The sequence below is a fragment of the Gopherus evgoodei genome, chromosome 22 (assembly GCF_007399415.2).
Source record: "Gopherus evgoodei ecotype Sinaloan lineage chromosome 22, rGopEvg1_v1.p, whole genome shotgun sequence".
NCBI lineage: Eukaryota > Metazoa > Chordata > Testudines > Testudinidae > Gopherus > Gopherus evgoodei.
Genome location: NC_044343.1, coordinates 2,780,131 through 2,910,713, shown reverse-complemented (window position 1 = coordinate 2,910,713; position 130,583 = coordinate 2,780,131). Strand labels below are relative to the sequence as shown.

The 130,583-nt window shown below is 42.8% G+C and overlaps 1 protein-coding gene across 11 annotated transcripts; it reads right to left on the bottom strand.

Moving 5' to 3' along the window:
* Positions 1–19,319: 19,319 nt before the first annotated feature.
* GATAD2A (GATA zinc finger domain containing 2A) lies at positions 19,320–108,561 on the bottom strand. 11 transcript variants are annotated; one of them, XM_030540211.1, is made up of 13 exons: positions 108,410–108,561; positions 81,141–81,218; positions 63,463–63,606; positions 57,522–57,793; positions 37,268–37,397; positions 36,583–36,723; positions 34,968–35,057; positions 33,337–33,465; positions 31,954–32,142; positions 30,590–30,872; positions 26,726–27,015; positions 24,508–24,694; positions 19,320–23,645 (listed from the first exon to the last, which is right to left on the bottom strand). In XM_030540211.1, exons 3-13 carry the CDS (start codon positions 63,493–63,495, stop codon positions 23,515–23,517), a joined length of 1,875 nt encoding a protein of 624 aa, XP_030396071.1. In that variant the 5' UTR covers positions 63,496–63,606; positions 81,141–81,218; positions 108,410–108,561; the 3' UTR covers positions 19,320–23,514. The 11 variants fall into 11 exon arrangements, with proteins under 11 accessions (XP_030396071.1, XP_030396072.1, XP_030396074.1 ...); XM_030540212.1 differs by lacking the exon at positions 108,410–108,561 and adding an exon at positions 107,771–107,895; XM_030540214.1 differs by lacking the exon at positions 63,463–63,606.
* Positions 108,562–130,583: the final 22,022 nt, after the last annotated feature.

Sequence of the window (130,583 nt, the reverse complement as noted above, 5' to 3'; positions counted from 1 at the left end):
CAACTGAGCCAGTGGCGCTGCCGATTGTTCTTTTCCTGCACCAGAGGGCGCCCCTGCCTCGCTGTTATTGCAGGGGACCCTTGGCACTGAAATGCCCCTGGATTTCGAAAAGAGCATTTGAGCGGGCTCCTTGCCTGGCCAGGGGTGACGAGGTTCCTTACAGAGGGTGTCTTCTGGGTGTATGTGCTTTTCCGACCCTCGGTTACACACCAGTCCGTAGCTGGCTAAATAAACCAGCAGAGCCACAGCAGCCATCCGCTGTCTTGTGGCCCGTTCTCAGCACGGGGGGTACATGTGCAGGGCAGAAGCTAGGGGGTGGCAGGAGGGCAGTGTCTCTGCACTCATTGCCTTGGCCTGCTGTATACAAGCTCAAAGGCACTGCAGTACCTTGTGCTTCTAATGGCTGTTAAAAACCCTTGGCTTCCCAAGGGAGGTATAGGAGCCCTAGCAACTCACCAGGGAAGGGGAGAGAATGAAGGAGTCACAGAGGGGTCATGACTTCTTTAAGGGGAATGGCAAAAAAGGGTTAAAAGAGGGGCTGAACAGCCTGTCTTTTGGGGTGCGGGAAGGGACGATGCATGACCCTCACTATGCACAGATCCTAGAGACCACCCTCTCTGTGCAGGAAGGTGCAGCAGATGTGGCTGACTCTTGATCCTTCTCCCCTGCACATGATGGGGCCCCTCTGCACAGGGATCGACTGGGCTCCATTGCGCCCTAAGTTTAAAGAACTGCTGTGTTCAACACCAGAGGTGGCTGCATTCCAGCAGCAGGCAAATGGTGTAGGTTGTATAACGCGGCGGGAGCTGGTTGATGTTGATATTGCTGTTAAGAGAAAACTGATTTGGAAGCCTGGGATTTTAATGTTATAAAGAGGTTGACCCTGTAGGTTCCAGGTGAGCCTTGCTGTCACCTCGCTGGGATAAAGGGAACTATTGTGTCCCCAAGGAATGTAGCGATGGCCCAGAGCTGTCAGCTGATACTGGGTTTTGTTTGGTACAGCTTGCAAGCCCCACAGCGAGGGAGGACCGTCCTTAATTGGAGGTTTTGTAAGGGCAGATACTCGGAGCCAGCCCTCGTGCTCTGGCTCCTCCTGGCATAGAGGAGTCTGCGTGTGCAAAGGTGCTATGTAGGCAGATTGGACAGGGCCTGGTAAAGCTTCTGCCAGGCAGAAAAACCTGGGTGTGAATTTAAGTTCCTGATACAGCAGAGAAATGGCCAGAGCAGGGTCACATCTACCAGCTGCCCCCCCGCCCTTGAAATGCCAGCGGTACCAGGAGCGATGACAGTGTCAGAACAGGACTTTTTTCTGCTTTGGAGTTAAATTTATCACACAATGTAGACTTACCTGTTCTTGACATTTTGCCATCTTGTTATTCCTGGCAGCACTTTAAACGTAAAGCGGCAGCTCACGAGGGGGCAGGAAGTGCTGGCAGGTGCTTAGAGCGATGAGACGAGGGATCAAGACTGCTGGATTCTGCTGTCAGCCTGGGGCGGGAATTGAGGGCTACAGCAGGAAGATGGCGAGACAGGACTTCTGGGTTCTGTTCCCAGCTTTGGGAGGGAGTAGGACCGAGTAAGTTGGTACGGAAGGACTGGGAGACAGGACTCCTGGATCTGCTCCTGCCTCAGTGTGTGATCTCAGGTGAATCCTGTTAACCACTCTGTGGCCTCAGTTTCCCCATTTGTAGAATGGGTCTAATGACACACATCAAGTTCCTGAGTTCCCCAGCTGACAAGCTCTAGCAAGGGCAAAGCAGTATTAATGAACCATTCTAATAATAGCAAAAACAACGAGGAGTCCTTGTGGCACCTTAGAGACTAACGAATTTATTTGGGCATAAGCTTCCGTGGGCTAGAACCCACTTCATCAGATGCCTGGAGTGGATCTTTTCATGTATTTATACCTGCTCGGTATTTTCCACTCCATGCATCTGATGAAGCGGGTTTTAGCCCATGGAAGCTGATGCCCAAATAATTTGTTAGTCTCTTAAGGTGCCACAAAGACTCCTCTGTCTTTGCTGATACAGACTAACATGGCTGCCACTCTGAAACCTGCCACCATTCTAATAATGCAATAGTGAACCTATCAGACAGCTTAGGGGAGGAGTAAGAGGGTAAAACTGCCACAGCACCTTGTGTAAAGCACAAGGGTGGTCAAAACTGGTGCCCGACCCCCTGCCTAGGGATTGAAGCCAGCAGCTCCCAGCAATGCGCCTGCAAGGAACTTTGACTTGGCCAAACCAGTGGGAGCTGGTGGCAGGCGGGAGTATCCTTGCCGGAGGGGGAGCCAGGCTGAGCTGGCCAAGGCAGATGTTACTCTTTGCACAGCTTGCCTCTCTCTGTGCAGGAGCAGAATTAAAAGGAGCATTCTGCTTGGAGTCGGCCTGCAGGCAGAAGGCAACAACTCCCACAAGCAGCAGTGGTGCCTGGGCAGGTGCGATCTGCTCCTCCCCAGAGCTGTTCCCATGCCCTGCGTCCCGCTCACGGCCGGGCCGGGCTGTTCACTCCCAAAAACTCATTTTTGCACCTCCTACCTGTCGCTCTTTGGGGTTTATTTAAGGCTTTTATTAGAAGTGTCTGCGGAGCGGTGCAGCGTAAACAAGCCCATGAGGTGCCTGGAGCAGCGCTGCCCCTCCAGCGCAAGAGGAGAGCCCCGCCACTGGCCAGGAGTTCAGGCCTCCAGCATGGTGCAGCAGCGTTCTCCCGTGCATAAGGGAAAGCAGCCACAGCCATGCCCAGAGCCAGCCCGACACCTTAGGGAGCTGCTGATGCCAGTTCTGAGCCCGGCCCTGCAGGCCCAGCCGACATACCATTACCTGGAACAGGATTATTGCAGGGGAGGGAGTGGGACTTAGAATCCTTGATTTCATCTGCTGGGCAGGTGACCGACAGGCAAGCTCCTTCCCCGCATCTCTGCTTTCACCCCTCCCCCATCTCCACCTCCCCCAGCCAGCAGGCCCAGGCGAGGGGAAGAGGGATAGAACAGGCTCTGTGGTCCATTGGGGCTCTCTGCCAGTCAGCCAGTGACAGGGGCCAGCTGTGACATGGACACTCCTGCACTAGGAATAGGGCTGCTCCTGCTGCTAGACCCCTCGAGGTCTTTGCCATCAGTGACCTTGCCTTGGCTGGAGTAAGTAGAGCAGCACTGCAATGGACCTGCATCATCCTCTACCAGCTCCCAGAAAGCCCCTCCCAGGCTCACACTGACAGGGCCCTTCAGGCACCAGCGGAGGACACACGTGCCTGGGTGGCACATGCTAAGGGTGGCATTTTCTTGCTTCACAATTCGGGCGGCAGTCCGAGCGGCTGTTTTTTGCTTGGGGTGGCAAAAATGGTAGAGCCGGCCCTGCACGCTGTTCCTCCCCAGCAGTGTCCCGCAGGTTGCAATATGTTGGCTCATCTTCTTCAGCATCCACAGTGGTCGTGAGAACACAAGACTCGACTGGCCCTGGCAGCCGGGCACCAGCCTCCATGACCACCAAGACATTCGAAGGCCAGCGAGCCAGGGCTGAGGGGCAGCTGGCTGCAGCTTGATCCAAATGGCTGTGGGGATGGGAGAGAGACATGCCGAGATGCTGCCAGCCCTGAGGTGGTGGGGAAGCGGGGTACGCTGCAAGGTCAAGGTAACCTGCCTCCAGTATCTCATTCATCACTTCTGGCCCCACTGGGGCAAGAGCTGGGCAAGCTGTCTCCTTGCACCCGTTCTGCTCCAGCATGGGCCCGCCTGCTGGAAGAATAACAGGGGCTTATGCAACCAGCCCTCCCTCCACAGGTTTCCCCTTCCCTTCCAGGCTGAATTCAAAGCCCTGGCTCTCTGAGCCAGCGACCTCAGCTGCAGTCTGGCTGCAGCAGATGGTGCAGCTTGGGAAGCCCAAGTCTTCTCACCAGCAGTTGCCTAGCTGCGGAACTCCTTGCCACAGGAGACAAGACTGAGCCCCCTCCAACCCCTGGCCACTTTTGGGTCAAACTGCAGGCCTTCCCTCACCAGACTTTACCAGGGATCTGGGCAGAGAGACGAGGGGAAGGAAGGGGAGAGGGTTTTGAGAAGGAAAGCAGAAGAGGGGGAAACCTCTGGCATCTGGGAAAGAGGAGCTCAAGAGAGGAGCCACTAGGTGCCAATTAAATCAGCATGTAGGGCACTTAGGTGCCGCTGTAATTGGCATTTAACACGGCACTGAACCTGTCAGACAGGTCACTGCTAACCTGGGCTGGCTTTGAACAGCAACCTCCAGGTGAAACTCCCTGAGCCCCGGGTCCCTGAGCTGTCACGCCTCAGTCAGGGGCAGTGACAGTCAGAGCTGGGAAGCATTGCCCTGCGACCCAAGGGAAGAGGAGTCAACAGCCCTTATGTTGCCCCGTGCCCCCTACTCATGGCTAGAGCAGCTGAGGCCACTTGAGCACCTGCAGCCTGACAGGAACCCCTCAATTGGAGGGTTACACTCCTCCTTCGGTGGGGGCCAGAGCACTGAGCCAGAGCCCAGGGCTGGAAGGACAGGTGTGAGGAGGGAATCATTAACGCAATTACTGGCTCCGATTTGATTATTTTTATTTTATAAAAGGTCCTTCCTTGGCCACCGAGCTCCCTGCTGCTTCCTAAGCTGGTGATCATTTCAGAGCAAGGTCACTGTTGGCTTAGCTCAGCTCTAATCAGGGCTCATAATCGCTCAGCTGCCGCGGACTTAACAGCGTTGCAGATGGTCGGACCAAGATCTCGCGTAGCAGACAGGAGCAGTATCTCAGATGGGCAGCACAGCTCCTTCCCTGCAGGCTGCAGCCCTGGCTTCGCCTAGGGAGACGTGGATTCTCTCCTACTCCCCACATTCCCCAGCCAGTAAGAGGGCCCCTTACTACCAGCCCCTCGGCGGTACTGGAGACAAAGCACGCACTTAAAACCCACACGCAACAGCCAGGGCTCTGCAGGGCAGGCAATGCTGGGAGATGCCTTGCAGCCAACGGCTCTGCCCCCCACCCCGGCTTCTTGGAGCAGGGCCAAGGCTGTGCCCATGCTGCAATGGGAGCCAGCCTCCACTAGGGGGCAGGCCGAGCTCACCCAGCTCAGCAGGGTTTCAAACCCCCCTACCCCCCCCCAGAGGCCACAGGGCTCCAGTTACACCCTTCTCCCCCACCCTTGCAGCATCCCCCCTGCACTGTGCTAGGCCCGTGTGCCTGGCTGAGATTTTATAGATGCCGCTTCTCCCACCCCCCCTGCCCTCATTTCACAGGTGGCAGCTAATCTGTGTCACTGCAGTGCCCAGCGTTAACGCTTGCACTGCCGGTGTGTTCCAGCCTGGCAGCCGAAGGAGGGTTTTCAAAAGGGGCGGGTGAGCATAGGCCCCCATACTCGCAGCAGCCAAAGGGTTAAGCTCTAGCTGTCACCCTCTCCTACTGGGCCGCACTGGCCCTTGCCCGAGCCTGCCTCCCCTGGTTCCGCTGGGCCCAATGTGGGGTGCTGCGACCTGCCTCGCCCTCCCCTGCGTTTATCCACTGGCTGGAAGAGCGGTGCAGAGACCGGACTGGAGCCCAAAATGATTTATTGGCTTAATCTGCAGGAGGTTCCCTGGAGGGTCATTCCTCAGCTGGCGCTAGTGGCTCTGGATTTCTCCCTGTGGCAGGCTCTGTGTTTCAATCCTGGCTGTGACTTTCGCCGGGGGAGCATGGGGAGAACTGGCAGCATGATTCCAAAGGACTTTTGTGCGCTGGATTCCTACAGCACTCCTGGGCTGCAGCTCCAGGGTGGGGCAGGGCGAGGGGTTGTGGGTGCCTGTGGTTTTCTTCCCCTTCGGTGACGTAGCACAAGCAAGCAGCCGCCTCGGCTATTTCCCGGGTGCGGGAGGGAGTGTTGGGAAAAGTGGGGGAGGGTAAAGGCTTAGCCCTCTCTGAAACTAGCTGGGAGAGGGAGAGGCAGGCAGCAGAGCCTGGGAGCCCCACGGAGTCACATGCTGTGCAGAGCCGGGGTGGCTCCGCTGGGCCTGCCCTCTTGGCTGAAGTACAGGAAAATGGAAGGACGAGAGAGCAGCAGTTCGACAAAATGGCTGCAGCTCAGCCCCACCCTTCCGCTGCTGCCCTGGGGTAACCTCTGGCAGGGAGGGGCGAGGGCAGGAGCAAGGCCTCCAACCCCGCACGGCGACTCGGCTGGCACTGCCTGGCTAATGTCCATTGTTCAGGCAGCCACGGACAGAAGCAAGGGGGACCCTTGCCGCCACACACACACCCCCGCCCTGCCGATGGCGAGAGCAAGAAGCCTGGTTCTACGGCTCCCCCGTTACACCCCAGGGTGACAGTCACTTGCACTGTGGGCTTGCTGTGCCCAGAGGACGTCAGCCCCACTCACTGTCCTGAGCCTGCTTGGTCACGAGTGGCATGAGCGTAGCGCACATCAGCCCCCATCGCATAGGGGCTAGCCTAGGACCTGCCTCAGGCTGGAAGAGAAGGGGCAAGGGGACGGCCTAGCAGGAGCTAGTCTCCCGGTTAGGAGCAAGATTGGTTGGCAGCATTGGGGGTGGAGGCCCAGAGCTGGAATTACCATGGGGCTGCCACTCCAGATTGAGGTGCATTGGCAGAGCAGGATGCTGACCTGGGCTGGGCCAAGCTCTGAACAATACCGGCAGCAAGGACTGAAATCCAGCCGAGAACTCAGGCCTCACTTCTGCTAAAGTCAGCGGTAGCACCAAGAGGCTTTCCAGGCTGAATTAACTTGGTCTTCCTCCGGCTTAGAGCTGCTACTAGCCCAGCTCATTTTCTCCTTGCTGCAGCAAAGAGGAAAGCGCTGAGAATCTGTCCATATAAAAACCCTACAGCTGACTCCCCGTCCCAGCCCTCGGGGAGGACACAGTGCTCAGGGCTGCTGGCTAAGGCGTTTTTCTTTTACTAGACGGCCTCAGTGTGGAAGAGCCCCATGCAGGAATTCAGGTAAAGGAGTAGTTTACAGCCAGCAGGTGGTTATACATTGATATTGGCTCATGAAAAACCTGTCTTTGTCCCTATTCCCTACCCTACCCCACCCCAGGGAACACGAGCCTCTCCCATCAATGAGTGTAGCCTCACTGCCTCGGCTGGGTAGTGGCGGCAAATAGAAACCCAGAGAGGTTAAGTGATTTGCCCAAGCCTGCCCAGGGAGTCAGTGGCAGAGCCAGGGAATTGAACCTGGTCCAGGTTGGCTGGGAGGACGCTCTAGGTCAGGCAAGTAGCCTTCAGCTCCCTGGCAGAACAGGCCGAGCGCAGTGTGTTCCCTGAACTGGATGTACAATTCTCTCACCATGCAATAGGATGAGACCGAGCAGCCCTCAAGCACCCAATGCATGGGCCACTTGCGAATGGTTCACTCCAGGGGAGGCAGCTCCAGTTAATGATTCACCGGTGAGCTGACAGGGGCTTGAGTTGTGAAGTTAGGGCGTTCAGTCAGGAACTGCTACCAGCCCTGTTGTACCAGCGACGGCTAGCAGCTGAGAACCAGGAAGTCATTTTTCCTTGTCTAATGCTCAGGTATGGTTTCCCTGCTCCCTACCTTTGGAATAACCCCCCTCCCCCGAGTCAATGCCAACCCCTGTCCAGGACTCACAGTAAAACAGAAAAGCAACATCAGGATCTTTGGGGTGGAGAGAGAGGCAAACAGAAGAAGTTCACAGACCAGAATCACGTCAGAGGAACGGGTCTGGGCTCCCAGCATTGAGGGCTCCATTCATAGTTAGCAAGAAAACGTGCAGTAGCCCTATAGTGGAGGAACCGCTTTGATTCAGTCCAATATAGGAAATAACAGGCCCAGTTGGCACTAGCACGAAGGCTCTTTGATCGCATTCTAGCACTGTAAAAGGGCCTTAAAAGGGGAGACAAAGCCCTCAGCAGCCCCCTGCCTGAGGCTCCCTTCAGCTCATCCAGAGCAAGCATAAGAGCTCTGTGCCAGCCCTGCTCCTGGCCCCTTGCCGCAGCTGGGAGATCAGGGCACTACTAGGGGCAGTGCCCAGTGGCTACCTGCTGCTTCCTAGGCTCACAGGAGGTACAGACAGGCGAGGGCTCTGTCTCAGACAGAGGCAGTTGAGAAGGAGCTGAGGGTGGTTCTCCCCTATATACCGAGAGCTCAGGCCGTAGGTGGGTTGGATGCATGCACAGGCCGACCGGATACTGCTAATGGAAAATCTTCGATCAAGGGCAGCAGAGGTGCGTGCGGACCTGAAACAGGGTGCAACAGGCACGGCCCTGCCCAGCCCCAGAATGCAGGGAACACACAGGTGATTTAACACCTCTTCCCCCCACCACTGACCCCAGCGCAGAACAGCCTCACTGAGAATCAGGCCAAATTATTTTGATTCTGCTTGTACTACCACCGGCCTCAAACTGGAGTGAGGCCACTGAAGTCACACAACTATCTCACAGTGTAAACCAGGTACAAGGGCCTTATTGGAAATCCTGGGAGGCGGCCAGCTGCAAGCTCGCTCGTGTCTAAAGGCCTCTCCCCCAGCCTTGCGGGATGGACCACTGGACCTGGAACCAACTGAATTCAGGGAATGGCTTGCCCAAGATGACCCAGGAAGGGTGTTATGGACCAAGGAATTGAACATGGATTTTTCCAAGCCTTAGGCTAGTAACTCAAGCCACTGGACCAGGTACAAGGAGAGGAGTCTGACCTATTGACTGCAGCGAAAGAGATACCAAGAGCAACCCTGTTCACCTGGACCCCCTTCACTCTTCCCTACAGTATGTTGCAACCTAAGAACTGTGTCCTCAGTGAAGGGCAATGAAATGACTAAAAATAAGTTATGAAATGCCACGTGTCGGCTTATTGTGAATGCACGACTTTGTGCCTAAGACTGAAAAAATTAAAACACATCAAGCCATGACAAAGACATTCAGGAGCCCCTGATTTTCGTGGGGACCTGTATAAACACCTCAGTTGCCCTCTGCTGGCCCGGTTTCAACTGTTGCTGCAAATACTAGGTCTAGTATTCTTCTGAGAAGTTGGAGGACAGTGATAGAAGTTCCTTCACAGGGCTGGGGAGAATCCAAGACAAACAGCAGTCCTGCTTGGAAGTGTAATTCAAAGGAGGTTCCATGGGAATTGTAAACTGAGCAAATCAGATCTGCAATCACCAGGCTGCAAGTAGAATTTTTTTTGTAATGGCCAGCACCTCAGTCTGCCCATGGGAGCTGAGAGTCAAGCTGGTTCTTAAGGCATGTTCTCAGTAAGGAAGATGCTGTAGGTAAGGCCAAATTCTTCAGTCTCATCTGTGCAGACCCAGTGGCATTGCCCCGTAGGTCTAGGTTAATGAAGCCCCTGGGCTCAGCCTCCTTGCACTGCTGCAAGTTCTGTGCCCCCCGTCGCTTCATTCCTGCAACAGAGGTTCCTCTCTGGAACCTTGACTCAGGCACTCCAGGCAAGGGGCAGCAAGACGCAGCGGCACCAGCTTGATTCCTACCTTGGCACTCGTGTTTCCTGTGGGGCCTCTTGGTAGTTTTCAAGGGCCCGTTGGTTTCTGGGTTGGAGGCTGAACACAGGCTGGCTCTGGGACTTTGGCGTTTTCCCTTGGAGGGAAGCTTCAGTAAACAACCTGCAGCTACCCTGAGGGGATTAAGTCATTAAATGCTACTTTGCCATCGCCTAGTCCCTTTGTTTTCCTCCTCAGCCTGAGTGAGGAGGTGATATAAAAGGCAACCCGAGCTCCTGATAAAGCTCAGAGAGGCTAAAGAGTGGGGGTGGGGAGAGGAAAGGAACTAGTCACCACAGCAGGACCTTTGCCTGCCTTGCACAGAGCATAACCTTGCAGCCATACCACACAGTCATGAGCTGGGTCCTTAATTTTGTCTCCCAGACCAGCCAAACCCACAGCAAGCCAGAAGCAGATTGCGTGGCCCGCTGGGAAGCTCTCCAGAGCTAGGGTGTGAAGAGGAGGGCACTGCAAGCCTGTTAGAGGCATTAGCCAGCTCCAGTGCAGAGAAAGTGGTTTATGGTCCAGGCAGTGAACTAAGAGTCAGTGGGGGAAGAAACACTGTGTGACCACAGCAGACCCAGTAGCAGGAGGAAATTTCTTATGGAGGGTGTTTTCTGCACCCCCATGAAGACTTCACTTTTGCGATGGGATCCTGGTGAAAGCCAGGCTGCCACCGCCACAACCCTGCTCTCCTACACCCCCACCTGGTGTTTGGTGGCGACTTGGGTTTTCTGAAAACAATGACAGTGCTGCCAGTTCCCAGGATTTTGTCATGAGTCACGTGCTTGTTTTCCTTAAAGCCCCAGCTCCTGGAGTCAAGGGGATGTGTGATGATTTCAGTCTTCATTCTTAAAGAAAAAGTAAGTTTCCAGCCCTCCTGGCTGTGGAGAAAGCTTCAAAATGTAACCCTGGTGCACCCTAAAGGCTCAAAAAGGTGGCGGCAAATAGCCTATTATTTTTACATAATCTCATGATTTCTGGTGAGCCTGGCTCACGATTTCTGAACATTTGGGGCTGGCAATACTGCAATTAGACCCTAGGTCTCTTGAGCGTATTGTTTGCACAGAACAACGGCCAAGAGAAAGAGACGGACGAAGCAGAGAGATTGGTTAATCTGCTCATTCAAAGGAAGTCATCTTTGATGCTGTTGCATTTGCCCTTCTCCATTGACAGCGTTAATTCACTCAAAGTGCAGTTCTGCTCCGAGCAGGGGCTTTGGGAGACACGGCATTCCGTGGTTTTCCAGCCTTAATGATTTCCCAAGTTTGCTCCAGGAAGAACACAAAAACCAAACCCATCTTTTGAGCTGCAGCCTTCCAGCCCAGCCACTCAGCCTCAGAGCCAAACATGGAGCTAGGATCTTTCATTAGCATTGGTGACAATATGGGTCAGAGTGCTGCCCCCTTGTTCCAGCTGTGTGAACCCATTGCACTGCAGCACCTTTCCACCTGCTGAACGGGCAAAGGGGCTATCAACTGCCCAGAGATTTTGGCAGGCCCCACAGATGTTTTGCAGGTCTATGCTGCCCATGCCAGAGATCCCAGTGCACAGTCGTGTACATTGGTGATTTTGCATCAGTGCAATGGGTGACAACCAGGCTAATATTCAGAGCACATTAGGACTTCTGCCCTCCCTCAGGGATGTTCCAGACCGGTCTGGGAAGCATAGCTGTTGAGCTGTTAGGACCACCGCCTCCGTGAGATACCACCTTTCAAGCTGTTTTTAAATTAGGTTTCAATGCCCATCTTGAAATAGTGTTTCTGTTACAAGATGGAGCCGATGAACTGGTGCTGACTCCCAGGGTAGGAATTGAAAACTAAATTCAGTCTGGTAACCTTCAGATCCGAAATACACAGGGGAGTGACGCTGGGAGTTGTTTCACTTCAGTGCAACAGGGTTTTTGTTTGTTTGTTTGTTATTTTTAAAGTTGGCTCCAGTTCTGGAGGGTTTAGTCCTAGACTGTTCGTTCTTTGGAATAGTGTTCCACGTGGCCTGTGTAAAGTCCAGAGCTAGCCCTTAGCAGGGGCGCAGGGGAGCATCCTGCTTGCTAGAAGCCGTGAGTTCAGACAGTGGTCACATGGCTGAACATCACGAGCGAGTTTTCATAAGCACGTGTTCCATTTCTGCATTGTAGGAGATGAATGCATCCATTCGAACAGGCTCCCCAGCACTGCCCAAGGCCATTAGTCCTCAGTCAGTTCTCCAGCCAGCTCATGGCTACTCCCGCATTTACAGACTCCTCTGTGCTTTACAAACAAAGCTATTATCAGAGACAGGGCAGGGTGTTTGGGTGTAAACAGTCCGGATGTTTATCAAATGTACTTGTAACTAGCCACAAACTGGAGGCCAGACTCCGCTCCATCCTCTAAATAACTGTTGAATTAAGGATAACTTGGGTTATACATGGTTAATTATGTACACCGTAGGTTAAATTTATCCCTGTGCAGAGGCCAGTACAAGGGGTTTAAACAGGGCTGTAGCTGTGTTCTGGGCCATCTAAAGTAGGGTTAATTTCCCTCCTTATAGGCAAAGGAGAAGGAAACTCGTCTTCTTTTCTGACTATTGCTGCAAGCAGTAGGAATCTCTGCAACCCCACCTACAGGGGAGGGCTTGTCCAGTTCTAACAGATTTTAAACTGGGCTACTGTGTTGAAAAGGGGAAAATGTTATTTTGCTTTTCAGAAGTAATTCCTTAAAAATGACTTTGTAAAACTCTTGATCCTCTGACATTTCCTCCTCATTAAAAAAGCAGCACCATTTATTGCAATTATTGTACACAGTGAGACGCTGGCTGTAAGTTTAAGGAAGATGCCTCCTTACTAAGCAACAGCTCAGCATTCGATCCCATTCCACTCACAAGGATAGTCATCCTAGCTGGGTCTTGACCAGCAGTTTGACCTTACAGTCCCTGTGAGAATGTACACAGCACATGTGTCTGGAGAGCAGTAATTCCTAGAGGCCCCAGTGAGAAGACCCAGTTTGCAAGACACCACACATACAAGCCTCTGCCTGGAAAAGCTGACAAATGTAAGTAGGGTTGTTAGCCTCATTTCTGGAGATGAGTAACCAAGTGACTTGCCCAAGGTCTCACACAGGCAGTGGGAGAGCGTGGAATAGAAGCTAGACCTCCCAAACGCCCTAACCACAATTCCTGTGCATCCAGTCTGAAACCTGCCAAGCAGGTTAGGGAAATGCTCAGGAGAGGCCAGGCCTGGGAGCTTGTCTCCCTGCTTGCACTTCCAAGGTGTCTTGGTACCGACTTGGACACCATTGTGGTGAATACAGGACAGGCCACTTAGGGAGCGAAGAGTTAGTGCGTTCCTGGCTCTAGCTCACAACTTCATTTTTACACAATCCATGTAAAGTGTCATGGGGCAACTTCATCCTCCCTGATTGAACTGACCTCGTTATCTCTAGCTTGCTTGCTAGCACACATATATATACCTGCCCCTGGAAATTTCCACTACATGCATCTGACGAAGTGGATATTCACCCACGAAAGCTCATGCTCCAAAACGTCTGTTAGTCTATAAGGTGCCACAGGATTCTTTGCTGCTTTTACAGATCCAGACTAACACGGCCACCCTCTGATACCTTCTGCTTCAGGGGCTCTCAAACAGGGTCATGAGATTATTATTGGGGGGGGGGGGGTGGCAGCAAGCTGTCAGCCTCTCCCCCAAACCCTGCTTTGCAGCCAGCATTTATAAGGGTGTTAAATATATGAAAAAGTGTTTTTAATGTATAAGGGGGGGGTCGCACTCAGAGGCTTGCTGTCAGAAAGGGGTCACCAGTCCAAAAGTTTGAGACCCACTGTTCTACTTGCTCAGTACTGGCCAAGGGGCAGGACTAGGAATCCCCTTAGCTTTAAAGTTAAATAGCTTAGGCTGTGCCATGCCCTAAGGGAAGAGTCTCCACCACCTTTCTATAGGGGCAGCTGTGTGTAATGGGCTGATGCAATCCTGACCTGTTCTTGCATGGCAGCAGCATCAGGCTGAGATCTTTGGCACCAAGCCAACTGTTTACAAGATTGAAAAATGCTGGAAACACTGTGTCCAAAGAGATGCCAGCAGCAGCTCAGTACCTGGTGGGGAATTGTGGAAATCTAAGGCAACAATTGCGCTATCCTCTGGCGTGAAGGACCTCTTCCTCCTGCAAACTGTCCCGCAGATGGAGAAGGGAGTCTAGCTGTGTGTTTAGCATCCATTCTGGCTGTTGGAGTGTTTTTACAATAGGCAGAAACCTTTTGTTTGCGCTAGGAGGAGAGCAGGGCCCTTGGGGAAGGGTAAACGAGTCTGTGATATGAGGCATTTTAAGCAGTTTCCTAACAGAACTTAGCTTGGCACGTACAGGTTACCCCCTGCAGAATCCCAACTAAACAGTTGGATGCTAAACTTTTTGTTTTTAAGGAGGTTTTAAAACCTCATATACAAAAAAGTTGCATTTGGTATGTCAAAGTTTCCCTGGGGGGCAGGTGACAACACTCCACTCACCCTGTGTGCCCTGCCTCAGCTTCCTGTAACTTGGGATGGTCTGGCTAGAGGACTGGAAGTGAGAGGAGAGGGCTGCTGAGCTGAAATCCTGTTAATGCTTTGGTGGAAACACACTGTGGATTGCTTCAACCAAGCCAGCCTGCAAGTGTCCTGCTGTCAGAGGCAGGCTTCAGAGGGCTGCCCGCCAATCCCAACCGATTCCTACCACATCACCTTTTAACAGTTAGCCTCCCTGGACCGCCTGCATCCACAGCAACAAACAGAATAAAAGAGGCAAGTGACATGTGGAACTAAGATTCCACCCAGGGGCTCTGGTGGGGTCACAAACCTGAGCTGGAATTTTATCCGGGCTGGGCCTGGTTTGCTGTTGCATGGGCTACACAGAGCAATTCAGCCTCCTTCCCCCACCCCCTCTTTAAATTGCCTCTGGAGCAGCTCAGCCTTTTAAGTGCTGCCCAGACTGCTGCACATGGGGTGGCGGCATCAAAAGGCCTGTAATTTCCATTGGCTGAATTTTGTAACTCAGAGCCACGCCACGCCCCACCCCACCTTATAAAACTTTGGAAGGATGATTGCACTGGGTTTAACCCTTTGGAGGGTGGCAGTTTCAGCTGCAAACTAAGTCAAGGTTTAGAAGGGAAATCATGTGTATGCCCACAGCTTCCAAAGGATGGACACATCTCAGGGTTTTTCCCACCTCTGCTCATCTGATCTTCCTGATGCTTGTAAACTGGCTCAGGCTGCTATTCCTGCCGGCCAGCTTCATATGTTCCCACCTTCCATGACTTCACTCCATGGGTCAGATTCCTAATGAGGTGGAAGAAACCTCTTTGCCTGGAAGAGAGATTTTAGGGGAGATTTGTGACCTGCTTCCCTGGAGCCTAGCAAAGGACTCTGTTATTACTGTAGCATGGCTCTGACTACGTTCTGTGACTTTATGGCACTCGATGCCAGGCAGCTCCACCAGCCTGAAGGGGGAGGAGGAGGAAGCTCTGTCTGCACAGCCCTCGAGATTATCTACAGCCTCTAGAGTAAAGACAGGCCAAGGTAGAAAGTACAAGTTGAGGAAATTGCATAGGGGAGGGGGAGGCAAGGCGCCCACAGGCTTTCACTGTGGATTGAACAAATTCTTCCATTTTTCTCCTTGTCACGGAGTCCCTGGCTGCTGCTCTGGAACTGCTCCCTATGAAGCCAGGCAGGACTCTGGTGAAGTCTCCTCTTCCCTCAGAGCAGACTGTCTTCAGGGCAAGCAGCTCACACGGCTTCCACCTTCCTGGGTGTCTCCTTGGAGCATTCAGCATCCTCTGCCCCTCCGTGCGCTTCCCACAGCGAGCCCGCCCCAGCGGGGTCCTGGGGAAGCCACAGGGTCCTGCACCCCCACTTCGCAGTAGACGTGACTCTCAGCCAGCCAGTAAAACAGGTTTAGCAGATGACAGGAACATTGTACCTACAAGTTCTGTTTTAGACTAAGAGCCAGACTCCCCCATCCACCCTCACTCCTCGTCCCCAACCAGCTCCAGACTGACACCCCTTCCAGCCCTTCCTCCTCTGCTCAGTTCCTTTCCTGGGCCAGGTGGTCACCTGACCTCTTTGTTCTCCCCCACCTTTAGCATCCCCTTACAGGGAGGGAAGGGCCCAGGCAGAGTGTCGGCCAGAGATTGAGGCACCCGCACAGTATTGAGGAAACATTAAGAACAGTCTCACTTCATCATACTCCTTAACTGCTGTCCAGTTTTGAGAGAGACACTCAGATAAATTATTACTGTGGCAGTAAGTAAATAACTTTCCTTAGTGGGCTGAGGCATCTCTGGAGAGAACAAGACTGGGCTCTGGCTAGCTGGAAAACAAGCATTGTAGGCCTCCCTGAGATGAAGTCTTGGTAATAAGGTGAGGTGCCAGTAGGTGGAACGTACTGTCTGAACAAAACTTTCCATGGGGATAATCTTGTCCAGGCACAGAAATCTCAGTTATTGGGAAGACCTGATCCAGAGTGGTGTGGAAAGCAACATCCAAAAGTGAATGTCAGTCTCCTCAACCTCTTCCTGTTCCAAGAACTGAAAGTTTTCCAAGACTTTGGCACTGTTCGCTAGTCTACATCAGCCTTCATGAAGAGCTTTGATATTACTCTGGATGTATCCAGATTAATTTTCCCTTTGTAAGTCACTGCATGTCCGAGGCAAGACTCATGAGAAAGGCTTGACACACGGTAAATCTGAGACTTGTCGGGTGAGACACAATTACAGGTGTTTAGTAGCAGAGATCCAGGTAGGAAAAGCCACTGAGTAGATCTGCTGGATGGTTTTCAGAGGATCCATTTAGGTCCTCTATTCCCCATCAAATGGGCAGGAGCGCTGCCAGCTTTTTTGTCACCCTAGGCAGCGGAAGGTCCCACCCGTGACAGAGGCAGCGGAAGGTCCTGTCCCCAAAATGCCACCGACAACTGGGGCAGCTGAAGATCCAGCTGCTGCGATCGCTGCCCCCCAAATGTTAGTGTGCTAGGCGACTGCCTAGGTTGCCTAATGGATTGCGCTGTCCCTGTAAATAAGATTGCTGCATAGCATAACCCAGCTCTTTCAGAGGATTATATGTGCAGTGAAGTGATTCACATTCCAGCTTGTATCTTTTCCAGATCAAGAGGCAGCTGATGTCAGTCTCAAGGAAATGGCTTCCACTAGCTGCTCTGGGCTGCAAGAAGGGACAGGGAAAGACCCATGGAATAAAGAAGTGAATTCACCTATGAGCAAGGAGACAAGGCCACTTCAGGAGCGTATCCGAATTGTGTTTAGAGACTTGACCTCTAGCTCAGTCAAAAACCTGAATGGACCTGAAATAGTTTCACAGAAGTTGGGGTTTTTTTGGTTTAAATTACAGCTTTGATTCTAAAGCAGGAACTGAATGGCTTATTCCCGTCTTTCAAAGCAGGACTTTCTCCAAATAAAATGCAACAGAACATCCGCCACGCCTCCCCCCCCCCATCACCATTCTGTGCTTTGCTGCAGTGGATGAGAACTGAGCAGCAGTGGGACTGACCTCTTGGGAATACCAATGGCATAAAAGAGGATACCCGACATAGGGCTGACCGATCTGCCCTGTGCCATGCCCCTCACAGCCCCCTGAGTGTAGGAGCAGACCGGGGGAAGCAGTGGATGTGGCTGGAGCACCCTGTATTCTGGTTCTTCTGAGCAGACCTCTGGTTCTTCTGATGTCTCACGCTCCCTGCTGTCTCCAGAATTTGGGCAGTATGAAAATGACAGTCATTTCCCTACTGTTCACAACTCCACTTTCTGGCTGAACTGAGCTCAGCCAGAATGAAGAGTCAGGTCAAAAATCCATAGTTAAAGTTCTCATTCAAGCTTGTAAAAAAGTTCCCCCCACCCCCAGGAAATTGGGATTTTCCCACTTTACTTTTTCCTATTTTTTGGATCTATGGTTTGGGATTTTTTTTGAAGTGTTTAAACAAACAGCACATAATTGGAAAAGTTTTGATGCTAAGAAATAGTAGGCTGTAATTTCTAACGTGAATACAACATTTAAACTATTCCAAGTAGTGAAAGAGGGAAGTAATGAACTCATACAAGGTTATTGTCTCACTTGAGGAACAAGTCAGAGCTATCTAGAAGCCTAAAGGGCAAGGGAATGGATGGAGCCATTAGCAAGGGGAATTAGTGGAAGACAGGACAGTTGAAGTAGGAATTTTAGGAGTCCTGCTGTAATGCTATCCAGCCCACCTGTCTATGGCATTAGCACAGTTTGGTCTCATCAAAATTTAACAGATGAGGCACTGAGAGGAAGGTGGGGGAAAACATGTATAGGCATCCAAAAGTAAGTGATACGTAGCATTGACTAGAGATGCGTTTTACTTATAGAACTGCAGGGTGGATTTGATTTAAATCACTAGTCAGGAAGGATGCAGTTTTATGTAGAAAACCATGATTAAAATCGATTCTTGTTAGTTGTTATCACCTTAATACACATTCTTCACAACTCAAAGATAGATGTAGGTTTCATTTTTAGAAGGTACACTACACATTTTTAAACAGATTTTGAAAACTTTTCTGATTAGTTTTACAGCTCTATCAGAAAATGAAGGATTGTTTGATTATTTCATTTACCAAAGGTAATTGAAGCAGATATTTAGGAAGTCATTGGGAGGTGAACTATCTCCAATTCAACAGCTTAATCATTAATATTTGGAGGATTTTCTTGCCCTGCTGTACTAGGAGGAGATCACCACCAGACACACATTTAAATTGTTTTATCTAACTAAAAACAACAAATGTTAAGTATTCGGGATTTTTTTCTTCAACAGAAAACATAATAATTTTAACAAAAGGATATATCCCCTCCCCTTCTCACATTTATCTCCAGACATCTCCTTGTCCAGATCTATTTCGTCCCCAGCAATCTTCTATTCATTGAACTTTTTGAAACTTCGCACTTTTAGAGAGGTAAGGGATTGACTGTGTACACAAATCTGCAGAGGGACAATAGAGTTGAGGTCTATTATGTCTCACCTCTAGATATTATTTACTTAAAAACATTTTTGCTGTTAATAAGTGTGTTACCTCTGCAGACAGAAATCCACAGTTTGAGAACTGCAAAATTAAGCATTTCTGATGGTATCTACCCATTGGGTAGATAGAAAGATTAACCTAAATCTATATAGAAGCCTGTGGAACCCCATAAAATTGGGTCTCTAATCCATTAACTATTGGAACTCATTTACAAAATTTTTCTTAAACATTATATGAAAATATTGTCTGATACTATAGAAGTAGAATTTATAAGCCCTATTCCATGATGAGATCGCTTTTGAGCTATAATGTAGCTATCTTTAGGTAAAATGTTTTTTGAGGGGGGGGGGGGAAAAAACTATCAAAAAATCTGATTTAAATTAAAAAAATCAGATAAAAAAAGTCTGATTTTTATCAACCGTGGTTGTTAGTGTGCTGTGTGTTTCATGTCATGAAGTCTGTGTGGATTTTACTCCCCCCACCCCCGTTCAGAAAAAGTACTTTTGAGGTTAGGGAAAAAACCCAACCTCCCTGTTCTAATGTAGAGGTCCTTCCTAGGTGCATCCATAACAATTGTGCACCTAAAGATTTTGAAAGCCTGCCTTGTTCTGCATGTAGTTAAAAAAAAAAGCCAGTAATATGAACTTCCTTTAGAACTCTCAGAGGAGTGCAGGACACTGGCAGAACTGCCACGCCAGACCTGCAGTGAAACATCTTGAACTAGACAGCTCCAAAGCATTTAAGCCCCAAGTCTGCTCTCAAAATGTATACATGCAGCTCCCATGGACTTTGATCAGGGTGGTGTGCAACAAGCACATCTCTGGGGAAACAGGTCTCTAAAGAATTTAAAACATGCCTTGAATATACCAAGCTTAAAAAAAGCAAAGCAAAGCAGTTTGTCCATTTGTTTATTGTCATTCAAATACTAAAAATCCCTCACAATACAATATACAGTTATTGATTTCAGGTTCTTCTTCCATTGAAATTGACTATCAGGCTTTAGTGGGAACATTTTTTTTAAATTTTTGTTTTATTATCAAAGATTTAGAGTCACAATAAATACAAGTGACAAAAAAAACCATACCCTGCGCTTGCGTAACGTTACTCTGTTACAGTTTTTTGTTAAATGATTATAAATTTTTTTTAAAAAAAGCACAATGCCAGTTATTTCGCTAAATGCAATATACAGCGTAACTCTGCCTTGAGCAGACAAACACTACTGCAGTTCCTTGAGGTCTTTTTGCATTATATATAGATATATATATTTATATATTTTCTAAAAAAAATGACAACTGTGTCCCCCCCTTACAAAAGGAGAAAGTGACATATGAGCCAAATAGGGTTTCTGATTCGACCACTGTATAAGCCTTCCCCCTTCTACTGTGCTCTGAAACAAGTCCCCCATTTTCATTTTCTTAGCTGTACTTTGGTAAATCCTTGTTTCTTTTAGTAAGCAAAATTTGGTAACTAAACTTGATAATTAAGAGGTAACTGACTGGTTCCTAAAACAATGATCAAAATATCTATAGAACACAAAACAATGCTATCCAGAATTTAAGATTAACCAAAAAGAATCCTCCTCAGTATTACAGCTGGAATGCCATTTACCCAAATCCCTAAAATACAAAAAAATTAGCAAGTCAAACTTTACATGAACTGGAAAGCTGTCAAAATCTTCTAACCTATAAAAATAAAAGGTTCAGCCAGGCCACTTTTCACGTTTCTGGGCAAAAACGGTAATCTGTTCAACGCCCAAACAAACAGATAATAAATTAGGTTATAAAAAAATAAAATTAAAAAACCACACAGCTCCCAAATTTCAACACTGGTTCAAATGAAAGTCAGGGGTTTATTTCACAAGTTGCTAAAATCTAAAGTACAATAGTTAGTCATTTTCATTATTATTTATTATAAAAACTCGTAGTTGCAACGTCTCAAAGAAAAAGGTTATATGGCTTGCAAGAACCAAGGCTGCTCTAACCCTCTCCCCAGGAGAGGGGGGGAAGCAAGCAGCATTTGAGCAATGTCAAACCAGCTCATGCGGCAATGTGCAGCAAAGCAGTGCAGAGTGGGGGGGAACGGAACATGGGGCATGTTGCAATATGTACCAGCTACAGGAGATCAATGTGCATGTTGTACTGTCAAATTGTACATCATCTCTTGCTCGGAGAGGGAGCTTTCGGTCCAATGATGCCTCACTTAGAGGACTGGGGTGTGGGATACCTCTTTCCAGGCCCGGATGAATGAGTCACCAGACTGCATTAGATGGGGCAGATCTGTAGGAGAAAGGAATAGCCCTTCTGGTGGCAGGAATTCCAAACATGACAGTAGTAAAAATAAACTAAAGATTTTGTTCTTACAACATGCCTAAAACTCCCCTCCTCCACAAATCAAACCACTTAAGTCACAATACTATAGGTTTACAATAGATGTGTTTTTTGTTATGTATGTTGGGGGGGCTGGAAGGGGCAGGTAAGGAGGAGAAATGGAAGTAATTTGAAAAGATTTGTTGCAAATCTTTTAATAGTTCTTCTCAAGATTGTGTATGGAGTTTTAACTGGCCAGGTATAGCACACAGTCAACTGAACATACACCTCTGAACATATGGACTGAATATGCCGATCTGGCATCTATGTACACCACTTGAATCTTTTCTTGCTGCATTTTTAGCCAAACTTTTCAGAAACAGCATATGCAATAATTATTTTTAAATTACCTGCAACATCCCAAGAACAGATACAAATGTCAAAACTGTTTTTAGATCCACGCTCCATAATATCTGCAAAATGAGGTTTTGATCCATCTTTTACACTGTGCCCCTAAAATAATTTGGCCTTGGTATATTACTTTTATTGTTTTAAGTGGAAAGAGAAAGTCCAAAATTACACTGATACAATATGGCCGGGGGGGGGGGAGGGGGTTGCGGGGGAGGGAGGGAAGTCTACAAGATGCAACATGTGCAGGCTTTGATTTTTACTTAATCTTCTGGGCTTTAAAATAGTTCTCATGATCCTTTCAACTGAAACTCAAGTTTTAAATGCGGCTATACCAATACTGACACTTCCCAAAACAGTTCTGACGTTATTGCTTCTTCCCCTTCTTCCATCCCCCTTCTGCAGCACCGGATGAAGCTCGAGCTGCCTGGCATCAGCAAGGGCACACTTTGACCTTAGAAGCTGTTCAGACCCTAGGTTTCCAAAAAGCCATTTGTGGGCACAAGATTGTAATTTGAGAAGTGAGATTTAAACTCAGAAATGCACTTTGGCCCAGGTCATTAAATAGAAATGGACAGCTGTACTCAAGAGAGTGTAAAACAGGTATTTGTCAGGAACAAAAAAAAATTCAAGGAACTGAAATACTTTCATACTGTGCAAAATAATATGCACTCTCTCTTTCTTTCTTCCTGCCCCATCAAAACAAAAACCCCAACCGTGGAATGAAAATTAAACCAAAAAAACCCCACCACCCACAACCCATCTCATCCCCACCTAGTTCTTAATACATTCAGAACAAAAAGAGTCAAACAAATTCTAGGGCTTTATACAGCAAAAAATACCATTTTGCAAAACTAGCTCAGCTACACTACTGGGTGTTTAAAAAATGTCACTAACTATTGATATTCACACAACAGAAGAAGGGTTAAAGAGAGCTTATCATAATGTGATAGGTGGATCTGAAGAGGGATGCCCTACACAGTAACTGTTTTAAATTACGGATCTAACTGAAGCTGCTAAGAAAACAAATACCAGATTCAAAGTAGAAACTGGATAGTAACTCCCCCTTCCTCTATTTATTTATTTATATATATATATTTATAATTTTGAAAAGAATTCATATCAGCACCAGTTCTAGTACCAATATGCAATACAAGTAGCAAGATATGTATTTCTGCCACTTGTAACCAATATCAAGTGAAAAAACCAAACCCAATGATTCTAAATGTGTCCGTGTAATCCCAAAATATATTAAAATCACACAGAATCCGGTCTTTAAATCAGGGTTACCTAAAGCTCTACCAAAACTGAAATACTGGAGTGATGCGATCGAGGGGCGAACGGAAGAATGGAATTCTAGGGATCAGGGTTCGGCAGTACTGCCTGAAGCATGCCCAACATGTACAGTCATCACACAACTAAAGCATGGACGAGGAAGGATTGCTTCTCATTGATAAGACAGGAAGGAACCTGTTGCCTGACTCCTACCTTTCATCCTTCTGCTCCCTCCCCTCCCCGATTACACAGCTTCTGGAGCTCCTAGTTTTTGAATAAAACTTCACAAAAGAAGAAAAGTTTCACTTTTTTTTTTAAAGTCTCTGGGAACTTTTGCAAGGGCCGATTGCTCTGTGCTAGATTAGAGAGACTGAACAGGTTACTGTTTATTGTCCAGAACTTCAGGGTTTAGACCATCAAGTGTCCATAAAGTCTATGCAACAGAATCCAATGAAAGTGAAAGGCCTACACTGCCTCCCACCTGCTGGGACTGTTGGGGCAGCAACCAGTCCATTAGAAATCATGCCCAACTAGAATTTGAGTTTGCGCTTATTTATCATTAGCTCATTATAATAAATTGTAGATTGCCTTCCTGGGGTGGGGGAAAGAGGAGAAGCAAACATGAATTCAACCTGCTAAATGTATCTGCAATCACTGGGTTCATATTCTGCTTTTCTTACAAAGAAGTGCATCCTTGATTGCCAGTGAACACTGTATGCTTGGTGACTAGCTAGCTCAAAGTAAAGAACCCAAAGGCAGATAGTCCTTTCAGTCCTCCTTTTGTGCTGGTGACCACAAAACACCCCAAACACCTAAATACACAAAGCCACAAAATAAGAATTTCTCCCCCTTCCTGACAGCCTTCACCATCAGCCAATCACAAGAATTTGGTAGCCAAGTGAGCTCGAGTCTGTTTTCACTCTTGGTGTCATTTTCTCATAGCAAGGACAGCAGCACCCAATGGGATGAGGAGCAGTCGTCTTGCTTCCTATGAAGCTTGGGCAAATCCAGCTGGGTTTAAAGCAGATTCCACTGTATTGTGGTATAAAAAAGAATGGCAGAAACAGGTGAGTCTTCCTCTTGGGCATTCCACCGCATTATTTCCATGTTGCAGATTGAGGGATGGATCGTGGGGGAATCATATCCAGGAGATATTCACGTTGACGGTCTACTGCTGAAGAAGTCTTGTGCACAGCTAAACTAGGGTTGACAAAAGCTAGAGCCCCAGCTGACAGAACACAAAAAGAGATAGAAGCGAGTGTCACAGTATGCTTAGCTTGAGACAAGAACAGTGGAAAATATACAGCTCAGTAAATGGCACCCAGATACTATGGAGATGGATGCTCTCAAAATATTAACACACATGACCCGGGGGGGGGGGGGGGGAGAGAAAGTCTCTACAACCACCTGCACAAGTGGCAACAAAACTTCCCAGATTCTTTAAAAAAGTCTTGTCATTAAGCTATCTGAGTTGACCACATAAATCAAATATTATCTCAACTCTAAATTAAATGGCATAAAAATCTTTCAATATTGGGCAGAAAAAACAAAGCCAGCAGAGCGCTAGCTGCTGCAGCAGCATCTCCTTCCTGGGGATTCCAAATATCGCTTAAAGGAAGAGACCACAAGACTTAACAGAAGTGAGAGCCTCCAACCCTTTAACCTGAAAGGTTAAAATGCTAGTTTAATAGTTAAAGATGCTGTGAGGCACATTGATAAGTTTGTGTTATAGCTTTTCCGACCGCAAAAGATCTGTTATTTCCCAGTTTCAGTAGAAGCAGATGATGTTTATGTCAAGATTATTGTTGATGTTAACAGATAGTATTAACTGCACACCCAGGACCTGCCGTTCATTGCCCTGCACCTTGTAAAATCATTTACACCTTAGGGTAAAACACAACCATTCCCCTAGAGTAGGACTTTACAGCCACTTTGGACAGGTGTAAACAACTGTACCAGGCGTGAGGTAATGGAGCAACAGGCCACTGTCCTTTATGCAGGGAGGTGTCAAAGCATAAGAGAATTAAGGTTGTTGGCCAACAAAGTGCAACTAAACTACAAAGAAAAGAACACAGAGAAAAAAAGTCTACCTGTAGTGATGGGGGTCTTCTTCCAGGTAGTAGCATTGCTCTTGCTGACAGGTCTCTCAGCATGCTTACCTGGCCTACTACCAAGTGCTGCTGCAGCTGATGCATTCTGCAACTTGGGTGACTGACTAAATGTATGCAAGACTCCTCGGGTGCTTCCTGGGGGACCTCGAGACAGCTGGCTAGAAGTCTAGTGCAAGAGAATTAATTAGAAGGGCACAGGAATGCAAAATTTATGTCTTGCAAAATGTTCAGTACAATAGCCATGACAATTCTTTACTGGATTTCTCTTCTTCCTTCTACCACACCTGGTACTGGCCACAAACTTTGTATCTGCCCTAAATCAAAATAAAATCTACCTTTTCTACATGTCAACAACAGAGCTTATTTTTACCTTTTTAAAAGTGAAGTGCACATCATACTGAGGTAGTCGTACTGAGTGGAAACAGCAAAGGCGGCAAGTACTGTGCACATTTCCTCTCTCAGACACACCACCAGACGGCAAGTCTGACCTACACCATCAATCCCTTGCTACTCCAGTTCTGGACTTCTTTGGCAGCGTTCCCAATTCCATAGTGGTTTTGTGACGTGGACAAGTGGGGACTGGGAGTAGAAGACAACCAAGTGGCTCATTTTCGTTTATGATCTGAGTTGCTATTTGAACCCAAGCCTCTGGCATGGACACAGGTTACACAATAACAAAGATCTTACAGCTCAAAGCATCAGGAGTTCCTTGCTCACACTTCTCTATGCTATGCTTCTAAGTGTTTCCTATCAAATATGTAATTATCTAAATTAGGGAAATTTTTAGAAATGTAACTACACTGATGTACTAGCACTGAAGCAGAATTTTCTCGATCTGTACAAACCCAAAATTAAAGACATTTATATGCTACATACTGTGCAAGGACACAAGAATGGCCATACTAGGTAAGATCAATAGTCCATCTATGCTCTGTATCCTATCTTCCAGTGGATCAGTGCCAGGTACTTCAGTGGGAATGAACAATTATCAAGTGATTCATCCCATCATCCAGTCCCAGATTCTGGCACTCAGAAGTTTAGGGTCACCCAGAGCCATTGATGGACCTGTCCTCCATGAATTTATCTAATTCTGTTTGGAGCTCTACAGTGTCACATAGAGCAGAGTTATTCTGCTCCTCTTGCCACCTCCCCTTCCAAAATAGCACCCTGAGAGTAACAAATGGATTCATTTTACCGGTGATATTTATGTAATTACTACTTAAAACCATCAGCCATAACTGAGCTAGTCAACAGTTTATTATTTTATACAAGTTTTTGCCTGTAATAGTTTTGCTGCTCTTTTATTCTTCCATTAATTGCTACTGTTACAAATCTGCACAGGGTCACTGGAATGTATCTGATCTGTATCAAGCTATGCGATGTCAGAGAACTCGACTGTGGTTTTAGAAGAATTCTGTCCCAAGTGTGCCCCTTAGCGTGGGATTCTGGAGTTTACGTGGGAGTAGTTCAGTTGAAACCAGGTGAGAAGAGCAGTCTTTGAAATATTTAAACTAAAATTTGCATTTTTAAATGTCCTGTTGATACCCAACCTCCTACCTAAACAATCAAGAGTTCTTTAACATTTCAGTCAATATTTACAACTGGAACTCTTCCAAGCATTACAGAAATGGCTCTATGACCTCTGTCCCTGGGCCCTCCCACTGGTGTTACAGTCAAGGACACATGCTATTTGGGGGCTACCAGAATGTGGTTTTAACAAACTAGAGCTAAATAAAAACCTTCTCTCCATCCCTAGAGTCCTGTGGGCACCCTTCCCCTTTAAATATGCAGGATCATGTCCTTATTTCTTTATGACAGCTGGATGTGACTCTTCAGATTCATCAGTGTTCCTCCTCAATCTGCCAGAGAAGGTTTTTGAAACAGTGCAAGTCTCTCCCCATGATACCTCTGCAGAATTAAGTGTTTGTTCTCTGCTACTTCAGGAGCAGAGCTCACATCTCAACTGTAGGATCCTCTTACCATAGCACGCTGGATTAACAACAGGACAGCCAAAAACTTAATTCAAAAATACACTTCAGAGCTTACACAACAAACTCTTCTTGTATCAACTTTCATGCGCCTATTTTGCATCACACACACACAAGTGTGATCTTTTAAAACATATGGCAGGAGCACAAGCTGCAGACACCTTGTTTGATTATCTGCGATGGCTAATTTAGTACTGAAGGATTCCTACCTGCTTGAGTGAGTGATGCTGGACTATAGGTTCTGACTTGGTCTGTACAGGAGAAGCAGTCTGTTGCAGTATCCGCTGCTCAATCTCCTGCTCTTGCTGCAATGCTTTCACAAAAGCAGCCTTCAGTCGATTAGTGTGCTCAGCCTTGAGGGCCTTTTTCTGATTCGATGTCATACAGGTTTCACACATAATGGTTCCGTTCTTCTCTTCCCTCCAGCGGCAAGTGAAGTCAGTCTTACATTGAGCACACATATAGGGCTCCTGAGATGAGGCTGCGACTGAAACTTTACCTGTGAAATACAACCAGGTTAGCTCACCACTACAGGGTCTAAAAATGGTTTCTGCCTTTGTTCTCAAGCTCCCATTGCTCTAAGCATGTGTCAGTTTATGTTCCTATTTTATCCTTACACACACAGTTTCATTTACTGCTCTTAATGAGGATGTTAACCAATTTTTAGCTGTGCATCAAGCAAGTCTGAATCTTGGCAACAAGCGCTTACTTACTCAAGCAGACTACCTAAAGGATACACAGCGGACCACACACCATCCCAGAGCCCTGGGAGGTAAATAAAGTCCTCTCCTCACAAAAACTAGATCAGAGGATTTTGCAAGAAAATATTGGCATGTAATTCATCCCTTACCCTTGTATTCAGACCTCTAAAAGTATCACGACTGATCAGCGACAATGGCATTATGCTTCTGGTTTCCATTATCTGTGAAATAAATGTTCCTCACTTTGTCCCTTCCCTCCTTTCCTACCGCTCAAGTGAAAGCAAAAAAATGGCTATTTTAAAAAACTGCCCCGAAGTATACTAGACACTTGAAAGGCAACAGAGTCCTTGTTGCAAGGAAACTAACGTCTAACTTTTGACATGACAAAATAAGTAACGATAATTAAAAATGAAAAGGTGAGAGAAAAGGTTAAAGATAGATAAGAACTACATTTATAATTCACATGGTTATTTTGCACATCTTGACAGTTTTGTTAGGTTGGTGAGACATTTTTCTTATTATTTAAACTGAGGGACACTCCAGTCTTCATTCTAGACCTTGCCCACCAATATATTAGTAGAGCATTTTTTCTTAAAGTCTAATTACCAAAATGTGTATATAAATCATGATCTTGGTCCTACCCTCCCCATTATTGTCATCTTTTGTTGCAATAGGTCTAACCTATTCTAGATGAGGACCTGTCACGTCTATGGCATGAAAACCATCTACTTACAGTTATTGAGAAAAATTTTAAATATCCAAACAACTGACTAAACCACATAAACATCTGACAATAACTTCACATGAGCATCATGAAAGATTATACATGGGCTGGAAAAAAATCATGACCATTTTTAACATATATACACACTTGTAGGAGGATTCTTAAAGCCCAAATAGTACAACTTCAATTTTCTGAAGGGTTTCAGACATCTGAAGTCTTCATAAAAACACAGGGTTTAGATGGGAAGCACTGCTATCAAATGACCAATATTTAGTTAACCTAAAGTTAACTAAATAGGGTTTACTGTATGCATAAGTTAGCTATGATGACCTGTATAAACTCTCATAATACAAAGTAAATGCCTTATAAAAGGTATTCTCCCTGCCTCACTCTTTAAAACGCTAGCATTAGCAAAGCCTCTTTAAACATTTGTTTTCTGCATGTCTTCTCCCATCTCTCTTGGTTACCAGTGTGTGTATCTACATAAGAACTTCCTTACGTCTCATCACCCTGCCCAAGTCACCACAAGCTAGCATTAACAGCAAAATAATGATTCCCAGGAGGAAGATAGGTTGTGACATCAGTGAATGGATCAGATAAGAGACACAAGATTATTAGTAAGGGTGAAAGCTATTTTATAACCAAATACGGATTTAAAAAAAAAAAAAAGGGGGGGGGGGTATTTTAAAACTTTTCTGAACCATGGCAATGGATCTTTAGGGAAAAGAACCTTGCAGAAGCTGAGCCCTCCTACTCACATACTGATAACCCACTTGTGACTAGCATGACTAACGTGCTCGGAGGAGAGAACAGTAAGAGGGTCACAGTTCCCAAGGAAAGCCAGCTGTATTTTGGGGGTGGATTTGATTGATGGCTCTGGATTAGACTAGAGATACGGGTTTTTTCACCTCGAGGAAACTGACCTCGCTCTGGCACAAAGCAGCCAATTGAAATCAGATCAATGTGAAGGGAGTCATTTTTAAGCACAGTTCTAGAAGTCACTAGTGTTCAAGTCACCTCTCTGCCCCCCTATGAAATTAATCGCCATAAATTGCAGCGTTACTGGCAGACTCTGAGGCCAACGACTTAACAGCCAATGGAAAGTGCACCACCTTCTTATTGTGTTTTAAGAGATGGTTGCCTGCAGGTCAAATTTATAACAAACTGGTGAGGCAGCATGGGGGGTGGGGGAGTGTCCACCGCTAACTGGAGCTGTGAGTTTGTTCTTGGGGTGGTTTTCACTTTACTATGCGGGCACTGCCAGAGTCAATGACCCAATGTGAAACTGAATAAGTGGTTGAATAAAAAAAGCCTTCCAAAGAAACAGGCAGATCTATGGGTTTTCAAGATTATAACTTCAGAGGTTACCTGGGTAGCAACCTTTGTTGTCTAGCCAAGTCTGAAGTACAGTCCTCATACTTAGAGCTCCATTGCAAAACAAAATGATCAGATCTAGGTCACTTTGAACATGGAGGACAACTTCCCTCATATCCAGCAAGCAAATTAAAGCTTTTTCAATTACACAAATTCGTTTAATTTGGAAATGCAAATCCTCTTTGCTTTTAGGAACAAGTTGGGATAGAAACCCGCTGAGATTTCCAGGTAATGTCCATACCAGAGATTATTATTCTGAAACTGATCCTCCTCAGAGAATTTTATTGGGGTAGAAAGCCAAAGAGAATTGAAGATAAGGGCAAGGAAGCTTTCTAGAGCAGGGGTTCTTTGCACCACAACTCCCTTCTGACAACAAAAATTACTACATGACCCTGGGGGTGGGGTGGGGGTACCAAAGCCCCACTGTTGCCTAAGGGCTTCAGCCCCAGGTAGGGGGCCTGTAACCTAAGCCCCCACTGTCCAGGGCTGAACCCCTTGGGCTTCAGCTTTGGCCCCAGGCGGTGGGGCTCAGGCTTCAGCTTCCACCCTAGGACCCAGCAAGTCTAAGCCAGCCCTGGTGACCCCATTAAAATGGTGTCATGACCCATTTTGGGGTCCTGAACCACAGTTTGAGAACTGCTGTTCTAGAGAAAAGTTCTTACAATCAGTATCCAGCACCCAAGAATCCAGGATGGTGGTAGGCTTCTAGAAATCCCCGAGTTAGAGAACGTAAATTTGAAAGCCACAGAGATATTACTGAAACCAGTATTAAATTTTTGTTCTCAGTTTACCTAACTACTGTGAGAAAACCCAAAATAGTTCTTCTGATACAGCCGTGATTAAAAGGCATTGCTACTCCAACTCTTCTTACGTGATAAGGAAGGGCCAGCGCCTCACCTTTTGCCAGAGGCTAAGGAGGCATCCTCCACTGCATAAACCAAGAGTAAAGAAATAAATTGAGTACGTCTGCTGCACTTTGCATTTAAAACTGCTGTGCAAAAACACCACCTATTTGAGAAAGGTATGTATTATTTCCATTTTTAAGATGAAGAAATTAAGGAAGAGCTTAAGCAATTTGGAGAAATCCACATCGTATCAGTGACCAAACTAAGACTAAGTTGCATGCTCTCAACTCTTAACCTCATGCTGCTTCTAAAACAGGTGAGGGTGGTGAGAGAAGTCACAGTACATGAAATGAATTTACTTGTATTAATGAGTCTAGCATATTTTAAAGCTCTCAATAAATAAGCCTCCAGTATCTAGTACTAGCTTACCTTGAGTTTCTAGCAAGTTCTGCACTACTTCCTCCAAACCAACCAGATAAATAAATTCGTTGTTGGCTGCACTTGGCAGGAAATTCATCTCTGGTGCAGGTGGTTTAGGAGGTGGGATCTCCAGTAGCGTCTTCTCCAGCTGCTTGCGCAGTGCAAGTTTGGCAGCAGCTTGCCGGCTGGCTGGGGACTCGTTGGAATTCACTATAGAAGCAACACTGGTAGTAGTAGCAGCATTAGCCTGAGCCGATGTCACGGTTGTACCTTTTATTGAAGTAGGTGAGGCCTTAAAGAAAGTTCAAGCATGGTTACTAATCAGAATACAACTGCCTTGATAGTTTAATCCCTATAGCCCATTCTAATCTTGTCCTCTCCGAGATAACCAACAAGGAGGCCAACTAGTATCAATTGTGATAGTAGACAAGTGTCCACATTACAAAACCTATTTGGAACTGGACTAAGCCATCTCTCAAAATACCAATTTCATATAGCCCACAGAATAGACAGCAGGGTATGACTTGTGCCCTTGATATAAATGGGTCACCTAGAGGCGCAATGCTAGGCATTCCATTACCAGGCATCTAGTCTCTCTATCTAATATTTTTTCCAGAATTCTTAACTTTGCTCATTCACCATTTTTTGTAATGCATTCTTAGAAACTTGAAAAGGCCATTTACAGTACTTCTCCTTAACATTTTGTCCTTTTTGATTTGACAAACACTGACTTTTCCCTGCATAAATTATGAATAAGTCAGTTTGCTTTTGTCTCCTTCACTGGTTCACTAACAGAAATGCACTGTGCATTCTGGGTTCTGCTTAAATAGTGGTTATTTTATTTATGTGAGAAAATGCTTCCTTAGAAGAGAGAAGGGGGTAGGAGGAAACGGATTCTGGGGAACATTTCCAACTAAAACATGCCCAGTATAGTAGCTGAGGCCCAAAATTTGTCCACAATGTTTACATTCCTTCCAAGTCTTGTTTTGTCATACCCCGGACGTTACATATTTCCTCTGTCTTCTCACAGACAATACAAAAAAGTCAATTAAAACATACAGTGTCAAAAGTTAAATGCATTTTAAATTAAACTTAAGAGATTTGTATTGGGTATGAACAAATTAATATGGACTGTTCTTTTCCCTCGTATGTGCATATATTATCTAGAGCTTTTGCAAACGCTGAATAAAGATAAAGAACTGCCTGCAAGCAAAGAACAAAGAGCGGAGTAGTAACAGAAATAACCAGTTACATCAGTTGAGAGAGAAGACTGCAAACAAGAGTAATGAGATGTAGCAACTGGACAAATCAGTAACTGTAATCAGTCTCAAAAGGACAGAAGTGAATAGTGTTCTGTATCTTTTGGATCTCACCTGTGGTATATTGACAAGCAGGCTGGTATTGGGAACATTGGCAATGCGGATTAAACCCTGTTGTATAATTCTCTGTCCCTGAATCTGTACACTGGGGACGGATGCCCGTGGTGCCAGAAGCAGCGGAGGTGGCCCCGTGCTGGAGTGCTGTCGGATGTTGTGGATTTGCTGGGGAGAAACAGAGATGGGCTGATGCAATGGTTCCATGAAGGATGGGATGGAGAGTGTTAGAGAAGGTGGAGAACAGTGGGTGGGAGGTGGAGTAGGATGAAATGATGTGATGGAAATGATGCAAATCCAGGAACAAAAAACAAACAAAACAAAAAACATGCAACAACATTAACATCATTGTCAAAATCTGCAGCTTCATTTTGACTGTAAATGCATTCCAAGAGAAGCAACATAGAATGCAACATTAGAAAAGATGCTTGACTTCAAAACTTAAGCCAAAAATCTAACCATTTTTGCCTTGATAAACACAATGGTCTGAAGTTAACAGTTCCTTTCCAACATGTATAGCTCCTAATAGTCTGTTTAACTTTAAGATTATTAGTGCAGCAATTCTACTTTAGACTGAACAAGTTTTTTGCATATTAATCAGGACTGAAAGGAAACTAAATCCCATGTGCATACCTTCTTTAACATTAGCCATCCAGCAGGCACACATGGTTTGTTAAAAAAAGTCGTCCCACCACTGCAAAATAAAATCTCCACTGAGCTAGATAAATATTTCCCTGCATCACACAGTGATCACAGTATATTCAGTAAGATCCACTGGAGGTAGTTCTCCCCCTGCCTCACCTTGCTTCTTTGGTGCAACCACTACTTTCCCCTCATAGAAGACAAATGGACTTAAGAACAAGGCACCTTCACAGCATTTTCAGTTCTCCAGTTTGCTACCTCATCCTAGCAGCCCAGTAGTCAATTTGACAATGAAGGCATTGAGAGGAGGAGATTAAAACATACATCAGAGGTGAAATTGATAAAACAGGAAAAGTAAGGAGAAAAATGTTTTTAAGAACCAAAACCACAGTAGGATTAAGTCTTCTGCATTGTTCTGGTGGGTAAAGCTGGCCCAATGGTAGTGCTCTGCATTACCATATGAGACCTGGGTTAGTCCTCATCATAAGTCTTAGGAGTGAGACAGTGCATTTAGTCAGCACAGATCGCTCAACAGTAATGCATCCAGTCTATTAAGGAGAGGGTCCTACGAGAACCTCATCCAACCCTCTTGGGTAAGGGGAATGGTGATCATGACTCAGAGCCTTGAAGTTGAAATGTAAAAGTGGAAAGAATTAGTGAGACAATCCCCTAAGCCCTGTGGGGAGCGGAAAGAACACACTTGATGCGGTGAGGGAGATCTACAACCAAACCAACTCTTACCTGGGCTCCTCTGACAAGAGGTGGCATTACTATCTGCGTATTCTGCTGAGATCCCAGTTTTGAAGATGCTTGTTGCCCTCCACGGACCAATGGAGGGGGGATAACAGTGCCTGATATACGTGAAGAGGTCTACAAAACAGGGGAGCATTTACTTTTACATTTATTTTTAGAAAACAGAACATGTTTATCTATATAGATGTTTATATTTAGTTTCTCACAGTTGTATTTGACTGTTTGTATGCTTATGTCATTTTCAAAGACTGCACTGCCACGCCTTCCTTGTGAATTCCCAAAGAGATTTTTCTTTTCTTTCTACTTCCTCCCTCTCCTCTTTACTTGCCTTACTCTATCTGCTGAGCTATTCTTGGTATTGGTATTGAGGGAATCTAAAGGTGAGTCTCAGATCTTACACTGAATGTAAGGGCACAGAGCTCATTGTTCAAAACTGCTTCAGTGAGAAAAACAAAGATTTCAATTCTAATCGGGTATCCATTCTAGGGTGGATAACTTCTTTTACTATATGAAATGCAGCTTTATACATCTGGGTATCGTCACTTAGAGAAGCCAAAAACTGGCCACTGTTCATGAGTTAAGGTTCTCACAAGAGCACTGGAGCTAGCTTTCCCTTTTACTATTTATAGTGAGTGTAACAACTTCATACTGTGAAGGGCATAGGGGAAGCCAATGTTCACTTATATTGTGCTTTTCATTCAAGAATTTCAGAAATGCTTTACAAATATTAAACAAACTTCACAAGATTCAGGAATTACTGCAATTGTACAGTTACAGATACAGAGAGGTAAAGTAACTTGCCCAAAAAACTTGTATAGCAAGTAAGAGACAGAACAGCAACAGAACCCAGGAGTCCTGACTCCCATTTCCCCTGCTCTGACCACTAGACTATATGCCTTCTACTACTGAAAAAAATTCCACTCTGTGTTACTTGAAAATTTCATTTGTGGTGCAAGTTCCTCTTAAAGTGCTGTCTTTAGTGAGGGCAGCAGTCTCTCTGCGCAGTAGAGATAAAGAATCTGTCAACCTTTGAGTTTATCATTTTATTCTAGTGCCCTGAAACTTGCTTATGATGGTAGGATAGTTTCACAGCAAAATTAAGCAGGGTGCTCTTTGGCCAAAGGCCTTTTCAGTACCTCTTATGTATCAGTCAGGAAAGTGCAATTGGAATTTGACTAAAAATCACCACTGGAAGAAAGATTATATGGGGTTTTCTCCCCCACTCCCAGTCTTAAGAGCTTATTGTAACTGAATTCATGGGGGTGAGCACTGGTTTAATCAATATAAAAAATTTCACTTGGAACCAAACTGTTTTTGTGACAACTAAGCAGACTGTAGACATCCAGTCCTATTAAATAAAACTTGCAGGATGCTTTTTGTGCTAAAACTGTTCATTATGTGAAAAGTTGAAAATTCATTATCTGCCACTGTACAACTTTGCTGGAATGCTTATTGAAATTAGAAGTGGGAGAGATGTCATCAACATATTACTACTTCTCCACCCAGCAATATATGGAGCAACTTTGCTAGATCTATATTAAAGATTATCCCTCCTATTATGCACCTTCATCCCTTCTGCATGCCCCAAACCTGGCAACATATGAGGCCCCCATGCTAACCTGAAGGGATGGCTTCCCAGCAGGAACATTCTGTGTTCCCCGCACCAATGGGGGAGGGGTGGCCACAGCACTCCCAGAGGAACCAGGAGGCTACAAGAGAAAAACCAGAAAGACAGACCCATGAGAGGTTTGAGCAGAATTGCAGCAATTAAGGAAAATAAAAATATTTTCCTCCTTATAACTCAATGAGAGATTATTGCAATATAGTGATTCTCTCTCTCTCACACTGTCTAACGGGCATGTTTAAATCCACAAATTAGTATTCAAGTATAGATAAGAGATTCATTCATTCTCAGTTTTATATAAATTATATACCTTCATGAAGGCTTTAAAAGCAATTATATAAAGCAACAGTTTAGTAATTTACAATACATTTTAAAATGAGCTATTTAAAAATTAAATAGGTCTCAATATACAACCTAGTTCAGTCCCCAAAGCACGGGCAAACTTCATTAATTAAGGACTGTTACCCGAAAACGAATCGGGATATTAAGAACGCATTCTAAAATGTGTTGTTCCATTCTTAGTCAATTCAATATCCAAAAGTTCACTTCAGTGTTCAGTAGCAGATTATGTAATGCATGTACCCAACACATCTAATTGATTTCAGTAAACAAAAACCTGAGTTTAAAAACAAAGTACTCCAAAAGAAAATTTCACAGAAAGTGAGGGAAATAAAATATTTCTCCTTACCCACCTCTAATGTGAACTGAAATGCTTTTAATATAAATATGTACAAAAACTGTTAAGATCCACAAAGTCTCACACATTTTAAAGTAAAGTTAAACAGGAAATGACTTTCAACTATTCATCAGCCAAGACTAGAATTCAGAATTTTGAGTTTCCCTTGCCTGGGTTTATCAGTAACATCTAAAGCAGCGTACGGGATACAGCACTTGGCTACTGGTTCTGCGTGTTCGTGACTCTTAGATGTTAATGCCTTTCAAAAGTATGTTAGCGGTATTAATGCTGGAAAATATTCTATTAAGAATTCAGATTCTTTGTTTTTTAATGATTTTAACTGCGCAATATTCACACAATCGTAAACTGTCAGTGTCTTCAAACTAAAAAGCATAAAACTGATTAATGATGGACAGTTTTACAGCGTTTTAACAGGAAAACTAAAAACAGCAAAAACATGAAGATGAAGAGGACATGACATACTTTGGAAGAGCCAATATATTCAACAGCAAAGTTCTGGAAAACTATTGTATATAATTTTAAGAAGGGATATAATGCAAAGCTCTTACACTACAAATGCATATTCAAAGTCAGTGGAAAGGGTACCACCTTTGAAAAGGTTAATACAAAGATTCCAAAGAGATAACTTTTGTATTTAAAATGGGGAATACCACTGGAACCAGAACGAACTTTTAAAGTGCATTCTCAAAAGGCATTTATATTTTTACTGTTGGACTGGGTTGTTTTGAGAAACAAGGAAATTCACGTAATGTTTAGAGTAAATGGCTTTTTCAATTAGAGATATTCTTTAGTGTTACAGTACATTTTGATTTGAGAGTTATACAGGGTACCACAAAATTATGGCAACCACCATGCTGGCAGTGTTTAGAAACCAAAACCACCAGTTGTTAAACGTCTGTGGGGAAATCAATACCTTCTGAGTAGTGGTCTCTTTCTGTATTTGACTCTGCCGAAGCTTTTTCAATAAAACAAGTTTTGCTTCTTCTAATCGTAACTCTTCTTTTAGCTGTTTAATCATTCTCTCGCGCTCCTCTGGGCTGCTCTTCTGTAAGGCCAGTTAAGATATTTGGGAGTGAGGTAGAAAGGACAAAAAGAAGATAAAGTACAAGTAACAACAACCTGCAGCAGAATAACTCAGTTGGGACTAACAGCATTCACCTGGAATGTATAGACATAAACTAAGTGCTGAGAAAGAGCTCAAACCAAAAGCAGGCTTTAAAATTCATCCTTTACTAAACTGGTAAAATTAACAGCTCATTTTGCTTTAAACAAAATGTTTCTACTTCTGAAGTGGGAATACTGTGCTATTTTAAATACTGAATGGGTGGCTAACAAGTTTTCATATATTTCTCTGAAAAAGTATGGGGGCAGGGCAAGAGAGGATATTAGGAGTAGAAACCAAACACAGAGACTGACTTCAGCCCTTAATACAGCCTCAGCCCCAGGAGCTCAAACTGCATGAAGCTGTATATGAAAAAGGTGAACACAGCTGCTGAATCTTACATCCTGTAGTCTCAACTTCAACTCAGAATAACTAGTGACTGTTTCAATATTTCTAAGTAACATAGCCTAGAGTTTATCAAAAAATGTGGACTCACCATGAGTGCCTCTGTGTTGGTCTCTCTTAATGCTATTTTTGTTAAACCATTCATTCTAGGGCTCGAAGGTTCATTGTCTGATAACACTATAATATCAGGCGAGGGGACTCTCTTTTCTCTCTTTAGATCACTGTAAATCAAAAGAAAGCAAGGCCATTGAACTTCTCCCCAGAGCAAAGAATGTTAACCTGTCAGTAACACTTTAAAAAAGTAACCCTGAATGCCTCAGGTGTGAAGAAAGTGTTACGTATCCAATGCAAGACCAGAGTTCACACTCAGATTCCAATTTCCATCTGAAGATTGTAAGCATAAGACAACAATCACGATTACTTGTGAAATATCCATAACGAGTACACAAACAGGCCTTAAATCAGTGGTTATCAAACTGGGTCGCAATCACAAATGCAGATCATACCACCATCAGCAGATGGGGGTCACGTGATCTCTAGCATTGTGGCATATGCCATTTTGCTTGACATGGCATGACCTTGCATGCACCATTATGTAAGAGGTCACAATGTGTGGAGGACGCCATTTTGTAGAGTTAATTGGTATCTTTCCTGCAGCACAACCTCACATGTATGGTGTGTGCAAGGTCATGTTGGGCAGAGGATGCTATTTTGTTCTTCAAAATTGTATCCTCAATGCAGTCTGGGGTCCCAGCAGGAAATACTTCATTAAAATGGGGTTGTACGAGCAAAAAGAGTTTGGGAACCCCCTGCCTTAAATCATTGGTGCCTCTGTTGAGGCTGCCAAAAGATGTGCCGAACATGGTGGTAGTTTGTACAATGGAGATAACATGGTTCCTAATGAGAGGGCGAGTCAGCAAATTTATTCACAAGGCAGATGGCAATGACTTTCAGTCACTGGTGACCAACACTGCAAGTAAACCAATGACCTAGAGGTGAAAGGGCCTATATCCCAGGTTAAATCCAAACCCATCCCATTTGCTCACTGCCAAAAGGCCTTTGAATGCCAAAAGGCCTGAAACTCTTCAGCCTGTACAAGTATTCAATGACCAGCATTTCATCAGGTTGCTTTCCTTATCCCTCCCCTACTACAAATGTTTCTGGTTATTATCCCCCACCCAAGTTACAATTTTATTGATCAGAATCCTACTGAAGCAGGACAAAGGTGCACTACACATACAATTCACTGCAACACAGCATGTACAAGAAAAGCATTTGCATTTAAAGATTTTACAGCACAATATTCTATTACCACCACAAGTAGGTGCCCTATTACTTAGCAACTTAAATGTCTTCGCAACCTAAATGCCCAATTTATATCCAAACCCACAGAAACACTTTCTCCAGATGCAGATACGATGTTATGCTTTGTTTCATTTCAGCTTAGAGACATTGTTTGGAATTTTAAGCGACAGCAGGGTCATCAGTTGTTTTGATGTGCTATATCTTAGCATGTGCTGGATTCAGAGAGCTAATCTACCTTTTAACTCTAACAGACATACAAGAACACTGTTATTTAATCACACCAGCCAAAAAAGGACCAAGACAGATTACCGTGCAGCATAATGTAACAGCAGACTTTCCACCACACTGTACAGTACCATTCTTTCCACCACACTGTACAGCTTTCTGATTGGACAAACATTAACAGCCTATAAAATCTCCCTGGCTTGGGATTGTCCAGCAGAGGCCATTTGCCAAGCGAATTAAGAACTTGAGCTGAAACGAGTCTTTAGTAAAATATAGCTGATCAGCTATATTAACCCACTGGTGTTAGGATTAGGGATTTCAGATATCAAGTGTATAGTATCTCAAGGGTGGCAGCAGATTTAATAGGTGGTCTTTTACTGAAATACAATAGCATAGCCTCCACCCACGCTGCCAGTTACTTTTCTGTAACTGGTGTTCTCTGAGATGTGTTGCTCATGTCCATTCCACATTAGGTGTGTTGTGCTTGCCACATGCACCAGTGCCTGAAGTTTTTCCCTCGGCAATATCCGTAGGGGAGTGGCTCTGGCACCCACATAGTATGGTATAAGGAGTGCTGCTGGCTCCCTCGACCCTCAGTTCCTTCTTGCCGGAAACTCTGACAATGGGGAAGGAGGGCGGGTCACGGAATGGACATGAGCAACATCTTGGGGAACACCAATTACGGACAGGAAACTGTCTTTTCTTCAAGTACTTGCTCATGTCCATTCCACATTAGGCGACTCCAAGCAGTTCCTGTGGTGGTGGATAGGAGTTCACAGCTGTTTAGATTGTAATACTGCTCTGCTGAACCCAGTGTTGTCTCTGGCTTGCTGAGTGATGGCATAATAAGACGTAAACGTGTGGAGCTGGGTTGATGTACGGAAAGGCTTGGTATGCTCCAAGTAAAAAGCCAAGACCCTCCAGATGTCCAGTGTGTGCAGATGCCTCTCCTCAGCAGTCTTGTGCAGCTTGGGACAGAACACAGGCAGGAACATGTCCTCGCTCATGTGGAAGGAAGGCTGGGTGGGGCCACAGCTGGACCTTGTCCTTATAAAACACTGTGTAAGGCCTTAAATCGCTGAGACTACTCTCGTCAATGTCACCACCACCAGGAAAGTGACTTTCCAGGACAAATACAAAAGGGAGCAAGAGCCCAGCGGCTCAAAAGGCGGGCAAGTGAGCCTGGAGAGGACCAGATTGAGGTTCCCACTGAGGGACAGGGGCCCAGCCCTGCAGGTAAAGCATCTCGAGGCCCCTCAGGAACCTGACAGTCATGTCGTGAGAAAAGACTCTGTCCTTGGATTGGCTGGTGGAATGCGGAGATGGCTGCAAGGTGCATTCTAATAGAAGAATGCACCAGACTCTAGGTCATGAGTTGCAGTAAGTAGTCCAAGATGGACTGCACTGAAGAATGTGAGGGAGTGAACGGTGGCAGGATGTCCCCCATGATGGGGAGCAGTACCACTGAGGTGAGGGCGGCTGGAAAGGTCCCAAGGCGGGCTTACCCTGAGGTCCGGGCACTGCCAGGGCCAGTGTGGGCGGCACCAGGATCATCAGGATCTCCTGCCCAGCCTGGAGCACTTCAGGCATCGACAGCATCTGAAGCTGATGAAGGCCCACCTCTGTGTCTGGTCTTCCAGGCAAGGAATGGGGTTGGCTGTATTGCTCGACGTGAGCTGAAGGCCAACTTCCTGATGGGGCAGATGAGCTGCCCAACGCGGCTCTTGGCTCGCTCCCAGCCCTGTCCTTCCCCTTGTGGGAAGTAGGGCACTGTCCCCTATCGCCCTTCTTCAACCTCGTGGCCGGGGCCATCGATTGGTGCCGGCTCGTGGATGGTGCTGGCGAGGCACTACGCACCGATGACGTGGTGCTGGGTGTTGAGTTGGACCTTTGTTCTGAGATTGGAGTGTGCCAGACTCCATCAGAAGCACTTTGAGTCTGATCCCACACTTTCCTGGTCCTAGGTTTAAAGGATTTGCAGATTCAACATTTTCCACTTATGTGCCCTTCACCAAGGCACCTACTATTCAGAATGCTCAAGGGCATGGGCTGTCTGCAGTGATTGCAGAGCTTAAAGCCTGGGGACCAGGGCATACCCCCATCCCCTGGCTAAGTTCCTGACAAGACTAAGAAAACTATTACTAACTATGTACACTAATTTTACAAGAATTCTAGTTTGTGCGAACAAAGCCTAAGCAACGCTAGTAAGAGAAGCGAACGTTCTGTGCACTGTCACCGGTGGCAAAAAGGAACTGAGGGTGGGGGGAGCCGGCAGCATCCCTTATACTGCGCCATGCAGGCACCACTCCAGAGGGCGCCAGAACCACCCCCCTACGGATACCACTGAAGGAAGAATTTCTGGCACCGGTACACGTGGCGAGCACACACCCTTAATGTGGAATAGACATGAGCAAACACTTGAACTTATATTTTTTATGGGATAAGTACTCTTCTAAAGTGATTATATATCTTAAGAAACTTATGTTACAAACCCTAACAAAAACAACAAGAATACAATGAAAGCCTTTTCAATAAGTATCCTGTAAATGAAGTAATTTCTCAATGCATTATTGCTGACCAGATTAAACCTGCCAAGTGAATTTGAGAGACAAACCAAAACAATAAATTAAAACAGTGAAGCCAAATGAAGCAAATATACAGGCATCCATTTAAAAAAAAAATAAAATCTTTTGTGCAGCAAGGTTATGCACTTAACTACCTTTAATCTGTACTCCAGGGTGAAAATTACCTTAATTCACAACCTGGAAACATGAAAAGTTAGCCCTATGTTCTCTTAAAAATGAGGCAGTTTCTCCCCTCCTTAAATTACAGCTTCTGGAGTTAACTGTAGAACCTTTTTTAATATACAGAAGTTACCTGAAGAATCCAGGTACTTAAAATGTTTCTTCTTTGTTTCTATTGTTATGTACCAGATGAAGACACTAATACCCTCAGAACAGGGATAGATTAACCTCACAGCTGCACAGTCCCTTTACTGTAGCGATATTCCTGTACCACTATTGATAAGCTAAGTACTAATGTAAACACCTTCAGCAAAAGCCATGCCAGTTCAAACTAACAGTTCTCTGAAAACTATGAAAAGCAGTCTTTGGTATCTCAGCTATAGCCATACATTCAATACTGCATTTAATGCAGTTGTCCACCTGGTAGAAAAGGAGCAGAAAATGAGTTTCAGTTTCCTCTAGGGGGCACAGTGAGCCAGTGAACCAATCTTTCAACTCTGAAGGGGTTTAAAAATAACCATCAGGGGTACAGGTGAAAGCTTTAAAGCCTGAGCTTTTCTCTGACTAAGGTAGACTAAATTGGTTGCCCTGACTAAAAAGACAGGCAGGGAGAGAAAAATTAAGAGCCCTTGCCATCAAGAGGCTCCAGTTAAAAAGGTCTCAGTATAGACAGAGTCTAAAGTACATCATCTCAAGTATCATCTGACTTTAACCCATCCTGTTAAGAAGTGTGAAAAAAAAAAATCACCTGAAAATGATTTTTAAAGAACACTTAACCAAGGCAATAATCTCATTACTTAGGTAATCTAACCTTGAAGAGGTGGAGTTTTTCCATGTAGCTAAACCTAATAAACATATTTTAAAAAGATACAATAGATCTTCTCAAACTCTACCCGCTTATTATTTTATAGATTATGCTTCTGCACGGGGTAAAAGCTATGCAAGCACTTTTTTATAAGTATCTCATGTGTAACTGCCTTCAACAAGTGTACTGCCACAAGGTGCCATACAGACTGTAGTTATTATGGCTATGAACATAGTGTTGCAGAACAGAAGTTCTCTATCGCCCACCAGAAAAGTCAAACTATTTGAAGTCATACAACCTTGAAAATTAAACACAATTTTGTAAAATGAAAGTAAATCAGACTACTCACTATCAGTTTCTGTAGCTGTGAAAGAAACAACTTAGGTAAGCTTCTAAGTAGTAAGCTGGGCCACTGAAAGTTTACGGTGATTGACACACTATCTGTTTTTGCAAAATCTCTATGTGAGGACCAACAGATGTGATTTAGGAAAACTGAACCCATCTGAACCAAGTTCGGACTTCTACAACACCCAACACTGATATGAAAGGATTATCTTTTTATCCTCTTGGAGAAGGTCTTATCCCCACTAACGCCATCCACAAGGGGACAAAATATGGCACAAATTTGGGTATGAAACAATTTTAGTTTGGAAGAATTCTGTTGGCAGACTTAAGTCTGCTGAATGACTCTGAGGCGATTAGCCACATTTAAAACAGAAGATACTTAAACCTGATTTGTCAAAAGGAAGTTGAATTCAAGACAACATTGCTAATCAGAGAATAGTGCATTGACAGAGCTCATAAGGTCCTGTTTTAACCATTCAATTCTCAAAGCAAGCAGGCATAAGAATAATCAATATGTACATGTAACAAGGGTGATGTCACCCCATCAATTATCACAGCATCATAACAGCTAGCAGGGAGCTAACTTCCTGTATTCTAATCAGGCCACCAAAGTCATGTGAGAAAGGCATTTCCCTCACTGGACATGTGACCCTTTAACTGTTCCTTCCACTGTGAAAACCATAGCAACAGCCAGTTCAAACTGGCTTGTGACACATAGCCTTCATTTTACGAAGTGAGGTAGGGTTCAGGTGCTGTAAGAAAATGGAGCAGACTAAACTTAAGGGGCTGCCCTTACACTATAGAAACTTCCTGGATCAGCTGCCCACTTAAGACTATTAATAAAAAGCATCATATATTGCACAACAGGAAAAAAAACAAACATTCACCTAACAGTACAAGAATGAGTTATGCTCAACTACTCTACTACTTTTTAAAGTTTAAGAACTTTCATAATTGATTTGCTGCTTTGCTTCAAACTCTGAAAATACACATCAGTAGTCCATTATGGCTTTTTAAAAGTCTATCTATTTAGTCATGGAAGCAAGTTTCAAGTAGTCACTTATAATAAAAAATTAAAAAATCCCAAAGGGTGGTTTTTTTGACACAAGTCCTTTTCTACTTTTTAGGCCAGGTGAGAATGAGAAAGCAAAGTAGAAATTATTGAAAGACCACGAGTAACAGAATTTTTACAGTAGAACAATTCTTTAATCAGATCCACTAACAGCATATGCTGGTTAGAAAAGGATGAAATTTCTAGTGACTACATTTTGCTCTAGATGTGTGTTCATCATGGTTATTTGGATATCAAAATATCTTTGAAAAATCAAGTGACTTATTGACAAGATTAAGACAGTAAGATAAACAGGCATTACAGGTTCCAAGCTGGGAGAAGATAATTTAAAGTTCATAGTTAAGAACAGTTAACAAAATCCACACAAAAGAGGGCCCCATATTAAAACTGATCACATGGATATCAAAAGAAAAAGTAATCATTCACAGTCTCCATCCCTTCTACCTATCCAAAGAATGGCTTCACACACAGCTTTGCAAGAGTAACCAAGAAACAGGATTGGAAATCAGATTGTCTTGTTATCGTAAATAGCAGTTTTGGACATTGGAGAAGTGAAGTGTAATGAAAACACTCCCCTTTCAGAGACTCTACCAACATACACCTCCATTTAAGTTAATGGTCTTCTAGAGCGTTCATTACACAAGCTACATTTGTCAGGGGGATGGACACACGTAACATTCACACCTTTGGTTTTGGGTATTTTTTGAATAATGGTTTAAAGTAGATCATAGCCATATAAATCCCAAAGCATTAAAAATGAAGATTCCATGTTCAGAGGCTTTTATTAAATACTCACTAAATAAAAGTTGCAGGCATTTGTCGGTTTTGTGGGTTAGCTGCTCTAATTTTTGAATTGGGGTTCGGTGTGGGGAAAAATGGTAATTCACAGCTTCTGGCTTTGTAATCAGGACCATCCTCCTTTAGACAGACAATGGAGACAGTGAATTTTTTTTTGTTTTTGTTTTTTTTTTAAATTTTAAGTTGTATCAAGCCCCACTGGCTAACCATTACCTCCCTGCCCTTTAAAATGTTCCCCTAAAATCTATGCAATTTCCTCACCACCAGCCCCCAGGTTATGTTACAAAATGGCTGATATTTATACAAAACTGGCACTGTTGTGAGTCACCACACTACATATTCCACTTCCTCCTATTTGTTCAGCTAATATTACTGGTCTCAAACTTTCCTCATTTCTCTTACAGGAGCAAGAGAGCAGCTGAGAAAGGATCATTTGCCTGTTAAATTCCTCCCCCCCCCCCAAGTTTATACATTTAGTACTAATTATTCTGTCAACTGATGGAAACTGAAGTACAAGTAATGACAACCTACAGCAGAATAACCTGGTTATCTTTTTAATTTGAAGGACTGAGGACATTTTAAAATCGGGCTTTTTCCTCTCTAGTGTCCTGAATTTAAGACACCTCATTTGAAAGAAACAAACCCACCAATCTACACAGTAAATCTAACTGACTAGAAACCTGCTTTTTCCAATTCTGCTAAACAAGTCCAACTTGGTAGGTAGACTTTATTGTTCTACAGAAAGTTAAACACTTAGGAATCCTTCTATAGTACCAATAAAATAAAATACAAATCTACATAGTGTTTATTTATGGGTGAGCGATTTAATTCTGATGATATAAGACCTTGCAGATCTCGTGGAATACCACTTCTCAGCAGTATTTTGCAATAAGTTTTGCTCACAGACCCAAAATAAGCTTATCTTTCGTATCATGGTTGGCACATCTATTCAGACCTCAACGTGACCAATTACATTGTGGACCACAGTGCAAAAGATTGTGAAGTGTATGAATCCAGACTAGATCTTCATAGTATAGTCTTCCTCTTAAAAAAAGGCTTGCTATACTCTAACGCGTGAGTGTGCGAGAAACACACACACACACAGTGTAAGTATCAACACCTTGCCAGCTACGACACTGAACACAGAGACAGTGAATCTTTAGTCTCTGGAGCCACACCCTTTAGCTGAAAGTTCTATAATGCTCCCAGGAGGTTTTATAAAGCCTCTTTAGACCAGCTTCTGTGTTCCCATCCATTGGTCTCCATGTTAGAAGCCAGGCTCAGAAGGATGGATCTATTTTCATCTGCCTAGAAATGAATATACAGCTATCTACGGGGTTACAGCAACTAAAACATGCTCTTAGACATCATACAAAGAGTTTGTTAAGCCTTCTTTTTGAACCTCTGTCTTGTGTGGACCTCTCTACATCCAACTGCTTCCAAAATGCTTCTGGGAAAGACATCCTGTAAAATTTTTGAGCTGCTGAAAGGAATGGAGCTTCCAGCTAAGATTTTAAAAAGCAATTTGGGTGTTTTAGACACACAGCTTCCATTCACAGAAGATGCATCTAAATCCTTTTGGACTGCTTTGAAAAAAATCTTATCCATTTTTGTTCACTGATAGAAATGCCTATGACAGTCATCATAATACACAAAAACAGACTAACACAGCTACCCCCCAATACTTGGCATCATAATACACAGTGCCTGCAAAAAAATTATGATCAGAACACCCCTTTGAGGTTGGGAATTATTATTTCTATTTTACAGATAGTGTGCTTCAATTTCCCCAGATCTGCCAAAGTTCATACAAAGTCTGTGAGGGGGCTGGAAAGAGAATACAGACTACCCAAGTCACAGCTCACTATCTAAGGCTGGAGGCCGCCCCCCCTCTAACTTACATCCATCCATCCGAACATTTTAGAGTTAGACATATTTGTTTTACAAGAAGAAAGATCAATCCAAAGCATCCTAGAGTCTCCTCGCTCCTCCAGCAGAAATTTGGTAGACAACTGCTCTTTAGACAAAAAGCACAACTCCCAACAAGGCCAACCTGCATTTGTTGACTTCAGTAAAGAATAGAGAGAGGGTCATCCAATTCAATAGACTTATGGTGGCAAAGTCTATTCTTGGAGGCTCTCTTACATTTAGTTGGGATAGAGGCAGATTAATTATGCTTTTGTCTTGAAGATCTGAGGCCCAAAGTACCTTGTGACAGACAACTGTTGTAGTGGCTCCCTCTTTCCTCCTAAGAGGTCAAGAATAGACCCTTTTCAACTCTATGGCAGGGGTCAGGAAACCCTGCGTCTATGGAATGTTAAGCAAATGGAACAAGTTGTGCTTGCACCTATTAGAGTGTGTATATGAAACATCATTAATGGTGATGCTCTTCTGAGATTTAGCTTTTTGATCATGGTCCCCAACACAAGATTATATTGATCAACTATATTTGTAGAGCATTAGATAATAGGCTAAACTGAGAAACACAAGGAAGCAGCAGGCTACAAGCTTATGCTGAGAGCCGAGATGGAGAAAAGAAAAGACAACGGCGGAGTCATCGGATCTGGGGGAGAATAAGTACATTAAGTTTAGTTCCTGTCAAACACAGATAGTTAAGGGTTAATAGAACAGGAGTACTTCAATGTCTCTTTTGCCTGTAAAGGGTTAACATGTTCAGTAAGCCTGGCTGTCACCTGACCAGAGGACCAATCAGGGGACAGGATACTTTCAAATCTTGAGGGAGGGAAGTTTGTGTGTGTGCTGTTGGATTTTGGTTGTTCTCTCTGGGTTCTGAGAGTGACCAGACATGCAACCAGGTTTCTCTCCAATCTCCCTGATACAGGTTCTTATAGATTCAAGATAGTAAGTACTAGGTGATAAGGCGAGTTAGGCTTATGTTTGTTTTCTTTATTTGCAAATGTGTATCTGGCTGGAAGGAGTTCAAATTTGTATTTTGCTGAAAGGATTTTAATTTGTACTTGTATACTTAGGCTGGGAGGGTATTCCCAGTGTCTATAGCTGAAAGACCCTGTACCTATTCCATTTTAAATTTACAAAGATAATTTTTACTGTTTTCTCTTTCTTTAATTAAAAGCTTTTCTTGTTTAAGAACCTGATTGGTTTTTTTCTGGTGTGAGACCCCAGGGGACAGGGTCTGGATTCACCAGGGAATTGGTGGGGAGAAAGGAGGGAAGGGGGAGAGAAAGGTTAATTTCTCTCTGTGTTAGGATTACTTTCTCTCTCAGGGAGAGTCTGGGAGGGGGATTGAGAAGGAGGGGGGAAGGTGAATTTTCCTCTCTGTTTAAGATTAAAGAAGTTTGAATCACAGTGATCTTCCAGGGTAGATCAGGGAGGGGAAGCCTGGGAGAGGCACTGGTGGGGGAAAGGGTTTACTTTCCTTGTGTTAAGATCCAGAGGGACTGGGTCTTGGGTGTCCCTGGGCAAGGTTTTGGGGGGACCAGAGTGTACCAGGCACTGGAATTCCTGGTTGGTGGCAGCGCTTCAAGTACTAAGCTGGTAATTGAGCTTAGAGGAATTCATGCTGGTACCCCATCTTTTGGACGCTAAGGTTCAGAGTGGGGAATTATACCATGACAGTTCCAAAGGAGGGCTACCTCTGGAAAGGCTATTTTGAGAGTCAGTGGTAACTATACCGTACCTAGTGGCACATTATTGGAAGAGATCCAAGACCTTTTAACAATTTAGCAAGTTAGTCTGCTGGTCTCCACAGACAAGTACAGAAGCATAATCCAAAATGGACTGTGCCAGGATGATCCAGATCCTGACAGTGCCACAAAATGCAATTTCAGTTACTCTTCCAACTAACATCCCTTCTCACTTTAAAACCTACCCCTTATTTGTTTCTAAATTACACTTAACTGTTGACCTGCAGTGGAAGTAAAAGAAAAGGCTGAGAACATGAAAGTCACAAGTTGCAGCATGGGAGAGATGAGCTCTGTAGCAAGATGCATGTTACAAGAAGTAACCCAAAATTCAAGAGTCCAAATGTCTTCGACCAGCTGGCCATATTACCTGCTTAAAAATTCTGATCCTAACCCCATCCTCTCCCCCACAAAGAAACAACCATCCATCAAACAAATGATGCCTTGTGGTATGTTGTTACCTGGCATAAAGTTCCTTCAGTAAAACCTATACTATCCAAAAGAGGCATTTTTAACCCTCAAAATGACTAGTTTCACAGTATGAGAAAAATAATTTTGGTAGTTTTAGTTTAAGTTAAAAAACCCAAAAAACATGGGATAATCACTTCAGCTAGGAAGCGATTTGTAAAAAACAGTGATCTTGGGTATCCTGGATCCCTCTGCTTCTCCATTCAAGAAGGCTTCATTCAAAATGTCACCATTGCAATGCAATTAGTAATTTTTGAAGCACTCAATGACATGGACCATGAAATGCCACTTAATACAGAACTCATGATTTTTTACTACTGTTCATCTGAACATCTTCCATATAACAGATTGGCAGCTCTCTTTTCAGGTAATGCAAAACTCTACTTGAGATTGGGTTGTTTTGGGATTATTTTTGCTTTGCTATGTTATAGTGGCAATAAAGTATCTTCTTTGAAGGTCACTAGGTCAAATTCAGCCTTGTGTAAGTATACACAGCTCTCTTAAGAAAGCGGCACATTATTGGAGAAAGTGAAAAAGGAAAAGTGATTTACCTGTTTCCACAATATAAGAACCAGGGGCCACCAAATGAAATTAATGGGCAGCAGGTTTAAAACAAATAAAAGGAAGTTCTTCACATAGCACGCTGTCAACCTGTGGAACTCCTTGCCTGAGGAGGTTGTGAAGGCTAGGACTATAACAGAGTTTAAAAGAGAACTAGATAAAATCATGGAGGTTAAATCCATTAATGGCTACTAGCCATGATGGGTAAGGAATGGTGTCCCTAGCCTCTGTTTGTCAGAGGGTGGGGATGGATGGGAGGAGAGAGATCACTTGATCACTACCTGTTAGGTTCACTCCCTCTGAAGCACCTGGCATTGGCCACTGTCAGCAGACATGATACTGGGCTGGGTGGACCTGTGCTCTGACCCAATGTGGCTGTTATCTGAGAACCATTCCCCTGTATTAAGAACATAAGAGCTGAATCTAACCCTTTAAATTAAGCCTAGAAGAGTTAAAGGGTCTAGTTCCTCACTGTCCATCTTGTACAGGGTAATAATGAAATGGACACCAAGAGTGACAAACCAATTACAGTGGATTTAACATAACAAAAATGCCAAAAGCATCTCTTTTTTCAATTCAGAGCCCAGATTTTTAAAATAGGAGCTAAGTAGCAACCCAGAATTAACTGATAACTTAACCAGATTGGGCTTTGTGTTACATTATTAACTGGTTCATATAACTCATGCCATGATGGCATGTGGCATGAAACAAAAAGTTGAAAAAACCTCAGACTGTAAGCATAAAACAATTTGCAGAATGTGTAATTTCTCTCATCCTATGATCTACAATTCCATGACATCTGAGCAATACATCTTCTCCTACTAGGAAGTAAATGAGATCTCAGAGTAACTTTCACTCAGGAGTAATGCCTACCCCCCAGCAACATTATATATTGAAATATGGAACATGTTCTCCCCCACCTCTTATTCCACCCAACAACCTCTCCTACCTCCAGTGTCTTTGGGGGCCGTGGAGATGTATGAGGAAGGTGGCAGAAGATAACAAGGAACTACATTAAGTGAGTTTTTGGAGATATAATGCCTAAAACTTAATCCAAAATGTCAAAGCAAGTCTTGGGATGCAGTGGTACAATAAATACTGAAACAAAAACAAACATCGGTAAAGTTTACTCCTTTCCCATCCCTACACACCCAAAAAATTAGATTTAATGGAGCTGGCCTTGCATTTTAAAATAAGGCAGACAAACTCACAAAAGCAAGAAACCTGTAAATCAGGTTTTCCACAGCATCCTTTAACTTAGCTGTTTTGTACCTGAACCTCACAACATACAATCTATTTGAGAGTCTTGGTAGAGAAATAGGCCACGTTGTACATGAGGTAAACTGGAAATATGGAGACCCAATTTATACTGGGCCAGCAGCCATATATTAAAAACTTCAATTCCACACAGTTCCAGCTAAACCAGTTACCAACGTGGTTTGGTTAGCCACAGTGCACTGTGTTAAAAGTGTGCTTGAGAACACATTCTAGAGACACTGTTCTAGCATAGGCTGGCCCCATGCACAGTGGCTGACCAGAGCAGGAAGCCAGTTTAACAAGAACTATGTTTAAAGTAGTGTTTCTTAATATTGTATCAAGCCTGAAATAGCCTAGTTGAAGTGGTTTCTGTTTTTTTTGTTCAATAGGGTAAAGCACCATCACTGGACTTGCCCCATTTTAAAGGTTTCTTTTTTGAAACAAAACAAAGTATCCTATTTTGAAAAAGTACAGCATGTAATGCAGTATGCTAAGGTGGCCAACAGACAGCCTTGGGCAAAAGTACAGCATGCTTAAGGCATTAAAAAAAAAAAAGGACCCAGACTATGGTACTGAGAAGATTTTATTTTAAATTCTACACAGTATGCCCAGCACAAGGTGCAGTTGTAAACATGGCCATTAAATGGTTCTTCAAAAAAGTTTTTACATATTAGTTATATATCCTCTTTCATTTCTCTCCTTCTTTACTACCGGCCCTTCTCTTCCTACTGACACTCTGGATCTTCACTTCCCACATGCACCATACTATTATTGCTCTCCACCATGCTCTGCTATTAGCTATGTCACTAGGGAAGCAGAGTTTTACTAAACTCCTGTTCTTTGGAAGTGCTGTGTGCAGACACTTCAAGGATCACAATTTTTGTACATTTAATTTTGTTGCCAGTCTGCTGTACATAATGAAGCAGAACAATACAATAGAGCACGTACCATACAGCCCTGTCAGATAAAAATTAAGACAACTCCCAGGGAAACAAACTCCAGGTTTTTTTGTACTCCGAACTACTTATATACAAAAGGTGCTGCATACATAAGGTTAAGCATATTGTTTTCATTCAGAATTTCATACATTTGTGGGTTTGACTTGACCTTAATTCGGTTCTCCCCTCCTTCTCTATGTATGCTCCACGTTTCAATCTTAGTTTTTAGAACCCTTCTATTTCCCTCACAATTAAGAGCCCATATTGCAGCAACCATCAATCCAAGACAAGAGTTGTATACCACTCCTATGGAGGGGGTATTTGAGAACGATAAAATTATTTCCTTTTTCCAAATGGCATGGGCAGCGGTGTAGGGGAAGGGCTGGGAATTTATTGCCATGTCTCACATAATGCAGTTCAGACCACAACCATTACGCTACCTTTAATGTAATCCTGACATCTGTGTGTTTAATATGTAGTTATTTTACATTTCACTATATAACAAAAGAATGACTTGATACTCTGCTGACTAATGTGATTTTCCCAGAACTACTCACTGCAGTTCTCAGACAACAGCAACTTACATCAACACCTGCTCCCCTGGAAGATATCTAAGTAAATCCTGAAATAAAAGGCGCTATATACAGATTAGGATGGGCTGGTTGGAAGAAAGCCATAACTGCTGGGAAGCCGTCAAATTCCCCACCCTCATTTTTCCTGGCAATTTTCATTTAGACCAGGGGAAGGCAACCTATAGCTTGCATGCTGAAGGTGGCATGCGAGCTGATTTTCAGTGGCACTCACACTGCCCAGGTCCTGGCCACCGGTCTGGGGGGCTCTGCATTTTAATTTAAATTTTAAACAAAGCTTCTTAAACACTTAAAAAAAAACCTTATTTACTTTACATACGACAATATAGTTTAGTTATATATTACAGACTTATAGAAAGAAACCTTCTAAAAACGTTAAAATGTATTACTGGCACGTGAAACCTTAAATTAGAGTGAATAAATGAAGATTCTGCACACCACTTCGGAAAGGTTGCCGACCCCTGATTTAGACAAACAAACACGCAGTGGCTAAAGCCAGCCAGTCTGCACATAATTTTAAGAAAGCAGGATCTTAAAAAACAGAGGGCGTGTCAGGAGGCAATTTAAAAATAAGTTTGCTGCTAAGGGTATCAATGACTTTAGCCTCCACTACATGAAATGCAAACTGTACACCTCATCCACACTTTCATTTTGATTGAAGGAAAAATTGTGTTTTGAACAACCAAACCACCTCAGGATATTATAGAGCCGAGTGGAACATAAGGGCTCACAGGATTAAGGAGAAGTGATTCAATAATTATTTTTAGTTTTAGCTACACTTCTCAGTTAGAGATTTACTTCAGTGAATGTACCATTTGTCTTGTATTTGTTGCTAAATGATGTGTGTGGAGATACAAGAGAATATAGATCATGTATGGAGTTTTGTAACTCATTGCTACCATAATACGTCACAGAACAAGTCAATGCCATTAAACTTTTTTTTTTTTTAAATATACACAAACTGAAACTCAGGTGAAACATTAAGATGGTGGAGTAATGTCTGAAGGAATACATTCAGGCACACTGTAAGGAGAAAGGAAAATGCGAAAAGGGAAGAAGGAGATGGTAAGAGTTTTTTAAATGCTATTTGTTAAAACTTTTTTTTAAAAGGCAGCGTTAAAAAGGTACTAAGTGTTCTATTGAGCCTTTGAGATATAGTTATGTTCCAGCTTTGCCTTAGTTTGCAGCCATACTAATTCCTTTCTGGCACTACAGCTTCTTACCTCCTTGCAAAGTTTTGTGACATGCTAAGCTATCTACAAATGTATCAGTCACATAAACTTACTATATTGAGCCCACTGACAACTTGAGGGTTTGTTGTTTTTTTAAAAAAAAAACAAACAACTTTAAGAAAGTAAGTGTTTTGTTGTTCCCCTGCTGATGTCTGTATATGTGTTTCTTGCAAAGGAGAGTAGGTGGGGCCCAACACAATACAAAACTGCTACAAGATGAGCAAGGAAGTTTAACTTAAACTACTTTTTGGTCAAACTGATTACTTTACACACACACTGCTGTTGAAGTCACCAAACAAACCGGAGACAGCAGAAAACTTTTTCTTTCTAACTTCTTTAAGCTATAGCACTCTTAGTTATTTGTAACTACAGTAGGTAAAACACACATTTCACTGAAATGCAGGTTACAAAGTTGACAGCATCTTTTAACATTAGAGCAGTGTCATGTACTTGAATTTACACACAGTTGATGCTCTGTAGTCCAGAAGATGCCACACCTTAGAGGGACACTTCCAGTTCTCTTGCCCTAGGTGCTACAATTCTGTTCAGGAAAAGTGCACTTACTGTTTTTGGTTGAATGCTAGCTCAAATGATGTTGAAAGAAATCTGGTAAGTTATGGCTGAACTTGAGCAAAAAAAACCACCACAAAACTTGATCGCAACCATACAACACACCACAAATGTATGAGGTGTTATTAAACGTGACTAATTACTATTAAACGTGACTAATTACTATTAACTACTTTGTTCATCTCTAAAGAGTTGACTTCAGCCAAATACTGTCAAATGTTGTCCTCCCACTCATTAATGCTTATTTGTCTAAATCAACATATCTGTAAAATGACTACATTGCAATTTTGCAACATCCACAGTAGAATGCCACATGTGACTTTAATCAGAAGAGTGCAAACACTCAAGTCACTTTCCTCAGTTTATTCTCTGTAATAAGTCAGACCCACCTATGCAAGATAAGCAGAGCTAGATACACTGCTGCAACACCCCCTTACCCCCCCAACACTTTGGGTTGGCCTTGTGTGGCCTCATCACAAGGTTTCACCACCACAGACTTCTGTTGAGCACATTTTGTGATGCCAAAATGGTATTTTTTAATTTCCTTTAATCTTAAAAATAAACATTAAGATTAAAGTCAGAAAACTTACACTGAATTTAAAAAAAGTTCGAGTCTTCGAGTTCAGATTTCAAATCTTAAAAAGCCAATCAATTGATTCACAAAGAAAGAATGGATAATCTGCTGCAGAACAGGTAAACCTAATGATCAACGAACACTCTTGAAAAAAAAATGTATTTTCAATGAAGTAACTTTCAAAGTTGTTTAGTAATGTACAGTATTTTGGCTTTTGATTATGAATTTACCAAAGCAGAAAGTTTAGCAGTACAGTAAAACAATCACTTTAAGAAATAGTTCTCTTTAACCTCTCAAAACTCAAATGTTTTAAGGGCTGCAAGTCTTGTATAAACAGCATTATGGGTTCATACACATCAGAAGACTGGGAAAATATGGAAAGCTGAGTCCCAAATTAAGTGTCTCGATTTGAAACTTCAAGAGACTTTCACCAAAATGCCATGTAGTTATCTACAAAAATGATACCTTTTTAAAAAAAGATAAGCAAGAGATCAAATTTATTCAGTGAAATCATGCATATTAAATCAGCTATTGCACTTGCCAAGATGTAAAGATCCTCTATGTGCCCAGATATCTGTCTTGATTGCCATCTACATGCCCTACATCACATCTTGAAAGATTAAGAAATTGTCATCATCTATGTTGGACAGAGAGGTGGGGAGCATGGAGGCAGAGATACTACTTGTAAAGTCTGCAGAATTGTTCAGATTCATCTTCCATATGTAAGAAATGTCAATATTTTACTCCTGCACTTAAAAAGCATGGTCAAAACAATACAATCATAACCTATCCTATCTGTACTTGGTAATCTAGGACCTTATCCAAATCCCATTGAAGTCAACTAAAAGATTCCCATCAAAACTTCAGTGGGTTTTGGATTAGGACTCCAACACAGGGACATTCTTATACAGGTAAGCCTTCCCTCCCATTTAGAAAACAGAAAAATCCTACCATCATTTGCTGCAGCAGAGATACTATACAATGAAGGGGTGTCTCAGGTTTTCTAAATAGGAACAGATGGTCTCTAGGAAGCTGAGCATGGATTCTTCCTCTCTAAGTCTAGTTTGTATAGGTTTTTCCCCACACCACAAAGGGGGAGCAGAAAGACATTTATCAAAAAGACTGGAAAGTGTATTTATACAGCCACAAAAATCGTCAAGGGGACTCAGGGGCAGGTGTCGCATGAGAAATCAAATGTTAAAAAAAGATTCACTAGACTTTTAGCAGACACTGTCCCTTTAAAGTGATGTGCTTAGGTTTACACAGGAAGTTTGTTACAGAGCAAGGAACAGAACCCTGGCTGTCCAGTTTACAGCCTTGTGTTTTAACCACTAGACTATGCTTTCCCCTTTAAGAGAACTGGACACAACTATGCTAGGGACAACGAAGTATGCTAGTTGACATGAAGTGATAATGCCACAAAAGGTGTTACTATCTTCTGAAAAAGGTTTACCCTTATTTAGCACCTGGTCCTGCCACCTCCTCTCATTCTTTGAGAAACAGAAAAGTAATTCCCTTACATAGGAGCCATCTATCTACAGTAGTACCCCTCCCTAAAGGATATTGTATGAAAATCATCAACACAATTTTCATCAGACATACAAATACATCCTAAATATCACTTTGCACAACAAAATCTGAAGATGCCATCACACTGAAACTTTTACCAGTGAGTTTATGGAAGAAGCAGAACACGTCAAAGAATTTTCAGTCAATCCAAGTTACTAGATGAAACCTAGTATATTGGATATATTGCTGAAAGTGACATTGGGACAAATTCACTGTTATAAGCAGCAGCTTTCCTCTGCTCCTGAATAATTCATAGACTACTTACAATTATGGAGTTTAAGGGCATATCAGTTTTTCCTGTACTTTTTTAAAGCTAGAGTGGGGGACAAAATACATTTAAAATGAGAATTTGCATACTTGACAGGAACTTCAAGTTTCTGTTCCAACATGTGAAAAGTTAATAAATTTACACTTCTATAGCACTTATCAGGGAAGGAAATAATTGTATACACTTTTCAGACTTGCAACAATATTGGGAATATTTAACCCATTTTGCAGATAGGGAAACTAACACAAAAAGTTAACTGACTTTCCCCAAGATTAAACTTTGCGACAAAAACTAAAAAAAAAAGTCAGGAAAACATGATCTGTAGTCTTGGCACATAATGAACCCTAGGACAGACAGAGTGAATGTCTATAAACCATTTTTTTGTTGGTGATTATGAATAAAATGTTTCCATGTACTAAAGATTCCTAATTTAATTCTTATTTCATGTGATGTGTGTGTGTTTGAAAAGCCTTAGACTGGTGCAGGAAGGATGAGGTTTTCCAAAACAACCAACGATTTTGGATACTTCCATTTTTAGGTGTCTAATTTAAGAAATCTTAAATTAAAAAGGGGATTGATTTTCAAAAAGTGTTAGGCACTTACCTTTTGCAAAACCAGAGCCCTTTAAAAGGGATCAGATGAGTCACTTAAAAAAAATGGAGGCACCCTAAATCATTAGTAACTTTTAAACCAACTTTTTCTCTCAATAGCTCTGAAGACACAACAGTAAGATACACCAAAACCACTTCCCTTTTTAACAGTCAGAGACAAGCTATCCCTCCTTACCTTTATCACCCACACGATTATGGACACAAGAAGCCCTTACCACATGGAAGTAATCTCTAGAGTCAGCTGCTCAGAGAGAGAGTGCGCCCCCTTTATGGTTTGCATCCACTCCTTCACTCAAGGTCATATTTGCTCATTTCAGTAATTCATCTTTTACAGCTTCTGCTACAATGGCAATACTGATGGGTGGAACAAGCAACAGCTACTTTTTTTTCTTTAAAAGCAGCAAAGAATCCTGTGGCACCTTATAGACTAACAGACGTTTTGGAGCATGAGCTTTCGTGGGTGAATACCCACTTCCTCAGATGCACCTCAAAAGCACATTGTTCTTTTTTTCTTTGAGGCTACAGCACCATGGCTGATCTTAAGAGGGATGCTAAACTGAAACACAAACCAACCCGTTTCAGAGGTAGAGTACTTACTTCACTCTTTTAGTCATCCAATAGATTAAAATGTCCAAAAGTCTATTCCAAGTGTTAATCTATAGAGCTATTCAACAGGCTATTTCCCCACATTTTGTTGCACAGGTAGGTCAACTATGGACACATAAACAGCAGTTTCTAGGTAGCCACTCACCTTTTTGAGGTACTCATGTCAACAGGTTCCTCACCTGTCTGCACCTCCACTTTAATAGTTGCTTTTACCTCCCCTCCTTTTAATAATCCTTGGACTTTCCCAGCTCCAGGATCAGTCTTTATTTTAATGTCACCTTCAGTCTTTAGGTCTGTTCCCAACAGTCCTTTGTCCATTTTAATTTTTTTACTGTCCACGTCATTTTGGGTTATTTCTCGTTCTAGTGCTCGCTTCTGACTTCGTGTCCTGCATGCTTCCTCTGTCATTGTGAAGCTCTGGGGGGAAAGAAAAAAAAAAGGGCGGGAAGAAATCAGTAAAATGCATTTTGAGAAAAATCAATCAACTGTTAAATTCAAAAAAGGCCAAGATAGGATAGGGCTGCAAAAGAAGAAATCCTGAAAGAGCAATTAAAGTATTGCAGTGCGCTTACTTACCCTATCCTTAGAGTAGATTTTAGTCTGAAGTTACTATGGAGTTACTCAACTCTTTTTTATTTAAAGCAACTATAGTTGTAAAATGTAAACTCTAAAAATATCTCCTAACAGAATGCAGGAGATTGTACAGGAATGCAACTGAAACAAAAAAGTTTGGATGTTTATCAAAAAAGGGGGAAGAATTTCTTTTTATTTGCCACACATGCAAATGAGGCAATTTTTTTCTTTTTTAATCTAGGATTAGAGGTTTTTGGGGGGGGATTTCTACCATGAATTTCTTAGCACTTGTATCTGATTGCAAATTTCAGGAATTTGACATTGTGAGGAAAGAACTACCATGCCCTGAGTGAAGAGAATCTCTTCCATGTTTCCTTATACTTTGCCACTAGAGATTAAGGCACTGCCATTGTAATATTTAAGTTGATAGTTTCTTCTGTCTTAATGAATGAGCCAGGCTTTTCCACTCGCTGCACAGGAAGTGCTTAACTCCTGTGGGATCACAGTTAACTCGTTGTATGCCAAAGTCACAGAAACTTTAGCTTTTGGTGAGCTTTGGCATTTCAGTCTGCCATTTCACTGTACCTGCAGACCCACATCTGAAAAAAAGCTGAGTCAGGTTTTGATCCCATGACATCACTGGGCTTCACATGACCCTTCCCAGGATTCAGTCTGAGAGACAAAGCACTTTCTAGAAAACCAGCCTGAACCGGTTCCAGACAACAAGCTAAAGTGTTGTTAACCCTCACAGAGACACGACAGCAGAAGCAGCAGCAGCAGCAGCAGTGTGTCTGGAAGACTGCTGCTGGCATTCCAAAACACAAGTCTGGGAGAGCATCACTGCTCTTAAAGGGAGAGTGCTTTTAATTTCACATTACAACACAGCAGTGCATCTGTTATTCTGCTCGTCCCATCACTTCAGGGAAAGCACAGCATTCACTTTTTAAAAGATCATAGCTCTTAAAAGTAGCTTTGTTTCTTAGATTAAATTAAGCACAAGGCCAATAACTAAAAGTCACTAACAGAACTTAAGCTTTTTTTAAAAAAAAAAAAAAAAGTCTAGTGTGTTTGGAAGTCAGGGACAGTGGAGTAGTTATACCATATCATTTATTTCCTGTTCTAGTTTACACCTCCTGTTCCCATCAAGTCACGGTCCTGTATCTACAGCATACCAGATTGTCATTTCAGACAACTCTATAGGAAATTTTATGCAAGCAAAAAGTAGACTCAAGTTTCTTTACATAAAACTTTTGTTTTGAGACAGCCAAAAATATTCATTTATATTAACTGACATCAACTAGTCCACAATAAGGCCACATTTAAACTAAAATCTTTAAAAGCACATTGTTCTTCAAACAGGAGACAGGTTGGGTTAACGTTAGTGTTCATGAAAGTGAGGGACTAACAGCACTGTCCAGGAAGAAAGTCAGGTGTTTTCAAGATTTTCTACATAGCTTAGTCAATATACCTTCATTCTAACCTGCAGCAATCCCTGCTATTCCAGTTCTGGACCTCTCCATACGATTCTTCCAAAGCATCCTAGTTCTTGCCTGCAGCATCCTTATTGCTCCACTCTGAGTAGCCCATGAACACTCTCACAATGATGCCACACACACACACACACACACACACACACACACACACACACACACACAAAAATGGTCCCACTAAAGCTTGGTCTATGCTTAAAATGTTAGGTCAGCGCTATGGTCAGTCACTGATGTGAAGAAAAAAAAAACAACCCTCCCCCTCCCGACATAGCTATGCTGACCTGATCCCCCAGTGCAGAAGACAGCTTCTGTTGATGGGGTTAATTTTGTTTGGAGAGGTGGTGGTTGGTCCTACACAGACCAAAGGGGTGCGTCTATGTCACAGGGTTATGCCGGCATAGCTATGCTGGTAGTTTCCATTGTCCAAACAGCCTAAGATGGCACCACTAAAAATCTTATCACCAATGACCCAAAGCAAGACAAATCTGAACCCAGACCTCAAGACAGAAGGCCACTCTACTAATCCAATGTATTGTCTAGTCTGCTTATACTAGAGTTTTTGTTTTTAATGTAAACATGCTGACTTTCTTGGTCAGTACTTTAGAACAAGTGTACTCATTTTATTGGCAATCTGCATTATAATAAGGAAGGCTTATGAGTATTTTCAATTTTTTTCTTATTCTGTAGTCTAGTAAAGCTGGAAGTGTTGCAGAGCTATGGTGTCACATAATTAAACCCTTGTGCCAGTGAAGCAGCAAGACTAACTCCAAAAGTAATCTGGACCTGATTTTTGGAGAGAGATTGCTTTACATTCCTCCCAGAACTTAAAAACACAAAGATGGTGAAATAAGGGAGTGGGAGACAGGATTCATGGCTCTGAATGACAAATCAAGACTCCCACCTCACAGAGACCAAGAAAGTTAAAAATCTCTAGCAGATCCAGTCATACCACATGCTCCAAGGAAGGGCTAAGGCAAAGTGTCTAGTAGTTAGAGCATGGGACAAGGAAGCAGGACTCTTAGGTTCTATACCCAACTCTTACATGGACACATTGCATTCCTGTGGGAAAGGCACAACCCTCTCACATGGTCTTCTGTCTCTCTAATACTCATAATACATATGGATCTGGAAGCAAAGACAGACAAGGTGGGTGAAGTAATATCTTTTATTGGCCCAACATCTATTGGTGAGAGAGAGACAAGCTTTCAAGTTTACACAGAACTCAAGAAGAGCTTGAAGGCTTGTCTCTTTCATCAGCAGACATTGGTAAAAAAAAAAAAAAAAGGATGATGATATTTCACTCATCTTGTCTAAGATCATGAACCCTACATGGCTACAGCACTGGGGAAAAAACACAAAAACCACCACACATGCCAAACTTATGAGTATGATATTTATCCAGCTCAGAGGGCATCTTGATACTGAATGTCAAATACTAAAAAAAGTGTAAAATTGTTATTATGGCTGAAGAGACAAATGAGACCATTCAGTGGAAACAGCCTCCTCTTGCATATAAACCCCTCTTTTGAAAATGAGGAAGCTCTCTTACCCACAGCCCTCTCAGCCACAGGTGTCCAGTGTTGGAAATTGGACACCAAAAGTCTGCTTTTGATAGACATTGAGTGCCTGCAGCTTCCTTTGACTTCAACTGAGTTTTCATTGCTCAGCACCAGTGGAAAAAAAATTCAGGCCCCTATATTATGCTAAAATATACTCCAAAATGTTCACTATTTCAGTTTTCATCTTCTCCAGTTACATGATGCGGGTAGGTAAACCCAAGTGTGTTGAACAGCCTTTGTGATTCCACAATATTTTAAACGTCACACATGAATCCTCGTTCTGCAAATGCCACAGTATATTTTTAAGTTCTGCTTCAAGTTCCATGCATTATTCTCTATGGCATGTAATACCATAAGCAACAAAAAGAAACTCAACTCTGTCATATCTGCACTTTGTGAACTCCCTTGATGCACCTGCCCCCATATATTTTAGAACAGAATTCAGAGTCTTGGTTCTCAATTTGTTAACAGCTTTTAGATTAGATTAGATCTAGTTCAGAGACCACCTCATTTCTTCTAACCCTCCAGAATAGATACACTCCAACTATCAGGTGCTGGGGGCAGAGTGTTTTACATGGTGGACCTCCCCATGCAACATCTCACTAACACCTCAAATTGAACCCAAACCTGACAGTGTCCCCATCAAAATGGGAGATTCACCTTTTCAAGGAAGCTTTTCCCAGTATTTTGTTCTGCACGATAGATACCTTAGACCAGCGGTTTTCAAATTTTTCTGCTGGTGACCCCTTTCACATAGCAAGCCTCTGAGTGTGACCCCCCACTTTATAAATGAAAAATACTTGTCAGCCTCCACCCCAAACCCAGCAACTCATGACCCCCCTACCTCCCCTGTAATAACCTCGCAACCCCTTGAAGGGACCTGACCCCAGTTTGAGAATCCTGCCGCAGACATTCAACCAGGCCCAAATTCCCTTTTCGTTTACTGAACCCACTGCTTCCATTTTTTTTCTTTAAAAAGAAAAGATCACATATATAGATTCTCTCTCACTTCCAGAACTACCCTCATACAGGGCTTAAAATCACAGATCCATTTTCTAGCATGGATGGGACTTTAACTGTGGCCACTAACACAGAACTAAGTTTTAACTATTTCAGGGAACAAAAACTGTTATAAATGGTTATAAATGTAGGCCGGACTTGTATTTAGCTTGGTATGGGAAGGAGGGAAAGGAAATAAATCAGGAAAGGTTTCTTTAAGAAACTGAAGAATATAGTTTCCCGAGGAAAGAGGTAGAAACCCATAACTTGAGTAGCGAGTCTGTAAGGAACAATCCTGCAGGAGTTTGAAGGAATGATGGAAAAGACAATCAAACCACAATACAAAAGTATATCACCTGTATGTTTTTGATAAAATAATACACAGTGAAATTGTTTATTTTGACATTAGGCTTCAGGTTAACATGCAGTTGAAATAAATTGGCAATTCACACTTTTCTGAGCTATTGTTTCAGTCCGTTTGTAGTCTTTTTGGATAACAACAATGCATCTTTTTACATTGGGATAGTTATTTCCCCAGCACTAAGGGCTAGAATTAATTTTTTTTCTGAAGGGTTAGATACATAAACACTAATGGAATCACCAGAAGTGCCAGACTGTTGGTCCAAGTCACTCTGGACTGTAATAAATTTACACCATTCAAATGTATTTTGAAAGATAGAAAGGGAAACTAGGATTACACAGAAGTTCTTCTCACTCTCTTGCACATATGCACAGTGCAAATTTGCACACAGAAATCCAACAGCCCTTTCACTGAACTGTCCAAAAAACCTGACACACAAGATGGGTGAAGTAATCTCTAAGGCCTTGGCTACACTGGTGCTTTACAGTGCTGCAACTTTCTCGCTCAGGGGTGTGAAAAACACCCCCCTGAGTGCAGCAAGTTCCAGTGCTATAAAGTGTAAACAGAGCCCGAGTGCAGCTCCCAGCGTTATAAGCTAATCCCCACAGGGAGGTGGAGTACCTGCAGCGCTGGGAGAGCTCTCCCGCAGTGCTGGTGCCGCGACCACACTCGAACTTCAAAGCGCTGCCATGGTAGCGCTCCTGCTGCAGCGCTGTACAGCTGCAAGTATAGCCATACCCTTTAGTGGTGAGACAAAACCTTTAGAGCTTACAAAGAGCTCTTCTTCAGACCTGAAGAAGAGCTCCAAAGCTTCTGTTTCTCACAAACAAATGCTGGTCCAACAACAGATCTTACTTCGCTCACCTTGTCTCTCTAATATCCTGGGGCCAACACAGCTACAGAAACAAAATATAAAATAAAAAAAGGTCTTTTGGATCAGAAATCTATTTATACTTGTAGGTCAAATACCATGCCCATCTATGGCACCAATAGCATTCCCACTGGCAAAGACAGCAACAGAAATGTTTCCTGGAACCTGCCAAAAAGTTCTTCCCCAATCCCCTTCCTTCCAAAAAACAAAAACAGGAAAAATACAAGACAAACCTGGTTTGAATCAGCCTGTGTCTTTTCCAACATGGATGTGTATGACAGACTCCTATCACATACTGCCCAGAATGCCTCCCACTTGCAAAGATGACAAAGGATTGCGAGATCCTGGAACAATTATCCGCTCGCTTTCTTTTGCCACTGTAGGGGAAAGTGACAGAACAGGAAAAAGTAGATAAGTTCCAGTTTAAGACTTGGGAAAATTGTGCTTTCCCCCCCTAGATGTGCAGTCCAGCCAAGAATAACCAGATTCCCAGTGACAATAGTTTAGTATACAAAGGTCTCCAAATAAAATCCTGAAAGACTTGAGCTAAACAAGCATACATCCGATTCAGACAGGTGGGGAAAGAAATCAGAACTTTGCTTTGTTATATTCCAAGACACACTGCAAATGAAAATAAAAATTGTCCAGTTAAAAGTGGTCTGATCTGCTTCCATAGTTTGGGAACCTGGCCAGAGCTTACTTCCAAAAGTTCTCTCTCCAGGTGGCAGGCAAAACAAAGCAACCCACACCACCACCTCACACCCTACATAACCCACTGGACCCTGCTAAAACGCCAGCCCATTTTATGGAGGATTTCCAGATTCACACTAGTTGTAAACAAGACCAAACCACACTCTGGCCAAAATCTTTCAAGCTTCTAACAAGTATCAGTACAGTCACATCTATGCTACTAACTGTGCAAACTGCATCAGAATATGGCTGCCAAAATTTGTATATCCCTTGGCTGCATGCATAGGTGCTGTGTGTACTCACCAGGAGTGCCTGTGTTGGTGTAAAGTACTCTGCACCAAAGGTAGGTATCCTAATGTGTCGTGCGCAACCATCTGGGCACAATGCCTTTCCGGATATTTTTGCAATGTATTGTGGGACAGAAGTGACTTGTCCAGAGATCTCTGGGAGCTAGGGATCAGATTCCCAGCATGCAACTTTCTGCATCCATAACACCATCAATAATCCCCCCCTCCCCTTTTTTGGGGAGGAAATCCCACAAACCCAGGCAGCACTTTTTGGTGTCTGCCATCTCTGACAGAAGCACAGAGCTCTGCACTATTCTCGTGAACACTGCAAATACAGGACACACTAGTCTCTAGTATTTGCAGACCTGCAGGAAAAGCCACAATAATGTGGGACATGAAGATTTTGCAAAGGATGTTTTTCTGAGACACAAAGAAAGACAATTCAGGATTGTTGTTGAGGTTGATGGAGCAGCTGCAGATGCTAAAGGGCCACTTCTGGACCCAAAAAAATGAGCACTGACTGGTGGATCACATCGTAATGCAGGTTTGGGATGATGAGCAGTGGCTGAAGAACTTTCAGATGCTAGGAAGCATCCATGTGCCAAGCCCACCCCAGCCCTACAGCGCATGGACACCCAAGGAGAGCTGCACTGACCGCGGACAAGCAAGCGGTGATCACACTCTGGAACCTTGCAACATCGGACTACTACTGATCAGTGGGAAATCTTGAAGTTGGAGGATCCACAGTGAGGGCCATTATCCAAGCACGTAGGGTCATTAGTCATCTATTGCCATGCAGGATTCTTCAACTCTGCAACGTGCAGAAAATCTGGATAGATACACAGCAATGGGGTTCCCAAACAGCAGTGGAGCAAAAGATGGCACACGTATCCCTATTTTGGCACCAGCCCACTTTGCCAGACTACCTCAACACAAAGGGCTACTTTTCTATGGGTAAGCAAGTATTGGCTGCTCACAAGGGATGTTTCACCAATCTCAGCGTGGGCTGGTCAGGGAAGGTACATGACACTCACCTCTAAGAGCACAGGACTCTTCAGAAAGCTGCAAGCGGGAACCCAACCAAGGGGATCACCACTAGCTATACTGAAATAGCTATAGTGATTCTGGGGGATCCAGCTTACCCTTTATTCCCCAGCTCACAAAGCTGTACACTGGCCACATCAACAGCCCCAAGGAAAGATTCAGATAGCGGCTCAGTATATGCAGAATAACTGCTGAATGTGCTTTTGGTAGACTGAAGGGATGCTAGCAGTGTTTACCTGCTAGAACTCAGCAAGAAAGATCTCTCAATGGTTACAGTTGCCTGTTGTGTCCTGCATAACACCTGTGAGGCAGAGGGGAAAGCTGCCATCTGACTTCCAACAGCCAGAACAAGGGTTATTATAGAAGTCTGATGTGGAGCTATGTGGCTGAGGGAGGCTTTGAAAGAGCACTTCAGTGGCCAGCTGCATAGTGTTGTGCGCTGGAGTGTTCTGAGCCTGGAGTTCTGGGTGCTGCTAAGAACTGTGTAGTGTTTGCTGTATGTGCATAAGTGACTGGGTATTTTCCTGAAGCTATGAATTCTGTGGTGCTTGGTGTGCATTTACAAGTACTGTTGTCTTTGATAATCACTATGAATTCTGCAATATTTGTGGTGAATTAGTAAAGATAGATATAAAGTTCTATTTTGGGGTAATTAAATTGAGTGGGGAAAAAAATTCCGAAATTCAATACACAAGAGCCCCCACAGGTAATGTTATACATTTTTTAACATAATTAAAAGGGGTGATCCTTTTAAATTTAGACATTTATATCCATTTGAGTACACAAAAGTAGCTGTATGTGTAGCCACAACGGACACCTGTGTTCTCACAGGTCAGTATGTGAAGCTGTGACTTTCTTTGCTGTCCTTCAGTGTAGAGTAGTAGGGGGCACGGATGGGTCCCTTGATACCATATGGTATGTTGGTAAGGGAAGGGAAGAGGTCTAAGGACAATGCTCATGGAGTTCTTCAAGGGCTGCATTGGATGGAGAGTTTGGGAGCATTTGGGTTTGCTGACTGAGAAGACCCTTTATGCCCTGGTGCATTTCCCTCCCCTTGCCCTGCTGGGACCTTTCCTGTCCTCTTGATCTTTCTTCATTCTATCAGTCATGCCAAGCCCTTAGTTCAGAGTCTGATGCAACACTGTTTTGCAAGATCCTGCGAGCCAGGTCCTCCCTAATCCTATTCTATTCTTTCTCCTCCTCATGGTCATGTGTTCTGTGAGTGGAGGGGGCATCCACCAAGCCATAAGCTGCTGATAAAGACAGACAGATGTATCACTGGATTTACAATCAGTGGAAAGAGAAAGTAAGTTTCTAAACTCCCTTTTCTTGTAAAACATAAGAAACGCTTATTGACACTTCAGCTCTGGAGCACCGCAGCACAGCACCACTCTGCAGCTCCAGCCCCAGCTATGGTACCAGGATCAAGGGATGATGTGGATTTTCTGTTGCAAGACGCAATATGATTTCAGTCCCTATTCCATGGATAGGGCTATAGGGCAACGGCACTGAATATTTGCACTATTTTCCACGAGCAGTGATAATTTTAGCTGATCTCTCATTCCTCAGGGTCACAAAGGCACAAAGAACACAGCTGTTATTGTCATCCTGAAGCTGCCCGGGCCTATATGCCACTAGCTTGTTTGCAGCAATGGTGCCAGCTGAACTCATCATAGAGTGGCATGGCAAAGTATCCTACCATAGAGGAAGAAATAAGGCAGTCATCTCTAGAAACCTTCAGGAGAGGATTACAGAGTATCCCCATGAAAGTTTCAGAGATTTCTCAGGAGGATAAGAGGAACGTACCTAGGCACATAAACAAAATGTTCTGCATTGCCCACTCCACTTAACCCAACAGGGGGAAATGAAAAGCAGATACCAATTCTACCTCTTTCTTGTACCTCCATGTCTTCTCCTATGACTAAAACAATTAAGAATTGATACCTTTGGTTTGTTAGCTTGGGGGATGGGCTGGTGCCATCTTTAAATTTGATCACTACAAGAAAAAAAACAAACCAAAAAAACAAACACATACTGGAGTTCCTCCATGTTTGCCTGATGGGACTGGCTACACAGTGGGAGAGCCTCAAACAGGTCCTGGTTTGCAGCATGGCTGGAGTCCTCCACCATGTCTCCCCCCAACTCCCTTTCTCATTGTTTGCAGTAAGGGTCTCTGGGTCAGGCTCCTCCAAAGTATCCACAGTGGTCTGTGGGGAGCTGGTGAGGGTTTCTGCCAAATACGGCATACGGTTCCTTGTAGAAGTGGCAGGTCTGCAGTGTAGGGCCAGATCTGTTGTGCTCCCTTGCCTTGCGGAATGCCTGGCAGAGATCCTTTACTTTTACATAGCACTGCTGCTGATCCCTCTCACACCCCCTTTGCCTTAATTCCCTGTGCAATCTGATCCTAGATGGACATGTTTCTACAGCTGGTCCATTGCTGTGCTTGCAGTGCCTCCTCTCTCTGTAGGCTCAGGAGATCCAATACTTCCGGTCTACCCTGGGTAGGAGCACATCTTGTATGTGGAGCTGGCCTGGTCGGTTCGGCAGTTGTCCACAAGGGTGAGCTACTGGATGTGAATGCCAAAGTGGGCAATCAGGAAAGGTATTACAAAAAACATGTGAAGAGGGAGGAGTTAAAGGGTGGATGGAGTGGCTTTTGGTGTCTCTGACCCTTGGGCAGTGGAATTTAAAGTTGTGACAAGTGTGGTCAGTGTCAGGGAACAGGGCATTGCGAGACAGCTCATGGAGAACTGTTAGGATTGACACAGGTCATGCAGTGTCTATATAGTACTTCCACTGTGTCAATCTCAGTAGGTCATCCATGGCTCTACGCCAGAGGTAGGCAAACTACAGCCCGTGGGACTGTCCTGCCTGGCTCTTGAGCTCCCAGCCCCTCCCCTGCTGTCCCCCCCAAGAAGCATGGAAGGGGAGGTTGGATGAGTCGGAGGTTCTAAGGGGTGCAGTCGGGGGCAGGAAGTGGGAGGGGGCAGGGGCCAGGCTGTTTAGGGAGGCACAGACTTCCCTACCCGGCCCTCCATGCAGTTTTGGAACCCAGATGTGGCCCGCAGGCCCAAAAAAAGTTTGCTCACCCTTGCTCTACACCATTTGGGGAGGTGGTTTTACTGTGTCACTAATCGAGTGCTTGTGTCAGTCAGTGACAAATTTGAGTCTAGGCATACACATACATAGGTTGATTGTAACTCACCTTGTGTCGACATAACTTGGTGCTGTGACTGTCAGTTTTCTCAACAACGCAAACTTTATGTAAAAGGGCCTGTATGAGAAAGTTCAAACTGCACCTTTTCTATGGCAACTTTGTTCTCCTTTGCCAAAAAATGACTTGTAAATAAATCAGCCTAGAACTAAGAGAGGGATTTTTTTGGGGCTAGAAATACTTCGTGGTTTATTTCAAACAATTCTTTGGAACCGATGATATTTCTTACTCCTCCTTACCTCCACTAACACAACTGGCAACTCAGAATTAAAATTGCCAAAATTGAAGGAGTTAAGTAACCAACCCATGTAATTAAAGTAGATAAGCAGACCAGCTGAAGTATCAGGTGATGTGCAATTTGAAGAACATTCTTCAACAGTGATCAAATATGACAGAGAAAAAGCATTAGCAATTTACTACTATTGAAAGTAAAGAAGTCACTCCCAATTTTTCCCCATAGCATGGACTATATTTTCATAGGCTGCCTGCTTCTTCCCCCACCCACTCATGATCTCAGAAATCATCCTCTTCTCCCATTCACAACCTGTAACACCTATAGCAAGTACAGTAATTACTTGTACAGAAAGATAGTAAGCCTTTTTAATCTGTCTTTTAGTCCAATTTAGCAGCTAGAAAGGAGCAGAAACTGGCACCACACAAGCAGCCAGTTCTCCATAAGCCACCAGAAAATGTGCTGCAGATCTTCTGTTGCCCATAGACCACAACTTAGGAAGCTCTGAAGTAAATAAATCTGCCTGCGTCTGTGTAACTTTGTTACTGAACAGGTGCATAATTCAACTTTTCTTAAAATGATTTTTCAAAAGGCAATAAGTCAAAGTGATTTCTCCTCCACAGACTGCCTTCCCTTGAAGGGTACTGCTCTTTAAAATTTGTGATTTCAAGGTTAGTCCAGTCATCAGAATACTCCGTTTGCATAACCTCAGCAGAACAGCAAGAGTACACCACTCTCAGGCTACATAGGTCAAGTTCTAGAAGTATACCACCATCAAGCACCAACTGAAAGACCACAAGAGCAATATGCAGTGCCATTTTTGTCAAACCTGACCTTGTCATCAACACAAGACTGATGACCAATAATAATGACACTGAAGTCCTGACAGCAGACACTGACAGCATTTCCAGCATGTCTGTCACAAATTGCAATGGAAGCAATTCAAGTTCGCTAGCCCACATAACCTCTAACATAACAAAAACAGGTGATCAATGGTGACCCTAACCGTCAGTGTCCAATGGGACTATAGCATAATTAATGAAAATGGTGAACTAGTTGAGTTGTAGGCAGATGCACACCACACATCTCGAAGAACTCCAGTTACGGAACAAGTAACTATCCTTTCTTCTTTGAGTGATTGCTCGTGTATTCCACAGTAGGTGACTCCAAGCTGTATCTGATGGAAGTGGGTAGGCGTTTAAGGGTTTCCAGGAAGTAGTACTGCCCTACCAAACCTGGTGTCATCCCTCGCTTCAGAGACGATCACATAACGCGAAGAAAATGTGTGGACAGAAGACCACGTGGCAGCCTGACAGATGTCCTGCATCAGGACGAGGGCTATATAGGCAGCCAACGAGGCCTGAGCTCTTGCTGAGTGCGCCCTGACGACTGGCGGCAGGTGAACCCTCACCAGGTCATAGCAGGTGCGTATGCACGAGGTGATCTAGTGGGAAAGGCGTTAGGTGGAAATTGGTTGCCCCATCATATGCTCGGCCTATGCAACCAACAGCTACGAGGATTTCCAGAACAGCTTGATCCGGTCCAGGTAAAGGCTGGTGCACTACGCACATCGAGCATGTGAAGGCGACGTTCCTCATTGGAGAAATGGGGCTTAGGACAGAGCACTGGAAGGAAAATGTCCTGTTCTATATGGAAGGCATGAGGAGTGTGGACGAAGCCAGACCTTATCCTTGTGGAATACTGTATATGGGGGTTCCAAAGTCAAGGCCCTGAGCTCCGAGACACATAGGGCTGACATGATAGCTACAAGGAATACTACCTTCCATGACAAGTGGGACCAGGAACACGTGGCCAAGGGTTCAAAGGGAGGTCCCGTGAGACAGGATAACACTGGGTTTAGGTCCCACTGTAGAACAGGGAACCTAGCACACAGGAATGAATGGTCCAGGCTTCTTAGAAAGTGGGAAGTTACAGTATGAGAAAAGACCGATTGGTCCTGCACTGGTGGGTAGAAGGCCGATATGGCCGCCAAATATACCCTGAGAGAGGCGGGAGCTAGTTCTTGGGTTTTAAGGATAATCTGGAGCAGTGCAGACGATGGGGAGGTTCCCCGCTCTGCCGCCTACCTAGAGAAACTGGACCACTTTGCTAGGTACGTCTGCCATGTGAACGGCTTTCTACTTTCCAACAGGACTCATTTGACATCCTCTCAACACCTCCCCTTCTCCTCATCTAACCACTGAGCAACCACGCTGTCAAGTGGAGCGTGGCTAGGTTGGGATGGAGGAGGCAGCCTCCTTCCTGGGAGAGGAGGTCCGGGAGAAGTGGTAGCCTCAGTGGTGGGGTGGGTGGGCCACTAAGAGGTGAAGGAGGATCCTGTACCAGCGTTGTCAGGCCCAGTCCAGGGCTATAAGGATAACCCACGACCTGTCTGATTTTAACTTTTTGCAGGACCTTGCCGATCAGGGGAAAGGGTGGGAAGAGATAGAAAAGCTGGCCTGACCACTGCAGGAGGAAGGTGTCCGAGATTGCCCCCTTCCCCACCTCTTCCCTTGAAGCAGAACTGAAGACAGCGCCGGTTCTGGTCAGTTGCAAAGAGGTTGACCTGGGGAACTCCCCACTCTTGGAAGAGCTGGTGTTTGACCGCTGAGTGGTCATACTGGTAGGACAAAACCCCGCGGAAGCGATTGGCTTGCACACTGTGGATGCCGGGTAAGTGGAAAGCTCGCAGGGAGATATTGTGGGCTATACAGAGTTCCCATAGGCTCAGGGCTTCCAGGCATAGGGCCAAGGAATGAGTCCTGCCTTGCCTGTTGATGCAGTACATCGCAGCAGTGTTGTCCATAAGGACTCTGACCACCTTCCCGCAAAGGTGCATGCTGAAAGCTACGCAAGCCAACCGTATTGTCCCTCCACATAAATGTCAGAGAGCTCAGGGCAAGGCCAGGGCCAACCATCTTTCTTGGGTTTGAATGTTCCCTATATGAGCTCCCCCCATCCCAGATCCGAGGCATCTGACACCAGGTCTAATGATGGGGAGGCTTCCTGGAAAGAGATCCCCTGTAGCATGTTGCTTGGGAGGGACCACCATTGTAGGCAGGCAACTACTTGGGGCGGTACCAGGATAACCCTGTCCAGTCCATCCCGGGCCTGGGAGTACTAGGAGGCTAGCCAGAGCTGAAGGGGCCTCATTCCGAGCCTGGCATGGTGGACCACGTACGTGCATGCTGCCATGTGCCCGAGAATCTGAAGGCACGCTCTTGCCGTTGTCACAGCCTTCCCCATGACCGAGGCAATGAGATGTTTGAGGGTCTCGAACCTGCCCAGAGGGAGAGAGGCTGAGGCCCGTAAGGAGTCCAGCAGTGCCCCTATGAATTCTATGCGCTGAACTGGGACTAACGTAGATTTGTTCTCGTTCACCACTAGGCCGAGATCTGCGCATGTGGACAGGAGCAGTTCCACATGGGCCTGCATCTGGGATGGAGAGCTGCCTCCGAGAAGCCAATCTTCCAGGTATGGAGAGATCTGCACCCCTTTCCACCAGAGATAGGCCTCTACCATTGCCAAGCACTTGGTGAAAACCCTGGGTGCCATGGATAGAGCAAAAGAGAGGATCGTGAACTGGTGGTGAGCCAACCCAACCAGGAACCTGAGGAAGCGCCTGTGCCCCTCAAATATATGGATATGGAAATATGCATCCTGTAGGTCCAGGGCCACGTACCAATCCTCCGGGTCCAGGGAGGGAATAATAGAGGCCAGAGATACCATGCAGAACTTGGAGCAGACCATAAACTGGTTGAGATCCTGTAGGTCCAGGATGGGCCTGAGCCCCCCTTTTGCCTTTGAGATCAGAAAGTACCAGGAGTAGAAGCCTCTGCCCTGGAAGTCTACTGGTACTCTTTCCACTGCCCCCAGGTGGAGCAGACACGCCACCTCCTGCCCTAGGAAGCAGGCATACTCCGGGTCCCTGGGGCTCAGTAGGGACGGGGGGTGGTAAGGTGGGGGCAAAGTGAACTGCAGCACGTAGCCCTTGGGAATAGTGTTGAGGACCCATTGATCCGACGTTATACGGGATCACTCCATTCAGAAGGCAGACAGACAATCGGTTGTAGAACACAAACTTTTTTAAATCGGGGGGGGCGGGAGGGGAAGAAGGGAGTCTCCCTGGCAACAGGCCTGGTGCCCCCTGCAAATAGTCAAAACTGCCTCTTTTCCTGCCTCTTGCCCTTAGAGGGCCCAGGCTGCAGGGCAGAGCGGGACTGATGTTGAGACCAACGCCTTGGTCTCTCGGACGGGGGCTCGTATCTGCTCCATGCAGGTGGAGCCGAAGTTTGCAGTCTGGGCTTGTCCTTAGCCAGTGGGACGTAGAGGCCCAAGGTTTGCAGGATGGTATGGGAATCCTTCATCCTGTGCAGAAGACATCCGTTTGGTCCGCAAACAATGCTTTCCTGTCAAAGGGTAGGTCCTGCATGAGGGACTGGTGCTCTGCCGACAGCCCGGACAGGAGGAGCCAGGACGCCCTGTGCATGGAAATGGCGGAAGCCTTTGAGCGGGCTGCCGTATCGGCCGTGTCTGATGTCACCTGGAGGGTTGCTTTTGCCGCTGCTGTCCCTTCCTTTACCAGAGCCTTGAAGTCCTTTTTGTCCCACTCCTGGAGGAGAGGTTCAAACTTTGGTAGGGGCTCCCATAAGTTAAAGTAAGGCCTGATGATTGGCCACTCTGAGCGTGCGGATCGCTTCTGGGCATAGAACAGTGACAGGAGTCGCACGACTTGAAGCCCGGGGCACGGGACATGCCCCAAGCCCACTCTAACTACTAAAAGTAACTGTATCACTAAGGTCATCTAGAGAAGCTGCAGCAAGGCTGGAGCAAGATGTTCCAACTACCTTCACAGGAGGCAAGAAGGAACTGAGGGTGGGGGCAGCGCGTGGCTCCCCTTATAGCACAATATAGAGGCACCATTCCAGGGGCTGCAGCAGTGCTCCCCCAGTACATGTACTGCTAAGGGAAAAAACTTCCAAAACTGATGCACGTGGCGAGCACACAAACCTACTGTGGAATACACATGAGTAATCACTCGAAGAACAATTTCTTGTATATTATTTTTCCCTTAACGCAAGTGCCATCACTTCAGGCACACTTAAAGCCACAATGCAATACTGTTAGGGATCAAGGAAAAATAAGCCTGCAACTAAAATTCACGTGGCTTCCCATAACTAACCTGAGGACACAGATCAGAAGCGGTTTGGTCTATGAAATCAGTGTTTTAACTTTAGATTTTCGTGTACGAGAGGGGAGCAATAGCGATGCTATAGTTAACACGAGGAGACACTTCATTACAGCCCCTATTTTTCTTAGTTTTACAAATTACTAAAAAGTGACTTACTTCAGCCCAGAAATCCCATGCTCTCTCAGCCCAAAGCTGAAGCTTTCTTTTTCTTTGAAAGTTGGTGGGAGTTTGTGTTTGGCTGATCCTGAATTATCAGCATGGAGGATGTGGATGGGGAGAGAAGAGAGGATAGGTAATTCTCATGCTTAAAAAAAGTTCAGACACATACTTGTGCCACAATTTCTCTGTTTTTTTTTTAAGCTTGCCCTAGATTCAATCCCAATAAAAGGCAAATGTTTTAATGTGACAGGAGAAATAGCTTCCCTCAGGAGTCATAACTGAATCTGACTTCCACATGTAACAATCACCCGTACCAATGTGTGTCAGTGGATCTCTGAACTTCGTTTTAAGTAGGATGCAATGTGGTCATTTAAAGTAACAAAACATAAAAAGCAGTATCTAGGTTCACTAAGAACTGGAGTAGCTGACTAGTTCTTGCTGGACAACATGAACTTCATTCTTTAATGAACATTCTCCAAGATGAATTTGGCATTTCAGGGATTCTCCTTCTAGCTAAAATGCTTTCTTAGACTGTATATGATCTGTAGGAGTGATATGTCCCCCAGATTTATACAACATACCTCCTCTTCACCTTTCCTGGGGGGTGGGGGGGAAGAGAAAGGATGTGAGCATGTGTCTAAGATTCCTCCTCTCTCTAGTTTCCAACATAAGTATATGGTGGACTATCCATATAAAGTCAAACCATGAGTGGGGCAAAGTACCACACAGGCTGCAGAAGAGTATTCAATATACAGCAGAACCCCTATTTTACAAGCTAATTAGGGATCAAGTTCTTAAAACTCATCTCAAAATTACAGTAGATATAGTGCACAAGTTGTTGTATAGTGCACTGTATCGCTCCATTCTTCAGACAACAACAAAGCAATTTCCAATGCCTTAAAGGCAGCAGAATGAGCAAGGATGTTGACTTGTTCTTCATCAACATCACTTTTGTTAGGTGATTCTTTCCCCTCCCACCCCCCAATTAGGAAAAATAGTTGATATAAAACTGGTCATTTGTAAGACTGATGTTCATAAAACAGAGGTTCTGCAATTCATACATAGATTTCTCATCCCTCCTGTAGCTTGGACACAAATATGAAATTGCTGGAAGAGCATTTTGGGTATTTGCAATGCATATGAATATATCAAGCATTTTTAAAAGCTTCCCCCTACTTTTTAGGGCTCCTCTCCGCACACCCCCTCCAGTGTAAGGAGTGGATTAAAACAGAGAAGTAAATAACTAAATTGCTGAATTAAGTGGCAGCAGTGTTCCCTGATTCATTTGTTTAGCCTTTGGTGGTGGTCCTTTTAGATAGAGAATGACTTGAAATCTACTGATCATTTTGGATTAATACATGTTCCTTTACCAAGTCTATACCATTAAATAAGAAATTTCTAGTCAATATTACTCCTTTCTCCCCACCTTTATATCATGTTGAGATTTACAAAGTCTTCTAAATTAAAGCCAGGAATTTGGGATAGCAGTACCCAAGTGAAAAACCAAATACAGAACCATATTTTATGCTGCAATTGAAGAGAAAAAAGGATTCGGGGGGGGGGGGGGGGAGGAGGAGAAAATAAGGTTAAAAACGCAGAAAAAATACTGTAAATGGAGATATAACCATCATTTCAGAGCCTATGTGCAGCACAGAACAGAACGAACCAAGCCCAGGAAAACAGGAAGCCCTTCTTTGCATGCAAGTGCACAGCAAGTATTTTATATATTACTGTTTGTTAAACAAAGAAGTATAAAACTTGAGATGTACTGCCTGAGCCACCCACTGGGGCTTAGAGCTCTATTTCACTAAAGTTAATCAGCTGGCTATCAGTACTGAGGAATGAGAAGCCAAAAGCAGAACTGGTGCACCACAGGAGAGGGGAAAAAGTGAATGAGCTTAGATCCTCAACAGCTGTCTCATGAGAACAGCTGGTGAAATATCAGCTATATACTGTTTTCACAGTACCAAAAATGCTACTGAATGAATTTGCTTAACTTCACTCATGCTTGCCAATAAAAATAATAAACAAGTTAGCTGTTAAAATAAGTTCTCTCAAGACTTGAAGTTGTATATATTTCTATCTCCTTGTGTACTACGATATCAGCTACTGGCAATTTTAAGAATACATGACATGTTCATAATATACCCACATGACTTATCTGCAATCATCACTGCATAGATTTTAGGGATCTCAGTACTGCATCAGATGTAGCATATTTTACATTTTTTTCAAGACCTCATAAGCGAGGGGCCACCCATGCAGTTCTGTGAATTCCTGCAGCTGTAAACACATCTGATTCCTAGTCATTATTAGTCAAGAAAAAAATCCAAGCCATACCACAGAATATTCTATAAAAAGCCTCTGATAGCCATTACATAAACATCACCTTTTGTGTAGAGTCTAAACTTCAGCTTATCAGACTGTGAACAGAAAGAGATTCTCCAGTGCAAAGTTAAGACAGTCAGAGTCTGGCCAAGCAGATGCTACAATGTTTCAAATGAGAACAAGGTGCAAGTATTGTTCTGCTATTAATGTACAGGCCATCTATAGAAGAGTTTTAGGGATGCCTTTAAAAACAAAAAAAAACTAAACTGTATGCTAAGGGTAAGACAAGTTGTGTAGAGTTTGCTGACAGGCAAAAAAAAAAAAGGGACAGAATGATTTCCCCCTGGATTCATGTGCCCTCTTCCTAATTGCGGGGGGCGGGGAGAGGAAGATTCACAGAAAAAGGAAGCAGGCAGGTCAAGCAAGGTTTGAGTGCATCTCCGTAAGTGAAGATGTTCAAAGAATACTGCAGTCTGTTTACTAAAAGTACCATGTCAGACTCAAAGCCTGGAAGCAATCTAGGCTTCCGATGGAGTGCAACTTGTGTAACCAAGAGCTTTGATGCTTTATCAGAAAGAGTGCCCAGGGTCCCCCAATTCACACCCCCGCCTACCAGGGGAAACAACAATGCACTGTTCCAATTTAATTCAAGACTCATTAAATTACTACTATTGTTTTTCTAATTGCCAGTGAAAAAAGAAACTTCCCAGAAATCTGCCACATTAAGTTTAAAATAAATAAATAAATAAATAAATAAATAAATAAATAAATAAATAAATAAATAAATAAAGTGTGCCACAATAAAAAAAAAATCCAAAGGCCAAGATGCTGCCCCTTCAATGCCCCTGTCCAATTTTTATTTATTGTTAAGAAACCTTTGAAAAAGTGTGAGTTAAGATTTTTTTTTTAAAGAAATCAATTCTTAACTCACACCTGTTTGATTTCTTTAATAAAAAAATCTAGGCAATCTAGGACTAGAACACACTGGTCACCTTACCCCTTAGACAGTAGATGGCTGCAGTCTGGTAACTCAAGATCTTTTCCTTACTGTATCAACTCAGTAATAAGAAAAGTAGCAACCAAAGGGAAGCTGATTAGTCCTGTGGCATGAAAATGACCATCAACAAAAATTTTTAAATGTTTTAAGTTTTTCTGGTATTGTTACTGAAGCAAAAGAACTAATCAGCAGGCCACATGCTGGTTAAAACAAATCTTGAAAACTGAGACTTGGGTTTTTTGTTTTGTTTTGGTTTTTTGGATAAAAAACAAGCCTAGCTTCTGAGATGCAGGTTTCTGACTGAGGCACTACAGCTCACAAAGGGTTAAGCCCTGCCATTTTGGTGCCATTCACTGATATGTCCATTAAGGGTGTTACATAACAAAATGGCAGACTTTAACCCTTTGTGTCCCATACTTTCACCATGCCTGAGTCAAATGAACACAGCAGTCTGTTCAGGGAATCAACCTATAAAAAATCATAATCCAAAAGGGTTTTCAGGGGAAAATAAGTGAGCTTGTTTAGGCTCATTAAAGACCTATGATTAAAAGCAATAGAAAACTTGCTTAGGAAGTTGCCAAGCACACTTTATACAAAAAAATGCCAAGATACTGCAAGAAAAAAAAAGTTAGGTCACCATCACTTTGCTAGCAAAGAAGAAATAAATGTGCAAGCAGAGCATTTATGATCTGCCATTAGAGTTCAATCATCGCAGATAATGTCATGGTGACACCAGTCCAACAAATTAGCTAAAGACAGACACACTGCTCTGGGTTTAAGGTTTTTTAGGGAAGAATTCGGTCTTAGGCTTTGCTACAGTAAACTCACTACTAATAATATTCTTGTATTTTTTTGGAGGACACATCTATGGTAATCATTTCATTCTATACCTTGTTTTTCCTCTATTGTCAAAGCTAGCTTTATTTCCGTTGTAATGACTAAGCAACATGATGTGGACTTAATATAAACATTGTGTTCACAATGCAACAGCTCACAATTCTCTTTTTAAAAATTGGTTATGAAGTAATTCAGTTGTCAAATTTAAACTTGACAAAAAATTACTCTAGAACATTTTTATTAAGATACCTTATGTATTTCTTCTCAAATCAAGCTCAGAGTTTCAAACTTCTATACATGAATGGTAAAGGGACTTCTGTAGCTGAAAGCCCATGGAGCGACAATACCACTTACTGAGGTGCAAATTGTTATTATACTGGCATGAGTCCATTTAAGCCAAATCTGTTTAAACTTGCTATAAAAAAATGAATTAAAGAAAAACTGCAGTATTAGGTAAGATCATGACAAACTTCTAGGAAAACATCCAAATATGTTAAGTTCACACTTCCTCTGTTCATTGATTGGTGTCTCTAATAAGGAGCATTAGAACCTTCCATTTTCTTTAGCGAGAGATTAATATGCTCAGCGTCCCAACAGAGACTCAGTGCTTTGAAGATCTGGGTTCATCGCACAAGAAAATCATTTAAAATGTTATGAGTAAAGTTAGTATTTATTTGTTGCTGTGACTAACATGAAGTCAGCTCATTTAGCTATCTCTGCAATTCACACTGAAATGAAGAATACAAGGGAGACATTCCCATTTTTTTATGCACACAAGCTGCCTGAATTTGAGCAGAGTATTATCGCAGAAGGACCTTTGTTGGAGGTACCATTTTTTAGGATTCATAATTAAGCCATTATTATATGATCATTTATGTACCTAGTGTGTTCAGCACTGTCCAGCACATAAAATGCAAAAAAAGAGAGAAAGGCAGGGCACAAAGACCCAGAGAAAGTTGCTGACCCTAGAAGCAATTCTCCACTTCCTCCATCCTCTTTTTTTATTAATAAAATGAAAAAAAAAAAAGTGTTGCCTCCATAGTTTTGTCCTGAGACTCATGGCTTTGAGTAAAATAATTATATGTATTTCTAGAAGGCATGTAGTAGCACTACTTATCCTGGGATCAATTTGACTCTTTTCCCCCCAAATAATCTAGAGATCAGGCTAAAAGACTTGTGGGTGTGAAATCTGCTGAAACCTCAAAAGTCTGGGTTGCTGCATTATAAGAGATTTCAAACACAGAAGGGCAGGTATGAAGCACAGCCCAAGTTGTTTCTTGATCATAGTCTACAAGTACCTGGGGAACTGAAACTTGACAAGAGGACTCTTCAGGCTAGCAGACACAGGTGTCAGAAGAATCAATGGCTGGAAGTTGAAACTAGACAAATTCACACTAGAAAGAACGTGTACATTTTTAACACTGAGGATAATAAATCATTGGAATATCTTACCAAGTTTCGTTGTTGCTCCATCTCTTAATTTTAAAATCAAGACTAGACTTTTTCTTAAAAAAAGATATGCTCTAGTTCAAGCACAGCTAGTGAACCTGAAGCAGGAAGTCCTATAGCCTGTATTATGCAGGCAAACTAGACAGTCACAATGGCCCCTTCTGGCCTTACAAGCTGTTGGTCTCCCTTTAATAGTGCAGAAACATGCTTTTCAAATGTTCTGTAGGGTGCTACATCACCATGAGAACTCTAGGACTGAAACATTCACATGACCTTATGGTAAAGAATACCGAGGTGTGCCAGCAGAAACAAACAGTTAACTGTGGCCTATTTCACATGTAGTTTTTCACCAAGATTCCAGTTTCTTAGTAGCTTAAATGTTACATATTGGGGAGATTTTTCACTATTTCATTTAACTTTTTGGTCTCATGAAAGGAGGAGATAACTTGCCCCCCCCCCAAAGTCTCCACTGCCTCCACCCCCCCAATAAATAAACAAACAAACAATTTATTTATGTTTCTCAGGATTCTTTTCATAGTATCACACTGTCCAGATTTGGGAACATAGGAGAAAGAGAATGGGAGTCATACCATCAGATTAGTAGTGCCTCACATTTGTCAGCTTGTTTGTAACATGTTGCTTTTAAAATTTGGTGCAAAGTTAATTTTTAAAATGCTTGGAAAAAAGTGAGGATTACCTTTATGTAAAAGATGCCAGCATCTGGGATTTGTTTTGTTAACCGGGAACAGAACCCTTCATAATGCACCTGCAGTCAGGTTTATGAGGAAAAAAACACTGCAATTTGTTTAATCACAAATGACAGTGAGAGAATCACAGCAAGGTCAGTCTGGAAGGGACCTCAAGAGGTCATCTAGTCCATCCCCCAGGTAAGCTGAACGTGTGTCCAGTTCTGGTGCCCAGAATGCACTGGCAGAGCTGAGAGAAGAACTCAGGAGTTCCATTACCATTCACACACACTTTCCTTTAAACCACACAGGTTACTCAGATCAAGATTCAGGGGGAAGAGGCATTTGTGCTTACTTTCCTGCTTCTCATGCTCTCAGGGACTGAAAATATAGTGCAGTTGCTGTATTTTGCTCAACTGGGAAAAGGTAGTAAGGACAACTCACCGAAATGGCTTTTGGCCTCAGTTTACCCATTTGTGAATTAGGATATTCATCTACTTCACATGTGTTTTGATTAACTGGAAAGGAAAGATGTTCTTATTGTTACAGCACTGGAGTGGGAATTCCAGAGAGTTGGAGTGGGAATTCCAGAGAGTTGGAGTGGGAATTCCAGAGAGTTGGATGCACTGACTTCCTGTGTCACACTGGGCAAGTTATTTAAACTTCTCTATGCCTCAGTTCCCTATTTAAAAAAAAAGGGGAGGGGAAATTGACTTTTTCCCAGCCTCCCATGTATGTTAGAGTTTGCAAAATGCTACCTAGCATAATAGACCATGGCCCTACAGAGCAACTCCTACCTGTCAGAGAAGTTCATGGGTTCCAAAGAGAATCTTGTCCACTTCTCCTGACTGAGCAATAAGCCTGCAGCGAAGATCCTTGGGAGGAAGAAGGGATATTTTAGTACACTTTGAGCTAGACTACAGAGGAATCTGATGAAACGACACTGGCAACAGAAAATGAACTTAACTACACAGTTTGTTCCCATCCTCCAACGAAATAATTGTTTTCAAGCCATAATTTATTTTATTTCTGTAACCTGTAGCATCAACCACTACCAACTTGTAAACAAAAAGGATACATCTGAGGAGAGAGAAAAGAAAAGATAAAATGCAATGTGTGTTTTCTAAACGTAGAGTTCTAACTGCTCTGATTGGGAAGTCTTGAGTTCCCCTCTTACAACTAACAGCAGGCAGTGAAAGTCATTGATGAAGGGGACAGAGCTTATTAAGCTCAACTACTTGAATCCAAGGATTAAACAAGAGGGTAGTAAAAATACCGTAGACTTTTCTACACTACAGCTTCCACAAGTAGAGAATTACAGGTCCAATTTTTGCCAGTGCAGCCACAGCCTTTGTATTATGCTCAGATTAAAATGATACAATTCTTAGAAGTATTCAGAAGCTACTGTGTTTCTCAACCTGTGTCACAAAAATCCCAGCACCACATTAGGTTAATATTCCAGTGTGTAGCCCAATGCTCTTAACAATAAGCGGTTTGATCCAAACACCTGTTAGAGTTGGAAACAATGTGCCAGTTTCTGATCAACAGCTTTGCTTGAGGTGGACAAGACTATGCCAGCACATCAAGGTCACACCAACAATGACTAGCACAGTAGGAGCTCACTATGAAGAAGTCCTGAGGTTTTGTCACTACTCACCTTCACCCCCTCACCCCCACTCTGCTTTGGCCAAAGAAAGTGAAAGACTATGCGGGGGGATGGGTATTAGAAGACAGGTCTTTTTTTTTTGTAAAAAATTAAGTCCCTGTTCTTAAGACAGTGCTTATGACACTATCCTACACCAGCATGCTTGATTTAGGACAGGGACACCACTGACAAACAGGGGAAAATAGCTTTATTTCAGGAAAGTTTCAAGCTGCTTTCCACTTGTTATTGTACCCAGTGAGCCAGTGGACTTCTTTTAGGAGCAGAGACAACTTAGCCAGATTCGTGTAACAAGACAACACTTGTCCAGTGCAGTATCGTTTAGTTGGGCCTGTGACATGAACATGGCTGCTAATGGCAGAAGAGCCACTAGATTTAAAGGATTTCTCAAGGACAAACAAAAACACAAGAGCCTTTGTGCTTAGCCAGATGAACAAAACCTTGGGCTGTGTAACACAAAAAAGCAGCCTAGAGAACAGGATTTCTCTAATCTCTCCCTCTCCTTTTACCCAATTCAAAGAGTAGGAGCAGAATTTGGTAATGTAATATTGAATAGCTCACCTGATTTCACATCCAGAAGTTTCTACACTATTGCAGTCAGGATCTCAACATTTATCCAAGCACTAACAATCTATCTCTGAATGCTGTTTTGCCAGTTCAAAAGTTAATTACAAAGTACTTGAAAGGCTAGAGAGTCATCTATTTGGTGGCAACTTCCCATGCTAACACTTAAAAACAAAATAAGTGAAATGCAAATATTTAAAGTGACTTGGGAAGAACAGCTACAAAATGGTAGATGCATACCACCGCTCCACAATGCAGATCAAACAGGTTATCTACGTGACTGGTCACATCTGAGATTATAACCACAGTTTACAGTGGGAGTTTCCAGTAGTGTCACATACTGAGCAAAGGGGGGTGGGTAACTTCTTACAGAAGCTTCCTCATATAGGAGGAGATAGAAGTGCTAGCTCATGCTCTTTAGACTGGCTCATGTTTCCAGAGCAGTTCAAGGGTTGACATTAGTAGGGTTCCACTCAAGAAGGAAGAGGATGCATTGGTTTAAGGATAATTGCAGTCAGTCAGTCATAAAAAAGAGATGATAGACTTGGGGCAGGGAGGAGGAGAAATGGGGAGAAGACTTTTAATTTTACTGTTCCTTAGAAAGGCATCTCACTCAACTTATTGTTTTACTTTGGATAATTATTTTTAATTAAATATTTTGCACCAATACTTTAAAATGAATGCTGACATACGGAAATATATCCTCACCCGAAAAGAGCAAGTCTTGCAACTTAGGGCTACATGGATTCAGAAGTATGTCCAAAGATGTTTATGGTAGTACAACTTTTTTTTTTTTTTTTTTTAAATAAAAAGAGTTCTCTCATCCTTCACATGCTGCATAACAAAATGCTTTAAAGAGAAAAGGAAGGTTTAAAGCACTTAGTAGGCCGATTCCTATTTATACAATCCACTGAATAGTTTAAAAAAAAAAAAAGAGCAAACTTTGCCATACTATTGGAGTGGCAGCCGCTTAAGCTGTATAAATCTATTCAAACCTCCCCCTCCCACCTAAGAGTTTATCATGTGTACTGCATGAAAAATTAAAAAAAGAAAAAAGCTGTAACTACAGATGTAGCTGGGAGTATAACAGAGTAGCATGCATGTTGTCAGACTGGTATCTGTTCCAAAGGTTAAGCACATCAGTACTGGACTGTAGGCGGAGCACAACTAATGCACATTGAGCACCAAAACTCCTCCTTGGAAGCTTGGCTTACAATTTCTGCTAAGCCACCAAGAATTCTGAGTCATTTCCCTCTTAAAAAGATCCAGAACCACTGTATTCTGTCCAGGAAGGCAGGGTAAATGCTGACTGCTCAATTGATGCCAGTGTTTCTCTTCAGATGAAAGGAAAAAAAAATAGATGTTATGAAAGCAGCACCCCTTTTCTGCACATCCCTCTGCACACTTCAATTGGGTTCTAGTAGTTTAGTGACCAAACAAGCTACATCACCAAGGGTCAGTGTGCTCAGAGACCCACAAAACTGGGTCTGGTACTTGGGTTTTGTTTTTGTTTTGTTTTTTTTATTTCAAGACGATTACACTGAGTCTAATGTAGGCTTCAACAGTTCAAAGGAACAGTTCTGGAAGCACTGTTAATGACAAAGTCCCCTGCCCAGGACTATATGAACAGATATGTATTAGTTTCTGGGCCCTGATAAAACAAAAAGGGCAGGCCTTACTAAGTATAGCTCATCCTATTAGTCCAATGCTTTTCTAATTAGTGCTCAATTGACAGTCATTGCCATTGCTACTGCAGTGCTTTCATAGGGTTTCAATAACTGTATAGACTGAAGGGAAGCCAGCTGCCTTTGAAGTATTGCATGCTGCATCCCAAACATCTGGCTTAGAAAGTAATAAATATTTCTTTTGCAAAGACTACAAATAGTAATACACAATACAGCAATGTAAACAAGGAAAGAGCTACTGGACAGACTTAAATAAATTAGCAGTTACAGTACTTCATTTTTTATTTTTATTTTTAAATTAACCACAAGTTGCAGCAGTGCAACAGAAATTAATTATTCTACCCCCAATCAAAGCTTCCTGGGCCAAATTCAGCAACAAATACCCTATGAAATGCCACTGAAGTCAGATGGGTTGCAGAGGAGAATATCTCCCTTAACTAGACCTGCAGTTCATTGATCAACGTTGCCTCAGTTTTGGTATTAAATCCATTCAGCTTTAATCAGAGTACAAAACACTATGTCTTTATTAAAGAACTACATTAAGTCATGCATCTTCAAAGTCTTTACTGAAAGGCATAAGCATGGTTAACTTGGATTTCCCCCCCACCCCAACAGCAACAGATTTGTCAGAGATCTTAGTGTGAGGGTACGTCTACACAGCGGAGACTATCCTGGAATAGCTATGTTACCATAGCTATGCCAGGACAATCCCACAGCACAGATGTAGTTTACACCAAATGGGGAGGGGGGGGAATCAACCCCAAAAACTCATTTCATCGATACAGGACTACCAACCTCCTGAACAGCAGCAGCTAGACTGTTGGGAACATTCCTCCATCGACATTACTGACCTAACCCCCCTCTAGATTAGGTTTAATTAACTACATTGGTCAGGGCTGTGGATTCTTCATTGTCCTGACCAACAGAGCTATGTCAACCTAATTTTTAAGCATAGACCAGCCCTAAAAATGTGTTGCTCGAAATGATAATTGCACTAGGTGTTAAACAAGGCCCAAGTGCAAAAAAGGTAGAAGCACTTCTTCCCTTGTACAAAATGAACTTGAAATCTAGATTTCCGATTCATATCAGGTTTTAGAACCTCTAGCAGTCATCATCATCTTCATGAATATTGGCACTGGACTCCCATATTGGCAGCGTCATGAGACTCAACCAGTTTCTTGCTGAGCTAGTGGTTTAAGTGCTTTGCTGCTGCCTAATGTGCACTATGTTCCTCTACTATGTACTTCTAGGGCTGACCCAGACACAGTCTGCCAGTGTTTCCATTTAAATGTTGGAGGGTATGTTGGTACTGAAAGGGAGGCAACATGCTCTAGTTGTCAGATTAATCCTGTCTCACGCAGGCTCCTTCTGTATTTGGATGAAATCAGTAAGCCAGTCTATGGCTTCACCCTCTCAGCGGGAACGATACCTGCTTCAAAATGAGGTATGGGGAATATTAGTTAAGGACTCTAAAGTTGTAAAATTGTATTTAAATAGCATTATTCAAACAAACAAACTTTACTTTGGAGGCCAGCAGAGAAGTAGTTAACCAGAAGCCCACTTCACTGTTTAAATGAAAACTAGTAACCTTTAGTACTACTTCAGCTAGCAAAGGCACATTTTAAAGCAGCATGGAAGTTAGTTTATAGTTTGATAAATGGATTGCACACCACCTTTATTAAAAAAAAAAGTGATAACCCAATCTGTGAAATGCTATAACACACTGTTACTGGCTCCCACAATTTCTTCAAAGTTTAGGTTTTATTTTTTTTTTTTAAATGAGAAAAATTACATTTCTAGCCCTCACTGCAGTGAAATCAACCCTGTAACTTAACTGATGTAGTCCCATCCCATGTTTATAGACGGAAAAAAAGAAAAAAACCCAGCTCTTAAAAAGGTATAAATAAGTTGTATTCATTTATCTTAATCGGAGAGCAACTCTGAAGCCTAGTGATAATGTAAAACAGGAACACAGTTTGCTAGATTATTTTAGTTGAAATACCCAGCTACTCTGGGATTGTTTTCATAACTTTACTATCATCTAGTCTTCCACATCTCTTCAGAGTGTCTTACTCTTGATCAAAACTGCTGACAGCAGAAATGACTGATACTGTGCTTTAAATATGAAATCTAAAACTTACATATTTGAGTTGATATGGTAATGAGGAGTAAGTTTACAAGGAATTGTGCTGAATTAAAAATAAATATTTCTAGGTTTCATCGATTCTAAATGATAGACTGAAAATATTTTGATTTCCAATAGGTGACAGAACTGAAGCTCTATCTAGGGATTTATGAAGAGGAGGAGGAGGATGCAGGTACAGAAAAGGATGGTTTTCCAACAACATTAGAGAAGTGCATTGGGATTTTTAACATTTTGGACTTCACATTGTATTGAAAATTGTTAAAATTGGGTAATCGAAACCAAATGTGAAATATCTCAAGGAGGTGATCATGTAGTTCATGGATTAGACTACAGCAGTTTATTTTATATACATATGGCCACCCCCGTACTCTCCCCTGCCCTCCTGCCCAAAAAAAGATTAGTTTATCTTTCAAAGTGGAATTCCAGTGGGAGCACTTTGGAGAGAGATTACAGCTACTGTGCATGCATTAGGGTAATATAAAAGGATCACCATGGTAGTTTATGTAAATTGAACCAGTGTGTTTCATTTTGGGCAGGTGAAGTATCTTTTTTTGCCTTTCCACCCAAAAACTGAATAAAAATATATTTAAGTCAGATTTTGATTTCCTATTAAAAATGATCAGGAAAAAAAAGGGGATATTTACATGAATTCCTATGAAGAGTTTCCATCCCCTATAGAACATCTTGCAGTGCATTTTCACACGCTCTTTATAGTCCTGAGGTAAATTTGACTGTGACAGGCCAGGTGTGAACAATGGCACAAATCCTAGAGAGGGTGAAGTTAAGCAGTCATTTGCAGTGCCACTAGTCCTTTTACTGTACTATGTAGTTAATATCAATGTCTGTGTAGGTAGAGTTGTGTATGATATTGCACACACAAAGGAGGTGGGGTGGAGATGAAAAGGAGAGAAACATTTTTTGGATCTTACTCCTTTTTTTGTAAGATTTTTTTTTTGTTTAAGGGCCCAACTGGGACCCCTTTGTCCTAGGGACTTTACAACACACAGTAGGAAAAAGCCCATGTCTCAGAGCATAGGGAGAGAGGAAACTACATCATAAGAGGCCGAAGCCAGATTCCTATTCCCCCATGACAGCGTTTTGGTCCCATGAGGCGTTGCAAGCCCTTCACAAAACACCCTGCAGCTAGTTGCGTTGTGGGACAGCTACCCATGGTGCACTGCTCTGTGCATCAATGCAAGCACTCCACCAACACAGTGAGCGTTATGTAGACACACAACCAACTTAATTACTGTGGCGGCTGGATGTCAACTCTGTAGTGTAGACAGGCCCTGACTGTCTGGACACAAAATCTCCTACATGCTACTCTCAGTTTCGAATTTGCTACTAGAAAAGTGCCTCACTCTGTTCTTACAGGCACTGTTCACTTTCATATATACTAAAAGAGCTACAATAAAATTAGTAACATTAAAATTTGCTTCTAAAGTATTTTGCAATATAAAAAAAAATCATTCCTAACTATTACTCCAGAGTCCATACACTAGTGATATTATATACAATCCACATGACACTTCTCCCTCTCCCATGAGTATCAGAGTTTGAACTCTCAGCCTTCAGATCCACATCACAAGCTTCTTTCTCTTCAGCTACAGATATAGTTTGATTGGGGGGTGGGGGGGAAGAGAAAGAGAAGAGAGAAAATGAGAAAGACACTCTCATCCTCTGTGTAGACTGGACCTGCACATACAGGGACAACACACTTTGCTAGGTGGTTATGCAACTGTTTAGGAGACAGAAAAGTAACATATTAGTAACAGTTCTTTGAGAGTACCACCTCTGCATATTTACACTTTTGGAATTGGCATAAGTTCAATGCCAGAAGATGCCAAACCCAGAAGTGGGACCACAGAAGGCCCTCAAAAAAGAGTCCTGGTTTTTATTCCTGGTTGTAGGAACAGAATGGTCTAGTGGTTACAGACAGCAGAATTAGGATATAACACCACCCTATCTGGGTCCTCTGTGTGGACTGAGCCCAAGACCTCTGGATGTAAAAGAGTATGAGATTACTGCTTGAGCCAAAGAATCAAAAAGTCTATTAACATGGAGGGAGAAAAACTAATAAAAAGGTGACAGTCACACTACGTGAGTTACACAAATATTTGACATTCTTTCTGAAAGGGAGCATGGCAAAAGGAAGAGATTTGGGGCTGTTATATTAGAGACCAGGGTCTATTCCCAGCTCTGCTGGAAGCAACTCTGTAAGTGCTGAGTAATGACATCTGCAATATTAGCAAACGATAGTTACCTCCCCTAATGTAACAGTGAAGCTTTGGATAAGGGCTGTGATTGGCATAGAAAATATTAACAATCAATGCAAGGGCAGGGATTAGAACTCTCGGCCTCCTGGCTTGCAGCCCAGTGCACTCTGCCCCCAAGTTACAGGGTACTGCGTCTCATGAGAATCTCTCTTGCTTTGTGTACTCAAATCCTGTTACAGGAGGAGCTTATTGAGCTGCTGCAAGAGTTCCTGCATCAGGGGCCACAGGCACATTGCTCATGATCTGTTTGAGAGAACTAGAGACAGAGATAGCATTTTTGTTACGTGCTTTTGAAAAAAAAAACAAAAAACAAAACAAACCACACACACACACACGATCCACACTCTGATGTGCCAAGAATCAAGTTCAGCCCTTCTTTTCCCAAAATCCTATTACTCATGCTCCAGGGCATGGCAAGCAGGAAGAATGAAAAACTCAGATGCTCAGACTCCCCAAAAGATCTAGGGAGAACCCTTCTGATATCACTAGTATAAACTTGATTTCTAGACCCTGACTGCTAAATCAAGATATTCCCAAATCACTAAGTGCTAATGTATCTTCTAATACCAAATATATTGCCCAAAACATGGCAACTTTAACAGAATCTGGTCTGAGTAAAATAGTAAAGAAGTCAAACAAAAAAAAAAATTAAAAATGAAGATATGGGAGAGGCAAAGAGAAAGTTTCAATAAATAGGGCTTAAAAGAAGGGGAAAAAATTAACACTAACTCAGATTTCTCAGAAAGTTCATTACTCAAAAGTCTGGCTCTGGTTACAAAGCCAGGGATGCCCAAGGCTTGCTGCACCAGTCAGCAATTTACAAAGCCAAAGTGTACAGAGCAAATGCAACAAAGAGGTCACAGATATTACATGGAAAAATGCAACACTGGCTAACCCCAAACAGAGACCTAACTCAGCACAAAATGGAGTGCATTTCTTTGCAGGTTGATTCAGAAGATCAGGCAGGCTCAAAATACCCAGATCACGATTTGGTTGACTACTCATGAATAGAAACACCCTTGATTGTCTTGGGTTACGTCTCTATGGACTCCAACAGAAACACAAGCATGCTGTCTGCTTTTCACTCCAGATGCAAGTTGTTTCATGAAATGGGAGAAGAAGGCAGCTTCCCAGGCAATCCTGAGAACAAGTTAGTCCCCCAAACCCAAGCCATCCATGAGAAGCTTCTATTGCCATCCCAGACACTGATACTCGACAAAATTCAGAATATGACATTAGGTCATTCATCCCCTTGTCAAGATAGGAAAAGTGGCATTTTAGGCAGAGGCAGTCCCATGACTACTCACTACCTTTGGACAGATCAGTTTTGTTTGAACTAAATTTAAAATCAGTTCTAAAACAAGTTAGCTGTAAAGCTATATTCATCCTGCATAGTTTGGGGCGGGGGACTTCTCTCCTCCCAGAGGGTACCCAGATATCTGAAAGAGGGTTTCACCAAAAAGCATTATGTAGTGTACAAATAAATGTAACTACAACATCATCTTCCCCTCAGTGCTTATTTTAAAATAGCAATTGTAAAACTAACAGTCAAGGATAAAGTCAAAGTAATCTTCTCAATTCTTTGTCATCTAGCATAAAAACCCCCACCCTCTGTCAAAAAAGGGAATAAACTACAGAACAAGATGGAAGCAGATGCACAGCTTCTTCAGAAAGGCCAGGTCCAAGTCCAAAAAATTCTCCACAGCTGTTTCACCTCTGTCTACCCAGATGTAGCTTCATAGAGGATGCATTGGTAAGACTGAATCATTAACTCACAACAGGTCTTAGCAAGAGGGTGACTCATATGAAAAAACAAAAATAGTTGTGTCTGTGTGTCAAAAAAAGACAACAGCTAATAAGCAGCCCAAAAAGCAGTTGATTAAAAAAACTGCAGTGCATTTCGTTAAATACAAAAGCTACAGCAGACAGAACTAAAAGCCAGATTATACTTCTTTACATTGCAGGAAGTAGTATAGTCTGAACTTGATTGTCTGGGGTAGAGAACAATCACACTGACTGTGACCCTGCACTGGGTGCCATTGAAATCAATTCCTCGTGCACACCTACCTACGCGAAGCTCCTTGCAGGATCAGGGCCTTTGTGACTAAAATACTAACACGGATGCTATTCTGGTGATGCTTCAACAATGCTACCAGACAGATTTGTTTTTACTTGTATACAACTGACCCTGTCAGCTACTCTCTCCACTGGCTTGTTGTATTAACAAAGTGTGTTAGTGAAGGCATATTTAAAAAACCTAGTGAGGCAAGTCATCTACAATAGCTGTATAAACACATTTTTCAAGAACTGGAATAACTTTTTTCAGGAACATAGGTACCCTTCTTCAAAAATAAAATGTAACATTTACATACATACAAAATAACTTGACATCACAAAAACACAAGTCTGCACCAATAATTTATTTTTTTCCATTCATATTTAATCTCTCTCTTACTTATAGAACCTCCACAGATTTAAAGTGATTAAGGAGACTTAAGGTGCAGGCTCCAGAGAATGGCAACATCCAAAACAAGAAAATAAGCAGGTGGTAGATAGGACATTCCAACATGGCTGGCTGCAACTCTTAAATCAGTAAGTGAAACATCTTGGTCTTTCATTTGTCTCTACAGAATCCTCAGGGAATGTATTCCATCACTCTCTCTGGTGTCTCCTGCTGTGATAGAAATTTGAATCCAGCCTGCCATTGCTCTATAGCCATTTATTGCTTATTGAATGCCAAAGCCTTTAACTAGCAGTCAGATACCAGATAAATCACATGTTTCTTGCCACCCTCCTCCATTTAGTGTCAGCAACTGCTTGATTCCTCCTGAAAATTGGGTTTCCACATCCCCAGCTCCACTGCTAGTTACTTGAAACGTGGAAACAAGATTTCTGGAGTTGAGCATAACACTTTACAGCAGAGAGAGATGAAAAATACTTTTAACCACATACACTTAAGTCTGAAGTAACAAGTTTAGTTGAGACAACAGTCTTAAACTTACAGAGGGGAGAAGGGAGGGGAAGGAAGAGAAGAGAAATCAGTCAGGACTGATTTAATGGAGGGAGTCTAAACCAGAGCTTGAGGGCCACACCTATTTGCACAAAATGAAATTGACTGCAGCCACCATCATTAATTCCAGAATGTGATGCCCCATCTTGATTCAGATTGCCTTCCAAAATCATGATAGAGCACCACACACTGAACTTGTGGTCTCCACAGGCCATGCTTCTATATTATATTAGTAGATCTCTGTAGAGATAATGAGGGCTGTGGGTCACATCTGGCCCATGGACTGCAATTTATCTTGGAGGGAGGAGAGGGACATCATCTTGTTGCCAACAATTGGGAATTTTATCTTATGAGGGAATCTAAATGACTGAAAAATTTGCGAGCATCTTTTGACCGAGAAGACAGAAGATAAAGAGATTCACACAACAAAGACAACAGAACTTACAGGTTGTGGTAACTTTTTTCCTAGAGGCGATGTTTGCTAAATACATTAATGGGAAATGAATATAGATAATACAAAGGGATAAACTAACACCACAGTAATCCAGTGAACTGAACACATCTGATCATTTATCAGTAGTTTGTGGCAGTCTGTATCAACCATGAAACAGAATTTGAGATTTAACCAACTGTTTAGATTTCCTTCTGCAAGAAATGACTCTGAAGCCCCATCTACACTAGACAACTAATCATTACTGGAAAAAAAAGTTCTTTAGCTGTTAGGCTTCATCTATACTGGCTGTTTAGGATCTACAATTCTCTACCAGTTGTAGGGACTGTGGTGCAGTCAAGGGATGCATGCACTTTTACCTTCAAGGGAATAGAGAAATATTTTTATACTGTTTGAAATACAGGATTTCAAGCTTTCAGATGGTCACTGGTTCCTTGAGCCAGCAATGTTATTTTGACACTTGTATAGAACTTGATATAGCAATACACACACATACACACCCATCCATCCAATGCCATCTTTTCTCACTACTAAAGATCAACACAGATTGTACTCTAACTTTCCATCATCTTATTTCTGTAAACCACTTTAATTCCATAGGATCCCAAACACATCACAAAATGTGGTTTTACAGTAAGCAGTTTACCCAAACACAAAAAAGCAAGCATTTCTGGGGTGGCAGACAGCAACCAGATAGGACATAATTACAAAGCACATATGTTCTTGGAAAGAGGTACTGTGATCAGGAGGTTAGGGCAAAACTATACTCTGATGAAGAGTCCTAGAAGACCATTAATGTACATACAAGACAGACAGAATCTTGTTTTTTTAAGAATCTTTAGTCTAGTTATGTGGTCAGAACTGTCATAGTATCTCAACATCTATCAGAGGTGCCCTTTCCAGAACTCCTTGAGCAGTGATCCAGGTAGTTTAACTCCATCTACCAACTAGCACACCTACTTCAACTGCTGGGATTCAAACATGTGGCTCTATGTGGTGAAGGGGCTTCATGAACCTTGTTGTTTGGCCCGCTTACTAAGCCATCATCTCCAATTAGTGATGATATTTTTGTTGACCAAAATTGTGATACAACTATCTATAGAGAATTTTTATTAATTATCATGAGACAGTGCAGAGCCAGAGAGAAGTTTCAAATGCCTTATCCATATCTACTGAAGAAGAAACTATTTTGAAAGTATATGTAAAGAAAAAAAAATCAATCACCCACTGCGCCTCTTTTCTCTGAACTCAGCTTCCCTATGCTACAGCAAAACATATGACCCCAAGAGTCAGAAGATAGTACTCTTTGCTGACTTAGAGATGTAACATGCAAAAACCATTACCTCTTTCAGACTCTGACAAAGTCCTGCAGAAGCTTTTCTACCTGCAAGTTGCGTTAAGGTTATAAAATGCATGCATAGACCAGACCATTCCAGAGTACACCATATACTTTCTCTCTCATCCCAAATATCTGACTTGTGAAGTTGAGAGACTGTACTAAAGTCTCCCAAACCATTTGCAAGGTACAGTGTATCATTCTGTAAGGAGATCTTTGGAATATTATGGAGAATCAAATTGGGGAGGGTGGGGTGAGGAAGAGAGACTTCTTGCTTATTACCTATTCCACTAAAGGAAATAAGTAAAAGGTTTATAGTGCACATCTCACTGTAGCAAATAGATATCCAAGAGTATCCTTGCATAGACCACTCTGTCTGTCTCACTAGTTACAAACTATTTGGACTGAGGGTCATCCTGTCCTGTAAATGAGAACAAAATTTTAATTTGTCTCATGCATAGTTACAGATACTAAAGTTTTAATGAGAACAGCAGTTTCCAGCTGATGTTGACATGGATGATTAGCAGTTGCTCAGCTTTGGAACTATTAATTACACAAATTGTTTTTTTCAAATACTGAAAAAACAAGTCATCCACTTGTTGACGCCCTTCATTTCCAGACGTGTTTGTTAAGGAAGCAACCTCAGGAATTCCACCTTCTTAAGCCACTGAAGTCCAGTTGTGGTACTGTTTGTCTTCAAGGACTTGTTCATGTGCATTGCTTCCTTTTTTTCCTAATGAAGACATGTTAAAATCCTAGGGTAATAAGGAAAGCTATAACTTTAAACACATTAGTTGGTTGATGTAAACTAAGTTCCCCCTGGGGTTTTCCTCAGGTTACATTCGTGCAGCTAATGTGTTAAAAGTTACACTTTTTCCCTAGAACAGATGTGGCCCAAAAGGAAAGGGTGCCACCCACAGAACATCTTATACACCTCCTCCCAGCTGGTGTCTAGTGAAGAATATACATGGGAGACCTGAGAGGAGGCTGTGCCACTCATCTAGTGCAGGTTTCTAATCAAGAGCAGAAGAGCAAGATAATTTGAAACCAATTTACCAATGTAAACTACTTTCAAATACATGCATTTAAAGAGAATGCGTACATAGAGAATTTAGATTTTGGGGTTTTTTTTTGGTGGGGAGGGTAATGAGGATGACATCTTGCATTGTTAACCAGCTGTGAAGTTAAATCTGATTATCAGGTAAGTAGAGCTTTCATCACAATTTTTGGAAGACAGGTGAGGGAAAAAGACTTCCTTCCCATGAGCACTCACAATCAAATCTAAGGCCAGAGTCCTAAGGAGAAATAGAATAATGCAATAATTAATATTTTTGATGTCTGATAACATGATCTTGTTTGAAATCTAATGCATAAACAAAATGTGCCTAAGTCACCCAAGACCTACTATTGGTATAGCATATTCATCTCAGTGGACATCAATCAGCTATTTAAAAAAAACAGAAAAAAAGAACAAGTGAAATGGAAAGTCCATGTCAAATATAATTTTACACAGAGTGCCAACCTAATACTGTACCCACCTTAGCCAGATATATAATCTTTTACTCACTATCTGATGAAAATGAAAGATAAGAATTGCTGAGTTATATTTTATACTAATGTTATAAGTGGTTCCCATGTGTATGTACATACGTATATATCTGATACATACACACATTTATGTGGTTCACAGTTCAGTCCAAGACATGATTTGCTGCGAAACTATTAAAACATGAAAGCTTTTGGTTTACTTCCTCCTCTAATTCTAGGAAGTGTCTTAAAGACAGTCAGTCATGTGACTTTCTGCAATGACCTATAGATTTATCCATGTCAGTTTGCAACATGACTGTATAGTGATGAAATTACTCATTTTTATATTGAGGCTGTGTGAATAATCATTGGCAAGAGACCAAACGATGCAGATCATATTCTAGTCTCCATAAAGACTTTGTAAGTCCTCAGTATTGACAACATATACCAGACAAGGAAATTGAACTTCTGATGATGAAGCAGCATAGAAAGTGACTTAACTGCTAGTGCAGATGGGACAGCACTGTTTTCAACAGGATTCTGTGATGGTGCTGATGTGGTTTAGTCCCATCTACATTAATGGGTTACCCACTGTCAATATTGGTTGAGGGAAAAGCAGGTGCTGATGACCTTTGTCAGTAACCAATCCATTCCATTTTCTGATGCACACATAACTATGGTGTTCATGAAAATATTGATGGTTCACATCACATTGAGATTGAAGTCAGCAAGAGTAAATTAAAATATTTCATTGGGTGATGTCTGGTTATATTTATTACTGAAAGCTAACTCCTACAGGCATTGTGAGTACTGAGGAATTAATATTTGTACCTGTCTTTTGGCTCCTTCTCCAAGTCTGAAAGGCAATTTCAATACTGTTGGTGACATCATAAGCAGTCCTCCCTCCCTCCACAGGTAAGCTACAATGTAGCCAATTACATAAGCAAAAAAAATACAATTCACTCCTCCTCTCAATTATCCACAATAAAATAGAGGGTTCACTGGAAGCAGGGAGGGAAGGAAAAGTTACTCTGCATTCACTATAACTGATCTCTAGTCAAAGACAATATTTGTGTGCACAAATACATCCCCTCATATTTAAAATATCCTTGTTTGGAAGGGCTATAAGAACAGTGATCATAGCTGTCATTTTAATCTTGTGCTGTGCTAAACACACACACACAAACTCTGAAGTACTCTGATCCCACAAATTTCTGAGGCAAGTGGTTCTACAAAAGTTACTCAACAGTTAGCTCTATTAGGGAATGAAAAACTAAGATCATTGATTTTCTTCTTGGGAAAGTTAGTTTAGAATATACATTTCTAGACTTCCCTCCAGCACACTCTAGATTTATTTCTGTAGTTAATTGGTGCTAGACAGTTTTCACTCTGGTGAAGAAAAAAAGAGGGAAACAGTACTGTACAGCCTTACTTGTTAAAAAGGTATTTAAACTCAATAAGGTGGTCCTCTAAAAAGAAAAAAAAAAAAAAAAAGAATTTCCAGTGTTTCTGGCTAAAATTAAGACAAAAAAATAATCTGCATGGTAAAAGTCCACGTAGAGATAGGGCTCAGCCCAAATCATGAAGAAAAACAAAGCTCAGTTTGTAGGCCCTCATTTAATTCTCAACTCCAACCCCATATCTGAGCTGTTAGAGATGGAGTGATGCAAACAGAGCACTCCCTTCATGAATGCCTCTGGTTAACCGGTGGGCTTCAGTGTCCCTCCCAGCCACAAGAATTGTATAATGAGGCAGTATCTCCAAGGGCTTGTCTACAATGACTAAGCAGAACTAAAATTAGGTGTGAATTTAAAATGAATTAGTTATTTTGGTTCACATTTCCACATAGACAAGCCCTAAGTCAGGGGATGAGACTCAGAGCATCAACAAGGACACAAGACCTCAGGTGTCTGTAGACTGCTGTTTTTCATTCTGGAAGGAATAACGGATCCCTCAGTAGACCATATCCAGATCAACAATGTGTAATCCATTAGTTGCCTCCATTTAACCATTACTATAAAATCATCCTCTTCCAAGTACAGAAAAAGCATAGCTTCAGTTCAGTATGAAGCGCTTAAGCACCACATCAGCTGGAAGGATACATACATTCCCCCTCAAAAGAAAAAAATTCAAAGGATAATGCAGTGAAGCAACCTTCTCTGAACACTACCCAGAAAAAGTGACAAAGTCTCACCTGGGCCTGTGCAAGGAAAAGTTGCAAAGGGGGGAAGACAGACAACTAGTGCATCTGTATCTGGAATTCTTGTTCAAAAACAGACTAGTTTCTCTTTTCTGTCCCTCTATAGGTTTGTAGACAATTATGACTGAACACACACTACTTTAAGCCTGTAGACCTGCAATGATGGAAAATGTTAATTCTGTTGTCTTTAAATAAGGGAACAGACAAGACTGTCTAACCAATCAGCAAGACTTTTTAAATAATGAAACAGATTTCTGGATAGATTACTTCTTTTGTAGTAATAGCAACAGAGGGAAGAAAAGAAAAAAAACTAACAGCAACACACACAGATTCATAGATTTTGAGGCCAAAAGAAACCACTAAATCATCTAGTCTGACCTACACGGGCCACAGAATTTCAGTTACCCCAGTACCGAGCACTAAAACTTATGTATGATTAAAAGGATATATTCTAGAAAGAGCTTTCAAATCAAGACTGGATACAAGACATGGTGCATGGACCACTTTCTTTGGTAGTCTGTTCTAATTGTTAATCACGCTCCCTGCTAAAAACATGCATCTTGTTTCTAATTTGAGTTTGTCAGGCTTTAAAACTTCCAGTTTTTTGTTATGCCTTTCTCCTCTAGGTCCTCCAAAAATTCGCATTTCCTAAAACTAGAAATGAACTTGTCAGCTTGAGATAAATTCATTAAAATCTGTAAACAGGAAACAAACTATATTAGTAATGATTCCTAGAAAAATAATTATCTAGTGTAGGGGTAGGCAACCTATGGCACGCATGCCAAAGGCGGCATGTGACCTCATTTTCAGTGGCACTCACACTGCCTGGGTACTGGCCACTGGTACAGGGGGCTCTGCATTTTAATTTAATTTTAAATTAAGTTTCTTAAACATTTAAACATTTATTTACTTTACAAACAACAATAGTTCAGTTATAAATTATAGACTTATAGAAAGACCTTCGAAAATTGTTAAAATGTATTTTATGGCACACGAAACCTTAAATTAGAGTGAATAAATGAAGACTCGGCACACCACTTTGGAAAGGTTGCCGACCCCTGATCTAGTGGATCACAGGAAGTGTATGCATGTTGGCATGACAAAGATTAGTTACCCACACTTTTATAAATCAATTATTTAAAAAAGAAAAAAAATTAGTACTAGATGGAATTTTTGTTCCAAACAGTACTTTGCACTTCTATGCTGTCATTTGTAACACCCAAAGTATTTTACAGAGATAAGTAGGTATCATCATCCCCATTTTACAGACAAGTTAACCAAGGCATGGAAAGGTTTAAGCAGCTTGTCTAAAGCTTATATAGCAAGTCAGCAGTAAAGCCAGCAAGAGAACCCAAATTTCCAAGTTAACAGTCCTGTTCTAAGCTAATGCATAAACCAGCCAGTTTTCATGATTATCCTTCATTTTTGACATTCTCTAGGATTGCAGTTTCTTCATTATCTGGGAGAAGCAAGTACCAAGGCCTACATTCAGGTTGTCTAACACTCTCCATTAGAGAAAAATTCCACAGCCTTTGGGGAGAAGAGAGGAGGATGGCTTAACACAGGGGCAGGCAAACTTTTTGGCCTGAGGGCTGCATCAGGTTTTGGAAATTGTATGGAGGGCCAGGTAGGGGAGGCTGTGCCTCCCAAAAACAGCAAGGCATGGCCCGCCCACCCCCTGCCCCATCCACCTCCTCCCCATTCCCTGATGGCCCCCCTGGGATCCCTGCCCTATCCCCCCCACTCACTGTCCACCCCCACCATACCCACCCGACTGCCCCTGTTACCCCATCCACCACTCCCTTCCTGACTGCCCCGGGGATTCCTGCAGCCATTCAACAGCCCTGCTCCCTGCCCTCTGACCGCCCCAACCCCCATCCACATTCCAAAATCCCCTGCCCTCTATCCAGCCTCCCCGCCCCCTTACTGCACTGCCTGGAGCACCGGTGGCTGGCGGTGTTACAGCCGTGCCGCCTGGCTGGAGCCAGCCACACCATAGCGCAGCAGTCAGGCCGAGCTCTGCAGCTGCACTGCCTGGCCACCCAGAGCATTGCACCAGTGGCGTGGAGTGGCTGTGGAGGAGGGAGACCAGCAGGGAGGGGCCGGAGGCTAACCTCCCAGGCCAGGAGCTCAGGGGCTGGGCAGGAGGATCCCACGGTTGGCTGTAGCTGCCCACCTCTGGTTTAACACTTCATTGTTTGCAGCAGAGCCGAAGAACACTTGGTAGAGTAAAAGCCCAAGCACCAAAGAAAAGCATTTTCTTTATCCCATGCTATTCCATTCAGGTTTAGTCAAGAAATAAACTTCTGAATGTCACCATTTCCTTTTTGTTGTTTGAGATGACAGAAAAAAAAACAAGTTTGGCAGAATGCCAAAATAACCGCATTTTAACATTCTAATCTAAGACTGGGCCCATATGGCCACCAAAGCAGGGGCAGCAGCAAACAAACTGCACTGGGAACCAGGTAAGCAGAAAGCTTCTCCTGAGGGTGAAGGAAGCAGAGAAAGGGACAGGCCATGTTCCCATTTGCTCCTCCCCCTGGTCCATTTCTCCCTCCTGCCCCCAGAAGACATGACATGAGGAAGGAGTTCCTCACACCTCTTCAGAGGAGGTTGGAGAGGGTGAGAGAAAATACAGGCTGTGCTCCAGGGCCACCCAGAGGGGGAAGCATGTGGGACAATTTGCTCCAGGCCCCGCAGGGGCCCCCACAAGAGTTTTTCAGGACCCCTGGAGCAGGGTCCTTCACTCGCTCCGGGGGCCCCAGAAAACTCTCACAGGGCCTGGGCCCCTGGAACATCTTCCACAGCAATTCGGCGGCAGGTCCTCGAGCGGAAAGACTCGCAAAGGGGGGTGGGGGTTCCTTCCAATCTGGGACCTGCTGCCGAAGACCCCAGGCCCCCTGAATCCTCTGGGCAGCCCTGCTGTGCTCCCCACCTCCAATTACCCCCTGTACCCTACATATGGATCATTATACACACCAGATAACAGCCATCTTTCACCGTCAGCTAGTTTGTCCTGCATTGCAGAAGGTTTGGTGTTCAAACCCTACTGAAGATGTATGATCAGGGGGAGGAGGAGGGAACGACTGTTTTTATGGTTGCACATAACATTTGTTTTTACTTTTTTCCTTTATTCCACTTGAGACACCTGGACATGATATGCAGAAGTGTAGAGTTCGGACAACTGCAACTAAAGTCAGTGGGAGCTGAGAGGCATAGCACCTCAGGTAATAAGGTAGCATGGTCTAGCGGAACAAGCACAGGGATAGGAGTCATGAGTTCCTAAATTCTAATCCTGGCCCTGCTACTGAGTCACTAAGTGGCCTCAGGCCATCTCTCTCAGTTTCCCCATCAGGAAATTGGGGATAATACTCTTAACTCATACGGTTAATACTAATTTTTATGAGGCATTCAGATATTGTAGCAATAAGTGCCCTAGAAAAGACCATGACAAAATGAATAATTATGTATTCATTGCAGGTGCTGGATGGCATGCAGTAAATAAGAAGAGACCGCCAACTGAATGATGAGGATAAAAATACTGAATAGCTACCTCATTCCCTGAGCACGGTTCACCCTACACACTGAATGAGGCTGGGGTCCTGTGGAAAAAACTTGTATGAGATCTTGTAATTAAAGACTGTATCACAACACATTTCCATAATGGAGCAGAATTAAGGTTGTACACACAACCTAAAACTCTGTCATTTCCCAGCTTTCAAGTGCTTGACTTTGAAACTAAGTAAAATTCTTAACACAGCATTTTATTTATTATATAGTAGGTATGGGATGGTGGAACAAAAAAACCTTGTATTTCACTGAGAATACATTCAAATCACCATGTATTATCTGGTGTACCAGTTATGTTTTCCTTGGTATTTGTTTGTACAATAACTCCTGTTAAAATTAAGACAGTTACAGATGCACATCAACAGAATGTAGTCTCAAATATTTAACACTATACTAGGGCAAAAAGTTAACTGTGCTTTTGTATCAGGAAGGTTACAGGATCAAGTCTCTAACGACAACATGCACTCATTTTCAATGTTGGTGAAGAGGTGCAACATTATTGGGGGACAGTGAACTGCGTCACTGTTAGACTCCAGGTAATGTCTTGTTTAAAAGGCAGATTGTCTATTTCCAACAGCATCCAGATGTAAGTTAAAGACAACAGGGTGCTGATTCGAAGGGGATGAGGGCAACATTTCTTCACTCGACTTTCTAATATCTAATACTGTGAGGGAGCTACTATATTATGCTTTCCACACTGGTCTCACAAAATACTGATACCTTAAATATGAAAGGCATTATATAAAAACCAAGGGTTGGTGGAATCCCAACCCCAAGTCTAAAAGCAAATCTACTCTTTTCACAAAGGTAGGAGCAACAGTGCTAATTTTGGCTTTGTGAATAGAGAGAAAATGTTTGGACCTCTTTATAAATATTAGTTTCATCACACCAAGAATTCACAAGTACCCAATATGCTTGTCTCTATCACTGATTATTTTTTTAATTGATGATCAACTCTCACCCCAATACGGACCCTGCCCCCAAGAGCCCCTGCCACCAAACAGTTTCACAATCACCATTTATTCAACTTTTAATATTACCTAATAAAAGCACATTGAGATCCTTGTTTGAAAGATACTATACGCAGTCAAAATCTTTTGTCTTACTTTATATAAATCCCATAACAAAAAAAGTGTTTATATAAAGCCTGCATTCGAAGGTATCTCTATAGAAAAGATTTACAGGGATGAGTATCTAGTATGCCATATAAATACTCTAGAGAATTTGTAATCCTACTCACAAAAACAGTTATAAAAGCCCCAGCTACAACATATTGTGCAATATTAGAAAAGTAAGCATATTGTTTCTCAGATGGATGTGTTACATAAGCATGAAAAAAGTATCCAACACCTGGGATAGGATCTCATTTATAAATATAAAGTTTTTAGTTATTTTGATTTCTAAATTAGACAAAATGTGCTCATGAACAAGTCTCTTAACATGCATAAGTGAAATAAAAATTATTCAATAATATGCCCCAAGTAAACAGATTCAGTATCCGTAAAAGTGTTTTCTGCACCACAAAACAAGATATAAAACTACCATAATGTTCTCCACTGGATCTACACATAGGGAGCGGTGATGTTTTCCAATGGCAAGTTAAACACACACAAAAACTGACACTGACCTACCCATGAAGTAAAATTAAACTGTGTTCGACACAGCCACCCTGTTGTCTCAGCCTGACTTCTAAATTTCTCAAGAGGGAGTCACTGAGGACTCTTCCAGTTGCTTAGCAACTGCCTTGGGGACTTCACAACATAGACACCATTTCAGAAGGCACAATGTGCCATAATTTAAACAACTAAGTTCTCAAATTTGGGCTCATCACATTAGTAGTATTTTAAATTTTCACAATTAAACAAGTTCCACTTACAATTTTCTGCTTCATTTTATTTTCTTCAAAGGTGCTTTCAGCACTGCTGAAAGGTACTCTGAACGGACACAAGTTCTTAACGTATCCACAAAACAGGTATAGCACAATTAGTGCACTGAAAGCCCCCATACTGCCGTGCCCATTTATATGAATTCTAGCTTAGAGGGTCCACCTTGGGAGATGGTCCATTCTGGCCTTAAACTCCATAAAACTATTAGATCATCTAGTCTTACCACCTGTAAATATCACCAGCCATTAAATTTCTAAGCTACTGTGTGCCACAGGCAGAGAACAGAGGAGATCTAGGTATCACCAAAGCCTGAGGCCCCTGAAATGGCAGGGAACTGATTCGGTGAGACAGGGCATGGATCGCCTGCTGGGGGGGGGGGGAGGGGAGAAGGAAAAAGAAAAAAAAAAATGAACAAAAATACCAAGGTCTCTGACAATCTGACCTAGGAGAAAATTCCTTCCTAACCCCAAATCTGGGGATCATTATGACCTGATCATATGAGCAAGACACAACAGCCTGGTATTTAAGAAAGAGAATCCTCTATCTCAAGGGTCGGCAACCTTTCCGAAGTGGTGTGCCGAGTCTTCATTTATTCACTCTAATTTAAGGTTTCGCGTGCCAGTAATACATTTTAACATTTTTAGAAGGTGTCTGTTAAAAAAGTCTATAATATATAACTATATTATTGTTGTATGTAAAGTAAATAAGGGTTTTAAAATATTTAAGAAGCTCCATTTAAAATTAAATTAAAATGCAGAGCCGCCCAGACCAGTGGCCAGGACCTGGGTAGTGCGAGTGCCACTGAAAATCAGCTCACGTGCCACCTTTGGCACGCGTGCCATAGGTTGCCTACCCCTGCTCTATGCCATGTCAGAGCACTGGCCCATAACCACCAGAATACATCTGATCACTTGTGTCTAGGGAGGCGTCCTTCCTCACCCCTGTAGGTGACTGGCTAAAGGCCTGGAGCATGAAATTTGATCTTAATGTAGTAGAGCTGCAAGTGTTAATGAGCATGTTGCAATGTAGGCAACCCTGTCTTTCCCCCCCTCTCCTCCCCCCCGCCCCCCGGCACCCACAGGCCATGAAGGAAGGGATGAACTGGGGGATTCAGAGATTCTGAAGGGACCACTATAAATATTCAGCTGAATTAAAAGCATATATTGTAAACTATCTAATCACACTTTAAAAAGACTCCAGATGAAAAGCAGCTCAACTATCACATCCACTCAATTTAGTCTATATCAGAGGTTCTAAAACTGCGGGTCAGGACCCCAAAGTGAGTCCCAACCCCATTTTTATGGGATCACCAGTGCTTAGACTTAGACTTGCTGGGGCCCAGGGCTGAAGCCCAAGCCCGAAGCCCAAGCCCTGCCGCCTGGGGCCAAAGCCCAAGACCACCCCCGCCAGGGTCATGTAGTAATTTCGGTTGTCAGAAGGGAGATACAGTACAATAAAGTTTGAGAACCCCAGTCTATATGATGAAGTCAGCAAATGTGCCAGTTGTTACGTATATGGTTGTCCACTGAGAAGTGATCTTCGGCTATCAGCTCAGTTCATATAGGACTCAGGGCCATTAGATGATAACCGTATTCAACTATTACCAGTGTTAGCTGGATTTGAACCAACTACTTTGAGGAGATGCCAAAATTAGATCAGTGGTAATCACCAGAGAACACCTGCAGATCACTAAAGGATGTCAAAGAGAGCCACAAAATAGCTGCACTGATTCATAGATTCTAGGACTGGAAGGGACCTCGAGAGGTCTAGTCCAGTCCCCTGCCCCCATGGAAGGACCAAATACTGTCGAGACCATCCTGGATAGACATTTATCTAATCTACTCTACTCTTAAATATCTCCAGAGATGGAGATTCTATAACCTCCCTAGGCAATTTAGTCCAATGTTTAACCACCCTGACAGTTAAACTTTTTCCTAATGTCCAATGTAAACCTCCCTTGCTTCAGTTAAAGCCCATTGCTTCTTGTTCTATTCTTCGAGGCTAAGATGAACAAGTTTTCTCCCTCCTCCTTATGACACCCTTTTAGATACCTGAAAACTGCTATCATGTCCCCTCTCAGTCTTCTCTTTTCCAAGCTAAACAAACCCAATTCTTTCAGCCTTCCTTCATAGGTCATGTTCTCAAGACCTTTAATCATCCTTGCTGCTCTTCTCTGGACCCCCTCCAATTTCTTCACATCTTTCTTGAAATGCAGTGCCCAGAACTGGACACAGTACTCCAGTTGAGGCCTAACCAGTGCAGAGTAGAGCAGAAGAATGACTTCGTGTGTCTTGCTCACAACACACTTGTTAATGCACTCCAGAATCACGTTTGCTTTTTTTTGCAACAGCATCACACTTTTGACTCATATTTAGCTTGTGGTCCACTATAACCCCTAGATCCCTTTCTGCAGTACTCCTTCCTAGATACTGAATGGGAAGAGACTATGTGTGAAGCTGATTGTTCCTTCCTAAGTGGAGCACTTTGCATTTGTCTTTGTTAAGCTTCATCCTGTTTACCTCAGACCATTTCTCAATTTGTCCAGATCATTTTGAATTATGACTCTATCCTCCAAATCAGTTGCAATCCCTCCCAGTTTGGTATCATCTGCAAACTTAATTGTGATGTTTAGCAAATAACACAGTATCATTACACGTTGATGTAACATCATAACATAGGCTTGTGTTGCAAAGTTCTTTTCTTACTCTCCATTCTCAAATGCTAGGAGGGAGAGGGTTTTCCCCATCTCTTCCCATCCTAGGCCACCTGATAGCTACCAGCCACAAAGAGTCTCATGTGACTTGAGCATCACAAGTTGACTATCATATGCTAAGACATCCAGTCTTCTCAGTTCTCAATACATAATTCATAGTACAGCCTGTAGTCCAAAGACCAAAATACAAGACTGGAAATCAGAAGAGCTGGGTTCTAGTCCTGCCCCTGCCACTGACTTCTTGTGTGATCCTGGCAAGTCACTTAATTTCAAGGTTTCTTGATCTGCAAATGTTTGTGAAGTGCTTTGAGATTTACACATGAAGAGTGGTATACAAGTACTAAATAGCAACATTATAAAATATCATTCAGGTATATTTAGTTCCCTGTAGCCATATATATCATAACTTGTGATAACTAAACATTTGAGTCTTATGCTGGAGAGAAGATAGCAAGCGTGAGCAATTTTTCCCCTCCACCAAGCTGTCACACTGATAACACTTAATACACTCACTGCTCATACTGTAACATGCATGCAGTGGTGTTGTAGCCGTGTTAGTCCCAGGATAGTGTGTATTGTACTGCAACTTGGCTTGTCTGTATTTTCTCTGCCTTTCATGCCAGAAGGTGTCACTGTGGCACCACTTCCACAAAAACTACAGCAGAGACTCCCACATTTATATTACGTACCATTTCTTAATAAAGAGTTGGTCTCATGGACTGTTCATTCATGGTGACACAACACCCCTGTGCCAACTACAGCATTTGCTTACATGTAAAAGCAATATTCTAGAAGTATTTAGTGTTTTTCATCTGCCTTTAATATACTAACTTGGGGGTGGCGGGTTCTCTCCTTTCCCATCTGTTATGTTCTTCTTTTTCTCCCTCCCCTGCATGTGCTTCTCTGCCACCTGGTCCTTTTTTCTGACTGCATATGCTTCCCAGTTTCCTGCCCCTCCTCTTTCCAAATGGCAGGGAAGCATGTGCATGGAATCCTCTTCTCCCCCAGACACTTCACTCTCTTCTACTGATGGCTGGTAACTCCAATCTCATTGGTGTCTCTCTTGTCCCCAAGGGTAGCTCACTTCCTCTCTTCCTGTGCAGCAGTGGTCTCCAGTAGAGGCAGCAAAGCTGCTGTCTCACTTCCACTTGCGTTTACAGGCCTCACTGTCCTTTGCATCCAAGAGCCTAAACACCTGTAGAAGCAGCTGGAAACAAGAACTAGCACCATGTGCACATTTAATCTTGATCTATGGACCAGTCTGAGAACCTCTGACTTAGGAAATGGGAGTCTACTGTATGGAATATAAGAATGGAAAGGGCAGTGGGGTAGCTGGGAAAAACACAAGAGAAAGTAAAACTTAAGTGACTCACTTGACTCTCGTATGAGAGTCTAAAGGCCACAGACTTCGCATTCATATATGGATCTATGTCTGATCTGATTAAAGGGGGAGAAAAAGACATAAAAAGATAACAGCCTAATGAACAGTACCAGGGGACACACAACAGAGACTACTTCAGTGGTTCTGGGCAAATGACTTAGTCTCTATGCCTCAGTTTCTCCACATATAAAACAGGGATGATAATGCCTCAGAAGAACTTATGTTACATCTTCAAAGTCAAACATTAGTACTAGCCTTCCAAATACTCCCCATCCTCCACAGCAAACCTTTCCATAATTAATAAAATTTAGAGCAGTTATAAATAAGGAGGGTTCAGGGGAAAATCCCTTTTAAAATTTACTGTTTAAGGATCCCCCACACATTCACTAATCCTTTACATAATGAAATGACCAATACAGACATCTAGGCAATAAGCCTATTTAAATTAAAAAAAAGCAGCAGCCGTAGATCTGTCTAGTCATTGCTGATCCATCATAGGCAGAAAAATCAATAGAGATCGCCTTGATCAGCAAATTAAACGGAAAAACCCACCCCAAGGGGGAGGGTTTATAGCCAGGAAGGGGGACCTTTGGCACCAATGTCTAAACTGCAGGCATAAGCCTTGCCACCCTTTTGCCGGCTACACCTTTAGCAGCAGGAAGGACAGTCGAGTGAAACAAGGCAAGGGGAGGGGAGGAAAAAAAAAAAGAGGGGGGACTCTTATTCTGACATGAGATTCAGTCTGGCTGCCAGCCGGGTTAAGTGCCACGACTGGGGCTCAACCAAGACACACAAATATGTCCACTCGCCTCCCCCTCAGCACACCTTCCCCACCCTGAAGACCACTCCCCACCCCCTAAGCAACGTATGCTACACTTCTCTCAAGATAGAAGGAGAGACAAAACAGCCCCCCTGCTACTAACCCCCCAAAAGACTTCAAACTGAAACGCACCCCACTTCTCTAACTACACCCCCCACTCCCTCCAGCACACCACCCCCACGCAAAATATGCTACCCACCCTCCAACAGAAGAGGCAGATCTGAGTCGGACCATTTTAAAATCGCGCCGTTCAAGGCAATGGGCTTCCCCCTGCATCCAACTCCACTACAGGCTCTTTCCAAGCCGGGAGGGAGTGTGTGAGCGTGTGATGGTGGAAGAGGAGGAGGAGGAGGAGGAAGGAGGCAGGGTTGAAAGCTTGTAATAACTTTCCGAAACAAATGCTTTAAAGGCTCTTTAAAAAGCCCCCAAAAAACATGATTTGCACCCAAATTAACCGCATTTTAAGACTCTCTTCCTGCCTGGAATTTTGGAGCGAATCATACAGTAGAAACTTTTCAGGCACCCTAGAATTGCAACTCCCTGGTTTCTCTTTCATGGCCCCCACAAGTAAAGGTACAAAACTATTTCCTTTCCAAAAGTATAAATTAAAAAAAATCCAAGGCAGAAAGACAGCTAAATTCTAACAGCCGGACAAGACTTTGCACTTTCCTCAGGTTAACGACGGCTGGCTTTAGCACCTTTATATTTGGGGAACGCTCTCTCCAGTTCCCTAAAAGCAAAAGGAGGGGCATCCATGCCAATTTCCTTTTACAAATAACTTCTATTCCCTCCTGCCCCCAAAATAACCCCCATAAGAACTTTGAATCAGTGAACTTACAGTCAGAAGCACTACCACGTAGCTCCCCACAGATCCGCACGATATAGACCCTTTTCCAGGTTTACATAATTAGCACCCCGAGCTTTTTGTGCAGCCGGGGATCCCTCTCTAACCCTCTCCGCTGCTGCTCCCCTTGCCAAATAATGCGCTTCTTACACATGGAGTCGCGGCGTCACTCCACAGAGCATGCGCGCCGAGGCCAGCGCACTTTAGCCCATTACTAGCCACCCCCCAAACACAAGGGAGCTCTTAATTAGCTCCAGCCTTGCAGCTGGAGGCTCTTGCTGGGTGCCGGGACATATGGAGCAGCTGGGGGTGGAGAGGGTCGAGTTTCCGGGCAATGGTGGGCCAGGTCTGTGACCTGGGGCACCATTGGTAGAAGGGGTCAATGCACATGGCACAAGAACAGGGATTGGCTGGGGGGTTGGGAGACGCCAAGGCAGGGATCGAGATGGGTTTTAAGGAGTTGCTGCTTGCAGCAGGGGAACGATCTCTTCTGCTACGTACGCCTCTGGGCCACGTGGATAAGCAGCCAAGAGGAAGAGGAGGGTGCTGCTGGCAGCGGATTCAATAATGCTACTAGCCGGCTGGCCCTGGCTCCACGTGTTGGGGGGGTGAGTATTACAGGGGAGCGGCTGCCGGCATCCGTTCTGGTTACTAGTCTAGTAACCGGGGGGGGTTACAGCTGCTCCATTTCTCTTTCCAGTGCGACAGCAGCCCGGGGCTTACTCCTAAATCTTGAGCGGTAGTGGCGCTGCCCAGGGTCGAGTGTGCAGAGGTTCACTGCTACTTCATCTCCTTTCGAGGCAGTATGGTCTACTCCGCCCTCCGCAAAGAACCCCAGCCACCACGTGACTTTTTAGGCCCCACCAATTTACTGTCATGATGTGAGATTCCAGCTACAATCTATTGGGCCATCTATTCCTGTGTTTGACTCCATGGTCTGGCCACTGTAGCCTTCCTAAGCTTCCACCACCTGTGCCAAAAACTTCCCAGTGCTTCACTCTGGTGGAGCTTAATGTTTGGCCAGCAAGAGCTGAGCTCTACCTTCTTTCCTCCTTTCTTAGCCTATAGCCAACAGCCCTGAGGCAAGTAGGTGATACTCCAGGGCAGGAGTGGATTTACCATGAAACAGATCATATGCGGCATGAGGCCCTCAAAATGCAGGACAAATATCTGACAACCTTCCTGAGTCCTGGCTGATGATGCAGCAGCAGCATGCAGGCAGGCTGCCTGGATGTCATAGCCGGTGGCCCCATGCCACTCCCAGAAGTGGCCAGCTGCTGGCATGCCTCTGGGCGGGGGAGGTGGCTCCACACACTGTGCACAGAGACCCACTATCCCTTCCCCCCAAGGGGCATGCAGAGATGTGCCAGCAGCAGGGCATAAGGCAGCTCCCTGCTTGTGCTGCCTCCCTCCCTCCCTCTCTCCATGCAGTTTTGCTCCTGGATGTGGCTGGCATGTCCCTGTGGCCCCTGGGAGTGGGGGTGTCTCCACACACAGCCCCAAATGCCAACTCCGCAGCTCCCATTGGCCACAGTTCCTGGCCAATGGGAGCTGTGGGGACATCTCCTGCAGGCAGGGATGCATGGAAACCCCCTGACCTCGGCCTAGGAGCTGCTGCCGGTCAGGGGGCAGTGCCAGTTGCTTTGGGAGATGCAACACCCTCCTCCCACACTCCAATCCCCAGCCCAGAGCCCTCACCCTTCCTCCCATACTCCAACCCCCTGCCCCAGCACAGAGACTGCATCCAGCACTCAAACTTCCTCCCAAAGCCCACACCTTCTCCTGCACCCCACCCCCTTGCTCCAATCAAGGTACCTCACTTTTTTTCATTTACTTCCCACTACTTATATAGGAGGAGGATGAAGGGGAAAAAAAGAATGAAAAACAGGGGGAAGATAAGAGAGTGTTCTTTTTCTTGGCTGGGTCTGGCGAGGGGCCCCCCCAAAAAATGAAGTTGTTCACAGGGCCCCACTAACTCTAAATCCACCACTGCCCTAGGGTTTTCCTTATTCTCCCAGCCTCTGGTGTTGAGGAGTGGGGTGTGGAAGGTCCCTGGGTAGAAAAGCAAGAAAGGGCTAGGATGGTCATGGAGGCAGCAAGTTTCTTTCCAGGTGAGATGGGAGAGACTCCTTTTGGTTGTAGGTCTCAGCAGAGGTCAAGGAACCAGTAGTAGTATTACTCTGATACTTCACCGTGGATTGAGGGGGATAGGACTCCAGCTGCTCCTAAAGCTGGAAGTTACTTGGAAGCTAGTGTATAGTTTGCTGGGGACACTCAGGGCTTTGGCAGGATTTAATAGGTTTTATTATGCCACAGGTTGGTGTGGTATTAGATGCTTGGAGGCTGAGGTCCAAAAGACTGCTGGTTCACATAATGTTCTATCTGTACATGTGCTGCAAAGTACAATTCCCCCAACACAGAACTGATGACTCTGGATAGAAAGAGGAGACTAAAATTGCCTAGCTAAGTTTGTTTACTCTAGCAAAACGATGTCCGAGGGAATAGGATTGCTCTCTTTCTAACCCCCTCATTCGACACACTCTTAAACACCTAGGAGGGAAAAGAGATCTTGCTAAGGGACAATGATGGCACAAGAATAAATGGCTATAGTGACCATGAATAAACTTAGGCTGTAAATTAGAAGAGAGCTTCTAATCATCAGAGAAGTGATGTTCTGGAACAGGTTTCCAATGGGAGTAGTGGGGGGCACACTAACTAGCTATCAAATGGAGCTTGATAAATTTATGAATGGGATATGACAGGTTGCCTGTGATAGCTGAGGATTGGACTTAATGATTATGGAGGTGTGTTCCAGTCCTGTGTAGACAACCTAGAGGATGCAGAGTCCTATCACAGAAAAATGGACTTGTGCAAATCACTCAGTCTCTAGGACACCATCTCTAAGACCACAAAGGAAAAGACTTGGACAGCATCCAAAACTGAAATAGCTTCCCTGTAGCACAGGAAGCAGCAACTGGGTTGATGGGAGACTAGGTATGAAGACTCCTGTACCTAAGAATCTCAAGATGGCCCATATTATTGCTAACTAGAATTCCACACTGAGTTTATTCTATCATAACTAACAAAAAGCAGCCTGAGATCTCTTTAAATACATAGAAAAATATGCCTCGGTTGTAGCATACAACATGAATCTGCCTCCCTCTAGAGAGGTAAAGACTAGGGTGCACTATTAAGTATGGAAGGAAGAGACCTTCCCCCAAATAACTTGCCCAGGATCTACACACACAGAGGCAAATCGTGCTTGTGGGATGGTTTTTATCTGTATGTTTACAATTCCTAATGAAGAACCTTTGAAACTGTATTGTGCCACATCTTAAGGCTGTCAGGTAGATTCAGGTGGGCCAAGTTATTACTGGAATTCCAAATTGGCTGTGATGCTGAGCTCTCTAACTTGTTTCCATTACTTAACCTTTGGTGTGGTCCCTGAAAGACTCCAGGTAAGAATCCTCCTCTTTCCTAAATCAAACTGAAACGGAGCTCAGTGAATGACTTAACTGACTCTGAGGTTTGTTTGGTATGTTAGGGGTTCTGACCAGATTATAGTTGTGATTCAGGACTACAAAAGAAGGGCTGTGATGGCTAAATCAATGTTCAGACTATTACCAGTTTATTCCAGGACCTTGGATTTATCTGGCTTTGCCCTGGATGGGCATTTATGTTATGACAGGGCCAATAAGGATTTCTTGTGTAGCCTCTGAAAGGCTCCAGTTCATCTTGCATCTAGACTGGGATGTTTTTGTGGGAGGTGATCTGTTGACTGAAAGCTCATCACCTTAATGGTTCAGGACAAAGTGAGGCACTGTTGAATCACTTTCAGCAGCATGTATCATGTTAGGGTTTCTGTTTGGCTTTGGAAGAATGAAGATCCTGCCCCCAGATTCAAACCTCTACCACAGTATTTCTTTTAAAATCCAGGTGAGGCACGCCTCTTGTGAAAGAAAATGAGCATACTGCAGGAGTTTGGAGAGATGAAAGTAGAAACTGATCTTTGCTTGTCCGGCTCTGACTCATGTGCAACCACCATGTTAAGGTTACTAGGGATATGCAGAAAGACTTCTCTGTCTGAGAGGTGGCACTTTCTAACAATTTACTAGTTTATCCTACCACTCCAAATGGGAATGGCCTTCAGATTTACAACTGTATTATGCATCTGGGGGGTTGTCTGAGCACTTTATTTTCAGCAGGTGGGATTGTTTTTGTTCTGTTGTTCCATAACATATTTTGAATACAGTATGTCTCTAGTATGACAAAATGCATTGCCAGTTTTCTCTCTCTCTCATATTCTTGATTCTAGGAATATGGTATTTGATGACTGGCTGTTGAAGCAGACAGATTCCAAGTTTGGGTCTTTCTATGGTCTGGCTTCTTCCTGTGGATCACCTCCTGTAATTTATAGCCCACATAGAGACTTAAGGGCTGGATTGTTTCAACAGCAGCATCTTATTTGCCAGCAGCATCCTCTGTTTCCCAGGCAGCTAGGTATGGGGAATCTTGCAAAGAGGTTATCTGAAGAATGGGCTAGATCAGATCCTCTCACAAAAGATTCAATGCCTTCTCATTATAAAACAGCATGAGAACTTGGGAGTATATTGGGAAGGCTATAGCATCAGAAGTGGAGAGCCTCTTGTTCCACACAGTATTTACAGCAGCCATCTGCCATCTTCAGGGTTTGAAACTTGGCAATGGGACCAGTTGGATGGCCTGCCTGGAACCTTGTTGCCCAACCACCATTAGTTGGGGATATGCCCCTTCTTCCCTCACCATCCCCCAAAAATGCCTTCACAAAATAGACTAAGATTCAAAGTTCAGTGGTGCACCTCTACTGACAAAGGACGAAGCTATGCCTGGAGGTTTATCTGCTTATATAACTGTAGGGTGACCAGATAGCAAGTGTGAAAAATCAGGACAGGGGGTGGGGGGCAATAGGAGCCCATATTTAAAAAAAATATATACAAATATTGGGACTGTCCCTATAAAATCGGGACATCTGGTCACCCTATATAACTGGCATGAGGAGGGCTTGTTTGTCCTGCATGAGGATGGATGTCTGCTGAAATTTTTATCTTATAGCAGTATTCCAGAAGCCTTTTGGCTCTTCTTGGCTTCTTCCAGGTGAGCTTTAGCCTGAGGTAACAATGTCTGCAGTGGCAGCTGGTTTGCTATAGGACAGTCTATGTTCTGGCCCTTGGTAGCTGGGGATCAAATTGCTGTAGTGTCTGTGCATCAAGAAGGACTGAGTAGAGGAGAGAGGATTTCTTTTGATAGCTGTATATCTCTTCATGCCCAGGATCTGTGGATGCAGTACTGTATCATGGGTGCACAAACTAGTGGTGGAGCAGAACTACATTTACACACCATTCAGCTGTACAAGGGATGAGATAGGACCAGCTCCTAACCTTAATATATTATCTGATGGGAGAAACTCCTTGGTGATAAGGTATGGAGATCATCTCTTGGTTAAGCTTAAAAGACTGAGTGGTACTCAAACAGATGTATTTGTGGCAAACCTGATTTGGCCAAAACTAGTGCCATGGTTCATAATGAGTGATTACAGAATTTGTAAAAGCAAACTTTAAAATAAAATAGGAAAGTTAGAACTGCCATTGGGGTGGCTTTTTGAAATATGACCTTGTGTATGACTCTGCAGAATTGTTCCACATTGTATGGGTACAGCATTACAGATTGAAGAGAACATGTTCCTTTTGCCCACCTGTATGCTGATGGAAAAACTTGTGGAAGTGAGGTGTGACAGGCCAGTGGCATTTAGTAGTTAACAATTTGAGGGTGGATGTAGTTCAAGTGCAACTGCTATTGGTGTGAGATGCAGGAGGTTATAATAGGTTGGTCTCTCTTTGATGGCAAATTTCAAATCTTTGTCAGATGCTGCTGTGGAGATGGGGGATTCTTTTCTCAAAGTGGTCCACGAGGGTCCTTCAGTCTTGAGACATGAAGAAAGAGTTGGGGAAGCAAACTAGTACTGGAGTTTTTAAAGTTTGTCAGCTGTGGGAATTACCTGAAAGTTGTACTGGTATTACAAATATTTAACCAATAAAGTTGCAGTGTGCTGCCATTTAAACCACAAATCATGTGTTTGTTATTTTGTTGTACCCTGAGCAAAGGCAAAATACCAGTGCCACAGAATAGTGTGCGCATGGGAATATGTAGACAAGGTGCAGTAACTCACTCACTCACAACAGATCTGTGCAGAATACTGAAATGATATACCTCCCACCACTGACTTATGTGTAAAGTTCTATGAAACTACTGCTAGATAAGTGGAGAAATGCTAGAGCTTTAACTACCACAGATATATTTTTGGTACACAAACTTAGGTAAGTATAACCTTTTTCTGAAAAATATTAGAACATATCTTAAGAAAAAATTGGTAAGACTTAACAGATGGCTAGTGATGCAAAATTTCTTATAACTTTGTTTCTCCTCTCCACCCTCCCTTTTTTTAAAAGCCAGAACTACTTAGCTGCGAACAGCACAATAATCTGACACTTGAAACAAGGGTAGTCACAGAAGTGGTAAATTACCCCAGGTTCTCTAAGTGTATCATGTAAATAACTTTTCAAGTGGGGATGGAGGAGAGGGTCACACTCCTGCATTAAAGAAGTGTTATTTAGGAACACACATTGGGTGCCCTAAATATCAAAGCTGATTCTAAAAAATTTCCTCCTGGCACTACTAAACTTCTTGATCATGCTAAGTCTTTGGTCACACCGATTGAATATTTGGGCACCTGCATGATCCGTTTGAAATGGCTTCACTATAATGCAAGCAAGTAAACTGTGTTGTATCTGCACTTGTATCTACTCCTGGGCCTTCACTTCATCTAGTATGCTGACAGACATGAAACTATTATACCGCCATAACGGTTAGTTTATAGCTTTAAACAAAGCTATTTATATGGACACTTAAAAACACATGAATAGATTCTTCATGCCTGGAGCCACACTGCCTTGCCTTTATGAACACTAAGTAGTGAGCAAGGTCAGTACGTGTTAAGACCTAGAGTAGTGCAGAAAATATTTCAGTAAGTGATGCTTTTCCCTGTGTCAGTAGCCAACAGAAACTGAGCATGGTGCTGGATGTGCCTTCTTTCATATGAGACTTAAAGCTAAGGTGTTGACCAGCTGCCCTTTTCCACAATCACAGTACTTCTTAGAGTAAGGCTCTGTTGCTCCAATGTCCTAGTCAGACATCAATTTGCGTAACTACACTCTTTTACCTGCCTGAATTCCCTCTGTAGCTTCAATTTGAGAAGCTATTCACTGTCATAATATTGTGTTATTCCTATGTTTGCATTTCAGTGGTGATGGAAGTGATCATATATAAAATACAGCTTGTTTAAAAAGTACATAAGAATGGCCTTACCAGGTTAGACCAAAAGGTCCATCTAGTCCAGTATCTGCCTACTGACAGTGGCCAATGCCAGGTGCCCCAGAGGGAGTGAACCTAACAGGCAGTGATCAAGTGATCACTCTCCTGCCATCCATCTCCATCCTCTGACAAACAGAGGCGAGGGACACCTTTTCTTACCCATCCTGGCTAATAGCCATTTATGGACTTAACCACCATGAATTTATCCAGTTCTCTTTTAAAGTAAAATGACTTGGGATCTTTCAGAGTAAAAAATGATAGAAATGTAATGTGAAAAGAGAGCTTCTGCTTAACCTGATGGGGGTGGCCACAATTACTTTGTCACTCTAACAGTTCCCTTCATGACTCATGTGTGATGTGGTGCCTTTGGAGAAGAAATAACTTTGATCCCATTTTTTTGTCAAAGAATTTTAAGTTACTGTGATACATATCACCTGACCACATGGTTACTTACTGGAAGCCTTCAAATAAAATGAGCATTTTATAACACCAGCAGTTTGAAGAGTTCAATGTCTGGCTGTAAATAGGCTTGAATCCTGCAAAATGGTGTGTAAACAAGTATTAAAATTGGGCTTACACTGGTTTGAGGTGTGGTACTAAACTCTTACCACATTCAACAAATGTCAAGTTTTCAACAAAAGCTAGAGCCTAAAATATTTACAATCATTTTTAAAAATCACTCTTGACATAAATACTTGAAAATGAAAATACTTCCATTATCTGAACTTTCACAATGAACAAAATCTCAAACTGCTTACAACTTCCATACACCTTTGCCAGTTACTATCCTGCAAGGATGACTGAGGAACAAATTTTATAAATATAGATACAGTTCCTAAATCTGGCAGCTTCTGTATAGTTTTGCCCTATTTTAGTAAGCATACACCTGTATATTTTCCCCAGTATCTTTGTTTACTGTGCATCAGATGATATATGTTAAAGCAATGCCAGCAAAGTATTCCCTTCCCACTCCTCATCTGGGCCTTGATTGCTATGTTTGTACCTAACTGAGTACAGAGTAAGGTGTGGACAAATAAGAGAATGAAGTGAAACAGCCATCAGAATTCCAGAGTTGAGATGGGCAGGTTCTAGGTGACAGTGTTCTGCAGAGGAGGGCATCAGCTCCACTTCATTAATGACTCCTACTTGGACTGGTGCATGGGCTGGCAATAGGTGGGTGGCCCTTTCAGTGTTGCCAGTTAGGCTAATGGGACAGAAGCAGTTGTGAGATTTTACTGCCTTTTTTTTTTTTTTTTTTGGGGGGGGGGGGGCAGGCGGGAAAGAGTTAAAAAGAACTAGAATTAGCATGTCTTAGCAGCAGTAAGCTCAAGTATATGTTTATTCTAAGATGAGGTGGAACTGTTTCACTTATGAATGGGGCACAGTTGCATAGGATAAAAGCGGCATACATATTCTGTTCCAATAATCAGAGCTGATGCAATATGATCCAGATTCATGCTAAAGCTGAGCATCTAATTAGGAAAGCAACATGATTGCAGCTGGAGCCATAAAGTCCTGCTATTATAGCATTCTCCCCAAGGTATTTCCCTAGTTCCAACCACCAACTCTATGGATACTAACGTGGCTCATCAACTTGAGCAGTAGCTCTTAACCTTTCCAGACTATTGTACCCCTTGCAGGAGTCTCATTTGTCTTACATACCCCAACTTTCACTTCAACTATTTGCTTACAAAATCAGAGCTAAAAATACAAAAGTGTCACAGTACACTACTATTGAAAAATTGCTTACTTTCTCACTTTTACCACGTATCAATTGGAATAGAAATATTGTACTTAAATTTCAGTATACAGAGCAGTATAAAGAAATAATTGTATGAAAGTATAGGTTGTACTGACTTTGCAAGTGCTTTTTTTTGGGTAGCCTATTCTAAAACTAGGCAAGTATCTAGAGAGTTTGATGTACTTTCTAAAACAGGAGTTCTCAAGCAGGAGTCTGAGGCTCTTTGGGGTAGCATGAGCAGGTTTCAAGGGGGCAGCTAAACAGGTCCAGCTTTAGACTCATTGGGGCTCAGGACAAAAAGCTAAAGCCCCACCACCAGGGCTTGACGGTGAATCCTGAGCAGCTTAGCTTTGCAGGCGGGACAATTGCCCTGCCTGCTACCCCCTAATGTCGGCCCTGGCTTTTATATTGTGGAATAGTAGTTGTACCACAGGTGGGCCATGGAGTTTTTACAGCATTGGGGCAGGGGTAGTCTTCAGAAAGAAAAAGGTTGAAAACTCCCACCCTAGAAGACCTCTGCATACCCCTAGGGCTATGTCTATCCCTGGTTGAGAATCACTGAACTATGCTCCAATACTTCCTCCTTCTCATACCTATAACTCAACCATTTTGTACACTCTTCACCAAACTGTACCTGGAACTCTTTGCTGTAATGATAGAGCAGAATTAAACAGTTGGCAGAACCTGAAAAAAGGGTGCATGGTTTAGGATAAATCCTAATACATTGAAAGGCACGTGCTTTGAATGCTATGAATTCTATAGAAAAGTCTCTAAAGTACTGACAAGCAATGCTAATTCTCTTATTAAATCTGAGACTCACTTGCACATCAGAGCTTACACTCTCACAAGCCCTTCAATAAAGAAAGGTACAGAGGGACAGGATGGCTTAAAGCAATGGTGAATTTCATTATAGCACCCGAGGTCGCAAGGTTATTACATGGGAGGTCAAGCTGTCAGCCTCCACCCCAAACCCTGCTTTGCCTCCAGCATTTATAATGGTGTTAATATATAAAAGTGTTTTGAATTTATAAGGGGGGTCACGCACACAGGATTGCTATGTGAAAGGGGTCACCAGTACAAAAGTTTGAGAACCATAACATTATAGCTTTCACCATTCAAGCCTTGTAGATGGGAGGGGAGCAGTAGATGTGATATAGCTTGACTTTAGTAAGGCTTTGGATACCTTCTCAAAAATGAACTAGGAAAATACAACCTAGATGGAGCTACTAGAAGGTGGGTACATGACTGGTTGGAAAACTGTTCCCAGAGAGTACTTATCAGTGGTTCAGAGCTAGAAGGCCATATCAAGTAGGGTCCCATGAGGATCAGTTCTGGGTTCTGTTCTGTATCTTCATAAATGATTTAGATAATGGCAGACAGAGTACACAAAGTTTGTGGATGATATTAAGCTAGGAGGGGTGGCAAGTGCTTTGGAGAATAGGATTAAAATTCAAAAGGATTTGGAGAAATGGTCTGAAGTAAATAGGATGAAACTGAATAAGAACAAATGTGAAGTACTCCACTTAGGAAGAAACAATCAGTTGCACACATACAAAATGGGAAATGACTGCTTAAGAAGAAATACTGGGGAAAGGGATGTGAGGGTCATAGTGGCTCACAAGCTAAATATGAGTCAACATTGTAACAGTTGCAAAAAAGCAAACATTATTCAGGGCTGTATTAGCAAGAGTATTGTAAGTGTGACAAAGTTCCTCCTCTACCTTGGTGGGTCCTGCGCTTATTTGGCAGATTTGCTCACCTCAGTGATCTTCCCCACAGTCTGGATCAACTTCTCCTGTGTCTGATCAGGAGTTGGGAGGCATGGGGGGAACCCAGGCCCCCCCTCTACTCTGGGTTCCAGCCCAGGGCCCTGTGGATTGCAGCTGTCTATAGTGCCTCCTGTAACAGCTGCATGACAGCTACAACTCCCTGGGCTACTTCCCCATGGCCTCCTCCAAACATCGTCTTTATCCTCACCACAGGACCTTCCTCCTGGTGTATGATAACGCTTGTACTCCTTAGTCCTCCAGCAGCACACCCACACCTTCTCCCTCTCAGCTCCTTGCACCTCTCACTCCCAGCTCCTCTCACACACTTCCTCCCCTCTGGCCCCCCCCCTCCATGACTGGAGTGAGCTCCTTTTTAAACCCAGGTGCCCTGATTAGTCTGTCTTGATTGGCTGCAGGTGTTCTAATCCGCCTGTCTGCCTGAATTGGTCCTAGCAGGTTCCTGATTACTCTAGTGCAGCCCCTGCTCTGGTCACTCTGGGAACAGAAAATTACTCATCCAGTGACCAATATATTTGCCCTCTACCAGACTCCTGTACCCCACTGGCCTGGATCTGTCACATAACCAAGACAGAAGAAGTAATTCTTCCACTCTACTCTGTGCTGATTAGGCCTCAACTGGAGTACTGTCCAATTCCGGGTGCCACATTTCAGGAAAGATGTGGAAAAATTGGTGAAAGTCCAGAGAAGAGCAACAAAAAGGAGTGACTATCTAGAAAACATGACTTATGAGGGAAGATTGAAAAAATTTGGGTTTTAGGCTGGAGAAGAGAGGACTGAGGGGACACATGCTAACAGTTTTCAAGTACATAAAAGGTTGTTACAAAGCAGGGGGAGAAAAATTGTTCTAACTTCTGAGGATAGGACAAGAAGCAATGGCCTTAAATTGCAGCAAGTGTGGTTTAGGTTGGACATTAGGAAAAACTTCTTAACTGTCAGGGTGGTTAAATACTGGAATAAATTGCCTAGGGAAGTTGTGGAATCTTCATCCTTAGAGATTTTTAAAAGCAGGTTAGACAAACACCTGTCAGGGATGGTCTGGATAATACTTTGCCCTGCCTTGAGTGCAGGGGACTCTCAAGGTCCTTTCCAATCCTACATTTATATGATTATACTGTGGCAGGTTACTACTACCTTTAGTCTGCATCCATCCCAATGCAGCAGTGTTAAGTGGTCAACAATTCTAATGGCTAAATATTATTCATACCACTTAACTCCTGAGAAATTGCACGTGGTCCAGATCAATCCTTAGGAGTCTGGTAGGGAGAGCAGGAAGTACCTGCTCAACTGTTCTGTAATTAGAACCTGCAAGGAGCCCAGGCAAGTGGGCTACCACCTCTACCTTCTGCAGGAGGCTGCAGCAGTAACCTCCACACAGCCACCAGTGTGGAGTGAGGGGAACTTGCCAGCTACAATTCTGGGAGGATACAGAGGAGACAAGACTACTCCCTCCTTATTGAGAAGAAACATAGGGAAGCCAGTCTTTCCCATTACTTTCTGTGGATAGTCTGTGTCTACCTCCGCACAAAAGAATGAGGCTGTGTACTGGCTGCTCTGTGCACCTTTAGATTCCATTAGCCTGCAGCCTAGAGTGCAGAGGTGTGGTCTGCCACCACACGCAGAACAAAGGTGGCGGGATATGGCCCTCACATTTGGCTCTGGCAAGCCAGAGCCAAATGTATCTTTTCAGCAGCATACCCAGCTCCAGCAGCAAAACACCATATGAACATTCAGAAGGTTGAATAGTTATAAGGCATTCAAAGCACTAATGAGGCTCACATACGCACATTACTCTAATAACAACACTATGAAAATCTCTTCATATTGCTAGGTTTGGTGGGTCTTTTATATTTAGTGACTTAATGAGGTTTAATCACATATAAAAGTGGGGTTTCTTAAGATTCTACATCAAAAGGGATAGTTTTAAATAGGAGCTAAGAATTATGAGGTGAAACTCAGTCTACAGTAAGTGGATTGCTTTAAAAACTTTGCTCCAGAACATTCATGCTGATATGCTTAATATGGACCACTGATGGTGCTGGTCTTCCCTACATTTAGTACATTGGCAACAATTCTCTAAGACGACTTATACTAATCTAGAATTAGTGTAGGCCAAAGTGTCTTTCTTTATGACTTTTAAGAAACTGTACTGTCATCACAGTTGTATAGGAGAGGTTAAATGGACATAAGTAATACTATACTGACCAGTAAATAAATCTCCGTGCATCATTATTTGTCAAGAAATATCTTGTGTCTGTGGTAAAACCACCTACCTATATTTAGATCAAATTTGGTCTCAGAACATTGGTACTTGAATCACGTTTACTTAATTACTACTAAAAAAACCCCAAAACAATCCGGACATACACTTTTCTGGTAATGGTGATCTTAGTACAATTAACAACCTATATTAGAACTTAACATTTTTCCTAATCAGTATACAGAAACAGTTTAAATATGAAGAAAATAAATCTAAGCTTAAAAGCAAAAACATTCTTTTGTTAATGGGGATTGAATTGCAGAGTTGTGCAATGGACTAGATGCTCAAGAAAACAGGAATGCAACTACTTTAAATTTTGCCTCCTAAATCTGTTCTGTTCCCCTCATTTCCACTATCTACCTACCTATGACAAACTGGTGATGTATTCCTTGCACTGGTGGTCCAAAAGCCTTCTGTGGCATAAAATGGGCAACCATGTAACTTAAAAAAAAACTGGGGAGGGATTTAAAAATATTGTTAGGCCATTGGCCAAAAGTTTGATTTTTTTTTAATCAAGATACAGCTTGATATGTTTTTATAAAGGAAAAAAGCCTAAAACTTTTAAGTATGATGCAACTAGTGAAGCAGCATGAGGAATCATAACAATAGTTTTAAAATGGCTTGTGCTAAGAATGAAAGGAATTCCACAGACTTAGACTAAGAAGTTCTATTATTTATTCATGGAGAATTAGCATTCATGCTGTAAATTCAGTTGCAAGTCACAGAGCATAGAGGTTATCTGTTGCCCAAATGGAAAACCTTCACTTCTGGGAATAACATTTCAGTGTGAAATGTATTCTGGACTGCAGCAAGATACTTAGTCTTGAGAATGTCATAGATCAGAAACAGTGGACTTTCCATGATCCAAGCAGTAAGGTGAAATGAGTCTAAACTGGGATGAAAGATGAGGCTGTCTTCCTGGGACAGAAGATCTGTTAATACTAGTAAGTGGAGGCTCCTGTGAAAAAACTAGGAGACAAATGAATATTGCATTTCCCAAGAAGGAGCAATTAGAGTGAACTGGGCCGAGTTCTGTGTCTTCTCTTAACCAGCAATGTTATCAGTTGAAAAGGAAATAATAAGTTCCTTGCTCTAGTTCAGTGGTTTTCAACCCTGGGGTCTGCAGACTATGCTTAAGATTTCCAAAGGGGTCCACACCTCCATCTGAAATTTTTTTAGGGGTCTGCAAATGAAAAAAAGGTTAAAAACCATTGCTCTAGTTCATCAAGTCTTTAACAGACTTTCTATCCCTACCCACTTCGGAGCAAAATCAAGGACATTTGTTGCAAAAATCTGAACAGACAGCTCCACCTCCTGAAAATAGGTCTACCACAGTCTGCTTCACTCCCTGTGTGTTAATTTTGTGCTCTGCAACTTACCTTGTTTGGTGGCAAGATATATATCCAGTGAGTCAGTCCCAAAGGGCCATCAGTTTGACAGAATGGCTGTGAGGGAGCACCCCTTGCTTTTTATCAATCTGTTACATTGCCTGTTAGCATTTTTACCTCTTGACCCTGATTAAAAGCAGAAAGACCTTATACAGGGTTCACATGGAGTTTGGCTTTCCACATATTCTATCTACCATGAACTGTCACGAGAATCAGGACCCACAATCACTGATTGGATGCCTCTAATGATTACTGGCAATTGAGGGTTGAAGAAGATCTGTCTTTTCCTACCAATTAAGAGACTCAAACTTTAAATATCCAGAAGTGCCCTTGTCACGTACACCTGCCAACCTATTACTGTAACTCATCTGTAGTCTGTTGTTATGTACATAGAGGAAACCCTGAGGCCTATTAGTCTCTTCTCTGGAATGAAAACCTTTATTTGAACAGTCTAGGATACTCCACACTTAAAGGAATAAAGGCTCATCTCTAATATTGCTTATGAGAAATCTGCCAACCAGTTTAGCTGTACATCAGTTGGATAGCTGATCATTTGAGGTTTTGTTTTTTAAATATCGCTGAACCTTCAAGTTGTGTAACAGTCAATGATCCTTGTCAGTCCCCTTTCTCCAGTCTCGTTCACTTGTTGCATCTTGTCTCAACTAGACTGTAAGCTCTCCAGGGCAGAGATTGGCACTGTTTGTATACAATGGGGACCAGATCCTTTACGGAGCTTCTCATTACTTTTATTACAGTAGCAATCAAAGACTGCTGCTTTTGAAGCCAATAGAACATTTTCACCTGAATGCATTGTTCTTTGCTGAACACTTTGTACTCAAAGATTTTAATTTTTCAGGACTGTCAATTCATAATCCACTAACAATCCAGCATTTATGCACCTGTGTTCAGAGATCTGGAATGTAAATAGACAACCTGATCCTGCAAAAGGAAATCTGGGAGAGCTGGCAATTGGACCTCTCACTGTTACAGGCAAGTGCTCTGAGAACCAAATGAATATGTCCAAACTGGAGCTGCAATCATTGCTTGGGCCTTATCCTTTTTTGCTCTTTGTGATCCTTTGAATATGAAGTAATGGAGAAAAGATGCACACAATACTGTCAGGAATCCATAGTTCTTGCCAGGTCTGGAGCAAAAGTAACTTTACTTTGCATCCTCTTTCATGAGGAAGACGCTCCATTTGTGGGTTACTCCATCCCTAGAAATAAGACATAACCATAGTGTCCTTGAGGGACTGAGTGAGCTGGTTGGTGTCTTTCCTTGCTGAAATGTCTTTTTTTCAGCAGCATGAAGATGCAGAAGCAACGTTGGCCCTGCACTGTAGACACTATGCCTAAAACCTTGACCATCTCCTAATGAGACGAATGTGCTCCCCCACCTATGACCGATGTAGCAAATGACTGTGATACTGGACTGATCTGCTCCTGACTTGAAAGAGGCTTTGAAAGTCAATCAGATGGCACTGATTCACCCACGAAAGCTCATGCTCCGATACGTCTGTTAGTCTATAAGGTGCCACAGGACTTTTTGCTGCTTTTACAGATGGTACTGTTTCAATAAACTTCTGAAATTTTGACTCAGGATCTCTTTGAATTGAAATTGTTCAGATGTGATCCCTTACAGGCTCTGAGTATGTCACCAGTGAGTGTCCTGAATCTTTAGGACATAGTTGCTACTGATTCCATACTGGCATTATTGCCAGTACATGATCCTTAACCAGACCTGCAAAAGCCTGTGTTAAAGTCTAGGCAGTCTGTCATATAGGATGCAGGAAGGCACATTTCCTGAAGGACTTTGCTGTTTTGTGACTGGTATCTCACAAGCTATTGATTTCTGAATATCTTAGAATCTGTGTTTGAGGCATGAAGGGCAAGATATGTTTCTTCTGGGGGTTTGGAAGGCAAGTGGACTTGTATATATGGAATGAAGAACTGCTCCTAAACTCCATAAACTGTGTTGATGTAGGTTCTAGGGGTTTATATTCAATCCAAGGGCAGCTTGGATCCTGTGGCAGCAGCTAGCCATGTTTGGCCATAGAGAGTCCAAAGAAAGCACTCTGTACTTGTCAGGAGTTCTGGCCATACAGAACATTAGATCTGATGAAAATGGGTATCCTATCTGTAGAAATACCCAGAAATGCAGTTAGGTATAACTCAATTTTCTTCTTTCTTCAGGAGTTCTTTGAATACAAGACTTTGAACTAGGCATCAAGTTTTCTTCTCTTGCTAAAGACATTGCTGGCTACAGGTAGCTAGGCTCCTCAGACTGCACATGTAAAGTCTTCTAATGTAGGGATTAAAAATCATACACCATAAAACAGGACATTAATGTAAGCAGTGGAATTATTGGTTAGTAACAGCCATAAGTGTCAAGCAAGATGGGGACAATTTGCACCCAGACTTCCTATTGGGATCATTCTTGTCACACTACACAGATAAAAGTAGCAGGATGGAAAATACAAGGATAACCTTACAGTAAGCTAGGCAAAGAACTAAAGTCAAGTGTGGAAGTCTTGCAACAATGCAGAAACTAATTAGTACAACTCTACATTTGTCAGTGCCTTTTAAGGCACAACTAAAGAGGGAGGGACTTTCTGACAATGACAGAGGAAGGGTTATGATGTAGTTCCTTTTCTGTTGTTGAATACTCAAAGTTGTGAAGAGGTATGTACAACACCTCAACTGTCTTCTTTTTAGAAGATTTAAACTAGATATCAACATTGCAAACACATCCCAAGAATAAGGGTCTGAAAATACTCCTAAGGGAGAATCCCTTCTCACAGATAGCATCACTTAACCTTGACTTAAAGTCATAGCAATGAGTGTGTGTAATTCTGTTGACATGAGATCTGGGTTCTGTCTCTCACTTCCTATATTGTTTTGGGTCAGTCATATAACCTCTCTGTACCAGTTTCCCCACTTGTAAAATGGGAGTATATTTTTCCACTGGGGCAGGCTTCAATAACAAATTGTAAAGAGCAGCTTTACACCTAGCTCCCTCAACCATTTGCACATCCCCCTAGGCTAAAAGGGACATCTTGGTTGAGAAGCTGGCAGTGTCAACTTGCTGCAGATACTTCTACTAGAATCTTTATTTCCTAGGGACATTAGGAAAAGGTTCTTAATCAGTTTGGAGTACCTGGGAGACTGAGTTGGATGCAATTACCTTTTCTATGCATCTAGAATCAAACCTCCTTTAAAATACACAGCAACAGAGCTTAGCAAAACAATGGACATGTCAAATCAAAACCAATTTCTTCCAGGATAAAGCTGTGCACTGCTCCTTGGGGATTACTATTTCCTTGTTTGACTTCAACCTCAAAACTATTCTGGATATAAAACTCTTTAAAAAATAAGTAGTGGGAGAAGAAAATAATCTTTCTGCTCTCTTCTCTGTTTGGACCTTTTTTACTCTCATTTCCCTAACACCATCTTCAGCTAGAGACCAAGCACAAAGCACTTTCAAGACCAAAAGAGAGAGCTTCAAAAAGTTGTGACTGAAAACAAGGCATTAGATTAGGAACTATAATCTAACTAAAGAGGGTCATGTCCACACTGTACGAGGGTGCACTACAGATACTTTTGGACTTTTCATTATAAAAATCCTCCCTTTGTTTGATTGATGTTGACCAAACAAGTTTTTTAAAAAGTAATTACAATCATGTCAGCATCTCTGGAGCCATGTGCTCCTTTCTTAGATGGGAAAGGTGACTAAGAGCTTCTGATAAGCTGTTAGTTAGAGCATGTGTAACACAAACCAATATTTTTAAAGATGAAGACACTGCCTCCTTTGACTTTTCCCAGTTAACTCTTCCTTTCATGTGGAAAAGTTACTGTGAATGCACAGTGAATACTTTCTATAAATATGTAAGGTCCGAAGTGTATCATAATAAAATTGACATTGCATATTCTCAAGGACAGTTGTGTGTCTACACAAGTTGAGGTTCAAGAAAACATAAGTACATGATAGTGATCTAAGCCAGACTGTGGGTGGACATAGAGCAAATTTCAATAAAATGTTGTCCATTGAAGAGCACTGTACTTCTAGGATAGCTATCAGAGTTCATACTCCAGTTTATTATAGGATTTACCAACATAATACCTCTTGAGCAAAAGACAAACTTGAAGTTATTGCTCTGTGGAACATGACAGCTTTTTCCATAACCAAATTGCTGTCACTATCTTCAATGGTAGTGTCATCTCTGTCCCCAACAAGACTAGAGCAAGTCAATTCCATAACCTGCTTTTCTTTTGCAGGACAAGTCACAAATTGAATTCATTTTTAATATGATTGCCAGTTACGATCATTCATGCTTTTTTGGGGGATAGGAGGGAGGAAGAGACGGGAAGAGGCAAATTTCAAAGGAAGGGTGTTACAGTACTTAGAGGTTACAGCACCCCTGAACTAGAAATACAGTCTGTATCTCATGCTATCAACACGCACAAACTAAAACTAGTTGCAACTCTGAGAAGAGTCAAATGTTAACTTTTGTGAACGGTCATACTGTTCTTTTATCTCCCAACATTTATATAAGATCTTCACAAACAACATATACGTAAGAATTTCCCCTGAAAGCTTTATGGTGAAATAAACTGTCTAACAGAGCACAGCAATTCTATACAAGCTTTGGCCAGGAAGAGAGGAAGAATACTGTACCCAGTTGAAGCTACAAGTGGACTTTGGTAAACAGATTGTAATTACCCAAGTTGAAACTTGGCCAGGACACCAAAGCCAAACACCCCTACTGCTGCAATAAAAAGTGTCAGGGAATTTGCACATATGTGATCAGAATCTCTAATTTACATCACAGCCCAAAGATGATACCTCCAATAATAAACTATCCCTAATAGGATGGTGAGGTGTTGGCTGTGAGAGAAGAGTGCCATGTACTGCATCATCAAATCCTCCAGTACCCTTGGTTTTTTCTTGGATAGGAGGGAAGCACTTACCAGACAGGCCTTATCCTGAATCTGTAAAGGGCATAAATCGTGCAAGAGGAAGATGTTACAAGACAATCAAATTCTATGGTTCCAGTGTTCTCCTGAATGGATAAATTCTATATTTGTTTAATAATTCCAAAAAAGGACAGCAGAGCTCTTATCTGGGTCTCTAGAGATTTAACATCCTTGGCATTGTATCCAGAAGGAAGGAAATTTCTCACTTCCCCAGCTATTTCGGTTATATAAAATCAATTGTTGGATAGTCCATGAATACGAATTGAAGTGATTACACTTGGACTTAGATGGTCATAAGAGTTGCTTATTTATATACACGAGCAATAACTTATCAGTAAATATACACATGTAAATTATTGCTAGGTCTCCACAGCCCTTTTATCTGTCCAAGAAATCTTTAAAAATTGACACTTCTTGTTAGATAAAGACTCACTCAACTTTGTATTGGCATCATAACTGATAAGTGCCAACTCTGTTATATGATAGTGCCAGCAGCATGACAGGTTCAAGAAATTTGGGCCTTTTGAAGTTACGTGTTGGGAGAAGGGGGGAGAGACAAGGCCCAAGATTGTGTAACTACCCCACCACCTACTTCAAAACTTTTATGCTTTGTCATCTAGGAGAGTGAGGTTCAGTTTCATTAAAAATGAGGAAAACAGGAAAAGTATCAAGAACTAGTGGAATAAATGATAGAGGGTACTGTTAACTAAAGAAAATCCTGTGACATGCCCCAGCAAGAATAGTAATAAAGGTGGAGACATCCTGATGATCTAGTAGGTTCAAGTTGCTATCAAAGAGCTGTAAGCACAAAGCCACTGATTCTATATGCAGCAAAGCAGCAAATGCAGTAGACCCCATACTAGAATTTCAACCTGTCACTAGCAGGGCACTCCACCACCCCAGTTACCCATGTGCCCCCCTGCTCTTGCAGCAATTGTCTGAATCAGCCTTAAACAACAGATTTCTAAAGGACGAATTGATGCCATGGCTGACTTATGTAGCTAATGTTTTAAAATGAAACTGTAATAAAGGCAGACAAATTGAAGTTCTGGTTCCATATGTGCTCTGTTCTATTACTGGGGGAGTGTTCACTGTAAGCATGTTTCACAACTTATCTTAATTTGCTTACTTTCCCTAATCTAGAAACCTGTCTTACTAAAAACTACAATTCAAGAAGTGAAAAGCATGAAGTCTTCAGTTAAAGTAAATATAAAAGTGGATATGGGGGAAAGTGCTCCTCCAACTCCAACACAACCCCAAGTCATGCTAACCATCCTTTTAATCAAGTTGGGTTGTCCAGTTGTGTTGATGTGGCTCTGGGACTTGGCAGGGGCCAATGCAAAACATTAGTTTCCTTATTCTGAGGGTAAGCTAATGGCAACAAAATGCACAACAATGCAAGCAAGTAAGCTTTGGTCCCAATACTGGGATTTCTGTGGGTTTAAGGAGCCTTTGAGGAAGGACACCTCCAGCTACTCTTGTACAATTAGCCCCCATTTGCATTAGCAGATACCTGCAGCTATGATTCTCTATTGCCCTCATTCCTCTTGCAGTGGCTTGGAACAGTGTTGGTAGGCTTTGCAGAAAAGTACATACAGCCTTACTCAGTGGGAGAGAGGAGGAGTGCAAAATGGGCCTGTAAAGGGATATTATTCTTAGAAAGCATCACCCTCACCACTGCACCATGGATGCCACATCCATTTAGCTTTTTAGCGTACCAAGGGTCTCTCATCTCAGCCTTGATCAGGTCAAAAATGTGAGAGAGAGGTCAACAGTAAAAAAAAAAAATCCCTCCATTTCACTCTTATTTAGGAGAAAAAAAGATTGAATCCTGGTATCCTATAAGGCAACAGAGAGCACTCCCCCACCAGGCCAGGCCCAAGTACATTTATTTTCGAGGTTTTTTTCCTGAGGGATTCCTTCCTTCATTTTCTTTTTTTTCTTTTTTCCCCATTCTAGCCCACAATGCCCTGTGGAGACACTAAGTAGTGTTGGTTGTGAAGTCCATCAATACTTCTCAAAGTTTGAGGCAGAGATGCAAGTTACTTCTCTTTAGGTAGGATTAGCAATGCTAGTCCATGTTGATCTAGTGAGCAAGAAACCTGAATTCTGATTCCACTGCATGGTCCTGCTACTAAACAACATTTTTAGTATTATCAAAATCCCACTGCACCTTTAAGATTGATCAAAATTAGACCCAAGGTCCACTTAACATGCCCCCACTCCTACTTTTTTTAATTTCCTACTTGCCTTGGGAAAGAAGACTTAACTGACTCCCTAAATTCAAGCACAAGGCGGCACAAGAGTGGAAAGCCACCCATACAGGAGGAAAAAATGCTTCAGTCCAATGCACTTGAACTCTACTGAAAGAGGAGCAAAAGATTCCAGGTTATTCCCAAATCTAGCACTGCTCTTTTATTTTTGCTGCAATTAAGAGGCTAAAATGGTTTTTTTACAAATTGTACATGTAGCTTAAGAGGTTTAGGCTTTGTAGAGTCAGGAATTGGACACTACTAGATAAAAGCTAATTCACATCTTTCAAGTGGCTTTTCAAAATAGGGGAAATACATATATACAAATATATATGAATTACTCGATTGGTTTAAAACAAG

Excerpts from the sequence above, each read along its gene's own strand:
- GATAD2A (XM_030540211.1), bottom strand. The coding sequence starts at position 63,495 with ATGTTGGAAAAGACACAGGCTGATTCAAACCAG. Across the intron at positions 57,794-63,462 it reads CACAGGCTGATTCAAACCAG|AGCTTCACAATGACAGAGGA; the intron begins GTTTGTCTTGTA and ends CTTTCCCCCCAG. Across the intron at positions 37,398-57,521 it reads GACATGAGTACCTCAAAAAG|TGATCTAAAGAGAGAAAAGA; the intron begins GTGAGTGGCTAC and ends TTTGATTTACAG.